Consider the following 144,179-nt stretch of genomic DNA (forward strand, 5'->3'; position numbering starts at 1 on the left):
GGGCACAAACACAACCCTTGAAATTCTGCACCAAAAATCTGGCCTGGCACATGCTGGAGGTTTGCAGTGCTGAGCATCTCGAGCACTAAGCCAGCAGATATGCATCCTGAAAAACAAGGAAAAGCAAAAGGAACACAGCTGGGTTGGAAAAGAGGATGAGGAGTGAGGGACAGGACCAGAGGGAAATTCCCTCATTCCCGATCTCAGCCTTGTACAACCTCTCACAACAAGGTGTTGACTTGCCCACTTAACCCATGCAAGGAAATTAATTATCAGGTCAGAACTCTCCTGGCAGCTCCATCAGACACCAGCCAGGAGGAGCAATGACCTCTGTGGGAGGAAGAGGCTCCCCTGTGCCTCAAGAACCCGGATTTGGGAAGGGCAGCTCAGCCGGGTGAGGATCTCACACCAGGGACTCGCAGTAAATTTGTCAGGCTGCCTCTGAGCAGTGCCAGGTTTGTCATGGATTGACACTGGCACAGTGCCAGTTTCCGGGTCAAACCATAACAAGGTTTTATTTCCTCAGCCCAGCTCTCCAGAGCACAAGGAACATCTCCTGTTTGGCCCTGGCACCCTGAGCTGTGCCCAGCATCAGCCAGCTCTGTGTGCAGGACAGGGGGACCAGCCTGGGCAGGGTTGAATTCTCACCTTCTCCTGCCAGCCCCACTCAGACATTCAGGCTTTTGCTTGCTCCCTTCATGGAAAAGATAAAAGTTTGGCAGCAGCTGGCCACAGGCAGCCTTGGCAAGTCCTCAAAAGCTTGTCTTTTACACCTGGTTATGTGTCAAAGATATTTTTTTTCCCCTCTGAAGTGCCTTCCTAGGTGAACTAATCTCTGAGGACTCCACATCTAGTCAGTGTGTCACCTGTACTAATAAACAGGATACATGTGGACATCTCTCAAGGTGTTTAAAGACCTCTGCAGCACCATTTGCAAAGGCTTCACACAACCAATTAAATCTGGAATCTAAAATTTAAAAAGCCATTTGCTTGCAAATCTCGTTTTGATTGATTTTCTATCATGCTGTGGCTCCCATAATTTGTAACATAAAAGCACTACAGTGCTGAGAACATTGCTGTGTTCTTTCTTGATAGAAATCAGGGCCAAATTATGGCTAATTTGGAGTTCCCAAACTTCGCCCCTAACAGAAGAAAGGATGAGTGGGATGGCAGTATCCTAAATTCTCGGAAGCAGCAGGGAAAATCATAGCACAGTATCCTTTTCAGTGCTGGCACCCTCCACCTCTCTGTTTAGATATATATATATATATATATATATATGTGTGTGTATGTGTGTGTGTGTGTGTGTGATTAAGTGTATTACAACATTGTGAAAATAAATATATATTTTCCATCTGGCATTCTCCATTTAGGTAGAAATCCCGAGGGACACTGATGGGATTTGGTAGAAAAGAAATTTACCTGGAATTACAGGATATAATGCTCATAATCCATCTCCTGGCACAGAGCTGAGCCATGGGGTAAGCCTTTGTGAGCAGATGTCTGGTGTTTTCCCATCAGATCCTCAGGATAAACCTCCAGCTTAGACACAGGAAAGCACCAGGATGCTGCTGTCCTGCAGCCACTATTTCATCTGTGCAGTGGATAAAAACACACCCTAAGTGGCCCTGAAGATTCCAGAGTAGGAAAAGGAGTTTATGGGGACAAAAAGGAGGGGGTGTGACTTGAGAAATAGAAGGGAAACACATCCTGAGAAAGAAACTGATGCTGTTTTGTCAGGACACAGAGCAAATATTAAATGAGGGGCAATCTTGCCTTCTGAAAGAATAAGCAAAGAGTTTGGTTTGGGGGTTTTTCTTTAACCTTTATTTAATTTCAAAGTGTCCATTACAGATTCTCTCTTCAAGACTTGGTGAGCTGGATGAAGAGCTATGCTTCTATTTTGTCTTTTTGCTACAGGAATAAAGTCCCACAACACGAATACCTCTAATTCACAATGGAATTTTTTTTTTTTTATCACCTTCTTTCCCAAGGCATCTTTGAGACGGTTATCAGTGAATAACTGGCTAAACAATCTGTTGCCTGGTTTTCCTTTCATCAGCTGGTACAAAAATCTGCACAGACTACATACAACAGTGCCAGCAGAAGAAAACACCTCTTGTTCCACTGAGACACAGACAGGCTGCTAAATGTAGATGTTGCCAAACTGCTGGCTCCTGAGTTCATAGGACTCATTTCCACTGTTTCTCAGTGGCTCCTTCTCATCCCCCATGTCACTGTCCCTCATCTGTGCAAAATAGGCAGGAGCAGCTTTGCACTCGTAGTGCCTGTCCAGGGATTTCAGGTGGATGAGCATGTGCAGGGCATAGGCCAGGACCAGCAGCAGAATCAGGGACATCACCAACCCCATCAGGATTGCTGGGGAGAAGAAGGATGCACAGTCTCTGGCGTAGGCAAAATGTCCTTCCTGGATGTTAAAACCTTGAATCTACGGAGAGAACCAGAGGGATCATGTTAAATAAAGTACTGCTTCATTAATTTGTGTTTCATTCACTGGCTCCTGGTGGCAGTAAGAATTTCTGATTTAACATCTGCACAAATTTGTGTCTGCCACTGATAGCTGGAGCTAATGCTCAGAGTTTATCCAGGTCAGTCTTCTGAAGCTGAAGCCAGCTCTTCTAATCCCCTCCACTCTGCTCTGCTGCCCAAAGGATTTGCAGCTGTGTTTCAAACAGACCCTTCCACGCTCACTCTTGGTGGCTCAGCAATATTTAATTGCAGGCATGGTGCCTTTCATGTTAGCTGTGCATCTCCAGCATCACTTGCTGAGAGTCCCCAGAGTTTTTGCTTCAGACTGCACAAACTCCAACATGACAAACCAGGAGATATTCTCAAGTGCCTGCCCTAGGAGAAGATTTTTCTCACCAGTTCCACATGGGTGGCAGCAAACCAGCCAAACCACAGAAGGCTGCACCCAGCTATGGAAAACACCAACAGGTTTAATTCGTGGCTTCAGTTCTATTATGGATTTTAGCACTCTGACACGCAGGGAATTGACTGTCTGCTCCACTAAATCAGCCCATGGACAATTTTCACATGGTGACAAAAGGTTTTTCCATTCCTTCTTCAGCTCCTCATGCCCCCTGACTCAGGTATCTAAATGTAAGGCACTCTAGTCCTGCCATCTTAGGCTCCCTCATTGCCAAACGCAGAAGAATTGGCACTTCCAGAAGATTATTAATCTCATCCTAAAATAAGGGCTTAAGATGGGTCAGGGGAATTATCCAGTGGCTTTAGAGGCAGGCTGGGGTGACTGTAAGGAGGGTACAAGGTTAAAATTCCTAGGCATCAAAAGTGAAGTGAGATTAATCCCATGCCTGGGTGGGTGGTGCTGTTACTGGCACTGAGTGTGAGAGCTCAGTTCAAAATGATGTAATGACAAGAAATCAAATTCACTCACCACTAGAGGAAACACAAGCAGAAAGACTACAAAAAACAGCCTTTAATTTCCTTGGTCAGGAAAAGTCTTAGTTTCTGTTTTGTGCTCCATGTGATGCCTTGGGATTTTTGCTTTTATATTGCTCATACATTTGTGATCCTGCAGTTCTTGGGTGCCTAACTCCAAACTCCACATTCAGTGTCACTGCTGCTGTCCCGTTCTGGGCAGACACAACAATTCCTCTCCAGGCCTGGCAGTCAAGGACACCTCACTGCCCCAGGGCCAGAAATGGAAACAACAGTGAGTTGGGGGAGAAACCTGGGGTAAATGCCTTCATTAGCTGAAGGTGTAAATGGAACATTAACCCCCAATATGCAAATGGACCAAACTTATAAAAGTGTGAAAACCTCTGAGCAGTTGTTCGTTTTGGGTGTAGGCCTTGGGGAGAGCTTTGCCTGCCCAAAATGTACTTGAAGGCCCTTCAATGAACTTGTAATTTTCTTAACTTTGTCTGGTCTGTGATTTTAGATAGCCCAAAAAAAAATCACAGGTGAGGCACAAGTGCAAACTGCGCGTGGAAGGTGACAGCCTTTCCTTAGAAGGGCAAAACCTCCCCTCAACCTATCCAACGCATCCATCTGTCTGAAATCCATGGCATCACCTGGAAGTCGACGAAGGTGACCTCCCAGAGGTGGGAGAGGTCGTTCTCAGAGCTGGGCACCAGCAGAGCATGGTACCTCTGCAGGCTGCTGACGTGCTGGCAGTGGAAGGAGAGGGCGGCGGGCGCGTGGATCCCCGTGGCGTTGAACGTCGCCTGCACCGAGTGGTTGTAGAGCAGCTGCAGCCTGTGCAGGCTGAACCAGTTCTGCACAGACAGCTGGTAGTAGCTGGTGGTTAACAAGAGCCTGGGAACGCCGTGTTGGAGCAGAGAGGAGGAAGGAGATCGGTCAGAGGGTTGCAAGCGGTAAATTCGCGCGCGGAGCGACTCCGAAAGGCTCGCTGGCAGTTTGTGTCAGAATAATCAGAATTATATGAGCTCTGGCTCCTTCCTTGGAGTCTGGAAAGGGAGGGACAGCTTTGCACAGAGCCCTGGAAGAGCTGCCCAGGGAGGGCCTGGAGTGTCCCTGTCTGGAGACATCCCAGCCCCAGATTCTGTGCCACTGCCCAGGGCACCCTGCCTGGCGAGGGGAATTGCACCAGATCATCTCCAGAGATCCCTTCCAGCCCCAAATATCCTGGGATTCTGTCATTTGAGGTTATTCCCCTTGGCAGCTGAAGCAGTTTGGTTTCTCCCACAAAACAAGAAGAGTATGAGGGGATTTTGCCTAACTACTTGGGAAAATATGAATGCAAGACTGGTATTGTACCTCCACCCGCTGTATGGAAAGTCACTTTTCAAGAAATGCTGTTCTCTTCTATCACCAACATAAAGTAGGTCAGAGTCTGATGCCATACTGAATTATCAAGGTTTAGCTAAAATCTCAGACATGGGACAATTCCACACAAAAGACACGACCCAAACTTTTCCATGAGTAGAAAACTCAATGTAAGAGGAAAAAATGTCTTAATAAAACAAGTCAGGTGACAGACATGCTGAATGCAGGTGTTTCAGCTATACAAGAGTTTCTCTCACATTACTTTTGCTTAAACAAATTCTCTTTAATTCCCCACAAAACTGCATAGCAATGTATTTACATTATGTTATTATCTAGTAAGGATTTTATTATATAAACTTACCTGATAACAAGTCCCTTTAGATTGTCAATGTCACCAAACTTCAGGGAAAGCCTAGGTCAAAAAGCAAGTAACATCAGGCTAGGGAAAAAAAAATCAGAAACCTCCAGAGAAAAAAACACCACAAAAGATTAAGGAATTTTTTGCTCAGTCTACCCTTAAAGTCATTGGGGAAAAAACCTGAAAGGATTAAATCTTCCTCCAATAAAATATACTCATTCACCTCTTGACTGGAATGAGGCCCAGACTACCCAGAAAGAATAGAAATCCATGTTTAACTTCCACCAAAACTCAATCCCACTGCTTCCCACCTTAGCTGACAATTTGTCTCAGTGGATGTCTGCTCTCCTCCTCCAGCCACGACATCTCAGTGTAGCATCACCCCTGCCTGTCATCAGAAATTGTACACAGACACCTTGTTCTCATCTTTTTAAATGTCAGAGCATGAAGGAAAGCAGAGGTGAGAGCTCAGATTTCCACTCACAAATGCCCAGGCTGTGAGCAGCTCTGCACTGCTCACCTGCAGCACCCTTGGGCACCTTAAGTTCAATAAAGTGAAATGCCCTGGCAGGTTAATTAATGCAATAGATGATTAAACTAAATATATTCCTCTTGCTTAAAAGCATTATTTTTCCTATTCAAACCTGCATGGAGATTCTCATTGCTCAAGAAAGACAAAAAGAAAGCACAGTGAAAGCATGCAGGTTCTGAAAGGCCTCCAAAATTAAAGTTGAGGATTACTTAAGAAAACAAAACAAAATACCAACATCAACAGCAATATTTTTAAACAAAAATCCAACCAAAGTAAAAAACAGCTAAGCCCACAATTTTATAGGTGATCTAGACTTCTTGGGTAACGCTGGTCCCCTAAGACAGGACACTGAATCCAGACCATCCCTTGCTGTATTACAAAGGGAAGTCAGAAATAGTTGAGGATTAGACAGAGGCAAATGTGCCATTCAACTAAAAATAAAACAAAAATGCAGCTTGGATTATCATATCTGATACTATTCTCTATGTCTTGAAACCCTCAATTTTGCCTTAGTTTATTTTCTGTTAGGTTAAAATACTTCATAATCAGACTAAGATTATTTTCAAATTGTAGGCCAGAGGAGAGGGAGGAAAGTTTGTTATCACTTTTTTATCTTTAATATAAGTTTATTCCATTCTCTACCTCTGTCTGTCAAAAGAGTGCTGGATAAGTTCACATGCTGATGATGTAATATTCAACCTGCCTTGTTGAATAGCGTGACACTGGGTTCTTTTTCATTTTCACTTTTAGCTTTCTGGTAACCTCACCAAAATGTCTGTACAATCCCAAAGAGGTAACACCTGCTTTTCAGTGAAAACTTATTTAGATGTACAGGTGAAATGTTGTGTAGGAGATAAATGAAAATGCTGGGTTTGGCCATGTTGTTTTTATTGCTCTGTGTGTCATTGGAGATTTAAACTCCCTTTATGGGGTAGAATCAGTGCTGATGTTCACTTAGGATTTTTATGGCCTGCCAGAGTGGAATCTGGTGTGAGCCACGAGGCCAGCACACTGCATGGGGGAGAGAAGCAATCAGGCACGTGGCAAAAGGAAAGCAAAAAATACCAGCTGCCTTCCCAGGACAGCCAAGGCACTGGAGGATTTTGGATGCACTGGGGTTCATGTTTAGCTCTCACTCAGGGTGAAAAGCATAAAAAGCAAAATTTTGCTGAATGCTTCTCACTCAGTGTGAGAAACACAAAGCAAAACTGCTAAATGCTGTTGATACTGAAGAAATTAATGCCAGGCTGGAGTGCAGAGCTCAGGTTTTCAGACACTCTTGTGCCACATGCAAACCTGTGATGAAGCCACTCGCTGTCTGCAGCACCTCAAGGATCACAGCCTGGGATTTGGGGTGACCATCTAAATACAGACCTGCACCCTGTGCAGCACTGCTGGTGATGCCTTGGGATTTTTGCTTTTATATTTTCCATACATTTGTGATCCTGCAGTTCTTTGGTGCCTAACTCCAAACTCCACATTCAGTGTCACTGCTGCTGTCCCGTTCTGGGCAGACACAACAATTCCTCTCCAGGCCTGGCAGTCAAGGACACCTCACTGCCCCAGGGCCAGAAATGGAAACAACAGTGAGCTGGGAGGAGAAACCTGGGGTAAATCACTTCATTAGCTGAAGGTGTAATTGGAACATTGACCCCCAATATGCAAATGGACCAAACTTATGAAAGTGTGAAAACCTGTGACCTGTTGCTCATTCTGGGTGTAGGCCCTGGATGGGCTTTGCCTGCCCAAAATGTACCTGAATGCCCTTCAATAAATATAACTGGTTTTTGTTTCCTTAATTTTCTCCGACCTCTGTATTTAGGTAGCCCCAAAAAGGCATCACTGGGAGGGGAAAATTAGTCATGCACAGCACCTGAGCCCCACATTCCGCACAGGATCCCCTCTCCAAGCCCACAAGCAGCTGTGTGCAACAGCCGGAGGTGAAACAGACCAACAGCTCCAGCCCCACGGGCACTGAGAGCAAAGCTGGCTGCCCCAGGAGGGGCTGCACCACTGCAGCACCCGAATGTGAGTTTAAGCCAGGCTGGGCCTAAACTGCACGGCCCCTGCTGCCCACACTGTCAGGACAGCGTCAGGACAACATGGGCCTCTGCAAGGGCTGCTCTCATGATGCCTTGAAGTGGCTGCCTGGAGCAGAGGCTGGACAAGATTAATAGAAGAAAGTGGGTATTTATTAAAGGCCTTCAATAGGTGCAGCTTGGGCAGCCAGGAGCCTCCCACAGGCCGCACCCAAGGTGGACAATGGTCATGAGCTTTTCAGGCAATTTTAAGTTTGGTCCATTTACATTTCAGGGGTTAATCCTCCAGTTCCAGCTTCAGGTAATGAAGTCATTTCCCCCCAGTTTGCTCCCCCCAATTTTGTTTATACTTTCAGGGCCTGAGGCTGTCGGGTGCCCTGGAGTTTCAGGCCCAGAGGGATTGTGTTGTCTGACCCAAATGTGAAGACAGTAGCTAACACTGTATATGGAGTTTAGAGTTATACCCTAAAGTAGTACAGGATTTGAAAACTTAACAGCTAAAACCTTGAGGCTCCACTCCCATATGCAGCTCCCAGAGTGGTTGTCTGGCCCCAGCTCCCCCAGCAGAGCAGAATTCCCCTTACGTGGCACTGTCCTCGCTGCAGTTTGAGTCCCCAACATCCACGGTGGCACGGGCTCCAAAGGTCCTCTCTGTCAAATCCAGCTGGGTGTGGTTCTCAAACCTGATCAGGATCCTCTTGGCCCAGAACAGGATGCAGGGGGTGCCATTGATGGTGACATTCAGGGGGCTGTAGTGGCTGTGGGGGAACCCAGCGTGGCTCCAGGGTGCTCCTGCCCACTGTCCTCCCCTGCTCAGGTTGTAGCTGACAACCTGAGGGACCACACAAGAGATTTCTGTCAGAAGATGTGGTTTTGGAATTACCAGAAATCACGAGCCAGCCCTGGGCTGAGGAAGCAGAGGGATTCCTGGCTGTATCCCCTTCCCACCACAGGGATGGCACCTCACAGAACACCCAGCCCCAGCACAGAAGGTGCCCCCTCGATGACGACTCTCTAGAGCATCTCTAAAAATTTCTTCAGCCCACTGGAAAAGACTCAGATTTTGCCAAGGACACAGCCCACCATGCTGGAAGCACATTGGGCAGCTGTCCAGTGAGAGAAATGTCTGAGTTTACACCTACCTGCAGGCAGCTTGGCTCACCATGGCTTTAAATCAGAGAAATAGCTGCTGCAGAATGGGATGGATCAAGTAGGGATGCCTGCTTTTACAAAATCAGCTGCAGGACTAAAAGCCAGGGACTGCAGCTGCCTGTCCTCTGCACACACCAGAAAACTGCCATACCTTATAAGCCTAATTTCATAGCCAAATTTCAATTTTCAAAAAGACAATTTGGCTGTCAAGCAAGACAATTTGACTTAGGGCGCAGGAAGAGCTAAAGAATTTAACTCTCATTCTCAAATTTCACACTCAGATTTCCAGTCACCACCTCTGTCCTATCCAAACAGGGTAACACACACAACACCTGCATGACTGTTTTTACCATGTCATATGATTGCAAGTTCACATTAAAACAGAAAAGTTTTTTTGAGTCCCAGTCATAAGCAGCATCTTACCTAAGGCTCCAGAAAGGACACAGTTAAGCCCCAAGGTTTTGTCTTGGCTTAAAGAGAGATATTTTTTTGTGTGTGCTGTGCTGTTCAGATTAGCAAATCATAACTCTCAGCTCAGACCCTGAAAGATCCCTTTGAGACTGGACCTTACATATGGCACAAGGATGTTTTAGGATTAAAATTAATAAGCACTGACAGCAATGAGCTGAAAGCAAGGCAAGATCATGGTCAGGAAATGTGCTGAGTGGCTAGCAGTGTATTTATATAAATGACAGGGCTGTCTCCTCAGAAGTCCATATGACAGAGATTTATTCAACATGTTACTGACATTGGAATGCATCACTTTTGGTAAGGAAGCCTTTTATGCTCAGTTTCTGACAAAACCTACAGCCTGGTCCGAGGTAAAAAGCTCCCACTAAAAATCTGAAGTTTTGCTTCAGCTCTTCCTTCAGGACCAGCTGATATGAGAACAAGACTTGTGAAATCCCATTGTACAGAAGTGTGGATATCAGGATTTTGTCCCAAGCCCATGGCCAGCCAGCACCAGCACCTGAGGTGTCACTGCAGCCCTCAGAAAAGCAGAGAATATTTGTAAAGTGGTGGGGCAGAACTGCACCACAATGTTTTACATGGTTTTGTTGGCTGTTTCTTGTAAACAAAGTAAATCCAATTTAATTCAGCAATGTAATTAAATTGAAAGACCTAAATGTGCTATGAAAAGGGTTCACAGACCCAGCCCTCCAGGAATTACCTGTGCAATTGCCTCTTGACTGGCATTAAACTTTGGCTTCATACCACCACTATAGTGCTGACCTGCAGGAGGAGGAGTGTTCTTTCATTATTAGCATATTATAAACACCAATTTATAAACACCTTTATAAAAACACATATTTATAAAAACATACATTTATAAATTTTTGCACTTTCCTATGCAAACAGTAACTATCTCTGCACAAAATGTGTATGTCAGAATTACTGCTTTTGCCTTGGAAAATACTTGACTTGCAGCAAATACTTCCTTCACTACACATATTTTCTAATTTTCCTTTCTTGTTCACCACAGTTCCTCTTGTTTTCATTGCACACCTTGACACCCTCACTGGGAGGAGCTCCAGTGACCCAAAATTACAGGCTTCAGTCTATATCTGTATTTATTCATCTCAAAACACATTAAAAGCTGCTTTTTTCTTCATGCAGAAAATTCATCAAAGGGTGTGTGCTGGATTGCCTGGCAAAAGTGTGGTAACTGTGCTGGGAAATTTCTCCCTGCACTGCCAGAGACAGGAAGCTGTGACAAATGCCCTGACATCCCAACTCCTCCTTGCCAGGAGGGTGAAATTTCACAAGCACAGATCATTCCATGGGCACTCTCACAGTTCCATCCTTCAAGCACCTAACTCTGTTTTCATTTGGTTAAAAAGAGGTGAAAGCTTATTCCTTCCACATTCTTACTGCATGCTGGAGTTGGACAGTAAATTATTATTTCAATAGGAAAATCCTTTAAAGGGTATTTGTAAAGAGGGTTATGCTTTAACAAAACATGTGACAGAAAAGTCTCCAACATCTGGGAATTAAATCTTCTACACTAACAGCATCCGGGGATTCAGCCCCCTGAAAGCCTTACCAGTTCTCTGGAGAGAATCTTGATCTGAAAATTCATGTGAGCTAGGAGAGAGGAGAAAAATATTTATTGTGCAGCATCTGAATTCAAAGTCTGCAGCAAATTCAGTGGGGAGAGCTCCTGCTTCAAAAAACATTCCAAAGGCAATTCAGGTCCTTGGCTGGTGAAGGCCACAGGAACAGGGCAAAATATCCCAAAGCTGCTGTAGCTTGGCTAAAATTGTCTCATTTTCAGAGATCACTGAGCCCTGGCAGGCACTCCCATGTCCTTACATCCCATGGGATGTCAGTTTTGGGCTGGGAACAGAGCCAGTTCCAGTGCACAAGCAGGGGAACCAAGGAGAGCTCAGGGCCACCCTCATTCCCCAGGGAGGATCAGAAGCAGTATGCTGGATTTGGAGCAAAAGCAGGGGCTTGGCATGCCTCAGGCACAGATTTACACCACCTGGATGGTTCCAGGCAATAACAAATCCCATGGGAGGCACTGCAAGGCTGGGCTCAGGTGAAGCACATCTCAAGTGACAACCACCAAGCTCACGGACTTTTTCAGCATTTGGTTTTCTTCTCAGGCATGTCTTCAGCTGCTGTCAGCACAGCCAGCTTTCCTGAGCTGGAGACTGAAGCCCAGCGGATCCACAAACTCCAACAAACACCGGAAGAGCAAAGCCCAAGAAACCAGGACTCCCTCAGGACCAGAACCCTCTCCCTGAGTCCATGAGGACTTTCCACATTACAGCAGCTTCGTTGGGACTGCATCCCCTTTCAGTGGATGGATTTCCTCCTGTGATGGCCTCTGTGCCCTTCCCAAGGCTTCCATCAGAATTCCCACTCTCCCAGCTGAGCACCAGCCCGCAGACCCTGCCCTCAGTGCCCTCCAGAGCTGCCTCACCCTCCACTGCACAGGGAAAAACACACTCAAATCTTCCTCCCTTGCCCCATTTATTACCATCTTTCCAAACCACCACAGCAGGAGAAATGTGTGGATATATTTACACCGAGGCTGGCATGTAAATATTAGGAATTAGAGCAGTTTTCAGTGTTTATGTGCAAATTTCACATAAATTGGTTGTTGGAATTGCAAAGTCAGGGCTTGGTTCTCCTGGGGAGTGCTTGGACAGCAGGGTGAACCCTCCCCTGGTGAGTGTCAATGTGTTTGTGGGTCCCAGGACAAGGGAAGAGATGAATCTGACTCCATAGCTCTTAGAAGGTTGATATATTATATTATATTATATTATATTATATTATATTATATTATATTATATATGCTGAAAAGAATAGAGAGAAAAGAAACATCAGAAGGTGAGGAAAGGAATGAATAATAAAAACTCATGACTGCTCAGAGCCTTGACACAGCTGGCTGTGATTGGTCATCAAGTAAAAACAATTCACATGAACCAATCCAAGGTGCACCTGCTGGTAAACAACCTCCAGAGCACATTCCATAGCCATTGTTTTGTTTATTGTTATTGTTTACATTTCTTTTCTGAGGCTCCTCAGGAGAAAAATCCTAGCAAAGGATTTTCATAAAATATCACAGTGAAGGTGGGTTCTGGGCAGGGGCATCTGTGTGACCCACTGGCACACAAGGAAGGGGTGATCCCAACCTAATTTCCATCACAGCATCCTCCAGGGCAGATAAATGGGACAGCCTAGAGCCCACCCTGCCTGCTGCCCAGACTGAGAGAACTTCATAAAGATCTTTCAGAAAAGTTCAACTCTGTTCAGCATTTATCTGGCAGGGTTATTTACATAATAATTTTTATCTGGTTATGTTATTTACATATGGAGAGGCCAACTTTGTCCTCAGTTGCTGCTCTGAAACCCCAGTGGCTTCAAGAAGCACTTTCAGAGTGGCTCTTCTTTCTCCAAGTGCTTTTTGGGTGCCAGGGTAGTGCTAACCTGGGTCTTCAGGAGGCTTGAGGCTGCTGATGTCAACAGCAAACCGAGATGGGTAGAAATATTCAGATTTTGACACGCAGGTAACAAAAGATGTGGCTACAATGGACCAAAACTTGTTTTCTTGCTTAAGCAAAACCCTCTCTCAGGCTGTTTTACAGTTAGGAACACGGGTCTTGTAATTTGGTGTAGCTTTTTTCATCCTTTCCAGTCTTTCCTCATGACAGATCATGCCTTCAGGCTGGAAAAGGTAATTTTGGGGGGACATTTTTTTTCATGGTGACACCTACAAAATCAAGAACGTCCATTATTTAGTTACACTAAATAATGTCCATTATTTAGTTACACTGACTTTAGTTGTACTGAGTTGCAGCTATATATATATCTACCTAGTTGTGCTTAGTTATACTTTTAGCTCCTCTCCATATGCATAATTAAACACTGTATGCATATATGCATAATTAAGCACTCACAGCCATTTACTCCAGCTTGGAAATCACCACGCTGTGGTACCTGGACTAAAACATTGGGGTTGGAAGAAGAATGGTGTAAAACTGCAATTCATTCCATTCCCTGACAGGTTTCTATGCTGTTTGCGCCAGAGGAAAGGTTAACTCTGGTTTTTTGTGGCTGTCCATTAAGAAAAATGAATCCTGGCTCCTCCACACCCCGCGTGTGCACAGCCACTCTGGGAGAGACGTCACATCTCTGCTTTCAGCATGAAGACACTCAAACAGAGATGAATGTGCACAGCTGGTGAAATATTCATGCTTTCATCAGGAGAGCAGAGCAGAGGGTGACCCGGGCGCCTCAGCCCCGTGCCAGGCACCCTGCCACCAGCCAGGCCCTCCTGCTAATTACCCCGTTAATTAGCAGTGCTGGCTGCCTGCTCTCACCCTGCAGAAGGCATGCAGTGCCAGCAGGAAGGGGAATCCATCAGCCCGTGCCACAGCCAGGCTGTGGCTGGAGCATGGGGATGATCCCGTCCTGCTGTCCTGGTTTTGGGTGGATTTGATGTTGTCAGCTCTGTCACCGGTCTCTGACACTCACCCTGAGCTGTCACCAGGGTGTGGTCCATGCCACGGCCACCCTGCTGCCAAAACAGCAGTTTTTCTACCCAAAAAGGTCAGCTGGGGAACCCACAGGCAGCAGAGCCCTGTTGTCCTCAGCTGGAGCGTGTCCCGTGGAAATAAAAGTATTGAAAGTGAGAAAGGGGAAAATAGCTACACGCTAAAAAATATGTGTCCCCTTTTGATTATAAAAATGGTAATTACATGTATAAGAGAAAAGAAATAGCCAGCACTAGAGTAATCTCCACAGCAAATAATTTCCAGCACTTTGAGTTAGAGACCCTTTTATCAGCCTCTCTTAGTCTGAAATTTCAAATTCATTTGATCACAAGTGGAGTATGTTTGATGAGCCATATTATCCCTTACCCATTGGTAAACAGCTCTCCCAGAAGCACCCAGGTACGTATGTTGTACCTTGAATTTACCACACCAAGCATGTTAGGAACCCACATGAAATTGGATTAGCCCTAATACAAAGCACTGGAATGACTAATCACTGTGTAAAACCCAATTAAATAGGATTATAAGTATAAAGAAGTGTAAATTTCCTCTTATCAGATGACATTATCCATCTACATAAGATAACCAAGTCTGGCTTGTTTGTCTGCAAAAGTTGATAAACACTCCAGCTCTTGAGGACTTCCACGTAAACAGCATTTTCTCCACTCAAATAACCACATGAATAATCCTGGCACTCAGCAGGGGTTGAGAGGGGAGCCCACAGGCAGTTTTCATGCCTTGTCCACACTTCTACTCTTCATGTCACTGCTCTGATGAGCTGCACCAGATGGGAAAATGCACTCTACATCTACAGAAACAGTATTTCTGTTTTTCCATTACTCCAGGGTCATCTCCCTGCGACTGATAATCTCCAGATGCAGAATTCCTCACTGGCTGCTGAACTGGTTGCAGCTAATTTACGAGACATCCAACTGGAAAATAACAAATGCACTAAAAATAAAATTCTGAAAGGTGAGGAGCACCTGGGGGCAACGCACTGCTTGTAGTCCTAGGGACACTCAGCATAAGGAATTGCAGTGAAGTTATTAATGCTATAAATATGTAAGTTTGCAGAGACCAGATTCAAGGAAAGAGCTGGTTCTTTCTAGGAAACATCCTGACAAAAAAATCACTGACTTTTAAATGCCTCTGTGTAAGTCCTATCAATAAGAAATATCTACAAACCCCACAAGTCTTCTGGTTTTTTAATGTGTGATTTGACACAGGGAGACAGATTTACATAAATACTTTACAAAGCACTGATTACTGGGGCTGATTTGTAATTAATTAATTGCAAATTAATAAATAATTGCAATTGATTGCAATTAATGGATGTCCAACAGGATCAGAGTAAGATGATACTCAAGCTTCCATTTTTAACACAAAAAGAGAAACTGAGCTCATAAAACTTCTAGCAAATTAACAGTGTGCAGGCACAATCCCATTTCCAATGAGACAAAATTCCCATTTGATGCACTGGCATCAAGATCATGACTTCATCTGTTAATATTTATTGCAATAAAGTTCAGGTAATGATCCACTGCTTGCTATCTTTCAGATTTTGGTCTGATTGAAAAACAGAGAAGTGAAATTATACTAAGAAGAGCAGTAAGAAATCTGAGAACTGGCAGAGGAGAGCAGCAAGTAAGCCATTTAATGAAAACATATTGTAGTATTTATCAGTAACTGGCTACCAGATCTCTTAATACAAGCTTAGGCAAATCACCACATGTCCTTCTTGCCTCAAATGCACAGATTTTGCTGACAGCTGTGACCTTCCTCAGCATGTTTGTTCTGTGGTTTTGTTTCTGTTTTCAGTGACTTTGGGCATCATTCAACTCACACTGCTCAGGCTGTTTTCACTTTCTTAGTGCTTGGCTCAACAAAGTCCCCTCTTCCCCCTGCTATGATCTGGGCTCAATGTGTTTCATTAGAGAGTGAAACAGCATTATTAATAATAAACCCAAATCTCCAGTAATTTTTTTAAGTTTAATACTCACTTGCAATATTGAATTCACACTTGAAATACTCCACACAAGCAGAACATTTTCGTGCCTGAGTTTCTTGTAGTACTTTTCACACCCTTGCTGTTATGCTATTTATAACTCCCTTTTCCCAGGGACCAGGGAAAATCAGTGTGGGAGTCAACAAAACAAAATGAAACTTAGGGCGGATGCACAGAAAACACCCGCCTGTAAACAACATTCACGACATTGTAGCAAAGTTACATCCCTAACGCACCGCCTGCTTCAAAATAATTAATTTCTGCATTAGCCCGGGGTGTTTTCAAACCTGGAAAGGAGAGCAGAGCCGCGTTCTGAGCGCGGACGGCAGCGCTGAGAACCTGCGCTCAGCCAGCTCCGCCAGCGCCCGGTACCGACCTGTTCGCCGCGGGGCTCCTCTCCTCGGAGCCGCCGAGCCCGGCGCAGGAGAGCAGCAGCAGGAGCGGCAGGGCAGCGATCCCGTCCATGGGGAGGCGAGAGCCCCTCCACGCCCGGCACATCAGCGCTCCGGTGCTGCGGGGGCGGGACAGCAGCGGGGGCGGCGGCTGCGGGCGGAGCCGCGGCTCCATCTCCGCTCCATGCCCGCTCCATGCCCGCTCCATCTCCGCTCCATCCGCGGCTCCATCCCCGGCTCCATCCCCGGCTCCATCCCCTGCTCCATCCCCGGCTCCACCTCCGCTCCGTCCCCGCTCCATCCCTGGCTCCATCCCCGCTCCGTCCCCGGTTCCATCTCCACTCCATCCCCGCTCCATCTCCGCTCCATCTCCGGCTCCATCCCTGCCCCATCCCTGGCTCTATCCCCGGCTCCATCCCCGCTCCATCCCCGCTACATCTCCCCTCCGTCCCCGGCTCCATCCCCTGCCGCATCCCAGCTCCATCCCCAGCTCCATTCCTGCTCCATCCCCATTCCATCCCTGGCTCCACCCCTGCTTCATCCCCAATTCATCCCCTGCACCACCCTGGCTCCATCCATGGCTCCATCCCCGGTTCCATTCCGGCTCCATCCCCAGTTCCATTCCGGCTCTATCTCCCCTTCATCCCCGGCTCCATCCCTCTCCATCTCCGGCTCCATCCCCACTCAATCCCCAATCAATCACCATTCCATCCCCGGCTCCATCCCCAATCCATACCCTGCATCACCTCGGCTCCATCTCTGCTCCATCCCCGCTCCATCCCCGGCTCCATCCTCACTCCATCTCTACTCCATCCCCACTCCATCCCCACTCCATCCCTGCTTCATCCCCGCTCCATCCCCAGCTCCATCCCTGCCCCATCCCCAGCTCCATCCCCTGCCTCATCTCGGCTCCATCCTTGGCTCCATATCTGGCTCCATCCTTGGCTCCATCCCCGGCTCCATCCCCGCTCCATCCCCACTCCATCCCCAATCCATCCCCACTCCATCCCCACTCCATCCCTGCTCCAACCCCAGCTCTATCCTCGCTTCCTTGACCCATCCCCGCTCCATCCCAGTCCTATCCCAGACCCATCCCCGCTCCATCCCCACCAGCACCGCCCTCCGTGTGCCCCCCGCACCTCCCCGGGATCTCCCGAAGCAATGATCACTCGGTCTGGGGAAATTGTACCCGGGTGAGAGCTGCCTGCTGTGGGGGAAAAGGAACAGGATCAGATGGGCTCTAAAATCACACTGAGGTTCACTTCTCATCTGTACTAAACCTAACCTGAAAGGGATGTGAGGGTGATGTGTACGAGCAGCTCTGGAATTTCTCCTTCTGTTCACAGAATTAATTGTGTGTATTCTGAAGTCTTATAATATTTTATGTCATTAACATATTATAGAGATGAGATAGATATATGTATGTTAAATATCTCGACTTAACTGATGTGAAAGTAAGACACTGCAAGCTTTGGAGCCAAATATTTGGAAGCAGTTTCCTTTCTTCAGCACTAATTCAGTTTGTGTGTGTCCAACTTTCTGGACCAATCGTTTTGTTGGTTTGAATTCTAAAACTGCTGAGGAACTTAGATTGGGAGGGATCTTAAATCCCATCCAGTGCCCAGTGTTCCATGGCAGGGACACCTCCCACTGTCCCAGGCTGCTCCAGCCCCAGTGTCCAGCCTGGCCTTGGGCACTGCCAGGGATCCAGGGGCAGCCCCAGCTGCTCTGGGAATTCCATCCCAGCCCCTGCCCACCCTGCCAGGGAACAATTCCCAATTCCCAAGATCCCAGCCAGCCCTGCTCTCTGGCACTGGGAAGCTCTAGGCCATTTCACAGCTGTGCAATGCCCACAAAATCACAGTTTGCTGTTTCAGATCAAGACACCAAAGGCCCCACACATGACTGTGACTGCAGAGGGTTGGCTCTGGGTCACCCTCAAGAGATTTGTGGGTCAGACACACTGGTACCCCTAAGAATCACAGAGTCATGGAATGGCTTGGGCTGGAAGGGACCTTAGAGGTCACCTAGCTCCAAAACCCTTGAATATCAGGCAGGACATAGCCATGCACCAACCTGTAGGCATCAGACACCCAGTGCTGCCCTGCTACTGCTGATGGCAGCACCAGCGAAGCTTCACTTGGCTGACTGGGAGCTCCTGCCTGTGGCATTCCAGATATTAGGGAACGATTGGGGCTTTAGCATTGTAATCATTAAAAAGGATTTGCCATCTTAATTCATTTCTCCTTCTGGGATGCAGAGGGTATCTGCTCATCTGAGAAATCCCCCAACAGCTTGTCCTCAGTTGAGCGGCTTCTATCCAATTTAAGGAGGAGTAAAGATGCTTATGTGACAATCCCAGATTGAAAAATTAGACGAGGGAATGTAGGATTAAGCAAAAACCACTTGAGGATAACCCCTAAATTTTCTGAGAAGCACCAGCAATGCATGACGCTAAAGTTAGAGCAATTACACCACAACGGACACAGGGCTCAGTTAAAAAATTTAAGCAGCCCAGGGAAGGGGGGGCAGAAGTATCACACACTTTTCTAAACACTGTGAGGTCACTAATGTCACTGCCCAATGCCTCAGCATTGCTGGCTCCTAAAAAAATGGAGGAAAAGGCACAGAGAGGCTTTCTGGTGGTGCCTTGAGATCAGATCCATATTTCCCAAGCAGTCCTCATCCACTTGGGAGTAAAAGCTGAGAAATAAAAACTCTGAAATACAAACCAGTAGGGGACAAAACAAGAAAAAAAATGTGTCCTTTGAGGGCAGAGAAAGTGAAAGAAAGTAGTATAAACAATACCTGACAGGCCACAGGTAAAGTCAGCACTGGTAAAGTCAGGCTGAACCCCAAGAGGATGCTCTGTGACAACTGGATGCACCTTCAGCTGCATTCCCACCTCCTGTGTTTCCATTTATTAATTTATCAATACCTGCTGTCTTGGATCACCATTCCACCTCAGAAAAAATACTGCAAATTTTCTCAGAAAAAATGGGGGGTCGCAGACAACCCAGAAAACACTTAACACCAAACTGCCAGCATGGGTTAAACCAGAATAAATCAGTGAAAATATCCTGACTCTCTTGCTGTATATTAATGCTAGGGGTACTGGTAATAAATCATTATTCAGCAATCAACTGGAATACTGGTGAAGCAAAGAGCAAGAGTAAAAGCCTGATAGTAACAAAAAATCAACTTTTTTTTTAATGCTGCTTTTTTATGAGGTTCAAGCATAAAAAAATACACTTGGTACCTGAAAAGAAATGAGATCCTCATTCTGATGAAGAATGATGACAAAATCAGCATCTCTGGGGTTTGTAAGAAATTCTGAATGGAGCCTTGCATGCAGCAGTCCTGACGAGGGTGTGGTTAGGGGAGCTCTTGCCATTCCTTTTTTGAATTGCTTTTGTCTGGTTTATGTTGAAATCAACCAGAAAAAGCTTCATCCTTGAAATTTTTCTGGCCACAAATTAATCACCTGTAGGGCAAAGTCAGTGGGAAGTCAGCAGAATCCCAGAATCCCAGGATCACTGAGGGTGGAAAATCCCTCCCAGCCCATGGAGTCCCAGCTGTGCCCCATCCCCACCCTGTCCCTAGCCCAGGGCTCTGGGTGCCACCTCCAGGTGACACCTCCAGGGATGGGCACTCCAGACACCCCTGGGCAGTGCCAAGGCAGTTCCTGAGCCCCCTTTCCATGGGGAAATTCCTGCTGTGCCCACCCTGAACTGCCCTGGCCCAGCCTGAGGCCGTTCCCTCTGCTCCTGCTGTTTGCAGCCTGCAGTTTTTATTGTACTTTAAACAATGTTGGGGTTTTTTTTGTTTTGGTTTGGTTTTGGTTTTGGGTTTTTTGGTTTTTTTTCATTTTGTTTTTTGGGTTTTTTTAATCTACCTCACAGGAAATGTAATTATGTTCAGTTCCAGTCAGTGCAAAAGCCCACAGCTCTGTCAGGGCTGTGAAGCAGTCAGAGAGTGACAGGTTAGAGGTGGCAGCCTGGCCACCCCCGGTGTGTCACCGCTGTCCAGCCACCCCCTGTCACACAGAGTGCCCAGAAGGACACTCATGGAGACCCCGGCATGACAGCTGTGCTGCAGGAATTGTGCACAGGCTGGGTTTGCACGGCACAAAGATGGATAATTTGTTCCTGTGGCTGCGTCTCCTCGGGCACACACAGCCCAAATCATTTCCAGCTGTTTGCAGTTACCTCCCAGTGCCATTTCAGGTCACCACAAAGCCTCCTAAGTTAACCAAAGAGTGAGGTGTCAGCCACTTCTCAGGTATCAGCACTGAAGGCATCACCTTTTAAATCTAATATATCATTGCTGCTCTGATTCACTGATAATGCAGCTTAAGCAAGGACTGAAAACTGGCCTTAAAATACACAAAAGTCTTGTCTCAGTTCCAACACCAATCACTCTCTGGGAAGCTAACCAGCCCAAAGAGCATCCTTCTGGGATAGTATGCAAAAATTCATCCTTTTGCAACTCTTTTCTGCTTCCCTGGTGGGGTGGGCAGGCCAGCTGGGGCTGCCCCTGGATCCCTGGCAGTGCCAGGTTGGACACTGGGGTGGGAGCAGCCTGGAAGGTGTCCCTGCCACAGCAAGATGTGGAGCAGGATGGGATTTAGGGTTCCATCCAACCCAAAATAGCCTGGGATTCCAGGATTACCTTTTTGGGTCCCACATCCCCACAGGATCCTACCCCTGAGAAATCCCCATGCAGACTCCAGCCCTTCCTTCACCTTCAGGGAAGGGTCGAGGAGGGGGGAAATTACCCCAAAAAAACCCTCACAAAAATCCCAGTGTGTGTCACACCCAGCTGTCCCTGGCTGTGCAGCACCACGGGACGCCAGGCCAGAGAGATCAGATTATAGCGGGAGTTCCAGGATAAGTGGTGGGATTTTGGGTGGATTTGTCTGCCTGGCCACCCGAGACATTTAATTTTAGAAGCGCTTATCTGGCAGCACTCTCCAAAGCTGCCCTCAGCGCCCCGAGGGCTGTGCCCAGGAGGGGAGGTCTGCAGGAAGGAAGGAGTCTCAGGCTCTCTGCAGGGCACAGAGACACAGAATGGTTTGGGTTGGACACCAGTGGTCATCTTCCTCCAACCCCCTGTGCCTCCAGGGACACCCCTGAGGCCAGCTCTGCTTGCACACCTCTCACTCATTAGCCTTAATATTGAATTTATTCTTATTTGTTGTCTCAAATCAGGCACGTGTTTTTAACTATTATTTATTTCAGTTACTGAACTGTTCTTGTCTGAACCCATTTTTGGTACAATTCCCTTCCTGGAGAGGGAGAGCAATGAGGGAGAGGCTGTGTGGTGTTTAGCTGCAATCTGGGGTTAAAAAATGACATATTGGATTAAAAAAAAAAAAAAAAAAAAAAAAAAAAAAAAAAAAAAAAACAGCAGTAATTTTGAAGAATGTGGAGAAACAAAGACAATCTGTCTCAACACAAGTGCCCCAAAGTTCTGGTGTAGTTTAAAAAGAAAGAGCAAACCCCAAAGTATCTCCATGGCAAACCATCTCCTTCCCAGATCTTGACCTTTTAATGAATTTTTGTCCAATAAATACCAGTTTGTGTGGTGTATTTATGTCATATTCACCAATTGTCTTCCTATTCAGCTTTTGAGTATTCCTAGTAGTCCTACCTTTGTAAACCAAAGCATTTTCACAAAGACAAAATGGTTTTGAAATTACAAAACTACAACTGCATTCCAACATTGGAACTGCATTTTCCAACATTGGAACTGCATTTTCAAGAGCTGTGTTTTATAACAGTAATGATTTCTCCTCAAAATGTTGATGGGCTCTATGGCTTTTTTTGGGATTGCTTGGGGTTTCCTTTGCAGAGGGAGGTTGGATTTTTATAGTATTTAAATTTTTTTTTTTATTATTATTGTATAAAGATTGAATGTAAAACCAGCCCTACGCAAACACACAAAATATGTATTTCCCACTTAAGCCACGAGCACAGGCTGTGTTAAAAATGATGTGTTTATATCTAATTACTGCCTCTTCAGAGACATTCCCAAAAGGGAAGGGAACGTTCATGATTTGGATGGATGCAGCTTGGCAGCTTTGGACTGAAGCAGCTTTCAGAAATTAGGAATACAAGCTTGTTTCTGTTACAGGACTTCGCCCTGTGCAAATCTGCTTGGGGCAGGGCAGAAATTGAAGTCACAATGCCTCTGGATCCCTGGCAGTGCCCAGGGCCAGGCTGGACACTGGGGCTGGGAGCAGCCTGGGATGGTGGAAAGTGTCTGTGAAAAATGCCAATCACTTGGTTTTAAAATGTTAAAAGTTTATTCATAATAAAATGGTTATAAAAATAGTAATATAATTAGAGTAATAAAAATTTGAACAATTGACATTAGGACAATATGAGACAATAAAAACAAAGAGTTAGGAGAGTTAGGGACAGTCCAGGTACCTCTTTCTGCACAAAATAAGCCCAAAAAAGGACCCCCATTAACCCTTAAAAACAACAGTCTGTTGCATATTCATACATCTCATACATTATGCATAAATTCCATTCAAACACAGGATTCTCTCTGGTCATTGTCAGCTTCTTCCTCTTAATCCTGACAGCATCTTCAGGGCTGAGGAGGCAGGAAGAAGTTAGTTTATTCTGATAATGGAGCAATAAATTCTCTTTCTCTGAAAGATTTAGGTGTCCTGGGGCTGATATCTCAAGTCCTTTCTTTAGAAAAAAATATCCTACATAGCATAGTTTCTATTTTAAAATTATGTTATAACCTAAAACTACATTTAACACACGACTTGAGAAAATGAATACAGCATAACTTTCTAACATAACATGTATAATATTCATTTTAACATTTGCCAAAAGCCAATCACAAAATACGCATTTGTCACAGTGTCCCTGCCATGGCAGGGCTGGCACTGGATGGGATTTAGGGTCCCTCCCAATCCACACCACTCCATGATTCCATGAAAAGCTGCAAGTAAGAATCACAGAGCCATAGAGGTTGGACAAGACCCATAAAATCAATCAGCCCAACCATCTCCCAGCACAGCCAAGGCCACCCCACTCATGTCCCCAACCCTGCTTTTGATACCCCCCAGGGATGGGGACCCCACCTTGTCCTGGCTGGACAGCCCTTTCCAGGAGGGAATTCTCCCAATATCCAACCTTAACCTTTCCTGCTGCAACTTTATGCCGTTTCCGCTCATCCTGTTGCTTCCTCCCTGGGGGAAGAGCAGAATCCCAGCTCAGCACAGGCTCATTCCAGGCAGAAATCCTGGTTCAAGCCCCACCAGCCCACGGGGGCCCATCCCAGACCCTCCGCAGGACTCGAACCCGCGACCTCCGGGACTCCAACCCTCCATTCCAGGTGTGATAAATAGGTGTGATTCGTGCTGATAAAATTGAGCCGCCAAAAGGCCTCTGTGGAAACAAGGGCCCACACAAAAAAAACCCCAAAACCCGCGGTTTTACCTGCCAGCAATAACAACCAGGTGATGTTTTATCGGCAGTTCTGCACACCAGTAGCAACCAGGAGCTCCCCTGAGCGGGTTGGGCAGCGGGTCTGGCGGCAAAGGTCAGCAGGCCTGACATCACCTCAGCCCGCGGCATCACCTCATCCCCGGCCACGGGAGGGTGAAAAGAGCTGGGGCACGCCTGTGCATGTGTATTAACAGCCGTGACATTGATTAGTGTCTGTAGAATGCTTTTTGGAAACAGGTTTTGGAATGATAAAACACACTCGTATAACAAGCTGTATATGATCCACAAAAGCGAGCAGCTCGGTGTTGGTCACAGGAAGAGAGACACTCCACACTCCACATTGATGCAGTAATACATCAATGTCGGTTTTCCATGCCTAGCTCTGTTCCAAAATTTCTCTTCCCGATTTTCTGTGAGGCCAGAACGAACCTGACACCCCCGGGACTCGAACCCGCGGCCGCACGCGGGAGGGGTCCTCACCGCACCGCCCTGCCCTGCCGGGACTCGAACCTGCAGCCTCTCTGCTCGCCGGGCCGCCCCTCGCGGTGCCGGTCGGTATTTGGGTCAGGCGCGGCGCGAGCAGCCCGCGCGGGTCCTGCCGGGCGCGGCTATAGGCGGCGGGCGCGGACTCTCCTCCCTCTTTTCTCGCTCGGCAGCCGCGCGGAGAAGATGGGTGAGCTCCGCACCGCGCCGCGACCGGGGCCGGGAACGGGACCGGGGCTGGGGCTGCGGGGTCTCCGGCGCTGCCCGCGGCCCTCCGCAGGCGCCGCCCGCCCGCCCGCAACCGGTTGTGTGCGGTGCGAGCAGCGCTGCAGGCCGTGAGGCCGCGTCCGCCATTAGCGGCCGCATGCCCGCCATGGCCTCACGCCGCCTTCCCCTCATGGCTCCCTCCCCTCCTCACGCCGCCTCCGTCTCGCCCTGCAGGGAAGTGCCGAGGCCTCCGCACCGCTCGGAAGCTGCGCAGCCACCGCCGGGACCAGAAGTGGCACGACAAGCAGTACAAGAAGGCGCACCTGGGCACGGCGCTGAAGGCCAACCCCTTCGGGGGCGCTTCCCACGCCAAGGGCATCGTCCTGGAGAAAGTGTGGGTGATCCTCCCGGCTGGAATGGGCGTCCCAGAGCCCCTGGGATGCAGCTCTCCCGGAGGATGGGGCAAAAATAGGGATTCGGGGTGTTTTTTTCCAAAAAATGGCGGGGGGGGGAATAAAGATCTTGGGCCAGAATTATTAAAAAAAAAAAAGATGGGAGGGGCTGGCACAACTTACGACAGAATGAGAAACGTGTGGGGTTTTATAAAAAATTAGAGAAAACCGGGATTTGTGGCAAGAGTTAGAAAAAATAAATTTCTTTTTCAAGTTAGGGAATTTTAGTTAAAAATCAGGAAAATAATTTTTTTTGTTTTTTTCATAGATGATGATCAGGATTTTTTGGCACAAGTGGAAAGGAAATAGTCTTTGTGTGTCATAGATCCTACCTACTTATTCCTTTTTTTTTTTTTCGAGTAATTTATAAATTTCGTTGGGATGCTGCAACAGCTCTGGTTTTGGGGCACTGTTTCTGCGATTTCAGTTTGGGATTTCTCTTTAGGTTTTTTTGAGGTTTTTCGGTTTTTTTTTTTTTAGATTTTTACTGAATTTATCTGGAGATTATTTAAGTTTCTGTTTGGCTTAGGAAGTGGTATTTTGTGGATTGAAGCATAAATCTAGATTAATACATACTAATTGAGTGTTAATTCAGTACTTGAAATAGCTCACAGGTGTTGAGATACAGATACAATTAACACTGAACACAAGGTAAAAAAGTTAGTTTTGTGTTAATTAACACCCCTCCTGGTCCACCACAGTGATTCCTTTGCTGGTTGGTTTCCTTTGCAGGGGAGTAGAAGCCAAGCAGCCCAACTCTGCCATCAGGAAATGTGTCAGGGTGCAGCTCATTAAGAACGGCAAAAAAATCACAGCTTTTGTCCCCAACGATGGCTGCCTGAACTTCATCGAGGTAATTGCCAAGCACCCTAAAATCCTGTTAGGAAAAAGGTGTGGAAATCAGATTTATTCCCTTAGCACTGATGGAATTGGATTTCATAGATATTGGTCAGCACCCTCTGTGCTGGGGCAGGTGCAGCTCCCTTGGGGGATGTTTGGGGCTGGCTCTGTGTCCCTGTCCTGTCACAGCTTCGGGGCTGGCTTTGTGTCCCCTGTCCTGTCACAGGAGAACGACGAGGTGCTGGTGGCCGGGTTCGGGCGCAAGGGCCACGCCGTGGGGGACATCCCGGGCGTGCGCTTCAAGGTGGTCAAGGTGGCCAACGTGTCCCTGCTGGCCCTCTACAAGGGCAAGAAGGAGAGACCCAGATCGTAAATCCTCAGAAGAAATCCTCTGACAAGAACACCATTAAAATTTTGTGTTTTAAAGGAGTTCTCTGCTTCTTTTTCAGGGGTTGCTGCAGGAGATGGGGCGGTCACAAAAATCTTCCCATTATAAAATTAAATTTCTCTCTAGATCTGGCCAAAGAAGCCCAAACTGTAATTTTCCTTTAGAGTACTAATCAGGAATCAAAACATTCCCTCAGGGCATCACAAACTGCATGAATTTTAATGCATAATTGTGAAAAAAGAGCCTTTCTCACATGAAAAATCCTCACTGAAGTGCTGGGAATGGTGTTTGTGGCAGCACTTCCAGCCTCAGGTGTGATCAGCACAGGCACGGAACTGCCTGGGCCCTGAAGGGGGATGGAACCATGGACCCAACCCGGAGTTTCACCTCTGTTTAATATAAATTAACTGCTTATTTTGGGGCAAGTCTGCCCAAAACACCTGCTGTAGTACAGCAGCGATGTGCTCTGACTTGGGTGTCTGAATTTTCACCTGCTTAGCCAGATAAAAAATGCACAGTTCAGCGGTTTCTTAATGCAGTAAAACCTCAAAATACTTGGCTGAAGTCGGAGTGAAAAATTCCCGTTACAACTACAGTTGGTCTGTGTGGTGAGGGAAAGGCTCTGATTCAAATAATTCACTTATTTATATAGGAATTCATGTGAGAATTCAGCAAATTATATGAAAATAGAGAAGGAATGTAATAATACGTTGAGAATCTTCTCTGAGGTTTGGTCCCCTCTAGTCCAGCTCCTGAGGGACGCAGAAGGGAAGGAGTGTCCCCGTGGCGGTTCTGAATCCCCAAATTCCAGAGAAGGAACATCCAGCGGGCGCTGAAGCAGGCCCGCGGCCGGGCGCTGTCGTGAGGCCCTGTCGCCACCAGGTGTCGCGACAGGAGCGGGGAGGGGACAGCTGAAACGGAAATGCTCGAGCCACGAACTTGTGTGGGTGGTGACAAAGGAAACGGGGGAATTCGGGCAAAGCGGGACTCCAGAGGGGCACGGGAGCAGCCCCGGGCTGGATCCAGTACAGGCTGAGCAGAGGGAGCAGCCCTGGGGTGCTGTGGGGCTGGGCTGGGACCCCAAACCTGGGCTGGGACCCCAAACCTGGGCTGGGACCCCAAACCTGGGCTGGGACCCCAAACCTGGGCCCCCAAACCTGCGCCGGGCCGGGCCCAGAGCCCAAAGCCTGTGCTGGGCCGGGCCCAGCGTGGGCAGCAGGGCAGGGGGGATTCTGCCCCTCTCCCCTCAGTCAGAGCCCACCTGCAGAGCTGCCCCAGCCCTGGGCCAGCCCAGGAAGGAGCTGGAGCTGCTGCAGCCAGGCCAGAGGAGGCTCCAGGATGGGCAGAGGATGGAGCAGCTCTGCCGGCAGGAAAGGCTGGCACAGCTGCCATGGCTCAGCTGGGCAGGAGAAGCTTTGGGCTGAGCTCAGGGTGGCCTTGCAGGGCCCCAAGGGGCTGCAGGAAAGATGGACACAGACAATTGCCAAGGCCTGCAGGGACAGCACACAGGGAATGGCTCCCAGTGCCAGAGGGCAGGGCTGGCTGGGAGCTTGGGAATGGGGAATTGTTCCCTGGCAGGGTGGGCAGGCCCTGGCACAGGGTGCCCAGAGCAGCTGGGGCTGCCCCTGGATCCCTGGCAGTGCCCAAGGCCAGGCTGGACACTGGGGCTGGAGCAGCCTGGGACAGTGGGAGCTGTCCCTGCCATGGCTGGGCTGGCACTGGGTGGGCTCTGAGTCCCTTCCCACTCCAGCCATCCTGTGATTCTGTGGTTGTGCCAGTGCCCAGGAATAGCTTGTGTTACCTGGACACTGCAGGAAGAACTCGGAGAAAGATGAGCTGAGCAAAACATCATCAAATCACTACTAGAGGGGTTTAGAGCCTAAAAAAATATGTGTTATGGAACCCAACATCCTCCAAAACACAGGAAAATCCACAGCTGGCCACGTTTTCCACCTCATCACCAGAACTAATTAATATTTTCACTTATTAAAGCAGCCGGCCAACCATCTGACACCTGCAACACCTGACTGAATAATAACACTGCCACAGGAGATTTTGTTTTGTAAGACACTTGAGGAAGGTGTTAAGAGGGCGCTCCGTAAATCCATTCTCTGTTCAAACACAGCAGTGAAATCCCCTCTGCCTTAAGGTGAATTTGTCTTCAGGAGGTGACAGCCATAACAAGCTCTCAAGTGGGGAACTGAAAGCTTCCTCGTGGTGCAGGGGTTTTTAAGATTTTCCTGAAATCCAAGAGATAAAAACCTGTGTGACACTTTCCTAATCCTGAGCACTCAATACAGGGTTACTTTTGCAGCTCCCAGCTTCAGGCTTTTTTTTTTTTTTTTAATTTCTTTTTGTATTCTAGGTGGTAAGAATTTATTGCTAAAAAATGCACTAAATTCCTTGAAACACTTTTAAAAGCCTACATGTTGCTAAAAATAGGTATAAATACCCATACACATGCTGTTCTCTAGAAGAGAGTATTTCTGAGGAAATAATTGTAACTTCACCATTCAGAGGGAAGAGCAATCGTCCCTCCTTTGTGCTGGAACTGAATTTACACGTGTGCAATATAAATACAGATGTCCAAACAGACTCATGAAAGCATCATCATAGCAAAGAAGGAGGGGGAAAAAAGTTATTGGGAAAGTTTTGCTGAAATTCATGTAGTTGCAGCAAGAATTGATACTGATTACTTGCCTGTATTTAGCTGTAATTAAGTAGCTGCACATTTCCTGCGTGGAAAGGAATGTTCCTCTTAGTAAGCAAAGCCAGGCAACCCCAAATCTCCTGGCAGGGGGTTAAATTCTTACCTGGTCATGCTGACACAAATCAGGGATTATGTATGTGGCTACCAACTGCATCCCCCAGAAAAACACATTTTTTGGCTTAGGTGAACACAAAAAATTAATTCCTCTTGATGATTCTGGCAACCCAGGGCAGGTATGAGACTGTTCTCTCTTACAAGAGCTCCCCAGAAGTAAAGAACCTCCCATGATGTGTCTTCCCAGATTAGCAAAGATGAACAAGTGAGCAAATTTACAAATCTAAACTGGAAATTTTCTCCTTGGTAGGATGCAAGAGTTCAGACAATGCATGTAGACAAAATCCAAGCTCAGGTCTAAGGATCTTCAATAGCTTAACTAAATAATGAATCACAACATAAAATATAATAACAAAACAGTGTCACACTAAAAAAATATATATATAATCATATCACATATCACAATTATATAAAATTTAAAATTTTTTATGTATATATATATATATATATATATATATAAAATTTTCATGCATAAAAATTCAGTAAGATGTCCTAGGTCATTAAGGCATAAATGTAAACAGGAAATTGGGTGCCTGCCTCCCACCCAGCCATTAAAAATGAGATATCCAAATGGGCTTATTTATCTCCTTGGTCCCAAATATTTATGTTACCCTGTATTTGTTTCTGTGTCTAACCTCCACGTTATTTGTACTAACCGAGCTGAATTTTGGTTTTCCAGCCAAATTTCAGGGAAGCATTGATACTGATGAGACATAGCACTGTCACCTCCTTGTTTGAGCCCAGTGTAATGCCCTGGTCAAATAATCCTCCTCTTTGTTTGCAAATGGTGAATTAAGGTAGAAAGCAATGGGTGTTGAGACTTGTTCCGTGTAAAATAAAAATATTTATTTTCCTTTACATATAAATTCCACATTTTGAAAGCTGAGTGTTTCTACTGTTCCAGGGTATCCCAAGTGAAGATCACAGAGCAGGGGTGAACATTTAACAGCTCTTAAACCTGCTGTTACCTCTTTTTGTTGGCTCTTCCTCTTGTCTAAGTCTCACTTAAATTTAAAAACTTGGATGCAATTATCAAGCATGTGTTACCAAAAGTGTTAAAAAAATCATTGTAGCTGTGGGCCATATTTTGTAAATCTTACATAGGAAAAATGGCTTTTCAGGTTGATATGACACAGAGGAAAATAAACTGTGTGTTTTCATTATTAATTCCAAGCGTGTGCCAAACAAATTCTGCTACCATGGAATTTGAATGACTGCACTCCGTATTCCATGTCCACCAATGGCAAGCAATGGAAGTTAAAAACATAATTTGAAAAAACAGAACCTGGATGCATTTCACACTCCCAGCTCTGACGTGGCACAGCCTCGACTCTGCGTGCAAGTGACAACTGCTGGATGTACAGAGTGAAATCTGTGCTCCAGTGCCAGCTGCTCAGACTGTTTCACACTGCAAATAAAATGGGAGCGGGAGAGAAGCCAGGATGGGTGGTAGGGAAGCTCCTCATCATCTGCCTCTCCGTGGCAGCAGCACCAGGCAATCCCCCAAAACCCAACAGCTGTCAGGGGAGGCTGCAGAAGCAGTGCAGGGTAGGGAGCAAACCTGTGAACAACCACAGCTACAAGGAGAAACACTAATTGGGAACAACAGCAGCTCCCAGGGGCACGGAGAGCTTCCCTGGCAGGCAGCAGAGCTCGGCAGAGCCAGATGTTCCCACACGGCTGCTCCGGGCACCTGAGCTCCAGAGCTGGACCTGCTCACCCCGTGCGGCTCCCGGGGCTCTGTTTGTGACAGCCCCGGCCCCGTCTGCTCCCTGAGGTGTGATGTGTGGGGGACATTCCCGGGATGAGGATGTTCTGTGTGCTGGGGAGCACGGGCTGGTCCCTCACCAGGCTCTGCTGGAGAAGGTGGCTCCCAGGTGAAGCAGTCTCAGCCCACAGCCTGGCTGCCACAAGCTCACGCCACATCCCACGAGCATTTTTCTGTGTTTATACTGCATTTTCTGCCCCACAGATGGTGCAGATTTTCCAGAGGTAAGGTCAGTGGAGCCAGTAACTTGGCTCTGGCTTGTGCATCTGTGTGCAGCCTCAGCAAGGGCACAGGAGGCAGGAGATGAGTGCCTTCAGGGGAGGTCAGGTCTGGGTGCTGCTGAGGAGGTGCTCCCACAGCAGCAGCCAATTCCCACCGTCATCAGTGGCGACTTCTGGCCACAAAAAAAGCCATGAGCAACCATTTCCACTCTGGCATGGCTGAGCAGCCAGGAAGGACCCTTCCACTTCATCCCCAGGGAAGTCTGCAGCAGCTTCATCACAGCCTAACCACTCCCAGTCCTTCAGCTCAGGGCTCTGGAGAGGGGACAGCAAACACAGAAAAAGGAGTTAAATTAAAATCCTTGCAGCACTTAGGCCAGGCCCCCAACCCTGTGCTGGGGGAACCAATATAAAACACTTCTCCACACCTGAGAGAGACCCCAGGAGCTCAGGGCCCCTCTGGACTCAGGAAGGCTGTCAGCAGTGGGCTGAGCACTTCTCTGCACAAATTTTCATTGCAAAGCAAGTGAGGCAACAAGGCAGGCAGGTAAGCAAAACACTGACAGGTGAGTTCTAAATTAAACAAGAGCTTCAAAGGAGGAGGAAATGGTTCTGCCATTTATCCATCTGATCTTTGGAACAGGAGGGTGGGAGAGGAAAGGATGATTTCCTTTTCTCTTACCTTTCAGGCACAGCTGCGCTCTGCTCAGGTGCCAGTTTTGCATAACTCAAAGGCAGATTCAGGCCCACAACTGGGCCTACAGTGCTGAGCCACAGTGTGATGTAATTTGTGTTTCTAGGGGAAAAAGAAAAAAAAACTCAAAAAAAAAGCACCATAAATATATTATCCCAGCTTTTTCTGAATTGCAGACAGACTCAACAGCCACAAAACAACTTCAGAAGGGGCTGTTCCTTCATTTTTCCTACCACAAATGTATTTTAATTTTGAGGTCTGAAGTGACATTACAGAAATCTTATTCTGCTGGCACTAAGGAAGCAGCTTTGCCCATTTCCACCCTGCAGCTGATTGACTTCACCTGCATTGCAGAAAGCCTTGCAAGGCCCAGCAGTGCCCCTCACCTGCGGTGCTCCTGTGAGCCTCTCAGCACAGCAGAGATGAATTCTTTGGTTCGACAGGGGTGCAGGACAAAGAAAGGCTGCCCGAGGATGGGGTGCTCCTAAGAGAGAACAGAATTTGCTTGGTCATGGAAGGGAAAAACAGAAAACTCATCACGTGCATCTGGAAAACACAAGGCAGGGTGCAATCTGCCCCCAGTGCAACTTTTCTCACTTCAGAATCTCAGCTCACATTGTTTTTCCTATCACCATCATGACAAATTAAAATATATTGTATATATTACACATCAATAAGACATACTCTGCTCTGTTGAAAGGGAAATAAGATCAGCAACCAGGCCACGCCACTATTTCAGTTAAAACACAAGGGTTTGTGAAAGTAACTCAAGTTACTGTATCAGCATTAACTGGCTGAGGCGAGGCAAAGCTACTGTGTACAGCACAGTGTGAGCAAATATAACACAGAAAACCCATTCCCCTCAGGAAAAAAGGCCTTCAACCACCCCGAGCCCTGCTGTCTTTCAGGCTGGTGCTGGGAGATACACATGGTTCCATTTGGAGAGGCAGCAAGAAGGGAGAAGAAAGTGCTCTCAAGGTGGCTTCAGCTTCCACTTGGTCCTGATGCTGAAAATGTTCTCATGGGGATCAGTCCCTTTATGTCTAAGAGACCTTTAAAAAACTCCCAGAAGCTTCAGAATATACCAAAAAAAAGGTGTTCAGAAAGCTTTGTTTCACACTGCAAACAGATAACTCGCATAAGAATGCTACCATCTGCTGTTGTCAAAAGTGAATTGATGCAGGTTTTATTTGAGAAAGAGTAATATTTTGAATTGAAAACCTTTTCAGTATCTGCTCAAATTAACTTAGGCCTTCAAATAATTCCAGAAAATACTTAAAGACAGGAGGAAAAAAAATAAAATAAAAAAAACTCTACAAATATTTACAAAACTAGTATGCAAAGTAAAAAAAAAAAAAAAAAAAAAAAAAAAAAAAAAAAAAAAAAAAAAAAAAAAAAAAAAAAAAAAAAAAAAAAAAAAAAAAAAAAAAAAAAAAAAAAAAAAATTAAAAAAAGTAAATTGTGCAAAAAATTTCAGCGAGCTTCACAAATTCCCAGAAAGAAGAGAGAAGTAACCCAGGTTTAAGCGACTCAGCTCTCTTAACAAGGCATGAAGACAATTCCCAAAGCTGAATATTCAGCCTAAAGTTATTCCCAACCACCCTGACCCCCAGGTTTTGATTTTGCCCTGCACTCCTTGCTACAGCAAACCACTACTGAAACATAGAGGCCAGACTTGACTTTTTAAAACAGTTCATTACCTTTACATTTTACATCTTTCTTCTTTTAGTCCTTCCTCTTCTTACGTGACAACAGTGACACTACAACCTTTCCCAAATGCAGGAATTTCATGCTACTCAAGACAAGAATGTGTCACACACTCACAGGAAAACCACAGAAGTAAAAGAAACCAAAAGAAATCCTGAGCCAAGAGCCATTAAGGAGCAGCCTTTAAACGGGGAGAAGGCTGAGGTGGGGATGATTGTGGAGCGTCAGGGAAAACACTCTGAGAGCATCAGCTCTGATTCAGTCAAATGCTACCTTCCAAATCCTGCACGCAGTGGCATCCTGTGAGGCTCTGATGTGCACTCAAGGTTAAACCACTGACACAGCAGCTCAGAGGAGGAAGCATGGGGAAGCTGCCAATAAAAATGCAGGAGTTATCAAAGGCCTGGATGATTTCAGAATTGGTAATGGGCTACAGAGCCTCTCGCTGCCAGGGCCCAGCCTGCCCTGGGAAGGGTGAGCTGGCTGTGGTGGGATCAACCCCAAGTCCTTCTCAAACACTGTCAGAAGGGTGAAAAAGAATGAAAGTTTGTGCTGCATCAGCTTCATTAGCATTAGCTCACTGCCTGCTGCACTTACTTGGCAGAACAATGACACTCCACGTGCACTGAAATGCATCCTGAGCAAAATATTAGGGCAGCAATTCCACCCTTCATCTAGGCTGGTCCTGTGCCAGTTACACCAAAAATATACAGTCCTGCTGGGACTGCATGAGGAAAAAATGCCAAAACAGTACCAACAATATGTAAGAATCATCCATTTCTTATTTACAATTAATCTTTTTCCAGTCAGTCATGCACCAGGGCAGTGTGAGAGTTTCAAGTCAATTCCCACAAGCACTCACTGGCGCTGTACTGCAAGAACCCATTTGCAGGTTGCCCACAACTCTTCTGGGCAGTAATACTCTGACACACCGTTTATTTGAAATCAACAGCATTATTTTCTTGGATCTGTCTATGATTTTGGATCTATCTAGCTATGAGGCTGATTTACAGCAGTGCCTGTTCAGCAGCACAGGCTGGAATCCATCACACATCTGCATATCCCTCCGAGTCTGACCCAGCTGGGATGGGGAAGGAACACTTTCACAGGCAGGCACCAGCTCTGCTGAATTTGGAAGCTCAAAATGTTTCTTCATTTATTTTCTGTAGACCTCTCTCCTAGGTGATGCAGGAAAGATGTGTGAGGATGTTCTGTGCCTGCTGCTGGAGCTGCTGCCTCAACTCCTGCCATTATAAAAACCTGGGAGAGAGAGATGGATGCAAGACACAAAATGTTCCATGGGACAGACCGAAAATTAATCACAGACTCCTGGAATAGTTTGGTTTGGGAGGAGCCTTAAAGCTCATCCCATTCCTGCTAGATAAATTATCTGTAAATGCAATGCACAGCACTGAAACAGATTTTCCCACAGAAGCAGAAAACAATCAAGAGAATCAATACTATTACATTGTAATTGGTTCGATTAATTACAAATCTGCATGGAAAATATTACTGAATCTTCATTTCAGAGTAACTCAAGTAACGATAGTACTGGGACTTGAAAGTCTGAAACTGGCAGGGAACTTCACACTGCTTTCATCTCTGCATGTAAATTCTTACAGAATCCTGGAATGGTTTGGGTTGGAGGGGACTCAGAGGCCATCCAGTGCCATGGGCAGGGACAGCTCCCACTGTCCCAGGCTGCTCCAGCCCCAGTGTCCAGCCTGGCCTTGGGCACTGCCAGGGATCCAGGGGCAGCCCCAGCTGCTCTGGGCACCCTGTGCCAGGGCCTGCCCAGCCTGCCAGGGAACAATTCCCCATTGCCAAGCTCCCAGCCAGCCCTGCCCTCTGGCACTGGGAAGCTGTTCCCCCTTGTCCTGAACCTGGTTTGCCCAGGAATGGCAGCCCAGGCTGGGACTGAGCGAGCTCTGGCAGCACAGCTCAGCTCACTGCCTGTGCAGGTAGAGCCCTCCACGCACAGGGGCTGAGCAGGGAAATGTCACAGCACTGATCTGAGCAGTGGCAAAGACTGGGCAGCTCCCAAGCACAAGGACAATTAAGACTAAACTTCCATCAGATTGGATTAAGTCATTTTATCAAGCAGTCTCCATGTCGGATTTAAACAAAAAATAAACATTACTTCAGGTAAGGGGTAATTGTCTGTAGGTTCCTGTACCGTGCTCTGCTGCTCTCCTCCCCAGCCAGCAGGAATTTTGTTGTCAGTACATTTCTTGTAACAGCACCATTTATTTTCTCTGTCATAACTGGAGCTCTTCCAGGGGTAATGGCTTCTATTTTCTCCAGTGCTACATTAAACTGCCTTCGAGCATCCATCACAACATTTATGGTCTCCCCACTGATGATAGTTCAGGGGATTTGTGCCTGAAACGGCCTCTTCCCCAGCCTGGTTTGCATGATGTTGCTTGGTAAAAATAAATTCACACAGGGGTGTCAAAAAGTTCATGCAGGATCCTACCAGCAAGCACCACAGCCATTGCCAATTGATTCCAGACATTTTCCCAGCAGTCGCCGGGTCAGAAAAAGAAGGCAGAATTAATAAAACATGCCCCCCATAATCTCTTCCATTTAGGAAAAGAAAACAGTGATGCAATTAATAAAGAGGATACAACTTTTTCCCTTTGTCCCAATTTCTGACCACATTCATTGAAACAAACAGCTGAGTTTAATTAAAAATTCTTCACTCAAGATTATATAATTTATGTTCTTGAATTCATGGTCTACCTTCTTTATTCCTTATTTTCATACACATCAACAATAACTTATTTGCTATTATATTCCAAGTCTACACCTTCAGAAAGAAGGCAGGAAGATTCCTCTCTTCAGACTGACCCTGAGTCCCAGAGCCAGAACAGCAACTGCACACATGAACTTCAAACATGTCTTGAGGTCAAAGGGATTCTCCTCTAATAATGGAATTACTACAATGGAAAATCTATTACTATGGAATAACTGTGTTGCAAGCACCACGTTAAGGAACTGTAATGACACAGGGAACTTTTATAATCCTGACAGAAGGTGTAAATCACAGTAATAAAGCTGTTGGTAGCACAGTAATTGCACAGGGCTTCTCCATCCTACTCACTTGGGGTTATGCTGGATTTTGGGAAGGAATTGTTCCCTGGCAGGGTGGTCAGGCCCTGGCACAGGGTGCCCAGAGCAGCTGGGGCTGCCCCTGGATCCCTGGAAGATGGTTGGATAGGGCTTGGAACAGGCTGGGATAGTGGGAAGTATCCCTGCCCATGGCAGGAGGTGGAATGGGATGAACTCTCAGGTCCCTCCCAACCCAAACCAGTCTGGGATTCTGTGACCTGGGACACACAAAATCTATTTATGGTCAGTGAATTTAACTCTCAACCAGCAGCCAACTCATCCTGCTGGCATAACTGAGGCAAGTTTCCCCAGCTTTGCAACAAAACACAGAAACCCCACCAAACCCAGGAGCTGAAGGTGGAACAACCTGCCCTGCCTGGGACAGTGCTGAGGAATGTCCTGGCAAGTGCCACTGGCACTGCTCTCCTGCTTTGCTCAGACAATCAAAGCAGATCTGCCTTGGCACTGAGCAGGGGAAAGCGTGAAGGGACAGCACAGAGAAGTGAAAACCATCCCCAAAAAGCAGATTTCTGTGGTTACTGAGCCTGTCTTTGTGGAGGAGGCTGGTTTGATTTACACCCCAGCTCTTGCAGTTGCCCCCGTGATTTAACGTCCCTGTTCCCATGTGCTCCCAAAGACCCACAACCAAGTTCAGTGATGGTTTTTTATTAACACCTTCACCACTTCCAACACCACGCAGCCAACCAAGCTGGATCCTGTCCTTCTTTCATCAAACACCAGGTCCAAGCTGAAAAGGCAATTAAATGGCTACGTTTTCCTGAGGAAAGCAGAGATGCTTTGGCACATCCTACAACACAGAAATACAAGGACACTTCACACAGCCAGAATTTCTCTGAGATGAACCACGCCTACCACTTTGCATCTGCTGCTTCAAATCCATCATGGATCCCAGCAAAGGTGCCTTCCAAACCAAACCATTCTGTGACTCTGTATTTCATATTTTATGCCCCAATTCTGCCTGATTCTAGAGTATTTATAGTTTTGAAGAGGTGGTGAATATTTTTTACATTTTTTAACTTTATTATTTTATTAATTTTTTTAAAAAATTTAATTATTTTATTAAATAGCTAACAGAAGATGCCTGAAAGGCAAGAGACTTAATGCAGGACAAGCAAAACAGTAATCAAGAATAGCCAACACTGCTGGTCCATAATTATGTATTTTATACATATATAATAAGGTTTGAATTATTAATTTCAAGAACAGGAGGAATCAAAGCAGTAGGTGACACTCAGGCATGTTTCTAAAGCTTAACAAGCTTAATTTAAGGCTTTAAAGCTTCTCACAAGCACGTAACTTATGCATTTAGGATTTTTCAAGAAAACTTTATACTTAAAAATTGGCAGGTCCATAGTTACATTGTCAAGAAATGGCATCTCAGCCATTTTCCTAAGAAAATAAACAGATGATTCTTCTTCCATGCTTGCCAAAAGTAGATTAATTCAGTTGTCACCATTTTAGTTATGTAGCATATAGTCTTAATTAATTACTATTTAAAATCTGTTCTTAAGTTATGAGATTCATCTAAGGTGCAAAACTGAACGATCCAACAAGCTGTGGAAGTATGGAAAAGACACTGGAGACAGATTTCCTACCCTGATTAAAAAATTATAGGGGAAAAAAAGAAAAAAAAAGAAAAAAAAAAAAAAAAAAAAAAAAAAACAAACCCCAAACCCATGCTGGCATTTGACAAAAGTGGCCTGAAAGGGTTCATATCCCATAATCCCGGATATTCCAGAGGATGCTCCAGCAGTGTTCCCTGCCTCCACCAGCAGCACCTGGGACAGCACAAGCCTGGCCTCCCTCTGTGGTTCACTCTTCCCTGCACTGCTCCAGCAGATCTGCACCCCAGGCACTGCAGGACTCACTCCTGCCAGGTAATTTTGCATCCATTTATGGACAAGTGGCCTCATGAATTTGACTAAATGCCTTTGAACTGCTGACACCATCTGCTGCCACCACTCCAGAGCGCAGGTGCTTAGGTATAAACTGCTTTCTGTTAGCACAGATACCTAGCTCCCATTTCAGCAGCACTTAAAATGCTTTTTTTAATTAATAAAGTAAAAAAAAAAAATACGGTTTACAATGCCCTGTGTCCACTCCAGTGGCCTTTCAAATGGATCTGAGTGTGCCATATATGATTCTCACCTCTTTCATACTGTGCAGTCAATGCTGTTGTGTAATTTGGGATTTTTCCATAAGGGGGGAATATTCAGTAGGCAGATTCATTCCAGAAGTGAACAGCCAGCAGTCAAGGTGGGGGGAAGGCAGAACAGAACCCACTTCAGCTTACAAGGAGAAATGCCACACCAGTCAGGGAAGGTGTCTTACAACTTACTGCACAAATCTCTGCTTGGGAAGCTCTCTGGAAGCAGAACCACTGCTAGAAAAATCATCTGTAAATGCAATGCACAGTACTGAAACAGATTTTCCCACAGAAGTAGAAAATAATCAAGAGAATCAATACTATTACATTGTAATTGGTTCGATTAATTACAAATCTGCATGGAAAATATTACTCAAGTAAGAGTAACTCAAGTAACGATAGTACTGGGACTTGAAAGTCTGAAGCTGGCAGGGAACTTCACACTGCTTTCATCTCTGCATGTAAATTATTACAGAATCATGGAATGAGTTGGGCTGGAAGGGACCTTAAAGCTCAGCTCTGTCAAACCCTCCAGCCATGGCAGGGACAGCTCCCACTGTCCCAGGCTGCTCCAGCCCCAGTGTCCAGCCTGGCCTTGGGCACTGCCAGGGATCCAGGGGCAGCCCCAGCTGCTTTGGGGTCCCAGGCCTGCCCCACAGCACCCCAGGGCTGCTCCAGGGCTGCTCACTCTGCTCAGCCCAGCCTGTGCTGATGCCTGGGACTGCCCTGACCTGGGTCCTGCCAAGCTCCATGAGGTCCCCATGGTCCCACCACTCGTCCCTGGTCTCCACCTGGACACCAAGTCATTGACCCCAAGTGCCCAAGTGTGACCGCCCAGCCCCATCCCTCACCCACCAAGGGGTTCATCCACCAAACCCATGGCTCTCCAACTCAGAGACAAGGATGTCCTGTCAGACACTGTCAAATGCCCTGCACAAGTCCTGGTCGATGCCACCCCCTGCACATCTGTCATCTGTTTATCCATTAAGCTTTTGCATTTACTCTACATTTAGTATTAATTCATTATTTGGTGTTATTCCTCTATGAAATTAGTTGAACTAGATTATTGTCCATGAAGTCTTATGGGGAAAAGCATGACTTTAACTGCAGGGCAGCTGAAAATTATTAATCAGTGGCTAGTTTTAAAATAAAACCTCCTTAGTTGTACAATACTACAGCTTGGTTTAAACCCCAGGAGTTCAACACATCATAGAAGATTTTAGTGGGAAACAAATACCCACCCAGCTTTGCCATCCCCGTATCTTCCCCCTGTCAAATAGCTTTCCAGTCTGTACTGGTAAGACTCCCTTTTCTGAGGAAGTTGTACTAATAATTTTCCAAAAATATTAGCAGGGGATCCATAGCAACTGTTGATGCAACTCATATTCGTTAAGAGCGATCCTAGCAACCTTCTGTTAAGAAATACTGTATACAGCCTCCCCCACTTAGCAAAATCCCACAATATGGCAAGAAAGATTTGTGTGTCTAAGAATAGATACCTTACCACATTTTTCAAAATGACTGAGCCGTAATGATTTAAATCCTCCCTATCACATTTTCAGCAAGATGTGCCTCTACAACACTATATCAATGTGTTCTGTTCAGAGTTTTGACTCTTTCTCCTTTTTTAAATCACACTATTAACATCCCTGACATTTTAGAAATAATGTTTATTGATTTTTCTGTTAACACTGCTATAAATTAAATGATGTAATGGACAGGATTACTGAGGTACTATAAAGAATGTGTCCTCCAGATTCCTAACTCCTGGCTGAAAAAGACGCTGGATTAGCTCAGAAATAGCTGCAGTTCTGTGTTGTGATTTCCACAGTTTAGGTTTGGTTGAATACTTTTGATATGACAGAAAGGACATATTAAAACTACCTGCTAAGTATCACATGACAGAAGAAAACCACCTAGTTTAGATGAAACTGAGAAATTAATAATTGAGAAGAAACAGATGCAAAATTCCTGACCACTCACTACTCACAAACGTGGGATATAGTCAGTATCAGAATGGTCTGAGTTACTTTATCTGCAGCAACAGTAAATGGCTAAACCAGGAAAATGCTGATTTATTGTTGGCAAATCCAGAACCAAGGTGTCACACATGACGTGTCGCCTCCCATGCCTGGGAGCACTTTGGTTGCAGAAGTAATTGCATCTGAACAGTGCTGGTTAAAAAGGAGGGGAATCATGTATGGATACATGTGCTCCACAGCTTCCAGAGCCCCTTGGAATCCTGACTGACAGATTAATTTTTAAGACTATTTCTGCAGGATCTTCAAGTCACCAAGTTTTGTTCCTGTTTTATGGGGTAGTTTTTCAACCCCTGAGCCTCCTGTAATAATGCAATTCGATTTACCCTTGGATGTTTGGTTTTACATTCCATCATCACCAAGCATTGATTAAGCCTTAGCACATAGACTTGATTGTGTTTACGACTTTGTTTCCTCAGGGGAAGGTCAGGCTTTATGACAACATCACTCTGTTAAAAACAAAAAATTGTTGGTGATGCTACTGACTGTGATCAGCTTCATTCATCAGCTTACAAAATTCTCTTGCTAGTTTGCTTCCACTCAGAAAAAAATTAATGGAAGGCGTGGATTAGCAGAAGCAACAAGAATCAAAAATGGACTTGGGCACCTGTGTTCATAGAATTAATTACACCAATACTGAGTTTCATCATAATCTTTAGGAACATATTTGTCAGGAGTGTTGTCTCTCCCCCTGTTGAAGTCCTTCTGCTTTGTCTGCACTTTTATAAATTCCCATCAGGGCAAAAAAAATTACAGAGATTCAGTAGTGCCTTTACCCATTTTTTTTTTCAATCCCTTCTTCCACTATTGTTAAATTTCAGAAGATGCTTGAGAAATCAGTGGGCCTCAGTTTACCTCCTAGCAGGTGACTGTATCCATCACTCCAGCATAATTCCACACTCTGTGGAAAATACCTGGATGTGAAGGCTACACCAGTGCCCTGGATCTTGATGAAGGCACTTCCAAACCGTGTACAGCCCTCAGCCACAGCAGGATGACAATTCATGCCCTGACAATGCCTCTCCCACACCCATCCTAACAATAAAAGCCTTTAGTCTTGCATTTCCAGCTCCCCAGAGAGGACCCAACCAAGGCCGCGCAGCCTGAAGTTCTGGCTATAACCACAGAGTCACTCCCTGCTGCTTCACACCTCCCACCCATCTTCAGAGAGGTTTCCAAAATGATAAAAGGTTAAATGCAGCCTCTACAAATTAACTCAGTACTGGCTATCTGGTTGTTTGGCTTTTTTTATTCCTGGTTCTTACATCACGCACTACCACGTGACAAAATATGTTCACCTTCATATTTGGGAAGATTTCTCCCCATTCCTCTCATTTCTGTTCTCCACTCTCTGTTTGGTTTTTTTTAAAAAATCTTTTTTCCTGTTCTTGTGAAGTTTTATTCTCTCAATGTGCCTCACCATTTAGCATTTGACCATGGCATTTTTGGGCTGCTGCTTTCTTAACTGGGACATTACACCTGCTATTTATTATATTTATTACACACAGAGAGCCCAATAAGTTTGAGCTGTTTAGTCAGTACCACTATGTATTTGTGTATACTATCTTATAAATAACAAATATAAATATTATACATCATACATATATGTTTACATGGTATTTAAATTACTAATATAAATAAATAACATTAAAAAACACCAAGTCACAAGTAAACAATTCAGGAGATGTGGCTGCAGTATCTGTAATTCTACTTTTGAATCCTCCTAAAAAGAAGCTGAAAATCACAGTTGGCAACATTTCTGGAATGCAACAGTAATCCATAAATACTCCTTAATTTTCCTGTCATTGCAGAATTAAGCCACTTCCAGCTCACACAGATCTTACCAGGTGTGCTAAATTGATGTCATTATAAGTCATCAGGAAATACCCACAGAGACCTGTAGCAACATTTGGAAGTTTTGTTAAACAGCTGTGTGTTCTAATTGATTTGTATTATTTAAAACAGCTAAAGCAAGTTATCGCCGGATGTAGGGAAGGGATGACTGAAGACCCCAGGGAGATTTAACTCACAAGAAAGCCAATCACAGGAACTTCATTTGAGCATTTTAAGGTTATTACTAGAGGAAGTGCAATTAAATCATCACCATTTATCAATTATCATTATAAAATACTATGCAACCTTATCATGTTAATTTATTTATGAGAAGGTAACTAGTTGACTTCTGCTTTTTGCAGTAATCCAGTCAGGAAAAATATTTCAAGATGCCTTCTCTGGAAATGAGCATAACTCTCCACCATAATCAAAACTATAAAAGTCCAAATTTTACCTAAAATTTTCAAATGTCAAATATCTCCACTCTCTGCAGCTTGTCTCAGTTCCCGAAATGCATTTTTTATTACAGATGTATTCTACCACAGGGAGTATACACCAAAATATAGTTGTATCAGAAATGTGCACAGGTCTGGCACCCTCATTTCATAACATATATGGGAAAAAAAAGTCCCAAAAAGTCAGTAAGATTTTCTTTTCCTGGTCTGCCAATCACAGTGCAGATCAGCTCCAGTTAAAACTTAAGTAACATGCATGGACCCTTGGCAAGCTCAATTTTTCTTCCCAGCAGTGGAGTGCTTGTAGCATCTAAAATTTGTATCTCTTTTGGATTAAAATCCTAAACCTTTTTTTACTCTGCTGCTCATGTGTACAGAGTGCTCAAGCCTGATTTGATGAGTTTGCCCAGTGACTTGCATTATAGGATCTGTGTCCCTGCAGGCAAAGCCTAACCCACATAACAAAATGGGTCAGCAGAAAAGCAGCAAGGCAAGACAAAACTCCGTATTTCAGTTCAGAACCCTGATTCATTTGACAGAGAAAAGCAGGGTTTTTTTCTTGTAGACCTGACTCTTGCTTTGATCTGAGGCTTGCAGGCTAGTTTTCATTATCTTCCATAATCTCCTTATTTCACACAAAGTCACATTTTGCAACTCTTAACTCTGCTAATTTCTCCAAAATGTTCTTCCTGTGTTTGTCAGTGCACTCACAGCTCGCTGTACAACTCTGGAGAGTGTCTCAGAATCAATTTCTTCACTCCACATAATCTGCCACCCACAACTCTTGTTTCTGCAGGAATTTGTGTGTAAGTATCCCACACACACCTCCAGTTATTAGGTGCAGGACAATTTTTACTTTACTGTCCGTTAAGAAGCAAAAATAATCCCCGTGTGGGAGTGACCTGATTTTCCTTTTGGCTTCCACAACTCTGATTTCACACATTCCAAACATCCCGTTTATGCTGTATTCTCAGTCATGTCCCACTATTACACTATGTTATTAAAACCCAGTTTCTCCATCTTCATTCACAGACAAGCCAGGTAATTAATGTTTCATGTGAAAAGTGTGTATTATAAGGACCTGCCAGCTCACAACTGGAATTCAGACACGCACAGCACTCACCAGAACACCCATGGCTTGGTAGCTTCGAAGGAAGCTGTTGTAAGATAAATAATAGTCTGTGGCTGCAAAAAACAAGAATTCTGCTCGTGTTCCCATGGCTGAGCACCATCTACAAACAGGCATCCTGTAATTAAACTGTGTTATTTGAATTAATGGAGCACCTGTAGGACCTGGTGGATGTCACATCCTTGTCATGCTGCTGTGGCAAGAGACCTGAGAACCTGGAAACAGCTAAAATAAAAAAATCAAGGAGGGGAAGGGGAGGGAGAGAAGACACATTAGTATCTTGGTCTGATAGGAAAAAAACTGACACCTGGAGAGTCTCAATTCTTTGTCAGCCTTGCTCATGGGACCTGGAGCAAAGGGAAGACACCAGAACAATCAGCTCAGCTATGAGCCATGTGGCTATTAGACAGCACCAGCTTATTTTGGGATAGGAAACCAGTTTTCCCTTGTTCAATCCTGAAGACTGCAAGTCTATTTAAAACTGAAAATTACACACAGTCTTGTTTGGTAATTTGATTACCAGACAATCCGTGAAATGTTACACTGATATGTTTTATTTACATAAACAAGTCTGCTTTTGTATTTACCCAAATTCACAATTATGCAGAAACTGCCTGAATTTTTGAGGACTGGCTTTGGAGAAGTATTTTAAACGTGAGATACTGTCAAAGCAAGCCTTAAATGGTGAACACTTATATATCCTTCAAAATCCAGGACTGAAACTATTGCTGGTGAATGGTTGAGCATGACACAATACAGACATATATTTTTTATATTATTTTAATTTTCTTCCCTTCTGTGCAAGAGAGGAATAAGGCCACTGAGGACCCAGGCATATATTTCATTCCCCAATTTCATGAAGGACCAGAGGATTCTCACCTGCTGTGTAATGGTGTCCCAGGGCCCCTCCTGCAGACGAGCCTGGTAGGATGCATGAACACTTCCCCATATTTCATCCAGAGTTAAAGGCCTTCCATCTGGGGGAAGAAACAACCACTTTAGCCAAAGCTCTTAGGCATGCTGCATCTTTAATAGAGAACGGCAAAATTAAAACTGAAAACTGTTCAAATCCTGGCTGAAGGTGAACAGAGAACACCCTAAATTCCCTGTTTGGTTTTATGTCACCTGAGAGTAACAACTCACTGTGCTGATTGTAAGGTGTGAAGTGTAACTGGTTTTGTAAAACAAAGCTTTGCTAAGGTGGATTTAAAACCACAAAATAGCATCATGAAGAATCACCTACTGTAAATATATGCAACTCATAGTGAGACAGTGAAGAATATCTAAGGAAGAAAATTCTGCAGGTAAAAGTTTACTGCATTCTGGTGTGTTCACAATGTTTTCTTGAGCTGCATTTATACAGCTTTACTGCATCAGGTTTTTAGCTGTGATGCTAGAATTATGCCAAGATATTACTGTCAACAACTTAGAAAATAAGCATGTCTATTTTTAATGAATATTTGTTTATGGCAAACAGTATTTTGATAGACTTTAGTAAGTAGCTTCATCTTGGAATTTATCAGGTGTCAGAAACCATCATTCTCTGATCATCACTTTTACTGTACTGACATTTGTATGTCTGTAAAATGAGAAAGATTTACTCACACAATTAATATTTGAATGCTGTGTTTAGACACAAGTTCAAACCAGCTGCCCACAGCCTCTGTTTTATTTTGTGCACATATTTATTAAAAAAAAACCAGGAAGTTCTGAACTTATATGAGCACTATGTAGCAGAATCACATGGCAAATGAAGTATCTGAGGGTGTAACAGGATATTAATCAGCTTTTCCATGCTATCCTCACAAAGGTGAGACGACTTAGACCATCACATCCACTGTCTTGTGATGACAGATACCAAAGCTGTGCTGGGAACAGTCTTACATTCACAAAGATATTTGCTACAACAGCATAAATTTATTTCAGAAGGATGTACTTACACTCAGATCACCTGTGTGCAGGTGATATGAAATGCCATGCATATCTGCAATTTTGTTCTCAGCAGAGAAAGTCCAAGTGTAAAATCTACAATAACACCAGATGTTCTAGTGCAACTTCTGATTTGCCACTCTAGATTGTGCTCTGCACACCTTGCTCTGAGAATTTCATAATAACACTGAGCAGATTTACATACACGTGCAATGGATTACTCTGTTAATCCCATTTTTATAAATTATGGGAAGTTACTGAAATATTAACCACGTTCTAGTTAAAAACAAGTTTTGTCTTTACCACACAGTGAAATCATTCCATTAATGAGCTCCCAGACTTGCTCTAAACATGGATCTGTGTTCTTTGGGCTCTCTTACCCCCTTCTTCCAGCACTCTCACACATTTAGCAGCCCTGTTACACATTCTTACAACCCACTGAGACCGCAAACATCCAGCTGGTCTGACAGAGCAGTCAGTAATTGTTGCTGCTGGCAACAAGGGCCCACTGTGGCACCTGCTGAGCCAAGCAGCCTCTTGCCTTCGTGCCTCTTTTCTTCCCTGGGACGGAGCTGAGCTGGGAAGTTCAGCCAGAACCTGAAGGCAACAGCAGCACCAAGCCAAGAGAAGGGGCAGGGGAGGAAGGTGAAGGCTCCAGATTCACCAACCCATGCATTTATTTAGTCACCACCCACCCACAAGGACAAGCTTGCTGGGCGTCCCAAGGCTTATCCCAAGTTCAGCTGGGATAGTTTTATTATTTACACTGTTTAGATTACAAGAAACTTTTCTGAGAAAAGCTTCTTGACTGCCCAGCTGGGGTTAACTTGACCATGTCACCACAAATAAGGAATAGTTAAAGGCAGAATACTGAGTGCCCTCTCACAGCAGCAAGGTGAGGCTGTCAGACCACACAGGAGCTGCAATCTCAGCTGGGCCTTAATTTCTGCAAAGACCAGAAATTCTTTAGGTAGATAAAATTCCATGTTTATTTTCAGAGAAAATGGAAATACGTGGAAAACATTTTCAGGCTTCCCAAGTCGCTGTATTCTATTTTCTTCATGTGTAGTGAGGGCTTTTAGTAATTTCAGGGATTCCCAATTAAAAGCTTTTAACATTTTTTAAGATTTTCAGTTAAAGGTTATTTGACACTTTGGGTAAAATGATGCAGAAATTGTTCTGAGGTTTCATTCTGATGTATTTTACAAAGAAACAATATTAAGAAACCACTGCCAAAAGAGGAAAAAACCTCATACAGCTTAAGAGAATATATGATCACAGAAATTATTCAATTTCAGTTATGTCCAAAGCCACAATAAAACCAGTTCTTACAGGATATGGTCTTTAGAGCAGCTGTGTTTCTGAGAAAGGACCCGGTGGTTACATGTTTTTGAGCTCAGGAAGTAAATCTGTATTCTGGAAAGCACTTCAGTCAGGCCCAGTGTGGTTGTGAATACAGAAAGTCATGCCTTCAGGGTTGGAGGAAGTTGCCCTATCTCAGAAGCTCCCTCTCTCTAACCACTGATTAGCATGGTTTTTATTGGCAGGGATTTAGCTGCCACTGAGCTGAGAGAGTATTTTGAGCAGGTCAACCTGAAAACCTCATTCCTTTTCTCTTCTCTAGAGGAGTGAGGGTGCAGTCCTTGTTGACTCCCATTAGTCCTGCTCTTTCTTTTCAGTGTTTAGCCAGCTTTCCTGCTGCTTCCTCTGCCTTTGCAGAAAAAGGGAGAAGTGTGAGACGAGCCATTATTTTCTCTACACACGGGGTGATTCCTGAATGGTGCCTGTGCTCACCTGTGCTGCTGATACCTCACTGTGAGTTTTCTAATGCATGGCAAGAGGGCTCTGAATGCCCAGCTTCAGATGGGGATGGTTCAGGAAAAGACTGAAGCTCCTTGACATCTTAAAGAGTAGGAAAAGAGGAAAATACTCTGCTGATTAAAGAAAGCTTACTGGACCTAGCTCAGCCCATCTGGCTGATGCCAGCATTGAAGGGGAAGGATAATTGCCTACACCATCTGTCTCCAAGAGGGCTAATTGCTGACATCAGATATCAGCAGGGGTTCATGCATTTCTTCAGCTACCTATTTGGTAGTCTCAGAAGCCAGGGGAAGAAAGAAGGGCTCCGTTTCTGGATGGTGTGGCAGGCACAGAGCTGATTTTGGAGAAATTAGCCTCTGCCGTGAGCTCCTGACACTTGACTGTGACTTCAGCAGGTCTGAAATTAGGAATATATGCCACGTGGCAAGCATCATGAGGCAGTGAAAAATGTTTCTTATGTACACACTGCCTAAAAATATCTTCTTGTACCCTATAATGTTCCCAAACACCTTTCCAGACAGTCTCATCATGCTTAATCACTATTTTCAACTGAAGTATTTGTCCTTGCATAGAACAAGATCTTCCCTGTAAATCCATCCCCTGAGACTACAAAAATTTTAGATGTCTCTCAAAATGTTTTAGTTCTGTTGCAATCAAAATTTCAAACCTTACCTTGGACTACCTAATGTAGCAAACTTCATCTCACAAACAACAAAAAAAGGTCAAAAGATGAGTTAAAGAAAGGAAGTTATTTAATCCAATTTAGACAGCAGCAAGGGACAAGGATACAATGCAACATTTTCCCTTCTGCAGAAGAAGTGATCTGTAATGCTTGAACATCACTTCTAGCAGAGAGGAGTGAAAATTAGATGTCTTCACTGGCACAAGTTCCTGAGGATGCCAACCAAGCTGGAGATCACAGGAAAATCCCCCCAGCAGCTCCATGGGGAGCCTTTTTCCTAGGAGGGGCTGAGAGACCAGGTAAATGTAAGCTGCACTCACATGCAGCAGGAGAAAGGCAGGATTTCATTGATTTCAACATTCTAGAGAAGTTTGTAAAGTGTCTGTTGGAGTGCAGATTTGGACAGGCTGGCATCAGCTGCTGTTATACAAAGGGAGGAAGTGAATGCTGCAGAAGCCCTCAGCCAGGTTGAACAGAAGAATCATTGTCAGGTGTGATGGGCACTGCAGACACTGCCAGGGAGGAAGCAGAGCTCTGAATTCCAGCTCTGTGCCCTGTGCTGGGGAAGGCAAGATGGGGCAGGGCAGTGGAACCACTGGAAGGATTATAACTCAGCTCTACCTCCAGAAGCCAGCTCTAATTAGCACGGGGATCAGTATGGGCAGGATCCCAGGGGAACCAGGAACAGCTCACAGGAGACTGGTGAGGAACCCCTCCTGTTGCCGAGGCACAAACAATGGTAGGAATTTAGACTGGGAAATTGAGGTAAGTCTTGGGGAGATTGTTCCTTGGTTAGAGCAGGTGAGCAATGCAGTGAGCACTGCTGATCGTCTGACAAAGTGAGGAGCCCATCACATGGACTATTACCTCAACAGAAAAAAAACTCAGGGCATTTCCCTGAGTTTTCCTCACAGCAGGTTTGGGACAAGACAAAGGATACTCTGCTCAGGTATCTCAAGTGATTGTGAGCATGTGCCAGCTGTACATTTCCAAAAATCCCGCTTTGGGACCTTCAGACAGCACAGCACAGCACAGGCAGACCAGCAACGTGCAGGGAAGACAGAATTCTTCATTTTCAAAAGTAAGCTGCCCATAATTAAAATCAGAGAATACCAGCTGGTAACACTGTAGGAAACACACTTACTGCCAGCATTTAGTATCCTGCTCCCTTCAAGAGTCAGATATTGTTATAATGTAAAAGAGAATGCAAAATGCTGAAGAGAACCCAGGTGACCTTCTGAAACATCTAAAAAAAGCCCTTGTTTTCCATTGTGAAATGCTCCCAAGAAGTGTTTTAAAGGATAATTGTACTTGTAGGAGCAATTACAGTTCTGTACTGCAAGGGGAGCTGTTGGCACATAATACCATGATTGTGCATTAGATCATCCACTGGCTCCTGTAATATCCACTTCCAGCTATAAGGAGTCATGTTTCAACACCTCCGATTCCCTGGTGCTGACAAGCTAAACAACTTGTTTTGTCTCTGTGAGCTCTTCTCTGGTGATTAACTGCTTATGGTGAATACTAATTATATGGAAGTATAGTACAGTAGAGATACTGTCCTACTTCCTCTACCTGCACCATCTCCGTCCTCTTCTGTAGAGACACTGCACTATAAATTCAGCAAAAATCAAGATGACATTTTTCAGGACCACAAATAGGCTAACCCGTCTCTAACAGCAAAACTACCTTTATCTTCCTGTCTGTACAATAAGTTCAAAGGCAAAACACTGCACGTTTGTAAATGCCTGTAATAATGCTGGAAATAAATTTGCAACAGGATGTGTGCAAATGAGTTTTGTCAGTGGTAAAGGCAGAGCAATGTCCCCAGTTCCCCATGTCCCACTCTGAAAATTTACCCCAAATTATCCATTCCTGAAACTGCACCTCAGACTAAATTCTTTCCACCAGGGAGCCTACAAGAATTTGTTCTTCAATTTTGAATCTGAAGTGCTTTTTGAAACGCTAACACTGCAAAATTAGAAACCATTAAACAATATAAGGCAGAGAGTGATTAAATCTACCAAACACATTCAAAGCAGCTTAAGCTACTTTTTAATTAAAAAGCAAAAGATATCACTGGCAACATTCAGACATCTTTATCTAGATAAAGTTAAGATATTATTCAAAACACAGAAGATGCTGATCATAGAATCATTTAGGCTGGAAAAGAGCTCTAAAATGATCGAGTCCAAGCCTTAACCCAACACAGCCATGCTCACCACTCAACGTTGTCCCCAAGTGCCACAAGCTGGTCCTGCTGGCCACACCACTGCAGGCACAAGCCAGGTGCCACTGGAGCACAGGCACACAGGCTTGGGGCAGCGAGGAACAGAGCACAGCCAGTGCTGCAGTGTGATCACCCCGTGCCTGCTGATTAAAGGAGTGACACCAACAGTGGCCTCCCTGGGAGGCTGAGTGTTCCTCCTTCCTCCCCTGACAGGATGGGGGCTGAAATCACAGCAGCTACAGCTACAGAGCAGTGGGTAGCAAGATGTACATACCAGGGAGGGGATGGGATTGGATTGTTCCAAGAGCCAGCTTCAATACAAAAAAAAAAAATTCAATATCCTATCGGTATTATTTTGTTTTCCCCTAAGCAGCAAATTTAAACAGAAAAGAGCATACATTTTAAAAGACACGTTTAGACCCCAGCCTTGTGTCTCAAACTGTGGCTCAAGCACTGTGGTTATGTCCACTGATTGCCCAGCCTGGTTTAAACCTGCAGCACTAAGTTTTTGTAGTCATTTCAAGAAAAGAACAAGAAAAATGACGGGCAGTTTCAGTCAACCACAGGCAAGATGCCAGGAGCCAAAGATCAGCCTCCCTCAGGCTGAGATGATATCATCTCCTCCATGGCCCTGCAGCTCTGAGTCCAAAGCATTGAAAAATTCTCTGGTGAGCAGCCTCATCTCTTAGTTTCTTCTTACACCTCTTCCTCAACTTAATACGAAATTTTCAACGCTACTGCACGCAGCACAGGGAGTCTGTGCTGGCCTTACCCAAAAAGCAGGCTCTGAAATACAGCACAGGCACTTGGTAGCTGCTGGAGTAGAGGACGTGGTACTCATAGCGAACCACTTCTTCCGTGCTGCAAACGCCAGCGGCCTGAGAGTCATCCGAGGGCTCCTGAAACGACACACGCGGCCACAGCAGCACGTCAGCCTCTGCTCCTGAGCCCGGGGAAATTGTCATGAACTCGGTAAATGCGCAGAACAGAAATAATGGCAACCACCACCCCTTTCACTGCACTACTCATGCAAACTCCCAAGGGAATTTTTCAACGCTAGCAAGAAAATCAGAGAAGTCTGAAACCTACAGAGACATCTTACACACTCCCTTCCACAAACTGTGAACTATCTGCAAGCCTTTCCAGAACCGAGATCTTTCTAAGCTGCACCAAGGCTCTCTCTAAAATCTTCATGGCACAGTAACTGGCACAATAAGGGGACTACAGCTGTACCTGTCCTCATTACATTCAGTATAGACCATTTTAGAAGTGTATCCTTAAATAATCCGGTTTTGCTTGCCAAAAGACAAATCAAATGTATCCACCAAAAATCCTCTGATCTACTTTTTTTAAAGGCTTTTTGCCAGGAGTTGCTTTTGCTAATAATATAAAATATATAATATAATGTAATTATAATAATAACATAAAATATAATAATTAAAATGAGAGGGTTTTTTTTTTTTTCCCTGTTAGTGTATATTCCAGGTGTAAAGTACTAAAGTTTATGGTAGATTTGAAACAAATCAAAATAGATGAAACTGATTGCATTGAGATATACCACAGCTGCAGCATGAACTTCACAAGATTTCAAATTAATATTCCAACAGTGCTAAGCACCCCGTTGTTTGGACTTTTCTAAAAGCTGTCATAACTCAATGTCTCTGAAAATGGAAACATTAAATTAATAATGCCATTAAGATTAAACATAAGAACAAACTTTCCAAGAAGACACTCTGGGTGTGGACTTGCTCAGTGCTCAAACCCCCAAATTTACATGCATGAACTAAGCAACCATAATGCCCCACAGGTTGGGTGTGCATTTCATGACTTGGCTATTGCCAAGAAACCCTGAATATTGGCTTATGGTACCTGTCCAAGCAAAACAGAAAAAGACTGAGCAGAAAAGGAGACCCAACCATCCTCAGAACACTATGTTCATAAAACACACCAGAAATTTAAAGCTATTTTGCATTTTTATCTCACATCCTTAGTCAAGTCAGCAATGGATGAATCAATATATGAAAAAATATAAAAACTGATAAACTTTAACAGTTTATAACGACACCCAAGATATTTTCAGGGTTTTTTCCTGATATGACTTCCCCCAAATTTAGTGTATTAGGCACCCAGATGCTGCTGAGGCAGAGGGACAGAAGTCCACAAATGAAAGCCCAGACCTTGGGAAGCTGCAGACCGAGGAACTGCTCACACATTTTTGGACACAAAGTGAGAAGATCACAGATGACCGTGGAGCAGAGGTTTCCTGGTGAACCCCAGATGTCTTCAGGAAAATGCCTGATTTTTGCTTATGGGGAAAGAAGTGCCTAAAGCACTGAATGGGAATGTTTGAAAACATGCTCTCTGGGTTAACCTAGTTTTAAAAACTGTATGTGAAGAGACCCTGAAGTCAACCTGCCAGAAGGACAGTGCTGATTGCTGTTCCTGACGTCACAGGCCAGATAAAGACAGGTGTGACATGCCCAGTTCCCACACACGAGTGACAGACCAAGAAGTGATGCTCTTTTCCTTCTCACACAAGTCATACCCAGTGGTTATATGTAAAATACAGCTTAAAAAAGAAACTAGAAAAAAAAAAATTCTTCTCTATATAACACTGAACCTTCTTTAAAACTGATGAATGCTTCAGTAAGAATAGCAAAGAGACCATCAGCAGCCTGTGGGAAAAGAAAACAAAAAAACCCAAACCCAGCTACAGTTTTCATGGTTTTCATGTGTGTAGGGGTGGGGAAGAGAAAGAGTCTGTGCTCAGAACTGAGCCTACATGGTGCTTCTCAGTCATTAATGTTTCATCAGACACCACGGCCTTGCCTCCTGCTTACTCACCAGCTCACCCTGCCCTAAAAAATACTTCTGGAAATGGCAAGACTACCTGTTCCTGTGTTAAATACCACTGTTCTAGAAAAAAGACTATCTGCATACACTGCATTCTGTATATAATGGTAAAATGACTAATTTGTGACTATTTTAGATCTGCACACAAAGGCAAATAGCTGAATCCTTCTCAGGGCTACTCTAATCCCCCCTGCTCTCAGGAAACAGCAATTTCACGTTTTCTGATTTAAAAAGACACATCGTTGATGTGCAATCGTGCTCTTTACAGTCTCTGCAAGTACAGCCCACAGTATTTTTGCAGGCAAAGTACATTTTGTAGCCTACAAGTTTTGATGGTATCTCTGTAGCTGATGAGATGAACTTTGCTGATGAGATGAATAAAACGAGTGCAGTCATTTTAGGTGATCTTCGAAACGTCTAAAAAGCTACAAATGGGTCACTAGAACCAAGGAGCCTCAGACAGTTTTATATCAGCCCAAAAGACCTCATTTTCACTCTCTAACCAGATACTGATAAAGGCACAAATACAAAACATAGGTGTAACTTATTTTAAAAAAGAAAATTTTATTCACTTTATTTTTGCATATGTCAAAATAGCCTATTTATCTCTTTCTCTGAATAATTGTTCTAGTTTTTTTTTCCTATTTATATTGTTGTTCTGACTCTTTTTGATCTAATACTGAATTTTAGTACTGTACTGGACAACACTGAAATCAAATTTAAATTTGGACGGTTTTGTAACTGCTGCAAAACATTAAGGTGTACAGACACCACAAAAGACAAAACACAAACATCAGCCTTAAAAAATGTCATATACAACACTAACCAAAAAAGGCATGTTAACCAAACTGCAATCATTGAAAATGATATGAAGAAACTTGTTTCTCAATTTTTTTGTTTCTGATTTTCAAATTTACTTGCATGCCTGCCATGCTTCAAGTGAAAACTGTGAATCCAGGACTGACTGGCTGTTTCCTAAATAAATTGGGAAGCTGTCATCAGGAAGCATCTGCTCCTCTATTGCTCTCAGGTAAAATCACTCCTGTGCTATCATAATGGACTATTGAGCAGATGTTTAAAAGCAATGTATGTATTAGAAAGAAGATAAGCAGCAACTACCTAATTAATTACATTAGTTCCATCATAAATGAATTACCACTGATTTTAATTGATATAAAATTGTCCTCAACCTTTAAGTATCCCCAAAACAAATTAAGTTGATTTGTTCCTTTTAAAATGCTAAATTATTTAAATCAATAGGTAAGAAACACTGCCAGGTGTCACTATGAAGGCAAAATAACATATTTGTACTATTTCTATTCCTCTTGATGAGGAAGAAGGCAAGTTTAAAACCTGTGGCAACAAGTTAATTTGACAGCAGGAGAGAGTTAACTGTGGTTTTGGGTAATTTGGTGGCAGCAGGGAGGTGTGGGTTAAGGTACCTTTGGAGGGAGACCATGAAGGAAAGGCAAGGCAGACAGGGTCAACTGGGAAGGTGACAGAATCACCTAAAAAATGGATTTCCCTAATGACACCAAATATTTTCCTATCTCCACTTCACCTGCAGAGGCCCACTGAGCCAGACTTTCTTGCTCAGCCTGAATTCCCTTAGAAATTAAGAGGCAGGTCCCCTTTTGGGGGAAAAGAGAAGTGGTGTAAATAAACATTTCTCCTGGATGTCCAGATACTGTTGCCCCTCTCCCAGCTCCCATGCTCCACATCTCCTTTCTTGCTGCCTTGGCCTCTGTTCACTCCTGCCTTGTCCAGGCTCCTGGGAGATGCTCCTGCAGGAACACAGCAGGACTGGGAAGAGGTGACACAGGCACAGGTACTGGTAATGCTGCTTTGAGTGTGAGGAGGGGAAAAAGGAGATGCAACCCAGATTAGTAAGCAAATCTGCCTTCATTGCTTGGAATACATTTACATCTAAGTTCATTTCAGCCTCTGAAGCTGAAAGTGTATCACTCTTCCTCTCTCTTCAGAGGTGCAGAGCCACCACTGAAACACAAGAACTTTCAGGAGCAGCTCTTCCAACACTTTTCCTCTGGCAAACAGGGAGATTTGAGCATGGAAACTGAATGGTAGGACAATGTTCATCAGGGAGAATTAAAGCAGGCTGATGAGCAGGGCGTGGCCATGTGGTGAGATCCTATCTCTGCTCCGCTCCTGGCTGTTCTCCCAAGCACCCAAACTTCCAGATCCAGTTCTTGCTGTTGCCCTTGTGGGTCCAGTCTCTGCAGGACATTTTCCTGCAGGTTTTGGTCCCCTCCTGTGCAGGATCTCAACTCAACTGAGACCTCCAGACCTTGTGGTGCCTTTGCCACGGCTGGTCACTGACCACAGACAGCGGTCAGCGAGGTGACCCTGCCTGGGGAGGGGGACACTGAGTGCGTTTACTGACTGTCACTGCTTTTCATCACTACTAAATAGTCACACTGTGCTCAAATTTACAGCCTCTAATCAAAAGTAGCCCACTCTACCACAGCCTGTAAAAATGCAGACATCTCCCTGAAGAATTTCAGTGTAATATGGGTGTTGTACGAAACCCTTTACCACCAGTTGCACCACTTTTATGTGCATTGATAAACTGCTCTCTCAAGTGAAGAACACATGGAGAATACAACCACCTCCAGGTGCTCTCTAGTGCTGACATCACTGGTGACAGATGAGGAAAACACAAGGATAGCAGAAGCGGTCTGAAGCATAACAAAGTTATCTTATGGATTTATTTTCTGTGTGCTGCTACAAAATCCTCCCCAATGTCTAAGACTTCTTACAATTTAGTCATCCAAGTGAAGAACCTGGTTAAATACCCAATAACAGAGAAAGAAAGTGGCTCTTAAATCATTTGGTGATGCCTGAAATACTGTGTGCAAGGAGCCTTCTTTTGCAAGACACAGCTGCCCTGAAAAGCCACTATGTCACCAGTGGAGTCAAGGTAAACAGGTAGTGGATCCTTGAAACATGTCATTTTCCAAAGGGAAATCTTCTGATTGAACTCAGCATCCTGCCACTTCACTATGAAAGCATCCAGTCATTTTCAAAGAAACTATTTCCCAAAAAAAGTTCCCCCCCTCACCTCAACCCCAAGCCTTGCTATTCATGGCACACCAAAACACCAAAACCAAGACTTCCATCCCAAAAAGACACGGCACATAAACTGAAGTAGCTCCTCATGCATGAACAATCATTTCTAACAGCTGGAAATTAGATTTGTCTTTTGATTGCTTCAAAACCACTATCACAAGTGAAAGCACAGCCTTTTCAAGCAAAAGAAGCAACGGACCGTGAAAACGGAGCAGTTGTGAATTTTGTCTTCATACAAAGGTGGGGAGCTGTTACAAAATCTCTCCTCATTCTTCCTGAGTTGTCACATATAAAATGCAGAATTTGGTGGCTTTTCTTCTCCCACAGAAGAAAGATTTTCTCTTGTTTTAATGTAGAGAGTACAAGGCTGTCTCCACAGGGCTGGAACAGAGGCATGGTGTGTTAGGAAACCTCTTCCGGTGGGAATGACAGAAAATCTGGGAAATGAGGCAAACAAATCCAAGGAGACAGAGGGACACAGCTTATCTACTGAGGGAAGATGGACCAAACCAACAGATCTACAACTCCTGAAAGGAAGATCTCCCTGAAGCTACGGACACAGACCTTACAGAGGATCAGAGCAGCCCCACCTGGAACCACCTCCAGTGCCCCCAGCCCATGTTCTAAGCCAATGTTATTCCTCAGACTGAGGAATTCACAGCAGTTTTCTTTCCATGGAAGTATGGTGGGATAAGGAACAGTCAGAGATAGTGATGCCTGTACTCACTCATTTTTGCCACCTGCCTTCCGGGAACAATCACAGCATCCCAGGATCACTGAGGGTGGAAAATCCCTCCCAGCCCATAGAGTCCCAGCTGTGCCCCATCCCCACCTTGTCCCCAGCCCAGAGCTCTGGGTGCCACCTCCAGGTGACACCTCCAGGGATGGGCACTCCAGACCCCCCTGGGCAGTGCTAGGGCAGTTCCTGAGCCCCCTTTCCATGGGGAAATTCCTGCTGTGCCCACCCTGAACTGCCCTGGCCCAGCCTGAGGCCGTTCCCTCTCCTCCTGTCCCTGTTCCTGGGAGCACAGCCCGACCCCCCGGCTGTCCCCTCCTGGCAGGAGCTGTGCAGAGCCACAAGGGCCCCCCTGAGACTCCTTTTGAAGGATTTTCCCATCATTTTTGTCATTATCTTCCATTTGCACAAATTGGAGTAAGCTACTGCTTTGAGGTTAAGTACTATTCCACAAGATTATTGCTTCTTCAGAACTGAAGTGCTTCCAGGACCTGGGCTCTGTGCTTTACAACAGGCAAAAAAAAGGAAAAAAAATTGCTACACTAGAAGACAACAGTAGCAGTTCAGCTGTATTTTAGGTCAGCTTTATTTTTTTAGAACAAGGAATATTATTTCTGCTTTGTGAATCACAGCAGCAACCCAGTTTTGGCCACGCTTAATTCAACAGGGAGACTGACAGCAAATGCCTACAAACCTTTACTTTTTAGAAGACAAACTCAAATCCTCATTAATTTCTCAGATGGGAAACTGTATGAAAACGATGCCAAGACTGACAGACAGTGTTTAACAGTAATTCTGGTGAAAAAGTTACAGACAGAAATGCTCAAATTATCACAAAATCTGGCGCTGTAAAAACAAGACATTTGAAATTAAGGGCTGCAATTAGAAGTGGCTGCACTGCTGCCTGCCCAGGACACGCCAAGGGAACAGCTGTGACACCAGAACAGTGACTTACTGCAAGAAATAAAACAATTGGATGCTGACCACTTGAAAAAGGAAATGGCATCTGATTAAGTTAATATCTGACAAAATGATGCATCTTGAAAGTTACTTGAGATGCTAACCTAAGCTTGGCCATAGACTGTATTAGATAACCACAACCATTAGAAACAATAATCATAAACAACGTGGCTTAATTACAACTGGCTTATTTGGATGTGAGCAATCCAATCCTATTACCTATATGTTAGGGCTAAAGCAAATGTGTTATTCTTTTTTAAGAAAACACAAGGATGATACTAAATTATAATGATCTATTTCACGTTTAAAATAGCCTGATTTCAAAAATTTTAGCTATCACTAAAAATTATTAAGAAATTACTCAAAATAGTTGTGAAGTTACTCCTAAAATCTCCAAAAGAAAACCTGAATTTGCTCCTACACTTAGACTAAAAAATGATAGTACGTTAGGATCCACTCATTGTTTGCATTTGGTAATACCCAAGTATAATAACTACTAATAATTTTTAAATGGAACAGGGGCAGATCCTATTAAGCCAAGTACGTTCAGGTTTTGTCCACTCTTAAAAGCTATTTATTGTATTCATCAATGATACAATAAAGATGCATTTACCTTCATCTCTGTAATTACTGCTACAAAGGAAATACAAAACTCTGAACTCAGACTGGGGCAGGTCAAAAGCCCTTAAGTTCATTTTCAAACACAGTAACTCTGTAAGAATATTCTAAATAGTAACAAACACAAAGTTATCAAATGTCTCTGATCACAAACACACCAAATGTATATTGGAGACATTCATAGTGTAAAGAAGTCCTTTATTAGTCTGATCTCAAATGAAAAACTGCCATGGAGTGTTACATGGTCTCTTCAATTTCCAGAAATGTGGTACATAATAAGTCTTGATGCAAACTTAACCACTTGGAATTTGCTTTACACTTCTTTAAAGCCAAGTAGGAAATCTGCATGAATTATTGACAATGTTTTTGTCTGGAATGGCTCCTCTAACAGTCTCCATACAAACTGTGTTTTATTTGACAAGAAAGCCCAGTACAGAACTAAGAATACCCAAATATTTCCACTGTTGAATGTGGTGGGAAACATGGGGTCAACAGCACCCACAGACACAATGACCAGACAATACCACTGTGGCAGAAGGGTTAAAAACACCACAAAATGGTACAGATGTACATAACTGTGCTTGGCCAAGCTCATGGATTCTTACCACAAAAATCAGCATAATGGCTGAATTGTTAAATAAATTAATCTCATTTCAAGGAATTATTCCTGTAGTCGAATTGCTCAGAACTAGGTGGAGGGACCTCAAGAAACTGTTTTGTATACAACTGTTCAATAACCACACCAAATTTTCCCTTCAAACTTTATAAATAACCTACATAAAATACTTCAAGCAATTAGTGAGTTGTTCCAAAAAATGTTCAAACTCATTATCCCACAGGATGGGAAACAAGAAGCAAGGAAAGAGCCACTAATTGTACACATGTGCAGAGAAAGAACCAGAATGTGGCTCTGACTGTTGGGACATTTTATCTGCTCTCATTTCCCTCAAAAGCAGCTCTATAATTTATTCCTTCCATTTGATTAAGGTATCTCAGGGGTTATTTCATATATTTATCCCTATTTGCAACTAACTGAAGTCATAGCTAGGACAATGAAGTACAGACTTGGTTAAATTGCTCTTGCTTCTAAAAACTGAAATATTCCAAGTGTCCTGAAGGCATTCAATTCCAAAACAGGAAGCCAGAGAGGAGAGCACTCAGTAATTCTAATCATGTGCAGATCTCTTGGAAAGTATTTTCCTAAACATTTGCTGCAAGAACCTTTAATTGTACTGCGTGCTGCTGCTTGTACCCCAAACAGGGTCCCACAGCAAGAGATTTACTACTTAAATTGTCTCTGGTAATGTAAAGGAATCAACTGGAGACAACCAGGACCATGCTTCCCTAAATATTAAACTTCAGCCAAGTGCAAAACCAGGGAATTTGGGGAAGAAAAAGCAATTAAAAATATGTTAATATATTTTTAACATCCCATAAGATAGCTTAATTCATAAGGCAGAGGCTACAAATGGCAGTGTTGCACCAAAATCAAAGACAAGTTAATTGATTTTTTTCCTAACTTCAGTTTATAGGTTTCTGCAACTCAACTGCAATCCCTGAACGGATAATTTTAGAAAAAAGGCTTGGTGTCCATATGATATTTCAGACAGTACTGCTGGAGTCCCTGTTCCATCATGTTTCAGGTAACAGAAGAGTTTCTGACTTAGCTGGAAGTAACACATGAAGGGATCAGGAATTAATGAAACCAGCTCCCAGGGTCTTTCATCAGCTGAATTCCAGAGGACTCCACCCAACTTACAGAAAAAGGCTAATGATGCCTTTTTATATCAATTTGCTTTTTTTTTAGCAAACGTCTACACACCCATGCACAGCATGAGTGCAGGTATGTGGAACTCTTTTTTACAGCAGACTTTTCCCAGAGGAAAGAAGCTTTGGATTTTGCTTTGGATTTTGTAGAATCATGGAATCATGTAGGCTGGCAAAACCTAAAACCATTGAGTCCAAATGTTGATAGGCATTGACACAAAATGACCTCTCTCAATAAAAAGACACCATGGCCACTCATATTTACAGAATCCTGGTACAGTTAGAGCTTTAAACCAGGAAAAGTGTTGTGAGAGATTTGCCTGTTACCTAAACAGAGAATACAAGCAGAGATGAAAAAATAGCAAAATATAAATAAAATGAAATATTAAAAAAAAAAAACCTTTTAAAAACCAAATAAAAATAAAAAATAAATCCACCACAGAAAAACAAACAAACGCAAGCTGCAGGAAATTATGTTTCTAGTGGTTTTGAATGCAATATTGGTATTATTTCTTCACCTAAATTTCCTGAATTAACTAACGAAAGTATTTTTATGCGGATTAGCAAAGTTCTAGGATGATTATAGGACAGCTGCTTACATAAAATAAATCTGACTCAAAGATTAGAATTACATACAAGCAAAAATACATGAAGATAGGTGCATATATGATATTAAGTTTATTTGACTTCTGGGTCTTGCTCAATCTCTCAAAAACAACCAACTGCAAGACACCAAGTCAGGTGGGAATCTCATCTGCCGTCAGACTGGCAGAGATTACTGAAATTTTAATGTCTTTAATGAATGGAAAATCAAGAGCATGCTCTGCTTTCTAGGATCAGACAGGAATTTTACAACTTCAAGAAGTGGCAGTCAGGATTTTGTAACAGATCTTTGTATGGTGGAGAGGGAAATGTGTTCTGGCCTGCAACGTCCAGGTGACCACAGAACCACAGAACAGGCATTTCATGGGTCCTCAGCATCTGTGCAGAAACTGCCCATGATAAGCTTTCTAAATCTATGTTTAGATTTTTTAAAATATTTGAGAAATAAGGGAGATCATGAGTTAAAGCAGAAAAATTTAAATGGAGAATGACTGGAATTCGGAAGATACTTATATTTATTTAAATCAGAGATACAAAAACTTCCTAACCCTAACCCTGAACTACTGAAAAAAACATACATGATAAAACTGCAGATCTGAATGAATAACTACCTCACAAATGATACCAAAAAGAACACCTCTACAGAGAACAAAAAAGAGGTATGACAAGCAAATAACCCTGCTTCTTGAAGCCTAAGTTTAAAGAAGAAAGTAAGAACTGCCAAAATTCACATGGTACTTACAAATGGCAAAAGGGATTAGAACAATTTCTGAAGGAAAGAATAATTCATCATACAGAGCTATGCAGAAATTGGATTAAAACTTAACATTGGTTTGTCAAAGAAAGAGCAAGCCAAAGGAACCTGATACCTTCCCCTGATAAGATAACTGAATTAGTGGACAAGGAAATGCAGGAGATTCAATCTGGCTGGATGCAGTAAAATATTTGGTATCAGGCCAAATGGGAAGCAGTTCTTTCAAGTGGAGAAGATGGGGATTATGTTCAAAATGTAATACACAAGAAAGTGGGAAAGGGGAGGGAATAACGTGAAAAGCTAAAAAGAGAATTATTGACCAGGAGACAGTCAACTAACAAAGCACCTCTACAGCTGGGCTGTAAAGTAATCTTAGTTACAATATTCCTCCACAAGCTGAGCACAAAAGCAGGAGATTGTTGACAAATTCTGCTGATGATACAAAGCTGGGCAGCGCAGTCAATAGAGCAGGAGATGGAAAGCGTGGCAGGAAATGGAGTTTATAACCAGCACTGCCACGCTGGGCTTGCCCACGAGCTGCTCTCAGCTCTGCTCTCCCCTGTCACACGACTATTGACAGGGCCAACAAATCACAAGACAAATGCCCCTCATTCCCTGCTGCCACCAGGGATCCCACACACACTCCACAGAGCTCATTGCCTCAGCCGTGATTTACACCCAGAGCAGGGAACCAGAAATGCTGAGATTCGCCCAAATGCTGCCGTTTCCACTCCATGACAAAATCCGGGATTTTAACATTTGTCTTCTTCTTTAATCAATACAGAAGTTAAACATGAGCGCTTTTCACAGGACAAAAACCTTCTGGTCTGAGATGGTAAATATTAAAATAGAAAATGTCAGATTTTCCAAATTAAAGTGTGCTATATAAATCTGAACTGGCTCACTTGGAATCAGCTGGACATTCAGTTTGATAATCCTGGTAGTGTGCATTAGGGCATTAGTGGGAAAAGATTTTAAAAATACAGCGCTGCTGGGCAATGCAGCAGATTATTAAACTTGCCAAAAAAAAAAAAAAAAAACTTTCAGAAAAGTTTAAAACCTTGTCACATTTTCGGTATGACTAATCTGATCTTAGATGAACTACTTCATTTGTCTAATTAGAAAACTAAGTTCCTGATAAAAATCTGAGTTTGTAGAAAATGGATTTTCTACTCAAAAATTCTCTTGACACCTTCCCCTGTACTGCAGTATCCACACAGCACTAAGCAAAAGAAAAGTGAATGTTCATTAAAACTGCAGCCATAATTCTGAAAGAAGAGAAAAATAAAGCCACTTCATAGTCACAGAAAATCCATTTATTTCATATCAGTACATTAAAACATGTAACTTCATATTAAGCTAGACAGAAATTTAATCCCATTTTTCTTGTTTTTATTATCAACCAATTTTAGGACGGTAAAGGAATGCAGACCACTACATTAAATACTGATTATACACAGCTCTGATGTGACCCAAAGTTTGTTCCAACTTTCAAGGATAGTTGAACATCTGTATCATAAATATCCAACAGCTCTGTCCTGAGGTTTTTTGTCCTCAAAAACAGTCTTTAGTGATATGACTTTTAAGCTGCATCATGTTTGCTTACCCTACAGCTCCACCCTTAAAAGAAGTTAGGCAAAATTTTCAGCAGTAAACCCAAGAAGACAAAGACACAACAGGAAAGGCAAATTCCTAAATAGACTTTTTTGTTGTTTAACACAGGAATAGCTGAAAGGAAACATTGCAATGCAGTGATGGACTAATTCAAGGTAAAGTTCTTGCCTTAGTGGTTTCATTGAATATTTTAAGAAGGTTTTCCAATACAAAGTGACAATACAGAGCTTATTGAATATTCTAAATCAAGATTACTTTTACAAAGTTATTTTGTTCTGTTTGCTTCTACCCCCTACAAGCAAGAGCTACTCTGTGAAAACAGAGACAAAAAAGTGAAAAGCTTTGATCAAATGTACACTTCAAAATCACAACAGAACAGAGTATAATTTAGTTATCCTGATCCCTACGGCCAAAATGCTGAGTATTTCCAAACATTAAAAAAAAAACCAAACACCTACAGAAATAAAAAGACCACCCCGAATTAGTGACTTTACAGCTCGCTATTTTAGTAAAATAACTTCAATATTGGTTCTGTTTAGGAACATCAGCAACCTTTAAAACAAGTGATGGCAGTAAAATACTCAACAAATATTTTAGATATCTTTGTCTTCAAATCCAAACATTCCAAAATTTAAATCAAATATTCCTGGGCTGTAATCATTCAGTGGTAAAATACCTATGTATTTTAAAAGTCCTTTTAGTTTAATTTTACAATTGAAAATGGTAAAACACATGCTGGATGCTTCACCACAGGTGAGGAGAACTCTAATTACAGGACAACTTGATCATGCCTCAGACAGCCTTGGAGCACACCTATTACAGCTTCACCAACAGTAAAAACCATGCTTTGAAACTATCTAACAAATCACTCTTTGAAGAATAACAACTCTCTGTGCTAAACACTTCTTTAAAAACAAAGCCACTGCCAAATAGTTCTGTGAACTATTAGACATATTTTCAAAGCCTGGAGACCCTCACAGCAGAAAGAATTCCATTTCCAGCAACCTTGAGGAACAGACTGCAGTAACACCCAGAGCTGCAAACACCAAAATTTATTCATTTCTTCAGGTGGTGCAAGACTTTTATCAGATATGACCCAGGAAAACACTTCAACTGTGTCTGTAGAATTAACAATATTACCATGCTAGTAAGTAACTTCCAGTGTAAACCCAGGACACTAGAGAAGCAACAGTAAATGCAAGATTTTTGTGTATCTTTAACTTGAAAATGTAATTTCAACACTAGGAAGGTTAACACTTTTGAAAATTTTGTCTTGTATTCAAAAAAGTATTAATCACTGAAATAGGTGCCAAAAGCATACTTAAAACACATCTGAACATAATCTTTTCCCACATTTTCCTCGGCAGAAGAAAATACCAACTCTTTATATAGTCTTTGGAGGAAAGACGAACACACAAAAGAAAAAAGAAACATGAATTTTACAACAAAAACTAAAAATACATATATTTCCTTAAAATTATGAAGGATGATGAGTGTGTTACACAGCTTTCCAAAACTGACTGACAAGCTATGATGTATTTGCTTTGCTCTATTTTGCCATGGTTCAACAGAACTACTGTCTCTTTCATCCCTTTAATGTAAGGTGCTTTCAAAATAAGTAATTTTTTATTGTTTATCTCTTAATCACCCAGGCATTAAAGGAATTGTTGATACTGCAGATATTAAGTAATAGACATAGAACCAAGCCAAATTTGGAATGGGCAAAAGGAAAAATCAGATGCTAGATAGAAACATGCAATTTTGCTAACCTAAAATAGAAAAAAAATAGTAATATTGAATTCTTAGTTATGGAGATAAGCCTGAAGAAAAAGCACATGCCATGTTGGGAAGTGAAAAAAAGTTATTACATATTTTAATTTGGTTTTAAGGTGTAATTTGGTTTTTTGGTGTTGAGTTGCCAATGTTTAACACAACTTACTCAATGCCCATTTTATTGTATATTTACATTTCCCTCTGCAGAAGTCTTTTGTCTCCGATATTTTAGACAATAACTTCTTTAGTCCCATGAACTTGTTCCTTTGAACAAAAGCAGTTCAATCCCATCTGAACCTGTGCAGAAAAGCAAACAATTATGCTGTCTGCTCCGAGCCCTGTCATTTCCATGAGGAAACATGACACTGTTCATATCATTGCTATTGGATGCCAATCACAACTGGCAACTGTCTGAGTCACTCAGACAAAATCAACCTAAAAAGAGCATATTAATATTAGATTTTGTCACATAAAATTATAATTCTGTCATCAGGGTTAGCTTCTTTATTTTTCAGTATAAACCTCAACCAAGGCACTCTGTACAGAAGCTGCCAGAGTGTTTTCCTACCATCTGAGAGACTCCAGGTGCTCATTTGGACCTTTCCAATTGGGAGGACTCCTGCAGAGCTCTAGAAAAACCCAAACTTATCTCAAGTTCTACATCCCTGCTGCTTTCCTGTTACACATCCTCCTTGGAGAAGACTGTCAGTTCTAGTCCTTTTCAACACCAAATGATTGAAAAATGAAAACAAATTCCACCCAGGAAAGGAAAATATTATGTTCTCGTTAACAGAGTTGGAAACAAGATTACCAAGAAAAAGGTAAAAATCTAAAGCTATGAATAATCTAAAATTGTGTGTCATTAGTAACTGCATTTTTAAAGACCAAAGCGTTTCTCTGCTGCAAGACAAAGCCTGGCTACAAAGGTGAAATAATTGACTACCCTTGCAGCATTCTCCTTCTTTAATCCATCAGGACATAAAAGAAGAAACTCCTAGCTGAACTTCACATGAAAACAGAACTTGGGAGACAGTTTTTTAAAAGAATAAAATCTGAGGGATTTTGAGGATCACACACTCTCAGAATCAGATCCCAGGCTTTCAGGACCCTTTATCTAGGCCAAAAGTGAAAACTCTCTCACAGAGCTATGTAAAGATGAGGGTCCTGTTTCACACAGGGAAAATATTCGCTCTTGTGCAATCTCTGCTTTGATTTCCTTGCTCTCCAAGCAGCCTTGCAGAATCTGATTTTACATATAAACAAAGGCATTAACTCTAAGTGTGCATCCTGCACTGCAGCCACAGATTACACAAAAGAGCAATGGTCTATGAAAGAGGAGGCTAAGGGACCTCCTAGGTGATGAAGTGCAGTATCTCGTTACCACAGGTATCAAACACCACAGAATGCCTTTTTCTAGGTTTATATACTTTTATCTGCAACCTAACTGACTTCAGGATACTATTGCTTCTTTTGGAAAGCTGTTTCAGCATCCAACTTCTCTGGTTCTACTGCATGTTTATCCAAGTTCAGTTTATAACTGTAAATTCTCATGCCAACATGATAGTTTAGTTTAAGGAGCTTTTTTTTCATTCCTTGGCATTTCAAACCTTTTTTGCCCAATGTAGAACAGAGATAAACCATATTTCCTTTCAGGCTTTCTTTTTTTAACACTAAACAAGAATTCTTCTAGTCTTTTCTCTTTTCCCAATCTGATTTTTCCAATCAACGTAACACATAAAACATCCATTATATTTTAATTCTCTTTATTTTTTGTTTCAGTGGGAGCAGCTGCAATTAAACACACATGACAGACAAGTCCTCAACATCCTTGCTTAATACCAATTCCACCAGAGAGCAACAGCCAGACAGAACCTAAACCTGTCTTTATTTCATTCATGCCCATGAGCAGTACACAGTAATCCTATGATCAGCTAAAACACCCATTTATTTCTCCTCCTCAGTCATTTCCAACTAATGAGCCCCAAGCTTCTGAAGCAGCATTACCTTACCCCTACTCCCCAATTACATGACCTTATACTTTGCACCACTAAATTTCATCCTGGCTCTGTTGTGCCAGGCCCCGAGCTCCTCTGGCTCTCTCCACAGGAATTTCTTACCTTCTGCTGTATTGACAATGCCTCCAGATATTCTGCCATCAGCCAATTTCATTAACCCTCTCTGACTCCCTCTCCTGCAACTGAAACTTAAAACACGAGATTTGTCTGACAGTGAATTTTTGTGGTATTATCACACAGCTTTGCCTTCTTGTGGTCCATTGATGAAAAGTTTTACTAAAGTCTACATGGATTAGGAGCACCAAATTGTCTTTGTCCAGTCAATCAGTTATCCTGCCAGATAACAGATAATTGTTCAATACATCCACTACCTTCTTAACATCATCTTGCATTCCATCCTATTTCCATACTCAACCTTTACTTAAATCTTCTTTAAGGATTTCTTTGAAAACTCTGAATACCACTAATGAATATATAGCTTTTTGCCTTTGGAAATCGAAAAAACACCCAAAACCCAACAGATTTCTGACACCTGAAATTCTAGGGTAGAAGCTATCTCCTACTTTCTTCTGCATGATCTCCATTCAAAAATTGTTTCCCCCTTGATTGAAGCATCTACTATCTACAGTAGTTACTCATCAGACCCATCCTCACCAGACATCCTACCTCATCGGAAATAATTTTTACTGGAAATAGGAATTTATTTCCATTTACCTGGTGAACAGAGTAAAATACAATTTTGTCTGCAATCTTTTCCCTGGACTTGTTTCTCTTTCTTTACTACTGCTATGTGCAGAGTTAAATAACCTTCTGGTATTTGTTTCAGCATCTTTTCAGACCTATTTTCCATATATAAAGCAAAAAATTTCTGAAAATTCTTGAATCTAGAAAGCTTAAACTATACTTCTGTGCCATTCCAAAATGTTGGGGATTTCTTTTCTAATGATCTAGGTGCAATGGCTGCTTCCCAGACTATCCTACACATTTGATTGAAGAAAGGTGAAGCATGCTTCAATCAAATCCATTAAACCTCTTCCAGAAATTAAAATTTGCCCTTTGGAAATTAAGAAACATAAACACTCAAGTTGTCCATCTATTTATTTTAAACAGAATCAATTAATGATATGGCCTTTTGATCCTGTTTTCTCAGGCCAGCTGTTCTGTAATTCTTACTACATGCTAAAACCAATTCTGAAGGAGTTTCAGGTTGTGCTCATTATGAAACACAACTGCTGAGAGAAATGCATCAGCTGTTACATACCAAATACTCTTACCATTTTTAGAAATAATAGCCAGAATAGTAATTAATTTTAATAATGCCATAGTTATCAACAAGCCACTTGCAATAGATTAGTGGGGAGAAATAATTCTACAAGTCTGACTTCAAATCCAATTCGTGACCTACTCAAAGCTTGTTTCAACTGTTTTTTTAAACTAAAAAGTTGTAGATCCTCTCAAACTGACTTACAGTCCCACAACAAGTATCCCTAACCTATTTTTTGAGAGAAGTGTTGAAGAAGCTTTTTGTATTTTTCTTATTATTTAAGAACAAATATTTCACTTCAGGAATAACTGAAAACAGCTGTAGCTACTCTACAGAAAAAAGAAATTTCTAGTATCAGGTTTTTTACACTGGTAGGGGAAAATTTAAGTAAAAGACAATTCAAAAAATGGACAGGGAAAAAGGAAAAAAAAAAAAAAAAAGCAGAAAAAACTCACGCTTCTGCTGTCCTGCTGCTGAAAATTAAACTATTTGTAACCTCATTCTGGCATTATGAAGCTACTAAAAAAGAAGTCTGTAAAGTACTAGAATGGGCTCATCCCCTTCCTTATCAAAATATTGCATCAGCTCACATCCCTCCTACTCTTCACACTTCTTTCTATTCATCCATTCACTCCCTCCCTTTATGACTACAAAATATTAATAAGTTCAGCTCAAAGTGTCAAGTATTCAGTTCTTAATAATTACTGTTTTAAAAACTTTGAAGCGGTTGATTCCAATTTGATTTGCTTCAGCACTTTGTTGTATTACTCACGCATGGCCATTAATTGCTCTCCAATCACTGCAGAAAACTGATAATGCTTTTTAATTCCGTATTATTTACATCTTTGAGGAGGGCTGTCCTTTGTGAAGGGCCCCACACATGTAAGGGAACAGCTCATCACAGCAAGATTCCCAGACATGACTGAAAAAAGAGATGATGGAACACCTGCTGCAGCTGCTTACACAAGGTAACAAGGTCTGTGATCCAGAGCTGCCTTCGAAAAACAACAGGTAAAAGCGAATTCTCAGAAACACAATGGACAAAATCTGAAAGTACCAGCTAATTGAAATAGTGTGAGAACATCTTCCAGAAAACTAAGTGTACCAGAACAGGGATTACATTTTAAGGTAATGAAGTACATTAACTGACAAACATCACCAACCACCCCACTCAAGTTATTTTTCTATTTCTTCTTTTTTACCAAGATTTCTGTCACAGTATTATCTCAGCAGTTTTCAGAAAGACCTTTTTAAAAAAGGACATTAAAGTCTAGTTATTTTTAGAGGTATTTCTAGACATGGGTTTCAAATAAAATTCTATAATGAGACCCTACTGTGGCAGCACTTTCCATGCAGAGACAAAGAAAATCAGTAGAGCTGGTAGATGAGGTAAAAAGCCTGGCACAGGAAATAAAAGTCCAATACCAGAAATCTGGTTAACAGTGGAGAAAAAAATACCTTGCCAAGGTATTCTCATTGTTCATAGGCATTCAAATCTGCCATTCAGAGGGACTGAATGTTGCATCAGCTACAGTTAAGCTGGGCTCCCCCAAAGAATGCAATGTTTTAATATGCATGTACTTTGCATATTGTGCCAGGAATACAAGGATGCCTTTACTCACATTCCATTAAATGCATTCTCTGTCTTCCCAAAGCACAGGCACTTGAGGAAAGAAGGGGAAAAAATCAATAGCAAAAAAAGCACTCTCCTTTTTCATGCAAGCATAGTTCTTTAATCAATTCATATTTATTATTTTGTATTGCCTCAAATTCAGGTGACAAAATATTTTGAAATTGCTTATCAAGTTGCTTGCTAAATACTGCAAGCTCAGAATTATCTGGAATCACTTTGAAATGTTTAGTGTGACTGATTTTTCTATCCTTCATAGCTGCATCAAGTGTTAGGCCCAAGGAAGGAGAGGGCTCTTGCCCCAGCTGGGACATTTACAAAGGCCTCTGTCGTGTGGACTCTCTGGCACACAGTAAATTACCTCAGGCAAAGAACTTTCATGGCCTGTCCTCCTCTCAGCCACTTACCTCCATAAAACTTGCAGGAGCTTAATTATCTTTTAAAACCTTTGCTTTGCTCAGATGAGGTTAGCATCACTCCACAGAAAGAAGAATTTCTGAGAAGGGGCAAGGGCAGAGAGTGAAGCACACATCACAGAAAAACAGATCAAAACAGGTTTTCTAACACAATCCAAAGGAAAGTGTTATAGCTTGCTAACCATGGTGTAGCAGACCTTTTGCAGTCTCATCTTTCCAATGTTTAACATTTTTCTCAGAATTCAAGTTAGTGCAGTTATGGTTTACACAAAAACTACATCTGATGTTAAACAGCAAATGTGTTTCTATCCTTCTAAAATATAGGACAAAACCTGGGGAATACGGAATTTAAGCATCTAACAAGGGGCAGCAGTTAGAAATATTTTTACAATTACAAACCCATAGATAGTCTGCCATTTACATTTGTATTTAAATGGACAGTAGTAATAATAGGGTGGTAATACTTTTTTTTTTTTTCCCGAGTGCTAAATATTTCTAGCTTATACCAGACCACGGGATCAAAATTTTGATTCAATTGTCTCTTTAATTTTTAACTACACTTCAGCATCTTAAACACTGGACTAAATAAATATGCATGTATTAGAACACATGCTGTGACTGCTGAAAGACAGGAATCCTGCAAAGGAGATGTTTAAATATATTCCATGCATCCCACTAGGCTTCAGGATTTCATATGGGAAGTTTTTCTAGCTCTTGTGTTCTCTCTTGTAAACCTGTTCAGCTATTCAAGACATTTAACTTTGCCTTAGTTTCTAAATCTTGGACAAGACCTTCAAAACCAGAGATTCTCATTTGGATTGGCTTTGCTTTCTTTAAGTGCCCACATGGCCTGATTTTCCCAAGCATTTGTGTTCAGAACCTGCTGCTGAAGAGAGGCAAAGGACCCAGTGCTGCCAAGGTCCAGGTCAGCTCAGACACAGCTCAGCTTCCACAACTGCTGGAGATTGTATGGCCAGATAACAATATTTAATTCTTCTGACACATCTCCCTTCCAAAAAGATCAGTGTTACCTACCAGCATCCCCCAAGTATGGATTTCACTGAGTATGTAGGAGGGAAAACAAAAGTTTCACAAGCACTAACTGAAGTACTAACAAAGCTGGAAGATGGAGTTCAGCTTGCTTAGGCTAGACACTTAAATCATTAAATCATATTCAGGGCTAAAGTTTCAAGTTAGTTGGTGAAGAAATAACTGGTTTTGCAGGTCACCATGACCATCTACCCACGTCTGCAGTGCTGCCGCCTGAACTCAAGCAGATAATATCTTAATTTAGAGATACTCAAAAGCACAAAACAACCTCAAGAGTACACTGTGGTGACAAACAGAATCTTAATCCCCAGAACATTTCCAAAGGAACTGAGTCAAATCCAGGCACAACCCCTGGCTCCCACATACCTGCCTGTGAGAGCTAAGCTTTCATCCTGAAAGCCCTGAGGCCCTCAAGAGCAGACCTGTGGCTGGTATTTCAGAGACTGCACCTGCAGCACGTGGAAATACAGCAGTGCCACATCCCACACACAATACAGGCAGCACCAAACCCTTACAGAAAATAAAAAAGCTGAAAAAGACAAAGGCACATCGTACAGCACCTGAAAATTTACAGGTAGTGAAAGTAATGTTTCCAAGGTCATTTCAACACACCCTAATACTGCTCAGAACTTCTGAAATCAATACAAGATTTACATAAATGTACATCATTACGCAACATCCAACTAAAACAGGCAGAATGTTGGGAATTCCTGTAATACTTCCAGGAAAACTATTAATAAGTTGATCTACCTGCTCAACACCACAAGACTGAAGAGACTAATTTAAATTCTGGGACAGAATCATGTATGAGAGGTGATGGCTAACCCACCTTGCTACAAACACATCACCAAAGACCACTGCTGTATGAACACAGTGACTTTAGATGTTCAGGGATGACCAAAAGTTGGACATTTCTGAGTGGTTTGTGCTCAGAAATTATATATTAATTCCTTTACCTCATGGTCTGGCAATAAGAAATGTGTCTTCACTTGCTTGAGCTCCTTAAACCATTCCTCCCTCTCAGAGCAACACCTTCCACTCAGTTGTTATCTCACCCTCCTGAAAATTAACCAGTCCAGATGCAACAAAGAAAATAACCACTGAGATCCCAGGAAAAGAAGGAAAACCAAGGCTGTAATGTTAGCTAACACAAGCCAGGAAATTTAAAGCGGAAATTGAAATTTCAGCCTGAGATAGACGTTTTGGCACAGATATTGCATGATTTTCCTTTGAGTATTGTCAGTCAAGATCCTCGCTCCTGGGACTACACCTTCACAGCACATTCCAAATATACACAACATGCGGAGAGGCTTTGAGAGCTGATGGTATTTGCATTTGGACTGACATCTCCTCGTAATATGTTTGACACTGAGCACTTCTGCAACAAAGAACCGAGCCGCTTTCAACCCAAGTCTTTTCCAAAGAATAACGGGCAACTACACAAGAATGAATAAGTGAACAGTTTGCTACAGCAGTGAATGCCTCCGAAAACAGCAAGTTTGCAGGCACCAGATGGAAGAGAACATTATTGCAATTCCTGCATCCCATCGTGTAACAGCCAACAGAGCCGTTAACGCTTTCGGGTGATTTCTGAGCTTTTTAATGTGCTTCCCTTTGAAGGTGGGGGGTTTTTTTGTGCCCTGTCAGTCTGCGAGCTAGGTTCAGCTGTCTGGGAAAGAAATTTTATTGGCAAGCTATCAAATAGGGAAAAACACAAAATACAGATGGAAACACTAATGATCATATTACAAAAATCACTAGATGGACACAAAGCTTATGTTATAAAGTATGACCTACAGCACAAGTCTTTTGTCTCTCAGCTTTCTCTCTCCCATACTAGACACGTCTGCCTTTCCACAACTTCATTGATCACTTATCCCAGAAAAATGTCTATCTCATGATCTCAACAAGTTCTTACACTTTATTGTTTTCCTCTTCAAACAGGAAACCTAAATCTTATTTAGTGTACAACATTATATCTTCCTCAGAATTCAGAGAAAAATGATGGTAAGAGATGTCTGAGTCAATGCAAATAACTCATTTTCATTGCTACCACCCCAGACCATCATGAGAAAGCCACCCATTAAGCAAAATATTCCCAGTTCCATCCATTTATGCCAAGAAGTGTATTTTCCATTCCCAAGCATTAATGTCCCATGTGCTCTCAGTATCTTGCACTCAGGAGAAGTGAGAGTCTCATTTAAAAAGCCAGCGAGCATGTCCAAGTGCTGCCTGAACTAGTCCTTGGCAAACCAGGGCAGAAAGATTACACAACATTAACAAACCCAATTCAAGTGAAAAAAAAACCTGGTCTGTATTAAAGATCTATTGTTTTGCTCATTCAGCAAAACACCTGTATCACAGAAGCTGGCAGAACCAAATTAATTTCTGCCATATACTAGGAAAGAAATTTTGAAATTGGGGCATTCATAATCTCGTTAGTACCAAATTTTAGCACTCTGCATTGGCAGCATTATGTTGAGTACCAGTGCAGTATGAAAAAAAGTCTTATGTTATATACACATTTTATATATAGACATGTTTTCAAAGTATATATATTAAGTCTTGACTCCTACAAGGTAAAAAAGAAGTGTCTTCTCTCTGTGTGTTGGTCTGTATGGGGAAAAATAAGATATTTTTATGATCCATGAAAAATAATTTGTAACTCTAGAACATATTTTCCTGCACAAGTTCCTAGGTTTCAGTGAACTTCAATGCTCTTTAGTTATATCTAGAAAGGATCTGACCTCAAAATCACACACTGATTACACAATTTAAGTCTATAATGTTCTTGAGAAACAGCACATTCTGACCTCAAGAAAAAAGCTGAATTGCTTTATTTACAATATTAATACCAACCTGCAGTGGCTGCTTCTTAATTAATAAGGCTAACAAAAAGATTTATGGTAAAGAAAACCTTATCATGCATTGCGGAAAAGAAAGTATGAGACTGTATCTTTTTCAAGAGCAGAAAATCACAACCATTCTTTGTAACAAAGGGGAGAAAAGCATTTTTTCATGTATCTTGAGAGTTGAGAGACAATGAGAGTGAGATGGTGTTGGGAAGGAAACAAAACTCACAGTTGGACCTCACAGCTAAAAGGACAATAACCATGAATTTTCCACAAAGCAGCAACATATGGAAGTTTGGCCATTTAGCCTGGTTCTCAGGAAGCCACTCTGAGGCCCTAAATCTGCAATATTCACTCTGAGCCAACACGACCTGTGTGCTGCAGGCGAGCAATCCAAACACACTGAAAGACAATCATATGACACTGCTAAAAACACAGGCACTTGGCCAAAATAAAAGCATTGTTCCAATACAGATGAGCATCATCATCCCCAGAAAATTAGAGCACAGCATTGAACCAGTACAATTTAATTTAAGAGAAACAAAAGCAGGCATATATGCAAGGCTGGAAACGTGAAGTGTTCTGAGGTTCACCATTAAAAGTAAAAAGCTAACAATTGACCAGATTGTGATTTTGTTTCTATTGTGGTGAAACAGTATTGACAAAAACTATAGTGTCGTGTCTCTCATTTGTGAATTAATGTCGTTAAGTATTTGAAAATGTGTATTTATCTACAAAATTTACCTACACCTGGCATGGTCAGGTTGTTACAAACATACTGGAGATTTCCTTTCAGGAATGCAAGAATGTTAACATTAATCTTTCTGTGGTATTTAACATCACATCCCAATGCATGTGCTTGGAGAAAAAAATCCTTCTGCAATGTGTGTATTTCAGTGATTACAAAACTCTGAGCAACTATGACCCACGTGAACTGTGTTCCAGTGCATTTTAAAGTGTCTTGATATCAAAACTGTATAAAAGTTGTGGAATTTAGATCTCCCCAAAACTCTGCATTCCCATTATCACCAGGCACACAGCATTGCTTAGGAAATGTCACAGTGGTACTGTGTTACAAGGTGCTTTAGTTCAATATATTAAATAAAAGGAAGCCAAAGTGTGGCCAAATGTGCCAACACAGGCACTGTTGATGTGGCCATCAGTTCAGTATCTCCTCCATTCACAGCATTTTGAACATTTTTTGAGGAGAAAAAAGGAGGGAGAGAGAGGAGGTGAACAACACAAGAAAGGAAAAATGTCTTTTTTCCAAAACTGTCTCTCCTATTAAGACCACAGCAGTAATATTTTTTAAATTGGAAACAGAAAAACAGATTTTAATTTCTCACAAGCCCTTCCACTGATAAAACTGCAGAAGCTGGGATCTCTTGATGTTTTGCCCAGCTATCAAGGCATGCCAAGCATCAAAACATTTGATGGAAGAGTCACCAAGACTTGTAAAAAATCATATTAACCCAGCAAGTTGAGAAGGGAAGCACACAGTCCACGTAGGTAGACATCTCTGATACTGCTGTTGTATATGTAATTACACACAGTTCTAAGGTAAATTAACACAATTTACTGTGTAAAGACAACCACAGTTCAAGTCTTCTCTGGCACAATTTAAAAAAAATATTTTTTACAACCTCATAAAAATGACTTATTGTACAAAGAAAACCCACCAGAATGCACATTTGTGACATTAAATCAAACTAGAATTATTTAATTAAATTTTAACTTGAAGCATTAAAAAAGTGTAAATACTCTGATTCTGATCTAAAAGCACTGTAAAGGTTTTTCAAAACACCTTTCCAGAGAAAATGAACTAAATGGAAACAAAATAGCAACACCCCTTCTTGCTATCTAAAACACAGGATCACCAGGACAAAAGGGTGAGCTTATAAACAGTTTTGTCTCTGGCATTACTGCTCTCTCAAAGTTCAAATTCTGGGAAAATCACCTTCACTCCCCACAGCCTCAGAGCGTGCTCCACAGGAAATGAAGGTTTATTTACTGCAGAAGAAAGACATTGTGCTGGAATGACATCATGCCTTCAACCAGGCTGACTCCAACTCATCTGTCACATTCAGTTACCAAACCTTAATTAGAGCATCTTTTCCTGTGTCTGATGTAGCATTTTCTTCTAATATTAAGTGACAGCTCTGAATACCAAGATGGCAGATAAAAAGTTGAAGTCACTCCATGCTAACATCTAAACAGAAAATTAATCACTTTTGGGGGTCATACAAAGTGCTCCTCCAGCTCTCCCAAAAGCATCATAATTAGGTTATATACTTGCTTTTGATATATTTCCTAAGATTTGTGGAAAGTTATTAGTGGGTGAAACAGAACAGCAGTCAGAGAATGCACAAGATAAGAGAATTCAGATCAGGGTCCCACCACCCTCAACGACAGTCAAGCCAACAGCATGTCATCAAAGCTGTTGGAAACTAAATCTAACTACTGCTAACAAGATTTGCCAGGATTCCAACGTGACATGCAGAAAACGATGCACAAAGGTCTGTGTGTGGGAGACAAAAACCTCCCGTGCCTCCAGAACTTTACAGGAGCAGAAGCATTTAAACTTCCTCCATGAAGACTCAGGCATCCCAGCACAGAAGGAGCCCCAAAGCAGGACTGGGACTCAGGTGGCTTCTGTCTGAGGAATTCTGCTTTTTCTTTTTCTTCTTCTTCTCCAGCTCAAGGAAGGGGTGCAATGCCTCCACCAAAGTCTCTTCCAGCCCTGATATTTCTAAACAATGCCTTTATTTTGCCAAGCCTTTCCATGCAGACAACAGTTAATAAAATCCACACTGGAGTATTTTCCTGTGGTTTAATAAAGGCTAATTCCACTTTCAGATTAATAGATTTTTAAGCAAAGTCACAAGGATCTTCACTGTATTTTTGCAATACACTTTAGAACTCTCCTGCATAAGTGGTTTCTTGATTTATTTTTACAGGTCTCCATTTGGGTTTCATTTCTGTGACATTTGAAAACAGCGCTGGTACACAAGCAACTTCACTGCTCTTGAGCCCAATACACTTACTACAAACTGATGGTCTGGGTATGCAATACTTGGTTTTCTTCCTCTTTACTAAGGTACTCTCATAATTTCCTGCAGTGAATGCTGGATTCTATTAAATGTATTTACATTTTTCTCCTTAAGCACTGTTTGCTGGGTTTTCACTTAACCATCCAACAAATACTGTGGTTATGCAAATGTTTACACTGTGTTCATCTTATTTATTTTTGCACAGAAAAAACAAAAAGGAGCTGTTCCTAATTGTAAAAATACTGGATTTGTTTAGAGAAAAAAATTATCAGTAACTGCTAAAAAGTGTAGTTTTCTATCTTCTACAAACTTAAAAGCACAGCTGAACAGCAAATAATGGAATTACAATCTTTAAGAAAGCTGTCAGACTCGTTGCCACATCCCCCATCAGGCAGATCCTCACCAACACTCATGAACAGCTGCCAGCAAAGGTGGAGCCCACAGTGCAGCAAATGCACAACTTCATCAGCATGTTTGCTGGGGCTCAGTGCTCGTTTTCCAAAGGCAATATCAGGTATGAGTAGACCTTCAGCATTCCCAACCTGCCCACTCCTTCATAAAGTGGCAGTGGCTCCAGCTCCAGGAATGGTTCCATGCTGACTCACTTCTTCTGCAATACCCAGAGGAGCTGAGACAAACCACACACTGAGAATTATTACTCCAAGTTATTGCTTCCCTTGGGCTATTTGAATAACAAACAAAGAGAATGCATAAAGTGAATCCAGATTTTCACATTTTACTCGTTTAGAGTATAAGCTCTTTGAGGCAGGAGAACTACCTTCACTTTGTATCTTGTACAGTATTTTTCACCTTATCAACAATTCATGCAATAATGTATGTAACTGTTCTGTCCTTGCTAGAAAAGAAAACACAGTCCCATGTTCACTGATAAAGACCCTGACAGATGTCCTGGGAGGACTGATTTGATTTGGATAAAGAAAGAATACATACTGAAGATTGTTGTTGAATTAGCCAGAACGCTTTATGGTGGTTACACAAGATTTATGCTGTCTGTGGAAAAGTACAGATGACACTCAGCTGGCATAAAGTCAGAACAGCTCAGAAAGACAACAACTGATTCAATAAAAATTTAACCAGAACAAAATGGCAACTTAAAAATTTTCAAATGGCGCCCATGTGCTCCTATCTGTCCCTTGCTTTGCATCTCAGGCTATTTTTATTCTTTTGGAAGAGCCTCTAAAAGGTTTATGACTCTTCAGCTCATATCCAAGGGACTGAATCTCATCTCACTGGTCAGAAGAGCATCCTCCACCAACTTGGCCTGAAGTTCATCATCAGTCACAATGCCATTAGTAGTTTCTGTTTACCAATCAGAATGTTGAAATAAACATCTTGATTAAACTAAAACCACAAAAATCAGAGGATGGCATACCAGAAGAGCAGTGTGAATCCTTTTCCAGGAGGATGGAAAAATGGAAAAATAGGGTCTGCCTAAGACAGGATCCCCAGGCACCTCATTAAGATAAACAGCTTGACAACTGAGACACTGCCAAGTATAAAAAGACAAACTTCCTTAAACTGTCTTTAAGTTGCTACTTTACAAAACACAATCCTCAACTAAGTATGAGCTCCACCATCAAAGTGAAATCTCAGCTCCAGTGAAGTCACCAGCACAAATTCCCAGGGCTGTAAGGAGCCCAGAGCCACCTTTTGTTGTAGGGGGCTCACATGACAACATGCAGGCACCTACAGCCATGTAGCTTAACCTTGATCACCCCTGAGGAAAACCACACACTTTTAGACTCATCCTCTCTTAGAGGAGACACCTAAAATAGGTCAACTGATTTATACCCAAAAAAAAAAGCCTTTTTACCTCCTCAGGCTGAAACAAAGATTTAAGTGACAAGCTCTATATTGCAGATATCTAAAATAAGCAGAAAGAAACCCACATAGAATTTTATTCTTGGTTTTCAGATGAAAACACAACTTGTATAAAAGGAACCAGCACATAATACAGACTGCTCTGTGGAAAAGACCAGAATACAAAGTTATTCATCACTCCTTCACCAGGAAGGCTCCTGATATTTAGACACCAAGCAATGAGATGGAAGGTTGGAAACATTAACCATCCATGCTAATCAATGAGGTGAAATAAACTCCAAGTAAATTGGTCAGGTTTCCAGTAGATCCCATAAAATTAGCACATTTTTGAAACTGTGATAACTGATAATTGATTTGCTATTCTAATAAAGTTACTTCAGGCTACTTGTGTATTTTCTTTATCATCTTGTTAGGTTTCAGTGTCTCTTCATAGATTAAAAATGAGTATAACAATGATAATTTTGCCCCTATAGACTAAAAATGAGTATAACAATGATAATTTTGCCCCTCTGCAGTTTTATCATCCTAACTGTACCCCACTACAACAGGATATATTTATGATTTATTCTACATCACCCCCTCCCTAATGTGTCTTGGGTTCAATCCCTTACACAGGAGTTAAATCCTTGCTATGAATAACTTTCCCATAACTTCACTCAAAAAATCTGTCTTCTGATCTTCCTCCAAATTTTCACCTTGTCTGCCAAAACTGATGTTCTATTTCTAACCTTTGACCTGGATTTCAAAATGAGGGGAGGAAAATCTTCTGGCCTCTTATGCCCTGGCATATTCCACAGCACATTCTTTTTTTATTTGTGTCAACACTGATTGTTCCTAACAACGAATGTTGATTACTCAGATCTTAATTTCCGTATTTTTCCTTTCTTACTGTTCCTGGTTAATTATACTATTATATGCACATGCATCATATCTACCACACCTTGGAGGACATCAGATTAGTCAGATGGAAATATTCCAATAAGATATAAATAATAGAGATACAATACACAAAAATCAAGATCATAACAGCAATTCTGGAACTGAAATTTGTGAAATATGCAACTATCAGTCAATGGCTGGTTTTGTTTACAAAATAAATTGTATTTGCTATTTAGAGCTTTTTTAGAGCTCCAAATACACAAAAATAACATTTATTAATTTTCTAAAAAAAAGTGTAAATATTGAATGCATATAGGTAGAAGAAACCTTTCCAATTTCCACCAAGATCACAACTTTTGCTTTTCATCAGAATGTATTTCAATAACTTACTCAAACAGATTGCAGTAATTCCATTACACCATATGATTTATGGGTGCAACACATATTAAAACTAAAAAAAATAAACCAAACCCTAACACCTATTTAAATAACAGATTGTTATTAAGAGTGGAATTGGTCTCTAGCAATCAGTATCTGTGAAAAAGAACATGCATCTTACACAGGAACTGCTATGCCTAAGGAAATCTAACCTCTCTACAGTCACCACTTCCATATTTTTTAGTGTTAAACACACAGCTTTACTCTACATATCCAAAGCTAATTTCATTTTCCTGTGTGATAGATTAAATAACTTTAACAGTCTGGTTACCCTTCAGCTCAATGCAGAATGTAAATTTTACATCATCTCTATTAGGCACTGAATATTTTGGAGAAGAAATTAATTATTTTTTTAATGGTCTTATAACCTCCATAATTTTCTAAGACCCTTCTCCTGTTTCACTCTTCATCTTTACTGCTCCTACATGACAAGTACAAAGGCTCCTTCTCCAAGAGGGTCCTTCCAGCCTGCACATTACTGTGGCTAAAAACAAAGACATTTTTCCAAATCTCTCAAGGACTGCTCACTTCAGTATCTTGATAAATCACAAATGTTGGCCTGGAATCTTATTTCAGTATACTATTTATTATAATATTTCAGTGTATTTAACATTTCAGCATGTTAGAGACTCTGAATCTTTTTTGTTTCATGATATTTTCTGTAACTGACAACAGAAGGACTCAACAGCTTTTTACAGGTGTTCTTTTAAAATGCACTCTGTAACGAAGACTTGATTCATTATTTAAGGAAAAAAAGGTCACAATAATCAAAACCAATTTTCAACATAAACAGTAATCTGTTGTTACAAGTCAGGACTGAAGTATACAAACACTGCTGTTAATGACAATTAAATAACAACCCCTGAAGCATTGATACCCACCTTCTTTTTACAAAATACCAGAATACAATTTAAAGAAAAACTTGAAAAATGCCTCAGCTGTTTGTTAAATGACTTGGCTATCTATCCCTCTTTAAAATGCAGCTGAAACCTGTGAGTGAGCTCAAAAATCAGTAGAAATGACTGTATCACAGACTAATAGCACAATTGTTTTAAGTGCCATTTCCTTCAGAAACCAGGCCAAAGGAATACTCATTTCAGACCAGAAATGTCTTAAATGTACCAGAGTCTCAGTGGGAGAAAAAAATGCAATCAGAGTGCTGATGAAAAAAGGAAAGGAATTGCAGAAAAGGTAACTGCAAAGTTTACCACACATCCACCTATTCAACAGCTTACAGCACACAGAATACATTGCTTTCAGTCTATAATAATCCAAGATTTATTTTCTTTTTTATGGGAACAACATAACAAGGGAGCAAATTCCTATCATTTATATCCTGATTAGTCAATAATCTAGAGGTCTAATGAAGACTCAAGCAAGCAAATAGTTATTCACATCAGTCTGACCAGAGTTTGATGAACAGTTTTCATTTCCTGGAAGAAAGACACTTGTTCTCCTTCAGGAACATCTCATTGCCCCCCATCAGTTTCAAAAAATTGCTCAGTCTTTAAGTCAGTTCCACAGCAGAAAAGTAGCCACTGAGTATAAAAGTCTTACTCAATTTATATCACTTCAAATTAGTATTAACCTCAAACTTTCCTTTATTCTTTTAACTAACACTTACCTCTAAGATAACTCAATCTTAATGATTAACCTTTTTCCAAACACACACACACACAAAAAAAAGTTTCTTTAATGTTAGTGAATCAAACTGCCAAGAAATATTATCCTGTGAGGAGAACACCTACATAAAGGATGCTGGAATCTTTTTCATTTCTTCCCAATTTTCTGTATACCTCAATGAGGTGTATTAATTAACTTTCCTATAATTGTAGGACAATTAATTAAAAGCCACTGGTAACTTGAAATCTGAAGTCCTGCTGAAAGGACTTACTAGCATAGTGGTTTCTAATTTCATTACTTATTTTATAAACACGTAAGTTCAAAAATCTGTACTTACTTCTACATGTGCAAATAACATTTGTTCAGTGTTATCATTGTTTTTCTCCTTGAGGTCTGGTGGGATGTGTCTGTTTCTTACTTGGAAATGTGTCTTACTAAGATAACCATCACCAAGGTCCTGCGTTCAGAAAAAGAGAAAGAAAAAAGAAATTTTCTGTAACCAAAGTGGTAAATGCCTTCACTGTTCTAGAAAATAAACAGAGCATGGTATTTAGGCACAGGCTCCAAATCTTTTTATAGGCACCGATGACTGCAGTGCTCCTCAGCACCTTCTCACGGATGGTTTACACCAGTTCTTAGTGTTGAAGGAAGTCACAGACCTCAACAGCAAAAATAAAGTTTAATACAGCTATTAATGGAATAAGACAACTGCACCCTGGGGATCAGGGTAAGTGCCAAAGAACGGGAAGGCAGTGCACCAAGGTGATGAAGAGATGAGGAGCTATTAATGATTTTGACCTATTTCAATGCATTCATGCCAGGATTAACTTCCCAGCTCTTGAGAGGCTGGTTGGGTTTTGCTCTGTTTCCCCCTCTAACTTCACAAAGTTCTGAAAACAAAACAAAACCACTTCAGAATTTATGTATGCAGAGTCACAACTTGTTTCCTTCTCTTGATCACCTCTGAGGTCAAACGTAAGAGAAAACAGACGAAGCTGTGCCTTCTCCCAGTTCCCATTTTATCATTTTGCTTCCCAGGCCACACAGCCCACAGTGGTTAAGTGCTCTTGTACAATCCCAGAGTGGCAGAAGAAAGGTTTAGGAGTTTTCCTGCATTACTGGCCTGTCTACCTGCACATTTTATTTTTCCTAATTAGGAGCAAGAGGAGAGAAAACGTTTCATAAGAGGTACACTCTGAAAGGAAGAAAGCAAGTACAGAACACAACAGTAGTTACACGTCAAGGATTTACTTCTCAAAGGAAACAAATAAATTGGGAGTTTATTAGCTGTTTCATTACATTTTATTTTAGACAAACAGCATATGCACAACATCTGATGAAAAGGGATTCTATTCAAAACAGTCTCACCACAAAATTCATCAACATAGCATTAAATTTCTTGACAAGACTGCAAATTTAACTATGATTTAACTCTTTGGTTAATTTGTCATTGCTGACACAGTTTATGCCATTTATTTTTACCTTTAAACCATCACAGGTTTTATATTGACACACTAGCTCTCTCTTTCCAAAGACACTGTAGATTAAACGTACCTCCAAAATCAACTATGAGCTACTTGTTTACTTTGTTCTGACCAAGTTTCACTCAGTAAAAAAAAGATAATGCTCTCTACTTTTTTCCGTGGATTTTTAAGCATTAATAACACTATATGCAACTACATTGCTCACTTCTCCTACTATATGCCTTATTTTCTCAATAAAACTCCTTAAGAGCATGAACCCACCAAACTTTCCTGCAAATCCTGGCTGCAGAGCCAAGTGCAGCCTGTGCAGGGAGAAACACAGAGCACAGAGAATGGTGAAAGAAAAACTAAGCCTAAACTGGTGACAGAAAATTCACTTCTTTCACTCTCAACTCCCTCTCAAGCACCTCAAGTGTGTCCTCGTGGAGCTTCCCAACAGTGCCAGCAGGAGGAAAGATACCTGCAGAGGTATTTGTCCCACTAAGAGCAGCAGAGGAAGGGCTGCAGCCACCCACAGAGGAGAAATGCCCCACGGCACAGTGAGCTGTGCCAGAGCAGGGCTGGACTGAGCCTCCTCCTCCCTGAACCGGTTCTTGCCCCCAACAGAGTGCAGTCAAACTTCACAGCCCTTGCATCCTGGGAGAGCCACGAGAAAACATGGATGGATGGATGGAGACCTGGAGCCAGCAGTCTCTGTAGCTGTGTCAGAGCAGGCAGGAAGGAGCAGCATCCCTCCTGCTGCACTCTGTAGTGTTTTGTACTCTTCTATACCCCTATAAATCAAAGCTGTAGCCAGAACCCTGATCCCACTAATGTGCTAAGGGAGTCCTTTCCTACTGCAGCTGTACCAAAACCCAAAGGGAACTAATGCAGCTTTCGGTATGATTACCTGGATTAACCTCACTAAATATGAAACAAACATAAAGCAGAGAGCAAACAGGGCCTCATTTGCTTCAGGTAAATCTCGACCGCCACAGCAAGATTTAACCATTAACAGCAGCACCCAAGTTCAGCTCTACCAGCTCCTGCAGGAGAGGTGCTCTTGGCTTTTTTACAGCTTTCTTCCGGTGGAAAAAAAACCCTAAACCAAGAAAACACATTATAAAAATAACATCATTTGGAACATTTCACTTACAGCTATAAATACAGGGTTCTGCCTGGGCCATGTGAGCTTATGCACCAAGAGCCAGCTCCACGAGAACAATGAGTATTTCATCATCTAAATTTAATCTCCACAGAAAACACGGGAACACAGTTCTACCAGCCTGGCTCACTTGTGTGGTCTCCCTGCTATCAATGGCCCTATTCACGTGAGTCAGGAATGAGGAATGGGATCCAAGTGCATTACATCAGCAAAATTAAGAGTGCCCCAAACTATCCACAACACATATACTGGTTAAAAAAAAAAAAAAAAAAAAAAGGCAAAAAGACAATGAGACATCTTGTTGAGGAAAAGCTTTCTTCCCAGACTCCACACTGTAAATGGATGGTCTCCATGGCCAGGTTTTTATCACACACTGAAATCACAGAGTCGCCAACTTGGCCCATTAAAAAAAGAAAACAACCCTCTTAGAATTTTTTTATATGAGAACAAAAATCTATCTCATTCTGCTATTTCCAGCAAAGCTTCTTATTTCACAGAAAGTTCAGACTTTGACCCATGTATTAAATTCCCAGTAGAGGCTCAGAGCATCTTTCTTTGTTGAATAAATCCTCACAAATATAGCCTTGAACTGAAATCTAAAGTTTCAAATGGTTTTCTGTAAGAAAGGGTGCATTGTAACACTTTGCTAATATTTGCACTGTTATAAAAACTCCTAGATGGAACAAATCTAAGTCCAAGGTCCTCCCTCTTACTGAAACTCTGATTGTCTGTGATGAAAGGGTTACAAATATTAACATACAACTACACATGTAAAAACGATGGCACACATTGGAAAAAGCATGCTTTTCTCCAAAAAAAAATTCATGAAAACATGGGAAACCACTGAAGCCATTAAACTAAAAAAAAAAAAAATAAAGCTAGAGTAGCAGATTTTCTACAATAGAAAGAACATACAAAAAAGAGAACATTAAAACCTACACGCTGAAGAAAGCCAGCATGTATCAACACATCTTCATATACTGTAACAATAATTTGTATATACTGTATCAATACATACTTCTACACTATAATACATATACTGGATAATTTGTGTACCTATACACATATTAGTTTAACATTATCCTCAGCAAAATAACAAAAGCCATATAGAACTCAGTAAATGAAAAAATATGTATAGTAAAAGCATTTTTCTTAAAGAAAACGGAATTTGTCTGTGCAATTTCAGAAGATTTGGTTGGTTGATAAACATACAAGTTGGAACAATACATGGTCAGAATTCCCTAAGACATCAGTGGATTCCACAAGTGGAAATTTAAAAAAATTAAAACAACCCCTTACTAATCTTATACATGCTGCTATAGGATGAAAATTTATTAATTCACAGATCTCAAGTGTAACTTAAAAAATGGGCAAATCATCATAAAAGAAGTGATTCTAATGGGGTCCTTTGGGACCACTGTTAGCCCTGTGCTATTTAAAATTTTGATTAATGACCTAGAAACAATATGTAGTTATTATTGTAGGGGTCTGAAAGTTATGGAGAAGCAGCAAATAATGAGAATTGATCACTAATACTGGCAGATATTTCTGGCTGCTGTACGCAACTGACAGGTATTGTAATGAAAATACTAAGGCAAGGATCTAGAACAAAGGCTATGTGCTATTTCAGCTGAAGAGTTAAAGTGAACCTTGGACATAAAACCACACAAAGTTGCCCAGAGCAGGAGGGATTGAATTTCACACTGACATTCATTGTCTGGTTCTGCCCAGAGCTGAAAAAGGGTTTTGATAGATTGGCCAGGATTCAGAGATCCACATCCCTATTCCATACCTGCACTGGCCTAAGCCCTCACCCCAACACACCTGTGCAGTTAAAGGATGTTTCAGCTTGTGGTGGTTGGCAGCAGCTCAAAAACCCCACCAAGAGTTTCTAAAGGTCAACACTCTGATTGTTTTACCTTGCTGGTTCTCCACTCCCAGCCATCTCCAATCTGCTGCGAGTGTTTAACAAAGTCTTCACAGAACTGCCTGAATCTTTTCTCCTCCAAAAAGAAGTCTTCTTCACCTGCCATGCTACAGGACACCTGCAGAGCAAACCGAAGGTTAGTGCTGGCAGATGAGAAGAACACCAAGAAATTCCACTGATTCATAGCAACTGTATAGCAAAATAACAAAGCATAAGGGGAAAAAAAAACTATTGCTTTAAATAACACAAAGACTTTTCCTTAATTCCATCAGGGAATCATGGATCTGCAGAACAGCTGAGGCTGGAAGAGACCTTTGGGGACCTTTGGTCCATTCCCCCTGCTCTCAGCAGTGTCAACTGCAGCAGGTTGCCCAGGATTGTTTACACTTGGGGTTTGGTTATCTCCAAGGATGCAGATGCCACAGCCTCTCTAGGGAACCTGTTTCAGTGCTCAATTACCATCGCAGGGAATATTTTTTATTCTGTGCAACTGGGAGCATTTACCTATCAGTTTGTGCTTGCTGCCTCTTGTGTTGTCTTGACTGAAGGAAGTCTGGCTCCATCTTCTTTATTCCCTCCCACCACGTATTTATGGGAATTCAGAAGATCCCACTGACCCTTCTCTTCTCCAGGCTGATTCTTTGGGGCTCTTTGCTGGGCTGGTTCCAGTATTGTGGCGTCTGGTGCAGCCCAGAGCTGCACTTTTAACTTGTATTTCCTTAATAGTGCAGTGCAGCCCCAAAAACATGGCTTCAAAACCTTCCCTGTTGCTCAAAGGTTTTTCTCACAGGGTTTTGAAGATAAAGTTTTTCTCAGATAATTTGGCCATTTTTGCTTGCCCCCCCCCCCCAACCTTGCCCATTTCAAGCAGAATGTGTCATAAACAGAGCTGGTTCAATGTGTTTGTGGACATCAGGCAGCACTGCAGCACCACAAACAAACCACTGAATCACAGAAAGGTTTGGATGGAAGGAATCATAAAACTCATCTTGTTCCATGGCAGGGTCACCTCCCACTGTCCCAGGCTGCTCCAGCCCCAGTGTCCAGCCTGGCCTTGGGCACTGCCAGGGATCCAGGGGCAGCCCCAGCTGCTCTGGGCACCCTGTGCCAGGGCCTGCCCGCCCTCACAGGGAAGGATTTCTTCCCATTATCTACTCCAAATTCACTTTTTTCAATTCTAAAGCCAATCCCCTTGTCCTGTCAGTGGCTGTAGCAACAATAACCTGTAACCATTACAACCAGATCACAACTCTCCTTAACAAGAAATACAAGTGACACAGCATCTCACACAATGCTCATTATTTTTCAGTATCTGACCTTGAGTCACACCATCATCCTGTCTGCCCACGACAAAAATTATTTATTGGCACTTGGAACACATTGCTCTCAACAGCAGTTAAGCCAAGGCTCTGTGCCTCTTGGATGCCAGGAAAGGGGAAAAGCAGCAAACAGACAGTGCAGGTGTTTCTGCAATTCCCTAAGTTCCCCAACCCTGATGAAGGAATGCAAATCGCCCTCACTGAAAAACGTGAGGAGTGCACAATTCCCTCACAGGGCTGAAACAGAGCTGCGTGCCTCTGGAAAACAGCAGTTGTGAAGGATCAGAGAATCCCACACCCCTGGCTCTGGGAGGTTCCCCTGGAGCTCCCCCAGGCCAGGCAGGGTGCCCTGGGCAGTGGCACAGGACGTGTCCAGCTGGGGCTGGCACGGCTCCACACAGGGACACTCCAGGCCCTCCCTGGGCAGCTGCTCCAGGCCTCTGCCCCTCCATGGACACGAGTTCTCCCTCCTGCTGGCCTGCACCTCGCTGCCCTCCATGTGATGGCCACTGCTGCTCCTGCTGCCACTGGCAGCCCTGAGCAGAGCCCGGCCCGTGCTCTGGCAGCCCTGGCAGATGTTTGGATGGATGGGTGGATGGATCCCCCCTCAGTGTTCCCTTCTCCAGACTCCATGAAGGAGCCCCGAGCCGACCCGCCCGGGCCCGTCCCGCAGGACACGGGCCTGGCTGGCTGCCGGAGGCCAGGCGAGATCCGCACAGATTTCTCCTTCTCCTCCTTTCCACGGTCTTCCCGGCCCCATCCGACAGGGTCGGGGAGAGCGGGAGGGACCAGCCCCGCTCGCCGCCCCTCACGTACCGTGCGCTCCTCCTCCTTTTTCCTTTTCCTCCTCTTTTTCCTCCTTCTCCTCCTCCCGCCGCTCCGGGCGCGCGCCGGTCCCGCCCCCGGTGCGCATGCGCGGCCACGCCGCTCCGGGGGCCCGGGGGGGGGGGGGGGTGGTGGACCGGGGGTCAGCTGCGCGTGCGCGCGGGTCGGAGCGGGAGGGAATGGGGGACTGAGGGGGTGAGAGGGAATGGGAGGAATGAGGGAGTGAGGGAATGGCGGGGGAATGAAGGAGCGAGGGAATGGGGGGGGAATGAAGGAGCGAGGGGGATGAAGGAATGGAGGGGATGAGGGAATGAAGGAGCGAGGTGGATGAAGGAGCGAGAGGGATGAAGGAGTGAGGGAATGGGGGAATGAAGGAGCGAGAGGATGAGGAAATGAAGGAGAGGGGGATGAAGGAGCGAGAGAGAGATGAAGGAGCGGAGGGGATGAGGAAATGAAGGAGCAAGGGAATGGGGGAATGAGAGGGCTCAGGGAGTGAGAGGGATGAGAGAATGAAGGAATGAAGGAGCGAGGGGGATGAGAGGGAATGGCGAGATGCAGGGAATGAAAGAGATGAGGGCGATAAGGGATACGAAGGGATAAAGGGAATGAGAGGACCGAAGGAAAGGAGTGGCGTGAGGGAATGGGGGTCTCCAGGGGGTGAAGGCTGAGGGGGACAAGCAGGGTGAGGGTGGCAGAGATGAGGGGCAGCGGGGCTGGGCGGCATGAGGGGCTGGAGGGGCAGCGGAGCTGAGGGGATGAAGGGGCTGAGGGGGATAAGGGGATGAGGGGAATGAGAGGCTCGAGGGAATGAGGGGATGGAGGGGCAGCGGAGCTGAGGGGATGAAGGCGATGAGGGGCTGGAGGGAATGAGGGGCAGCGGGGCTGGAGGGGATGAGGGGCAGTGGGGCTGAAGGGGGATGAGAGGAATGAGAGGCTCGAGGGGATGAGGGGCTGGAGGGGATGAGAGGCTCCAGGGGATGAGGGGCTGGAGGGGATGAGGGGCAGCGGGGCTGAAGGGGGATGAGGGGAATGAGAGGCTCGGGGGAATGAGGAGCAGTGGGGCTGAAGGGGGATGAGGGGATGAGAGGCTCGAGGGGATGAGGGGCTGGAGGGGGATGAGGGAATGAGAGGCTCGAGGGGATGAGGAGAATGAGAGGCTCGAAGGGATGAGTGGCTGGAGGGGCAGCGGGAATGAGGGATGAGGGGCCCAGAGCCATGAGGGAGGGACGGGCTGGAGGTGCCTGCGGGGTGTGAAGGTCCTGAGGGCGATGAGGAGCCCTGGGGGCTGCAGCCGCCCAGCCCAGCCCGCTGAGAGGTGCGGGTGCCCGGCCAGCCCTGGAGGAGCCAGCCCTCCGTGCATCCAGCCCAGGCTGTTCTTGCACCAAGCGCTCGGCAATAGCAGGCCTAGTCACCTTCCTGTCCCCGCTGTAAAAATGTATAATGTTACTCTTTGAATTGGAGGTGGTGTGGAGTTAACATGGCAGGGGGGGGTCACCTGAGCACTTCCTAGGCCATTTCCAGGAGGTGCCAGCATGTATTCCAGTGTTCCATTGCCCAGCTGTGCTGTTCCTGTAATTGCCTGTAGGTCTGAGAATTTGGGAGGAGCATTGAAGCTGTTCTGTTACGCAAGTGCTGTTGGAATTATTTTTAAATTAAAGAGTCTATTAAACCATACGTTTTCCAGTGGCAAAGTCTTGCTTGGCACAGCTAAGCAGTCCAAGGTAGGGTGTGCAGAATGCAGTACAACAGGATAGACATAAAACATTTGTTTTACCTATTTAGCTATAATCTGCTGTTTTAAGTAGTTCAGGGTTGTTGTGTGTATAGTAAACCACAGCTACCCCCACCAGTCTGGAGACCACACTACTCAGGGAAAGCTTCTGTATGCAAATCGTGGGTTGTGATGTGACAATTTCCCAACTGTGCACTTCCAAATTTCCTTGTAATTTGCTGGGTGTGGAGAGCTCAGGAGGGCCAAAGCTTTGCTTTTGCTTTTTCTTCTTCTTTTTCTTGTTTTTTCTTTTTTCTTTTTTTCTTTTTCCTCTTTTTCTTCATTTTCTTATTTTTCTTCTTTTTCTTCTTTTTCTTCTTTTTCCTCTTTTTCCTCTTTTTCCTCTTTTTATTTTTATTTTTATTTTTATTTTTATTTTTATTTTTATTTTTCTTCTTTTTATTTTTCTTCTTCTTCTTCTTCTTTTTATTTTTATTTTTATTTTCCTTTTTCTTTTTTCTTTTTCTTCTTCTTCTTTTTCCTTTTCATTTTCCTTTTCTTATAGTCCTGAGAACAATATCTCTCTTTGTTCTTAAAATTCCTGTTAGCAGCCAAGTCCTTCAAATAAATACCAGAGTTCATTTACAAAGATGATTTTCACCACTATGATCAGTGAAATGTTCCATCTCACTCTGCAGTTTTCAACATTAGATATATATAAACAAAGTTTTACTTCATTAAGTTATTCTGGAGGATTATTAATTGTATTATGTGTATTAATTGTATTATTTGAACAGACTATGGTGCCCTCATAGATGGGTATTTTCACTGCATACATCATTTTTAAAATCAGCTGCATAGTTTAGGTGATGCCATTATAGGCTGTGATGCTATAGCCCTTATTTAATCATTGTAATTAATTATTTATATCATTCTTTGCTGTTTCTTTTAAATAGATTTTTTTTTTAATTTGTTGAGTAAAACACCACGGTGCCACCCACCCCTGAGTTTTGGGGGAGAATTTTTCACTGTGGAGTGTTCTCTGTAGGCCATTTTTGCTAACAGTAAATGCATGTGGTAATGAAAAAACGTCACATAATGTGCATTTCCTTGGAAGCTACATCTCCTGATTTCTAATTTTAGCTTTGTTACCGTCTCTCCGGATTATCTTAGGGAAGAATGGTTGGGTTTGAGACATGGCTCTTATAAAAAGTGGCTGAGAGGGCCCTGATTTTGCATCGAAGTTGGCAAAGGAGTTGCCATGGCTGGAAAAATAAGGCTGAGCAGAGTGAAATTCTGTTCTTGCAGCACCTGGTATCAGCTTGGTCATCTCCAGTCCCGTTGCCAGGGCACTGCAGTAGATTGCAGTGTGTGCCTCTTTATCAAGGGAAATGCATCTGCTGCGGCTCTGAAATTACTGGACAAGAAGTCCCAAAGTGGGGGGTTCTCTCCTCTCTCTTCCTCCTTTTGCCTGAAAAAATGCCTTGGGTTTCCATCTCATCTCTGCCAGGCAAGAGCATTAATAGCCTTGTTCCTTGTGTCACTGCTTTAAATGCATTAAAAAGTCATTAGACCACTTAATTTTCTTCTAAATATATTATTATGCATTTAGAATATATATATTTTTCATATGTCATCATTGATGATGATGATGATGATGAATGAGCAAAATCACTGATACCAATACCAAATTTTTATCAAATATCAAAACAAAAAGATTTTCAGAGTAAATTACAGTTGTTGTAGGGACTTAGTTGACTGGGAATTTTAGAACTGAGCTAAATAAAGATTGTGGAGAATAATCCTTTATCAGCCAGACTGAAATGACCTCTGAAAGGTCTTTTTCATCCCTTCATCCTGCTCTTTTGTCCCAGGAAATGCAGCTCCAGCCCAAACTCCTTGATCAGTCGAGCAGTTCGAGCAGTTCGTGCAGCACTCCACTCTCCAAAGGAGAAAAGGTGACTTTACAGCTCCCAGACTGGCAGAATTAACACCATGAGCATTTCATCCCATGAATCTTCCTCAGTGTGCTTCATCTCCTGACAAAGTAATTCTTCACAGCAATTCTAATGCTGCTTCTTACACTTTGTTCTTTGACTACTCCTAATTTCTGACACTGAGTGATGCTGCTAAAATGAGATGATAATTTGTTGTTGCTAGTGCCTGGCAGTACCTGTGTTGCAAAGTTTTGTAACAAAAGAATATTGCCAGGTGGGCCAAATCAGAAATAATGGTGTAGCCAAAGCAAAATTCTCCTGAGAATGTCTTGTGAGGCTGCTGGACAGCATGCTCAAACCATTTCACCTGTGCTATAACACAAAGTTTCTTCATTTTCTGTACTAATACGTAATAAGAATTAAAAATAAGTTATTCTGCATTTTTCTGCTGTGTTTGTTCAGGAGACTTAGTAGTCAAAATCCTATCCCCTGATAGAACTTGGTAAGTGGACAGTTATTTTTTCAAAATTGTTAACAAACCCTATTTTTCAGTAATCACTGTAATACTGCTCTTCTTTTGTGAGGAACACAAGTAGTGTTATTTTTCCTTTTGCTGGCAGAAAAGGAGGAATGAAGTGACCTGTTGAAGACTGTGGTAACTGCTGGGCTGGTGAATGGAGATGAATTTTGTCAACTTGTATTCTGTGCCTTCGACTGTCTGAGCTCTTGGGCTCTGTGACAGTGCTGAAAGTTCAAAAGGAAATAAACTGAGAGGTACACAAACAGCATTCATTTTTCATGAAGGTTTTTATTCCTCTCCAATGGCAAATGTTTCCAATCAGCACTAAAGGAAGTACAGCCACAATGCAGCAGTTGTTGCCACCTTCTGTTTTTAGCAATTTTTCCTACCTTTTTCATTTTACATAAAAGTTGAATAAATCTTTCAGAGTTCAGATTATTTTTTTCATTTGTTTTGTATTCTAAAAGTAGCAACAGTTGAAGGTCTCAAAAGTTTTGCTCCTGGGCACAGAAATTGAATTTGGGGGGTGTTGCAGCTAATGAGAAGGACTGCTTGGTGCAGAAAGATTTTTTTCTAATTAGCTCACAAGTTCTTGGTCAAAACATCTGTGGGCAGTGGAGCAAAGATCGTTATTATAAGAAATTACAGTAAGAGGATACACTTGGAACTATAGTAAATATATATAATTCTAATAAATAAGCACATTATTCTTTCTCTCTTGTTTTATTAAACCAGCAAACTACAATACCAGTGTTGAGTTCGCTAAAAAGTCAGAAAGAAGTTCAAAGTGCAGTGTGTTAAATATTTTTGTAGGTAGATCAGAACTAGGATTACTTATATGCAAATAACATAAATTAAGCCTATTGATAAGCTCCAGAGTACATTACTCTTCTGTTACAGGTCTGAAGAATTCTTTTACCTAAGGAGTCTGATCCACTTGAAGATTAAGAGGGAAATTCTACACAGGTGAAAGGGGTTTTTTCTTTTCTGGTTTTGTTGTTTTTTTTTTTTTTTTTGTTTGTTTTTTTTTTTTTTTTTGTTTTTTTTTTTGTTTTGTTTTGTTTTGTTTTGTTGTTTTTTTTTTCTTTTGTGAAATACCACCGTTCAACAACAGAAGCTATGCAGAAGCCAAGGAAAAGGTAACACAAGTTTAAAAGTATTTCTGTATAGATTTTGTTACAGAATTTATGTATAGTACATGCAGTACAGGTTGTGTCCCAGCAGGTTGGGCTTAACACGTGTCCTTGATGTCACAGCACAGCATGCACACAACACCCTGCACACCAGGGATGCATGGGATCTGTATGTTTGACCCCAGGATTTCTGAGGATCACCACAGGCATCGTTCCAAGGGTTAGATTTGGTTTCATTTCCCTTTCTTCTCTATTTTCCCCCTTGCCTGTGACAGCAAAGCGACAAGCCCTGGAGCTTAAGCTCAGAGTCCAACTGAGGCCCTCCCCAGTAAGGTTGTTACCCACGGAGTGTTATCACTCCCTGTTATTTCAGTAACAGCTAATTTCTCTTATTAGAGCCCATGAAATCCTTCTGTGACTGCTCAGATCCCGGGAGGAAATGCCAGTCCCATACCTACCAGTACCAGAGCTGTGAAAATACCTCCTGATGACAGCTGGGTGAAAACTGTGGGGGCTGTGTCATGGGTTTGGGGGGTCTGGGGAGGGGTACAAGGGGCCTGGGGGGAGGTTTGGGGGGTGCCTGAGGGGGCTAAAGGGGAATTATCCTGGGTTTAAGGGTGGTCTGGAATGTTAGAGAGGCTTGGGGGAGCTGTTAGGAGGATTATCATGGCTTGGGGGAGGTCTGGGGGGCTCTGGTGTTTTTGGGGATAGCTGTAGGGGGATTTCATGGGTTTATGGGGGTCTGAGGGGCACAAGGGGATTGGGGTGCTCTGGGGTGCTATAGATTTGGGGCACTGTAGGAGGATATAGAGGGATTACGGGGGAGGCTATAGGGGGTAATGGGGTTTATCATGATTTGTGGTGGTCTGGGAGGGTCTGGGAGAGCTATCGGGGAGTTATGGGGGCTTTGGGGTTCTGGTAGGTCTGTAGGGGGTTTTGGGAGTGCAGAGGAGTTGAGGGGCTCTGGGATGTTATAGATTTGAAAGGGCTCTAGAGAGGCATGGGGGTTCTAGAGAAACAAGAGGGTTAATGGGGAGGTAAAATGGAGTGGGGGGCTCTGTGGGAGTTGGGAGGGGTTCTAGCGAGTTATCATGGATCTGGGGGGCCTAGGGGGCTCAGGAGAAGTTTGTGGGGCTATAAGGGCTTATCATGAATTTGGGGCATCTCTTGGGTTATAGGGCACTTACGGATTTGGGGAGATTTGTGGAGTTAGAGGGGGGATTATCATGGGTTGAGGTGGTGTTTGGGAGTTGTGAGGAGGTTATGATGTGGCTGGGGGCTTCTGTACCCTGGAAAACATCCAATGGGCTATGGACCTGGACCTACAATAATTAAATTAAACTGCTTTGTGCTGCCAGAGGGCATGCTGGTAACACTAGTGTGAATAGGAGAGATTGGAGCTGCTTCCGTAAGAAATTTAAAAGTTTACGTAGGAAAAAAATGTTATTAAGTATCTCTTAAGCACAAGCGCATAGTCTGGTGATGGTCTGTCTGAGAGCATTTCAAAGCCACTTGTTAAAATGTGAGTTAAATGGGTGCAGAAACAAAGTAACCCAAAACAAGGGATTATGCACTTCTCCTTCAAGCCTCCCCTCCCTGAGGAATTCTTATCGTTTTACTGCTCTGTAGCATTCCTAATACAACAGTTGTGGCCCTGGAGAAAATCCCTCTTTTAATGTCCTCACCAACAGATCATGTCCTCTAATTACACATTTTTCATATACCTCTTTCTCCCATTTGTTAATGATAAGAATTTTCTTTACATCACAGAAAAGACCTGCTGCCTAAAGTAAAGAGGCTAGCATGTGCAAAATATCACCTCTATGCTAGACTTCACCAAATACTCTGTTAAATAACATAAGTTTATTTATAACACTCATGCTATTTGTTTATCATTATTTGGACAAGGCCAAAGAATTTTTTTCCCCTCTTTTGAATTACAGAGTCCAGGAATTTACCTGAACCTCCAAAAGTCATATCAGCAGTTAAATTAGAGGTATTATCAAATCTAGTTTTGTTTGGGTTTGGTGGCTCTTTCCCCCATAACATCTGTGCATTTATTCAGGTAAAGCTTGAAACCTGCAGCATGCTGCATAATCACTGCGTATATCAAGCAAGATGATCCTTTGAATGTTGCTGGAATACTTTCCTGACCCTGAAACTGCTGACAATTTCCACTGCAGAAGTGTGTGCAAAAAAAAGGATTTGTTGGGCTCCAACCCTCCAAACCATATCAGTGGAATTCCAACACCAGGTTCTTGCAGCTTCAGTACTCTTGTGTCCTGTCCCCCCACCAAATACTTACTTCAGAATTTCTTACTTTTAGTCCATGATTCCCAAAAGCACTGGCCCCACTTGACCAAATTTACCCTGGCACAAGGGTTCACTGAAGTATTTACCTACAGCACAGTTATACCACACGGGAAAATTCCAGGCAGGGCAGGGGGTAGAGGTTATCCAAACCACTTCCAATCCCCAGCCCCAGCCACTGTGCAGCACCTTCACGGGGTAAATAATACAGCAGGAGTCAAAGGAAGTCAGGAGGAGAAGAGCCTGAGAGCAATCTGTCACCGAAATTTGAATGATTTATTTAATAACACTGTGAAATAGCACACTTTAGCTTCAGCAGCTCATCAGCGCCAGCTCCCCTGGTCTGTGCACGGCACTGACAGCTCCTTACCATAACAATGGGATCCACGGGCCAAACTCACCGCCGGTGCAGCTCTGCAGAAGTCAGGGCGGCTGTGTCAGAATTCATCCAGCCCAGCAATCACTCTGCATTATCCGGGGCTGCAACACCTGAGGAATGACAAACCCGGGTAAGTCCTGTAAGGCTCAGACTACGTCACGCTGAAAATAACGCTTTTCTCTTCCCAGGAATTTTCAAAGAAACGGCTAAAATCGAGAAACGAAGCCAAAATAAGATGTAAAATTAAAAGGTGGATCCCTGGTGCACGATGTATACATTTGTACGTGATTTTTAGAGGCCAGAGAGGTGGTTGTTCTGCATGTGAGACTAGTGGAATGTGCCCCCGAGCACCAATTCAGAGGAGACCCACCCAGCAGCAGCGATCCCGAGCGCTGCTTTCCCAGCCATGGCTCTTTTGTCTGCCGTCCCGACACTTTACCCAAATCCAGGTCACTTTCTGCTTAATCCCTTTTCATCCCAACTCTTGGTAACTTTTCCCGTCCCCTCACCTGCTCAGTCAAACAACGTGGCTGTAGGGATAGGCGTATTTCGTTCATGTAAAAATACATACCCGTGTATGTTTGCAACAACACCTACAAATGTTGTCTGTCTGGTAAATTATCTTGCCTTTTTCAGGAAAATGTTTACACACTCTGAGGTGGCTAAAAGCACCTTGGGAGACGACAGCTCGTTGTGGGTTTCCAGAAGCCGAGGAACAGCTGCTCTATCCTGTTTTATCAGCTGGGGAATTGCTGGGGGATGATGGTGAGGCTGGTGTCACCCATTTCCAGCTCTCACCTTCTTCCATCTCTGCCCCTGCTCTCTCCGCTGCCTTTCGCAGGTCGTTGGCTCCTTGCTGCTATTTCCACCTACCTGCAGAATGAGGATGAGGAGGATAATGGAAGAGGTGTTTTGAAGATCAATTCAATAGTACTTAAGGCCCTTTCAGACACTCAAGTGAGAGCATGGGTGTATAGAAAATCAAAGTATAATTACTATGAAAATGTACAGTATTGTTCAGAGTAAAAGGGAAGGGAAGGCAGGATGATGAGATAATCAGACCACTGCAACTGAAGGATTTTGAGACATGATAGTAAGTAAAAGGAAACATTTTTAATTGAGCTTAGGGAGGGTTATTTCGAGCAAGAAATGTTAATTTCCTTTTCTTTCTTTTTTTTTTTTATTATAACCTTTGAGTTTGGGCAAGTCTCTAAGACCATCCAGTACAAACTTTAACCCAGCACCATGTGTACACCACTAAACCATGTTCCCAGGTGCCACAACGTTGGTGTCTGACCAACACTGGCAGTGTGGTGGGGAATGGGAAGCTCCAAAATGGTGTTTCAAGGCTCAAACCTGTAACCATATTCACCATATCAGGAAATACAACATTAACAAGTCTAGATTTAGGTCCCTACTGTTGTGTTATTACTGCTTATATTATCAGATAAAGGCTTACTAGGGATAATATGAGATTGTTATAATTGTGAGTCTTTTCTTAAGAAGCCTGTCATCAAGAAGCACCTGAAGATTTACCACGTTTGAATTTATTAGAGATGAAAGGTCCAAAGTGACCCACACTGCCCTCAATTCCCTTGGTTCCTTCTGAGGAGCCAGTGTTACTTCAGCAACCAGTGTTCCTCTCCAGAGGACACAATGGGAGTACCTCCAGCTCCGTCCAGAAAAGGCTAAAGGGGTGGCATTTATAAATCTCACATTGCCACAAATCACATCAACTGTAACTGTTCTGCACGTGATGTAAAGTCAGACATAAATGAGATACAACACTCAGAGAGTGGAACTCGTGTTACCCTACATTTCATTTGCTGAACTCTGTCTGCTTGTTTGGATTCCACACTATCATGAACATTCCAGCACCAGCCCTCTTGCTGGGGTTTCTATTTATAGCATTCTCTCTCTTCACTGGATGCCCCTCCATCTTACTTCCAAAGAGGCATTAATTAGGGTCTTAAAGCAGAATTCATATATCTTTAATAATTTAATTTAGATACAAAATATACTCAATATTCTTGCAAAAGACAAATTTTTTTTTTATATAACTCTTTGCTATACTGTGAAAGAGGGTGAATTTCTAAACGTTCCTCTTTCACATTTTCTCCTGTTTTTCTCTTATGTATTTGGGGGCTAACAGCCACCATCTCCACAAATTCCAGATTTCACACATGCACATATTTAGCCATAAGGCAATTCTGAACTTTCAAAATTAAGCACACAGCTATTCCCTGTAGGATACAAGATTTCTTTTGCATTCTAAATAATTTCTGTCTTCATAGCAGAACTACTTAGCTCTGTGTAGACTCAGACTTTGGCACTGAATTGGAGAGACAGGTTTGAAGGAGGAACTCTTGGATGGAAAAGGACCTGGCTGGATGGCTGCATCCAAAAAGTTACAGGAAATCACTCAGCATCCAAGTGGGAACCAGTAACCAGTGGTATAATAAATTAATATCAGCACCTAAAAGGGAGCTGGAGAGGGACTTTGGGTGAGGACCTGGAGTGACAGGACATGGGGAATGGCTTCCCACTGCCAAAGGACAGGGCTGCATGGGATGTTGGGAATTAGGAATTGTCTCCAATATTGGGAACAACTGGGAAGGAATTGTTCTGTGAGAGTGTGAGGCCCTGGCACAGGGTGCCCAGAGCAGCTGTGGCTGCCCCTGGATCCCTGGCAGTGCCCAAGGCCAGGCTGGACACTGGGGCTGGAGCAGCCTGGGACAGCGGGAGGTGTCCCTGCCATGGCAGGGTGGGCTCAAGGTCCCTCCAACCCAAACCAACCTGTGATTCCATGATTCTACAACTTTAAAGGAAAAAAAAAACACAAAGAAATATTCAGCAACCTTAATCCTGAGCACGCTGCCAGTGCAGCCCTCAGTGCAGCTTTGAGCACTGTGGCTGGTGCTGTTGGAAACACCAGCAGTAGCACTATGGAGAAATAATTCTTCCTTCCCATCTCCTGTTGGGCATTAACTCAGGCACCAGTTAATAAACTCAGTGCTGTAGTTCTCACTCTGCAGCACCCCACACCAACTGTGCTCCTCACCAACCCCTGGCTGCCTCCCTGCTCACGAGAGGTTCAGTGGGCTTAGGAAGGAAAACTGCAAGTGAGGAGGGGTTTGAATAACAGAGCTGAGTGTTTCTTTCCTCTGACTATTCGAGCTATTTTTTCATTGTGGAAACTTTACTCCAAAATTACCTTTTCGGTGTGTGGGAATCAGACAGATAGCAATTTTGAGAATGTCTTGAGGGAGCCAGGTGATTTGAGTGATGAGACTCATAAGCCTTGTAATTACCGTAATTATGAGACCATACCTCTACAGGTAAGAACTCATAAGTAAAAACATTAGCATGACCATTTAAGAAGCTCAGTAATTCATTCCAGGGCATGTGGTTACAGTGCAATGCTTAACATAAACTTCTTGACTCTGCTGGCACTTGGCCTTGCCTCTGGAGCATGTATCCATCCTCCAAGTGTGGGTGCTTTTGTCCCGTGCTGTTTGTGTGCAGTCTTTTAAATACAACCCTACAGCACCAGCACTTACAGCTGGCCAGACCTTACCCAGTGTTCTAGACATTGTTAGAGCTGCAGCTTTATAGAGAAATAGTGGAAACACACTGGAGTGTTGTGGCTCAGATTTCACTCTGAGAAACCCATGTTCAAAAGGAACCCCAAACCCAGGACTTTTCTGTCCTACATGTGCTTTACTCTGATCCTGACCCGCTGCCTAATGGGATGGATTAGCAGGAAAAGCTTGGCAGTGTGAAGAAATGCCTCATTCTTGGCCACTCTGTGCTCTCTTTTTGTTTGTTTGCTTGTTTGCTCGGCACTTCAGTGCCAGGTTATATCTTCTGCCAGTGTGAGCAACGCCTCAAACCCTCTCAGTGAGGGAAGGCTGGTAGGGAGAAGGAAGTCTCTCCCTGAGCAGACATGCCGAGGCAGAGAGTGCAAAAAACACAGGGCCATTAGATGGGATATTGTTAATATTCTTCAAAGTTTGTATCCATGAGCTATAGCATGAACTGCCAGCCACAAAGTGATGGTATCATATGGAAACTGCAGACGATCCTTTTGATCACAGTGTATACCATATTTCTTGAAGGTGTGTGCAGGACAAGTTTGTACGGATCACAGCTTGTTTGGGTTTTTATTTATACTCATTTCACTGAGTTTTATTTCACTGCATTGTTCACCACTTGCATATTCGATGCTGAAAAGCATGTTTTATCACCCAGTGGTTTTTCCATTTCAGTGTCACAATTTTGTTTGGACTTTGAGTCATTCTAGTCACACAAAGCTACTGCTCTGTGCTAAAATCACTCTTAGTATCAATCCGTTTTAGTTACAGCTGAAAATCATTATTTATTCAAATTTTATCAATTAGGAGTCAGTGTAATACTTGCAATCCAATTAAAACATGCTTGGAAAGTTAAAAAAAAGATGCAGTTTTCAATCAAATTTTAAACAAATCATTGCATCTGTCCTCCCACAATTCACCATACAAAGCAAAACCAGCCTCATAACCTTTGCATTATCTCTGTCTTTGTTTTTGTGCTGACCTTGCATTAAAAAGTTGCAATAGCTACTTTCCAGATAAGGTAAGAATTTGAGGCTTGAGATAAACATGCTTTTATGCATTTTCTTTCTTCTGGTATTTTTTTGTGGTTGCTATTGTTGTTGTTTGATTCTTTGTTTGTTTTGTGGGGTTTTTTTTTGTTTGGTTTGGGTTTGGACATTAAAAAAAAAGAATCCTGAAATGCACTGTTTTGAGAACAGGCTGAAAATTCTTTTTGGTTTTATTTTGACTGAACTTTTCCCTGGAATCTTCACTCTGATTTTGGTTCTCCTATTGAGGAGAAGTACCCTTTAGCATTTTAGGGAAAATGTTAAGGGATTAAAATTATGTTTGTTATATCTTTGTTGCCATAAAATGGAAATTTTTCCAAAATTTTAGGTGACCTGCCCACTAGAAAAGAGGTCCTCTGAAGAGCACCATTTGTATTAGCAAAACTCTCAGTATTTTCTACATACTGTACATAAAATAATGTGTTCAATACTATTACATTTGCAAAGTCTAGTACTCAAAAGTGTCAGAACAGAGAATTTCGCTTCAATTTGCTAATTTTACACATCAGCATTCCGGTGTGGTAATTAGTGGCTCATCTGCATTGTGTTGCCCACCTTTTTGAGGGCAAAGATTAGATTAAACTCTTTTAATGAGCAGCCGTGTATTTTGTAATGCTCTTTTACTCAGTCTCTAATCTGTTGCTGCTAGTCTTATTGAAACCCTGGTTGGAAGACAGAAGTAATAAATTGATTTTAAGGGTGTTGAAGAAAGCCTCCCACTCAGCCAGAGGAACCATCACTGTGGGCAAGCATGGTGCCAGGCTCCCTCACAGGGATGGAGGGAGCATTTCCAGGGAAACTTTTTCCTCTTTGGGAGTTGCTCTGTCCTCCCCAAGCCCTCTGATTTCCCCACTGGCTACCCCCTCGTGATTCCTGAAAACCCAAGGCTTCAGCTGCAGGATCCACCAGCATCAGACTTGCTTTTCTGGTGTTGGCACAAGAAATAAATGGGTTTGTTGCCGTGGTGGAACGTGGCTCCCTCAGGAGTCCCCGTCTTATTGCTGTCCTCCTCCTCCTCCACATGCAAGGAAAAACTTCCTACCGTACCATGAAGATTTTTCCTGGCAGGAAAAGGATCATTCTAGCTATTCCCCTTAAAAATAACCCCCAAAAAAAATCTCAAATTAACTGATTTCTTCTTTTTTTTTTTTTTCCTGTTCTTTATTTCTTACTTCAGACAAAAGGAGAAGGTTGCTCAAACATTTTCTTGCTCCAAATTCCTCTCACACCCTGCTTTGAAATACAGCAGCAGGAGCTCTGCTCTGGTTCCACTCCTTCCCCCTCAACTCCCAGGAAGCAGTCAGTGCTCATTACACCCTGCTCAGTTAATTTCTTTACAGGGAATACAACTGTACAGCCAAGGAACCTGCTGCTCCAACACAGGCTGCAGGCTCCCATGCTCCCATTATTCCAGTTTACAGAGGTACATTTTTAGAATATTTTTCAAAGATTAATGCAAGCCTGGTGATGTTGCATCCAAAAGTACTTAGAAGTATCAAGACTTAGAAGTGTAGCACACAGCAACCATTTCTCCACAAAACAGAAAACGTAAAGGGCACAGAAAACAGAATCTAGACATTAGAAACTGTTGGAGAATTTTTGTAAGAAACCCACAAAAATAAACTTGTTTGTTAGCCAAGATCCCTATTCTTCTCTTAGCAAACTCAACCCTGTGACTACTACAGATTTAATCTTTCTCATCAGCAAGCAACTCTTAATTTTGGGGCACTTTCTACTGAAAATGTTACCCTGACATAAGCACTGTCTGCTCCAGGACTGTGCAGTCAATATCTGCTCTGCAGCTTGGGTCTGCACCACTAGTGGGATATAAATACAAACTTCAGTTTATCACTGAGTTCCTCTGCTGGCCAAATTCACATTTTGGAGAGCCACTGACATGTTAAACCCACATTTCACATGCCTATTTATTCTTACTGCACATACTGAAGAATTAAGCCATGTGTAAATAGTCTGTACTATTACTTAAGTAAATTCCTAATATTGTAAATTTTGCCACAAGAAGGGAAGATTTAAGATTTTGACCACAGGGGTAACTGAAATACTGTGTCACGACTCATGACAAGAACTCTGGCAGCCACTGTACCAATAAATAAACTGCTGCCCAAACCCAAATCCAATATTATCAAAAGATAATAACCATAAATGAGGGGGGGTAAAAAAAAATTCAGCAATTGTTCCTTCTAGCCTAAGAAATTTCTCTAATAATTGGACAACACAATGTTACTTTTTGCAGAAAAAGAAGTACACATTGAGTATTTATTGTAGTTTAATCCATTAGGCACTCTTTAACTGCTTATCCAGACCCCATTAATCCAGTTTTTAGCACCTTCATTTTCAAACCTAAATCTGTGTTTCAGCCAACCATAAAACCAGCACACCCTCTCTGCACCATGCCTTCATTAGCACTCTGCTGCTAAGCATGTAAAAACACGACAGAGACACCAGAGACCAGATTCCAACTGCAGGCAAGGCATTCTTGGGTTAAAACTGGCATCAGCACCAACGTGAAATTGCTCCTGCACAGAATATCACAGAGATGGTTATCAACTGCACTGGGGAGGAACAAAAACTTACCACGAAAACTTCAGAAAAATGTGAATTTCGTCTGCATTGGCGAGGAAAGAGTTTGCTTTCCCAACTGCTTCCTCTTCTTCAACAGTATTATTATTATTATTATTATTATTATTATTGTTATTACTTTGCACTATTAATATGCTCCTCCAATGTGGTTGCTGATGTCTCACCTGCACTCACAGCTGGCAAAGAAGCAAATGTTCAGCAAATCATTACAGGAATTCCAACTAATTTTCCCCAAAACACAATTGTACTAAATATAAAGACAACAAAAAAGAAAAGAAAAAAAAAAAAGAAACACAACTTAGGCACTAACACAGTATTTTCCAGAAAGTTTATTGCACTATTAATATGTTTAGAAACTAATCCTGTACCCATGAGATCTCTGTGACTTCATCACCATCTTCTGTAGAAGCAGTTGAGGGGTCCTGCAAAGAAGCCTCACACTTACAAACTGTGATAATTACAATTTTGCCCAGATACCACCCTCCTCATGAGAGGTAAATGCTGCATCTGGATGAAGAATATGCACAAGATGCACTTAGAATGCAGTTAAAATGGCAGTAATCTTTGTGTAAGGTATGGAACACATTACAGTTCTGACTAGATTTAGGACAACACTGCTGCTGGATTTACCTTTAGTCTCAGTGCAACATGTTCTTTACACTTGCATTGTTAATAAACTTGCATTAAACAACCCTGCAGGACATACTTATACATGTAATATTTGACATTATAGCCATATATAATATAAAAAAGAAAAGAAAAAAAAAAAAGAAACACAACTTAGGCACTAACACAGTATTTTCCAGAAAGTTTATAAGATTTTTCTTGAAAGGGCAGAGAGAGATTTCTGCTTTGTGCTCAGGCAGCTCGACATTCCAAGACACATCAGTGAGCTTTCACTGGTACAGTCATGATTTTTTATTAAAAAAAAAACCCATAACACAAGTTTTTCACCAGCTGCAATCAAATTAAGTTCAGAGGAGCACAAAAATATGTCTGATCAGCTCAGAATAAGGAGGTTTGTAGGGACCTGAGGAGTCACAGACAGGTACTCCCTTTCTACCTAAAGGAAAAGAATAACCTCTGCTAGTTTAAGACAAATATCTTTTGGTCGATCTATGACATTGCACTGGAGATCTTTATTTTTCCTAGTGTAGAATATAGATTCAATGTTGGTATAGGATACACAGGCACTGTTTCATTCACCGGCTTGGTCAGGATGAGTGTCCTGCTGTCACAGCAAGCGAGGCTGACCGCGCTGCTCAGCCCCTGGAGCGCTGCCCGTGCTGGGTGCCAGTCCTCAGAGCCTTCCTCCTCCTCCTCCTCCTCCTCGCACCCTGTCCCCCACCACACACACCCACGGCTATCTTCACCCCAGCATCCATCCTTCTCCTGGGAGTCGCTGCTCCCTGCTCGGGGACGCCGGAGAGGACGGAGGCAGCGGGAGCGGAGCGATGCCGGCAGCGGGCAGGGATGCATTCCTGCGTGCCTCCAAACGCCCCGCGGACGCAGCCAGGGGCAGGAGCCATCGCCTGCCGTTCCCAGTGCTCCGGCTCTGCCTTCCTCCCCTTCCTGACCTTCCTCCCTCGGCCGTGACCCCGTGGCTGGAGGGTCCCGCTGCTCTCCAGCGGGAATGTGCGTGCAAATGAGCCCCGCAAAGAGTTAATGCTCCTTCCACAAAGCCTCCCGAGGGCTCGGAGGACACGAAGCCAGCAGCAAACCACCTAAACCACCAAGCCCCCGACACCTCGCAAACCCTTCGGACTGCGTGGCACCAACTTCGGGTGCGAGCGGGGAGCGCGGAGCGCAGCCCCGGCCTGCCCGGCGCTGCAGGTGTGGGCACAGGTGTGTGCCCCCCTGCTCCTGCCCGCCTCCCAGGGCACAAGCACGGCCATCTCTGGCACCTCTCCTCCCTCCCAGCCTGGCCCCCGTGAAACCCACCCCGAGTGACACACGGCGAGGCGACCGACAACCCCTTTCCACACGTGTACCAAATCCCCCCAAAAAAACCCCACTAAACCGAACCCCCACCACAACCAGCGGGCAAAGCCCCGCCGCGGGTGCCGGGCAGCGCCGGGGGGGGACCCGGGGGAGGCTCGGGGGGTCTGGGGGGCAGCGCTGGCGGGGGCGCGCCGGCGGCAGCGCCTGTGTCAGCACAACTCGAGCGGGAGGAGAAGCCGCGCCAGGCGCCGGGCGGCGGCGGGAGGCGGCGCGGGGACGGAACAGCAAATGCTATTCAGCCCCAGCAGTTTCAAGCCGCCCTTGCTGGGGAATTGCCGGAGCTGCTGCGGGCGCCCAGCGCCGGCTCCGCGCGGCAGCGCCGGTGCGGGACCGCGGGAGCGCGCGCAGAGGGGCGGGAGCGCGCGGTGCGGGGCCGCGGGGCCGCGCGCACCCGCAGGAGGGTCATTATTATTATATTTTATTAGTATTTACTATTAGCAGTATTAGTATTAGTATTATTAATATTATTAGTATTTATTAGTGTTATTGCTATTAATTTATTTTTTTTTTAAGTAATAAAAAATAAACAAGAGCAGAGCCCCAAGCGCGCCCCGTACTGGGGCAGGGCTGACAGCCGGGGTCAAGAAACAGCTGCTGGAGTTAATGTTTCTTCCTCCCACTCCGGCTGATGGCGGTGCCCGGCCAAGGCGAAGTGGGAGCGGCAGCGATGCTCGGGCTCGGCCCGGGGGATGCAGGACGGGCCGGGGGCAAAGCGGGGCCCGGGTCTCCCCGAAGCGGGGTGCGGGTCCCCCTGGCCGCCTCCCGCGGCCGGGCGGGCGCGGGGACGGCGCCGCGGCGGCTCCGGGGATGGTTCCCGGTGCGTGTGTCCCGCCCGGGCTCGCAGGGTCCCCGCGGGCTCTGCCCGGGACCCCGCAGCAGCGACCCGACCCCGGCCCTTCCCGACCCCCGGGCCCCCCCCCGGCGAGCTGGGTCCGCTCCCGGCAGAGCACGGCAGGCTGTGCTGGCCCTCTTCGGATGGCACAAACGCTCCCCCGGGTACATGCTCAGAGGCATGTTTGTGTCTTGAAGAATGCCTGATTCCCAGAATTCCCACTGACACAGCTGCTTGTCTCCTTCCCGGGATGGAAGGACCTCCCTGGGCGCGCTGGTTTTTTAGGAAGTTGGGCAGGATTTCATCTGGGGGGGGAGCGATTAGATGAGTCACTCTTGTTTTTCCCGCTACAAACGAGGCCACCCCTCAGCTCACGTTTGGTGCACTTGGGATCATCCCTGCCCTCAGCAGAGCCGGCTTTGTCAGGAGCTGCAACATCTCCATCTCCATCGCCACCTCAGGACCTGTTGTGACACGTTCCACCATGTCGTGTCACGGCTCCATCCTGTGCAGGGGCTGTTTGGTGCCTTTGGGACATTTCTGCCTGTGCCATTGCCACAGGGAATCCATCTATTCATGAATAAAATAGATGCAGTGTGAGCACTATTGACATCCTGCGAGTGCGGCTTGCGAGAGGCTCATTGAAAGCAGAGCTGCCCAGTAAGCCCTGCTGCCTCCTGGCTAGCTTCATTCCTTGCTTAATTCCCACTATTCCAGTCTGTTGCTTTCCATCACTCAGAGGGCTCTGCTCTGTCTCCTGCTTTTTCCAGGTTGGTCCACTCTGCTCCTTCAGCCGTATTCTCCACACGGCTCCCTGCCCAACTCCGCTAATTCCTGCTAATTAATGCCTGATTTTTTTTGCCGTCTAAAAAAGATAGCACTTTGATTAGACACACAGACACACACACATGAACATTAACTCTTCTCTTCCCGAGGAGTGAGTGACTTGAAATGCAGATGCTGGAGCATTGACTCCGAATTCCCAAGGAGTTCAGTGAGATGGGGGTTCCACATGTGGTGCCCACAGGAAATACCTCTAACCCAGGCTCACCAGGGTTAAAAACAGATTTACCCTAATTCAGACTTCCTATGTCAGACCCACCGTTACCCCAGTTCAGATTCCCTGTTGGATTCTGTAGTTCCAATGAAACACCCATATGCATATTTTGTTTGGGGTTTTTCTGAGCCAAGCCCTTGCTACTGCAACCCATAAAAGACTGAATTATGTTTATCTTTTCAAGTTTTCCTACAACCTCAGGAGAATTAACATGCTTGGTCTTGCTGTTCAGAAACTTGCTTCAGGTTGCAGCTCACGAGAATCAGCTCCTTGTCTTTTTCAGCCATCTTCTCCTTTTTTCCACTCAAAGCAGCTTCGAGCATTTGCCACCTTGTGTCCAAAGTTTTCTCATGCACCAATAACATGAAACTTGGAAAAATTGCGTGCAGTTCAGATATGGAAGAGTTGTGGTCCAGAAACTCCAAGGATCTCTCCAAGATTTCCAAAGGTTGTGAAGGTCATGAGAAGAAATCATCCTCTTCTAAGCACAGGTCCCTTTTCAGGTCTTTATCCTAGAGGGGTTTTTTCCCCCCTGAGCCTCTAAAAGTTAATCCTAACTAAAAATCAATACTTTGAAGGTACTGTTTCCAAAAAAATTCATGATCTTGTTGATGCACTGGCAGGGCATTTTGGGCAGTGTGTCTGCCGAGGGATCTCTCTGCCCTGACTTGCCATGCCAATGCTGATTTCATGGTTTGTTGCAGAATAAAAAAATATTGACAGCCTCTGCTCCCACTGCTTCGTACAAAGGCAGAGTGGAACATCAGTATTTACAAACTCACCACCAATGAAAGAAAACATTTTATCAAACCACATGACTTCAGATGAGAGAACACATTGCCACAGCAGATAACTGAGGTCAAGCAGTTTCCAAGCTACAAAAGAAAGCAGACGTTTTTTATGAGCGGCAAGAACATTCGAAATCAGAGCAGATAAACTAAAGCAAACATGTACGGAGGGAGATATAAAACCTGAGGTTCCAAATCTTCCCTCAATCTCAGAACAAACAAGTCAGATACGGACAGATACTGGGCAGATCACTGCAGGTCTTCACTGAGGGCTCCTTGAACTTTTATTGGAAACATCTGATTCCAGCAGCTACCGAGGCAGATCAAGCACCAGAGAGGAGATCCCACCCCTGAATGATACACCTGTGGTTGTTTTGTACTGAGGAGAATTTGCAAATTAATGAGCTGCTCCAGACTGCGGGGTCACTTTCTTCAGCTGGGGAACGCTCACAGTGGGGCACACTTTTAAAATTACATTTGTTGTTGGTCGTTTGTTGGTGCCTTGAGTTTCTTGGGCTGGGAGACCGGAATTAACCCACTGTACATCCACTAAAACATTCAACTGTGCAGCAGACCCCTGTCTTGTGAAGCTGGCTCTCACTTTGCTGGCTGGGAGGGGTCATTCTGCTGGTTGGGGACATCAGCAGGCTGGCTCCCTGCAGGACACTTTGCCAACCAGGACGCCTGTGGATAAGATGTGGACATGTGGCTGTGGGCTGGGCTGTGAATTTACTACGGTGAAATAAAGCCATTGTCTGGGTTTCCACCAGCTCAGAACTGACACTGGTGTCTGTGTGCCGTGGTGTCACCCCAGCCAGCAGCCAAGCTCCTCTTTGGGGGAGAACTGGGTGGGTAGAACAGAGAGCACTCGTGGGCTGAGATAAAGACAAGGCAAAAGCCGTGCACACAGGCAAAGCAAGAGGAGGAATTCATCCCCTGCCTCCCCTTCAGCACCTCCCGGAGGGCAGGGCCCCTCACCTGTGACAGCGACCTGAGGACAAACACCACCCCTGCCAACATCTCCTTCCTCCCTGTGCCCTCCTCCTCCTCCCACCCTGAGCGTGGTGCCAAAGGGGCTGGGACATCCCTGGGCTCCCTTGGGGTCGCCTGTCCTGGCCCTGTCCCCTCCAAGCTCCCACAGGAGGGGCAGGAAGAGGCTTTGCAGGCTCTGGGTGAGCCCAGCAATGACGAAAACACCTCTGGATTATCAACCCATGCTCAGCACAAACCCAAACAGCCACCAGGGAGGCAATTCCCTGTGCCCAGCTGAGTCTGGCGCACTGTCCTGTGGCGTCTTGGACTGTAATTAACCCTCAGCTGGTTAATTAAACCAGGGCTGGCGGTGGCACAGGAGCCACAGGCTGCTCCTCCCCAGGAAGGGACGGGGAGAAGGGGCCGAGGAGCTGCTCGGGGTGAGTGAACCGAGACAATTCCACATCATCCCTGCTCGCCGCTGGATCTGCTGCACCGGCACAGCTGTGCCCGGGGGCCACCAACATCTGGAGGGGTGGGAGAGACCCCCGGGACGCCCACCCAGCCGGGTCTGCCACAGGTTTGGGGGCTGCAGTGTCCCAAGTGCAGCTGGAGGTAAATGTTGCCTCGGGGGTTCTTGGGGTTCCTTTGGTCAAGCTGACCCTGAGGTGTGTTAAAAGTCTCTTTTCCCCAACCCAGCTGTCCGAGAAGAAATCAGAAATCTTTGGCCGTCGTTCTCAAGGCTGTTTGTTATTTCTTATCTAAACCATTTTCTGTCTGGCCTGCCAAGGTCTGTTCTGCAGGTCAGTCTGAGGCACACTCTGCCTGCCCACGGGGCTGGTGCTGTCTTTTACACTGCAAACTACGTATTCCATATTTACAGCTGTGTCCCAATGCCTATCCCCTGTGTTAGACAGTGACTTTCTGCTCCACACCAATCCCAAAGTGCCACCATCACCAAGCAGATGGAGGCTGGGAAGAAGAAGGGAGAAGGACAGGACAATGCCCAGATCCCTCCATCCTGTCCCCTAGACCCCCAGAGGATTTTTTTCTTCAAAATTCCACCTTCCACCCTGTGACAGCTGCTGCTATGCTCCTTAAACTTCTGTGACCTGTAATTCTTCATACAAGGTTGGTAATTTGCTCCATGGGTTGAGATCAAATTTCCAGGTGTCTTTGGCTTCCTGCCAGGGTCTCTGAGCCCCTGCCAGGGCTTTGAGCCATCCAGGGCATCCAGAGAGATGTCCTGGGTTCCCACAGGTGGTGGCGACTGGCAGGTGTTGGTGTTGGTGTTGGTGAGGAAGGTGAAATAAAGTGGAAGTGTTGAGAATGTGATCATCGCAGAGAGTTTGGAAATCTTGCTTCAGCACAGCCTGAGCAGAGAGAGAGAGAGAATTCCTCCACGGGAATGTGATGTGCTTCTGCTCTTATTAAGTGATGGCAATTATTGGTGGCATTAAAATAGATTATTTTGATATTTTTTCTCATAATTTTGTGGCAGGAAGAGTTCTGCGTCACAAACGACTTCTTCTGCTGATGTCAGAAACTCCACCAGTCTCCAGCTAGTAATGTTCTGGAAAAACTGGAAAACAACAGAAAATAAGAACCTGTCTTCCAAATCATCAGAAAATTTCCTGAGGAAGCTCCAAACCCAATCTCTGTCATCCACTAAAAAAAATGATATTAATTAATGGAAGTTTCTCTTAATATTTGATCCAGAGAAAGTGCTTAAGGGGTTTTCAGAAGACAAAGATTCTCATGCAGCTGATGATTCAATGGCATCAAAATATGCTTTTTTTTCCCTTTCTTTACAAACATCTGGTAGAAAATGCGCTTTCACAAGATGCTGAAAGACTCTCCTAAATCCCGCCAAATTTTCCCTAATAGCTCCTCTAAGTATCTCCGGAGCTTCAGTATAACCCAGGGAATTTTAATATTATTAAATAGCAGAAAATTCCACATTTTGCATAACTTCATCAAAACTGGGCTTTATTTTAAAAAGCATTTACAAACCACCTTTGAATTTAGTCCCTTGTTTAGTTTTTTCAGTAGAGTTCTTGATGACTTCTGCTAACATCACATTATTTTGTAGGAGTCTTTGTGATTATTTCCTCTTGCAATTACCAGGGGAAAAAAAAAATTAAAAATAAAGGAAAAGAGCAATGTCCATCTTCAAAAATGTAGGAAAAAAAGGCAGTGCCAGAACTCAGGATTTTTCACACTCCTGGCAGGAGCTGTGGCATGTCAGAACAGTGGCACTGGGGAAGTTCTGCCCAAAGGGATCCAAGTGGAATATCTGGGGATATTTGCAATATTTATAAATACCAAAAATTGTGATATTTGTGGTTAGCGGAGGGACAAGCAGGAGGATGAAGCCACCTACTCAGTATCTTACAATTTTGTGCAGCAAAAAGTGGGGGAATTAGCAGGAACGGCTGAAAGTCTTGGTGCACAATCAAAACTGCAAGTTAATAAGCATAGCAGGCACTTGTTCAAGTGATTTACATGACTGGAATATTAATTTGTGAGGGTATAACTTTCCCTGGAAGGGTGGGGAGGGCAGCAGAGAGTGTTTTTTAAAATAACAAGATGATGCAAGGATTGTCCCAAGGCCTGGGTGGGAAAGAAGATGGATGGGTTATAGGCTGGTGGGTGAAAGTAACAGGAAAAATCTCAGTTTTTGTGCACTGCTGAAGTGAATGATGCTTCTGTAAAGTGGTGGAGTTGTGTGAAAACACTGGAACCCGGGGAAATGCAGAAGTTTAACTGCTCCAGAGGTGAGGTAAAGGAAGGAAAGCAGGAAAACAGGAGGAAAATCAGCTTACAAATGGTCGTCAGGAAGTCATTGTTCAGTAAATAGACAGAAATGGAAAGATTTTCTGGGGAACAGGCCTGAGATAGCCAATAGATTTGACAGCTCCTTTAAAAAACTATCTTAAAGGCAGAACCATAAACTCTGCCAATGCAGAAGCAGGCTAGAAATGAATGTAGCTAAATCAGGCATGTTTCAATGGCTTAAAACACAAGAAGAGAGTACAGGAAGTTGGAAACTAGGTCAAACTAGGAAAAAAAAGGAAAAAAAAAAAAAAGGGTAAGCCAGGACAAAAAAAAAAAAATTGTTAAATACAACTAGGCATTTCAAAGGTATTGTAATATGAGGAACAAAATCAAGTGAGAAAGTTGCGGACCAGTTAATTAAAATATTTGTAGTCTCTGTAAAAGACCACAAAGAGACAGGCAGCAGCCAGGATGATTTTGTCAAGAGCAGGAGGTGTCACAACAATCTGATTTTGTTCCCTGACAGAGCCACAGGCATCAGGAGCAGGAGGAGGCCGTGGACACGGTGCAGCTTTGGCCTCAGTGAGTTTGTGTCACTGTGCCACGGAGCTCTTGTGTGCAAGGTGGGGAAACATGAAATTGCTAATCAGCTTACTGAGGATGTGTTTGCAGAGCACAGGTGTCACGTTATCCGGGCAGAAACAGATTATCAAATGGGATTTCACACTGGGGGCTCTACTCCACTCCAATGCTCTACAGCAGGTTTTGGCAGTGGCTGAGTTGATGGAACACAAAAAGTTTTTTTCTCCTCTGGAGGTAACACCAAGTGGAGGTCGTGGTCAAGGGCAGGGTGGTAATTCAAAATTGTGTTGGAAATTAGGAAAACTCTGAAAATCTGGTTGAAATTCCATGAGTAAACTGAAAATTGTATCCTGAGGAAGTACACGGGGTAAGGAGAGACTTTGTGCCGGAGCTGTGGAAGCCCAAAGTGGAACAAAACCCAAAAACATCAGAGTGCTGTAAGAAGAGGAGGACACCCCTCAGGGATAGAGAGGAAATGATGGAGAAGCACAGCACAGGAATTCAAATGGCAAAAAGTAGCTGTGAAACGCTTTCACTGTGTCATTCTGCTCTGGGTTAGACGAATACAATCACTAAGTGCTGGAGTAAGTGGATAAACCCTCTCCAGCAGGTGCTGCAAGGTAAAAACTGAGGAGGTGTGCAGTTATTTTTCCCTATACACAGATCTTGAGGTTGTAATAAATTTACCTTAAAAAAAAAAACCAAAAAAAAAACCAAAAAAAACCCCAAAAAACCAAAAACACAAACAAACAAAAAATACTTTAAAAAAACCAAAAAAAGAATAACCCAAAAAAAACCAAAAAAAACCCAAGAAAAACCCAAAATAACAACAAAAAAACCCAAAAAACCCCAAAACAAAACCAACCAACCAAACAAAAAACAAAAAAAAAAAAAAAAAAACCCCCAAAAAAAAAAAAAAAAAAACCCCCAAAAAAAAAAAAAAAAAAACCCCCAAAAAAAAAAAAAAAAAAACCAAAAAAACCCCCCAAAAAAAACCAACAACAAAAAAAACCACCACAGGAACTTTTTTTTTAATCTGGTTTTATTAGCCTCAGATGAGTGGTGCCGATCCCTACCTCTCATTGACTGTGGTGCATGTACTAATGGATAAAGATTCTCCCACCAGCAATTCCACCAGTGAGCTACAGAAATTTTACTGGGAGACAGAAAATTTCACATCAGCATCTGACAGTGAGTGGCAGAGCATAAAACATAGGGACAGGCTGGAGGGCTGGATGAGGGGCTGGAAAAAAATACCCAGGTGTAGGGGACTGACACAGGGGCAGAAGCACGTTTGCTGTTAGGAAAATATGATTTTTAGTATTTGGCGTTTGCGGTACTTTGCTGTTTTTCAGCATCAAAATGCATTTAATTTAATGCACTGGTGCCTACCCAGCAACATATGAGCGAGATTATTTGTGCAGAGGCACTTCCCACCAAGATTTAGCCCTGCTGCCTTTCTGGAGGCAGGTAGCAGCTGAGGTTGGTAGTCCTGGAAGTTTTGTCTGTCAGGAGAGAGCAGAGGCAGGGGCTGTCAGCTCCCACCTGATCCCGGTTATTTCACAGAGGTGTACACGACATGCATGGGGGAAAAGGAAACAAAAAACAGCAAAATAGTTTCCTCACTTGTTTCGAGTGTGTGATGCTGTGCCCTGGCTCGCAGCTCCCCTGACTTTGTGCCCGTGTCAGGAGAGCAGGAATTTGGGATTTCCAGCGCCGAATGCGCCTTCCCTGGGCTGCAAGAACATCCAGCGTGGCTTGTTCTGCATCCCTGCTCCTCCGCTGGTGAGATTCCGGCTGCTCAGCCAGAATTGGGGATTTTTGCAGCTGTTTGAGGCGTGCAGCAGGTGGAAGGTGCCTCTGGAGCCTTTTTTTGGGGTTCGGCTGTGCCGGTGAGCGGGAGCGCTGCGCGTCCGGGGAAGCCGCTCTCAACCGTTCGCTGCAGTTTTGGGGAAATCCCTGGGAATTGTGGGGCTCCAGGGGAACTCACCTGCGCTGCTCACCCCGGGCTGGGCTCTCTGGAGGCTCCCTCAGGTGCGTGGGCTGTGGATCAGCACCTGAGACCTTCCCGCTGGAGCCGCCGGGATTGTTCCCCGGCACAAAAGCGCTCGCCGTCAGGAAGATTTTAATGACATTCAACCTGCGTTTTTCCACGTCTTCTGATCACCCCATTATCCCTGCTCAAGGCTCGTTATCTCCTGTTCCCAGGGACCCAGTCCTAGCCCCCTTCCCCAGGCCAGCCTTGCCTTGGCTGGGATGAAGGATCTCGCTGCCACCTCCGCTACGCCCCCCGTGATGTCATCATTCAGGTGGGAAAAAACCACATTTTTGTGTTTTTATTTCTGGCTGCAAAGACCACAGAGATGAGCCTATGGCCTTCATGCTGAAGGGAAATGAAAAGGCCTGCCGGTACAATTCCAAGGCATAAAGCAATATGAATTTTTAAATAACATTTGATCTTCTAAAAACATTTTATCATCTTTCCGACTGACGTACGTCTTCGCAGATATATAAAAACCTGCAGCTAAATTATTGGAAGTAGTTTTCTTTGATTAAGAACTCAACATTTGTGGTTTAGAATAGGTTTGTAATTTGCTGTGGACAGGACAGATAACGTGATTCCTCTTCCTCAACAATCATTTATTATGTATCATTTGGCCTTTCTGGATGGTTGGATTGGAATGCATCCTAAATTACCAGAAGTTAAATCCTGTTTTATGCATGCTGAAAAGCTGTATTTCCTGCAGAACTGTATTGAAGCTGGGGTTCTATTTAGAATCAAGACATAACATATCTCCCGTGGTGTTGGGATGAGAGTCCTGTTTTTGTCTGTGATTTCACAGCACTGGTGAAGTGAAGATGGTTTTCAATGGTGATGAGGATTTTGGGGCAGTACAGTAACACTACGTCTTGAATTTATTTAATTTATAGCACTTATAGTCATAACATTAATACCAGGTAAAAGGAGGTGTGTGTGGACACTACAGTGTGTATAGAATAATCCAAAATATGTTCCCTTCCCCAACATTATGTGCTTGCCCTCTCTGTTCTGAAGAAATTTAATTAATTCCTCCAGCGTGAGCCCATCGTTCAGGGCCTCCCTAGTGAGGACATGATTTTTCCAGTTAGGGCTGTCCCTGATGGCAAACCACCTTTTTCCCCTCTGAAAGCCAGATTTCACCATTTTTTAGGGCTCCTCAGGGATCAGCCACAGCAGGTTTACCTGTGCATTCCCCCGGCTCTCAGTCACTGCTCAGCACCTGCCCAGACATCACATACATTTGGATTAAAAGTGCAAGGGGCTTGCCCTGCCCTCACTAAAGTCGTGCTGGCTCGTGGCAAGTGCAGCTCTGGCTCTCCAGTGACTTCAGAGCTTCTCCTGTGGTGGGAGACACCAGGAGCAGTTGTGGAGAAGCTGCTCTGAAATTCAGTGTATCCTGCAGCCCCCCCAGCCTGCTCCAGCACAGCATTCCCTCCCTGGCAGCAGGCTTGGCTTTGCTTTTGAGTGAAAAGCCACAAAATCCAGTGTGCATCACATCAGCCCTCCTTGTGCTGCTCTCGTGGGGTCACAATCTCAGTTCCCTGTTCTTAGAGCAGGCCTGCACTGCCCTTGGACTGCATCCTTTCCACACCAGCCCGTGGTTATTTCACCTGATCTTCCTCTGACTGATGGAGCAGCTTTTCCTAACAATAAAACAAATTAGGGTTTGTAATAATAATAAAAATATAATTTTAATAATAAAAATAAAAACAAAACAAAAACAATAACAATAACAACAACAACAACAACAACAACAACAACAATAATAATAAATAATTAGGGTTTAAGGAGTGGGGCTTGTCCCAGAGTCCAGCACAGAACCAAGAAGGAGAATGGGGGTGGAATTCCCTCCTGGGGATGGGATGTCCCATGTGAGGAGCTTGTTCAGCTGCTGAGCCATCTCTAAATTAATGAATTAATTAATCATTAACTGCGACCACTGAAATCAGACTGTCACGTTAACCACTGGGTGACAATCTACTGTTCATTCCAAGCCTTTTGTGGCTAAATTTTGTGCCTTTCATGGCTAATATTTACTAGAAAAGTCTGGTTAGGTTCAGGTGTGTTTGGAAAACTGCTGGTTTTGCAGCCAGTGTGGCGTGAGTTCTGCTTCTGTCTGACATTGCATGGTGCCACAGAATAAATGCTGGGCTGCCAGCACCTCTCTTGCCATCAGCCTCCTTTTCCTCATTAACAACCCCTGAGTTCCAGCAATCACACCCATCCCCTTGCCCAGCCTTTGGGGCTGAGCAGGCGGGGAAGAGCCTTCCAGATTTCTGCTGGAAACTCTTCACCACTCCAGAAAAAGCAGATTTTTGCTGCATTTCTTTGGTTTCACCCTCTCAGCCATTCCAGCCCTAACACAATGACCTCATCCACGCTCACCAAGAAACACTGGTAACATCCTGGACCTGAAAAAATAGCCCAAAAAGTCCAAGGGAAGATAAGAATAATGAAACACAGATGATTAACATTCACATTCAGCATAACAGATCCCAGCACCAGCATCTCCTGTATATTCTTCCCCATTCAGTCCAGTTTTGTGAATCTCATGTTGGTTTATATCTGATGAAAGAGCAAAGCTACAGCAGAAGAAACAATGCACAAAGAATGTTTGTAATGTAATATGAAAATGGTGTTCAGAATTTTAATACACTGTAATTTACCACAGTGGGTTTTTTTTTTTTCTGTGAAAAGATAATTTGGTATGAAAATCGTGCAGTACTTAAATAATGTAATTTTGATAATGACAGTAAAATACAATTTCTGTAAGGCAAGTGAATCATAAACTTTTTCTCATTCAAATGAAGTCTGTAATATGTCTGAATGCTGTCACTATTATACATTTTAAAAATAACTCTGCCATGAACTATTATAGAATATTATTATATTTCAAATCCATAACAAAAGCCAGTGAAGTCACAATACAAACATGTTGTTACGCCATGTTGCATTTGTTGGGGAAGTAATGAATCCTACAGGAGAGAGTCAAACCTCTTCTTCCAGACAATTTTATTACAGGTTTTTTTAAGAGCTGAACCTTAGCAACTCCCTCCCCAAACAGAAGCTGGGGTAGGTTTTGACCTTCCGAGGATAAACACGAATTCCTTTGGATCCTGGAGGCTTCTTGTGTTGTGTTGGGCTTCGCAGACAGAGGGGTTTGATCTCCTCAGGGTCTGCCCAGGGCGAGCAGATATTGCTAAAAACGCACTTTTTTGGTGTTGCTGCTCCCAGACCTTCCCACCACCGCTTTTGGAGGGAGCACACATGAATGCGGGCACTCGGGAGCTGTCCCAGCAATTCCCGCTGCGTTCCCACGTGGAACATTCCTGCCCTCCTTTCCCCTCGGGGCTGCCTCCTCCTCGCCCTGGCCGGGCAAGGAGAACCCGGGGAAGGAGAATCCGTGCCCGCCGTGGGGTGGGGCTGCTCCAGGTGAGGGTGTGCAGGTGAGGATGATCCAGATGAGGATGCTCAGGTGAGGATGCTCAGGTGAGGATGATGCAGATGAGGATGATGCAGGTGAGGATTCTCAGATGAGGATGCTCAGGTGAGGATGATGCAGGGGAAGATGCTCAGATGAGGATGCTCAGGTGAGGATTCTCAGGTGAGGATGATCCAGATGAGGATGCTTAGGTGAGGATGCTCAGGTGAGGATTATGCAGGTGAGGATGTTCAGGTGAGGATGCTCAGGTGAGGATGATGCAGGTGAGGATGCTCAGCTGAGGATGATCCAGATGAGGATGCTTAGGTGAGGACGCTCAGGTGAGGAGGATGCAGATCACGCTGCTCAGATGAGGATGCTCAGGTGAGGATTCTCAGGTGAGGATGCTCAGGTGAGGATGATGCAGGTGAGGATGATGCAGGTGAGGATACTCAGGTGAGGATGCTCACTCGAGGCTGCTCCCGTGTCAGTCTGGGAGATCTCAGGTGGGTGACCCTTGGTGGTGCCCCCGTTGTTCCACTCCCACTCCCCCCCTGCAGACCCCCAGCCCTGCCCCGGGCACCCCCAGCCCTGCCCAGGGCAGCTGCAGACCCTCTGCTGTTTCCCCGAGTGCCTGCAGGAAATGGAACACACAAAAACGTTCCCTTGTGCAGCTCCCAGTGCTCGAAAATTCCACTCCTTACCGAAATTCCTGAAAATTCCACTCCTTACCGAAAATACAAACTGAGGAGGGCGTTGCCAGCGTGCCCGAAATGCCTTTGCCATTGTGTGAGGTGTGAAATTCGCTCCACTGCTCTCCCTGGAAGATTTGGAAGGGTGGGAGATAAAAGAAAATTGGGTTTACTTCTGCCAAGATAGCAAGGGGATGCAAAGATGATGGATCTCATCCCTGGGGCGAGGATGGAGGAGTTGTGGTTCCAGAAGACATCCTCAGGAGACAAAGGAAAGGAGCTAGGACAAATATTTTCTTCCTTTTCTCATCCTATATGTGATGCAGACAGTAATGGTTTGTTGCACCAAAACCTAAAACAAATGGTTGGTGGAGCTAAACTAGATTTTGAAGTAAGAAAAAAAAGAAAAAAACAACATGCAGAATGTCCCTGGTACAAACTTCATAAAACAGGTGTTTAACTCATGACAGGAACCAGAAACAACATTTTTTTGTGGTGGACAAAACCGCCTTTTTAGGATTTCTTTTTTTCCAGCGGACTTAAGACAATTTTTGAAATTTAAAAGTTGCGATCCACTCGCAAAGGCAGGCATTAAACGTCACTGAAGTGAGGAATGCAGGATGAAATAAATACCTGCCCTGGCGCTGGTGGTTTCTGGTCATTTCCTGAGCGTGGCACTAGGAGGCAACCTGCCATTGGAGTGTCCTCCCTGACGCACCAGAGCCGGGCAAAATCCCGATTTTTGGCACCAAAAGCCGTGTCCTTCGTGCTCCCTCCCATCCATCTCTTCGTCGTCTCCCACAAACTGCTGCGGAGTGTCAGGCAGGGGGTGAAAAACCACCAAAAAAGTATGGCTGCAGCCATGCTTTTACCCAATAATTCCAATTTCTGCAGTGCCCGGTGCAGGAGGGAGGGGAAGTTTAGGCTGCAGGCTCCCACAGCCAGCCTGAGTGGACACAAGGTGTGTTTCAGGAGCAAACCAGCTCAGGTAACCTGCACAGGGAATATTTCTGCACCTCTCTGCTGTGGGCATCTCTGGGGGAGAAAGCAGCCAAAAAGGGGCTGGGGTTGAAAACTGGTAATTTGGGTCCAGGTACAAAGGGCAAGACTCATGCTTGGCTTTGTTGCTTCGTGTCCTCTTCTTTTTATAGAAGTTCTGCTGTTGTTTGGGAGCAAATGTACTTTTACACACTTTTACATTCTTTAATATTTACTTTTATTAATTATTTGTATTAATTCTGTAAAGACCAGTGTCTGGAAGTTCTGGAAAACCAAGGCAGAGCTAGAAATGTGCCTCCAAAAACGCTCCCACAAGTGTTTACCAAGACAGAAAGCTGAATTTGACTTGGCTACGTTTGTGTTCCTCTTGTTTACTTTTGCGTGAATATTTCAGCTAATAGGTTTGCTGTTGGGATTGTTTACAGAAACTGCACAATTTAAGCAAATAATTCAGGGATTTCACGTATATTTTAGACTGCCAGACGCAAGTGCTCCCAGTAGAGCCCTGATTGCAAGCCTTGCTGGTTTTTATGTATGTTTTGTTACGCAATCATGACGTCAGGAGGGGTGTCTGTGCACACCTGGGGTTATGTTTAGTTTAGTTTGCCAGCTCCTGGTTAAACAGCAACTGCTCAGAGGGCACCACGAATCTGCCCCATCACTCTCAGCAGTTCCAGATATTAAAGCATTTCCAGCAGTGCTTGAAAAATAAATTAAAAAAATATGAACAAAAAACCAAACAAACAAAAAAAAAAAAAACCCAAACCAAAAAAACCCAAAACAAAAACAAACAAACAAACAAAAAAAAAAAAAAACAAACCAAAAACCAAAAAAAACCCAAAAACCAAAAAAAAAAAAAAAAAAAACCCAAAAAAAAAAAAAAAAAAAAAAAAAAAAAAAAAAACACAGAAAAAACCCATACAGATCTTTATCTCCCTTTCTTTTACAGATCCTTGGGATGCTGCCCTTTGCAGAAGCTGCTCCCAAGGTCTGTATTCCAGGCACTGGGAAGTGCTGTGATATTGTTGGGCAGATCAAACAAGGGAACAGATCTTGCACAGTTCTCAAAGGAAACTGAGAAATTTGGACTGGGATCGTGACAGAGGAAAAACCTGTGATAATCCCATTGTTACTCTGCTCAGTGCAATCCTCCACGTGCAAATTCTCTCTTGCAGCCTTGAAACCTTATCTAGATTTTTGTCTTTTAGAGACACTCCCCTCACATTTTGGGGGAAAAAAAAAAAATTGATCCTGTCTGTGTGTCTAAAACACAATTAGCAGTGGTGGTATGTGGAATTGACACTGCCTGTGAGCAAAGAGCCCCACAATTCCATCACAGATTTGCTGCTGTGCAGTTGGAGATGTGAGCCTGGCTCAGCAGTGGGTTTTTTTCCATGGTCCACAGATTGTCATTCCATGTCTTGTGTCAGCACTCCTGCATTAGGCAACCTCACCACTCGCAGCAGCTCACATTAATATTATTTTTAAGACAAAATGGTCCTTGCTGAGATGCTGCCACTCATCATCATCACGATTGTGCTGCAGAAGGCTAATATTAAAGTTAATATATGATAACATTGCCATTTTGTTTTAATAATTTCCAATGGAAACAACTACTGTTTCAGTGAGTCATTTTATTTTCTTGCATTTCCTGGCAAGTGCTGCAGGACTGTTTAAGGAACAGAAAAACAAGTTGGCTGCAGCTCAGAGGAGAGGCTGCTTCCATGGGCTGTGCTGGTTGGAGGATTCCACTGGAACCAGTGGTCTGCACTGGGATGGGCTGCCTCTTCCAGCTTCTAAACTCTGCCCTCTCACACTGCAGCACTAATTAAAAGCATTAATTAGAACTTCAAATTCAAACCACAGCTCTCAGTGAATATATGCCTTTCCAGATCATTCCACATTATGTAATATTTGAAATATTGAAGCTTGCTTAAGAAAGGGAAGTCATGGAAAATATAATTGTGTTGGTGTATTTTGGGAAATAGATCAGGTTTTGTTAATAGTTTGAAGGAAATTGTAAACTGAAGTGTACAAAAGTAGTTCTAATTACTACCCTGTCAAGGATATGTCAGGAAAAAAAAAAAAAAAAAAAAAAAAAAAAAAAATCAGACTTTTATCATTAATTTCAACCCAGTTTAATGTATTTGTTACTGGCCACTGTGATTTAGGACAGTGAACATTTTCAGGATTATCTCTTTTCAGAAGGAAGCAAAACAATCTGACTCAAAATTGATGGTTCTTGTTGCTGCCTTCAGATCTCAACAAGAACCTGAAACCCCTTTTTCCTCCCAGCTCTGCTCCGGCTGGTTCTGCTCTGTCTTTCCACCTAAACCAGAGGAATTCCCCAGCCACTTAAACCCACCCAACCCCATCGACCTCCGCCGTACTCTCACCCTGATTTACAGCCTCATTAGGATTTTAATGATGTAAATGGAACTAGGCTCTGCTCCTAAATCTTCCCTCTGAGCTGAGCCGAGTGCTCACCTCTGGGTGCAGGGTGTGAGAGTCCTGTGCCTTCCCCAGGGAGCCCCGAGCCCGGACTGGGCAGCCCAGGGAGGGAATTTTGGGGGTTTTTTTGGATCCCTCCCCACCCCAGATAAGCAGCCGGCGCATTCCCCTGCACCTTGTAAAACCTTTAACAGCCCCACACATGCATGCACAAGTGCAGCACTGTTTTTACAAGATAGACAACAATTCCTACTCGCATATCTTTGTGGTGAGGGAATCGAGTCATCTGGCTAAATATATTTGGGGTTACTGGAGTGGCAAGGCTGCAGGAGGAGCCCAGCTCTGGGTACCTGGCGAGCAGCAACAGCTCCAGCCCTAAAAATCTCTAAGTGGGCAGCAAATGAGAAAGGAGAGGCTTTATCTATCTATTTGTTTATTTATTTATAAGTCTTGCCTTAAAGCCTCATCCAGAGCTCACAAAGGGAAAAAAAAAAAAAAAAAATCTCATTAATGGCAGCAGCCCGAATCAGCTCCTGAAAGAGAAAACACCACGTATCACTCTCAGTATTTCTATAATTTTAAACCAGAAAACCTTTATGACTTCTAGCATCCTGTATATTAAACAGTGCTGTGAAGGATTGAATATTTATATTACACAAATCCCACTGTGTTTAAATGTGTTTAAAGCTGCACTTTTCCTCAGCCCTGACGCTCCTTGTGGCTTGGATGTGTTTGTAACTCCTCACGCCCGTGACACCCAAAATCATTCACCTCCCCCCTTCAAAGCCAGGGAAAAATCCATTTGCCACAACTTGCCCCTGGAGGTTCATTTCCATATAGACTTTTATTTAAAAAAAAAAATTAGAAATGTAAAGGATGGGGGAATCAGAATGACCCTGGGCAGTTGGTTTGGTGTGTTGAGCTTGGAGTTTACCCAGCCATCATCATTCCAGTGCCAATAAAATGTTAACTATCATGGCTTTTATACATCATTCATGGAGAAAGATACGTGCTTGTATATACATTTAAAAGAATGCCATATTTTCAGGCACCATGGTTGGGGCGTGCCAGACAAGATCAGACTGTGTTCCACATGGACAGGTTTGAATAATCCTGCACAAGAGGAAGGGGTTAATAATTTCTTGCTTCCATTAAATTAGGGCTTCTTGGGTTTGGAGTTTATTTTAAAGCACATTGAGGCTTGATGACTTTTAGTCATAGGTGAAGTGCCGCAGAGTCAAGAAGCAGAAGGATTTTTAAAGATCTTACATAACTCCAGTGATATTTTTAAGCATATTAATTGGCAGGTGCTTCACACAAACACGGAGGTGACTTTCTGAAAATACAGATCTGCCCCTGGAGTACAGGAGTTTCATCTGGAGGCTTCTATCAACAGCTGAATTCACCACCTGCAAAAATGAAGAGGGTGGCACTCATTTTTAGAAAGAAGTAATCAAGAGGAAGTTTTCCTCCCCAAACCAGAAGTGGAGCCGTGGATAGGGATCAGGAAGGGAGCACGACAAAAATTATGCATTTTCAAACACACAGGTACCCCGTGGCCAGTGGGCAGCCCCATCCCTCACAGCTGGGAAAGACGTGGAAAAAACCCATGTGCTCAACAGCAGTGCTGAGATCCGCTGTTTTTAATTAATTTTCACTCTTTTCATGGGCAGAGCCACCCTCAACACCCAGCAGAGAGCAACACGGGAGGAGCCCACCTCACCTTGAGGGTGACAGGCAGGGCTTTGCACTGTCCCTGTTTATGCCTCAAAACGCAGAAACCTGGCAGAGTTTTGGGTTTGGTTTTTGTTAGGGTTGTTGTTGTTGTTGTTTTTTTTTTTTTTTTTTTTTTTTTTTTTTTATATATCTTAATTCTGCTGATGCAGAGCGCGAGTGGAATTACAGGTGCCCGTCTGCGGAGCAGGATGCTGATAAACAACTCGCCACTTCGCAGTGGCTGGTCACATCTGGAGCCTTTTGGGATGCGAAAAGTACTGGAGGATTATTGCAAAACTTACAGGCACTTAGGTTGCCGTAACTTTTGTTTTTAGCCTAAATTTGTGTGGGTTTTTTTGGTTTTTTTTTTTTCCTTCCCCCTCCCCTCTGCTGGAGGATTTTTTGGGGCAGTGTTGCGCTGGTGCAGCTCGGCTCGGTCAGAGTGTCAGACCTGCAGCTCTTGTCAGGAAACTTTTCCAGTTTGACCTTAGGCTGAGGCAGGCTGGTATAAAACCACGGAGCAGCGGATTCCGTGCCATCAATCCCAGCGCATTTGGGAACTCCGCGGTTCCCCAGCCCTGGCTGAGTTAGCACCGCTCAACACCGCTGTCCGTCTGGAGAAAATATAAACCCACCAAGAGAAAAAGAGGTAAACGTGAGGTTTCTCACCTTTGCAGTATGCTAAGACTCCCAGAACACAGGAAAACATCACAGATGGGGAGATGGGTGGATGGATCCAGGGTGAGGGCTGTGAGGATGCCACTCTGGCATTTTCCTCCTTTTATTGCATGGATATAACACCCAATTCGATGCAGTCTTTTACCATGCTGAAAGCACTCAGCTACCCTCCCCCGAAAAGCCCTGCTGCAGTTCCAGGGTGAATTGACACCTACCCACGACATTATTTACCACTCCTGTTCTGTCACAGACGCAGAAAGGGCTCGGGGAAGGTTCTCGCCTTTTGAAATCCCGGCAAAATTTCCATCAGGTCACTGTGGTAATAATTATGCATGTATGCAGTTAATGTTCCCTGACTGCCTCTGATCCTCCGTGCCGGTTCCCTCCCTGTGCTCTCCCGTGGAGATCACACGGGCAGGATGGAGCACACGGGCCGGTCAGAGCTCCACGCCCTGGAAAATCCCTCAGCCCCTGCTTCTGGAGGAAATATTCCAACCAACTCAAAATTAAAAAAAAAACAAAAAAAAAAAAAAAAAAAAAACCCCAAAAAACCCCAAAAAAAAAAAAACAAAAAAACAAAAAAACAAAAAACAACAACAAAAAAAAAACAACCCACCCAAAAAAAACCCAAGAAAAACCCCAAACAAACAAACAAAAAAAAAAACCAACCCAAACCAAAACAAAACAATAAAAACCCCAAAAACACCCAAAAAACCAAACCAACCCCCCCAAAAAACTCAAAAAACCCCCAAAAACAACACAAAACAAAACAAAACCTACAACCCTAAATGCTAATCACATGTATTCCAACTCCCCCCCTCCCCTTCAAAAACATTTAGTACATGTTGTGTTAGAAATATCTGAAATGGCTTTGATGTATTTTCTGTGATTATCCACAATTTCCTGTTATGTAAGGTGTCTCTCAGGAGACTTCAGACTCAAGAATAGGTTGCACTGGGAATTATCAGTAAGATCTGGCCCAGTCTGGATTTTTAGCTCACTGAGCATTGCTGTTGTGCACAGCACTGTATTTTTCCTATACTGTTTAGTCTGTTTATATAAAATATTCACTCTGAAACTGAGAATGCTCCAAATTTATCCTCTTGTGGCACACATGATCTTCCATGAGAAGCCAGTTAAATATAGGGGGTTTTGGTTGGGGGTTTGTTTTTTTGCTAGGTGTTTTGTTTTGTTTTGTTTTGTTTTGTTTTGTTTTGTTTTGTTTTTCTTCAGGGAAGATATTGCCAGGTTGGGTCTGGCTTTCTTCCACCTCCTGTTTGAAGGTCAGTGATCATTAAGGACAGATTTCTATCATGCACTTCAGATGCTAGGGCAGTGTCTGTAGCAGGAGACAAGCCATAATTTACCAGAGCCTCTCGAGCTGCTCTCCAGCCCCTTCCTGGAGAGGTGGTGCAGGGAATCCTGGTCCCATTATCGCTCCCACTGGGTGATGGTGAGCATTTATTTCTGTGTGATTTCAGCCTCCAGCCCTGCACACTCCTCCCAACCCATCAGGAGTTATTTTCCTGCACTCTGGCAGTGGTGGATGGAGGAACCTGATCCTTCTTGCTGGTGTCACCCAGGGAGCAGCCTTGGGAAGAAGCTGGACATGTGCCTTGGAGCCACCTCCTCTTTCCAAGCACAGGATCTCCCTTCTTGCACTCCCATGTGCTCATTTTAGCCTCTCCTCCCGGGCTCCACACCTGGCAGTGCCCTTGGCTCTCTGCTCTCCTCTCCCTGCATTCCAAGCCTTTCTCCCAGCTTCATCCCACCCTGCTCCTCCAGCACAAACCTTGAGCAAACGCTGTGTCTGTCTGTTTGCAAACATAAGTACTTCAAAAAAGAATCATCAGCACATCCAGGGGTTTTCCCCCCATTATTTCCCACACCTTTTGCCCTTTGCTGACATTTTCTATGCACACAAGACAACTCCTTCACAGCTCCTTGGCTCAGTGCAGAAATAACTATGGCTTTCAGCTTTTGCCAGTAAAATGTTTTAAGACATATTTAAACTGGTAAATGTGTCAATCATATTAATTTTTTGTTAACCAAGCTGGGTAACAACACACAGACTTCCTTGGTGATTTCTGCCCTACCTGCTGCAGACGACACGCTCAGTTAATCCCTGCTTTTACTGCTTTCCTTGTCTCCATCCTGCACTCCAAACGGCAGCAGAGAAACCCTCACATTCAGTTAAAACTGACTAAAATACCTGCACTTCTGGCTGAGACACACAGAGCAAATCCAAGACGTGGAGACGTGGCCCGGGGGGGCTGGCACGGGTGTTGTCACTCTGCTGGCCACTGCCACACGCCCTGCACGTGATGTCACATCAGATTTTACCTCGCCAAGGAGTTTTTGGCTCTGATGGCAGCAATCCAGAGCCCTTCCAGCAGAGCCCTGGCTGAACACGTTCCCAGCACCGAGCGTGGCACTGTCCTGCACCGTCAGCAGCAGGGAGCAACATCCACCAGGATTTACAGCTCTCCAGGTCCTGCTGATTCATGGGCAGAGCCAGAATTAAATTGTACCACATCAGAGCTGTTCTCAGCCCTCCCAGCCCTGCTGCAGGCTGCAATATTTCCAGACTCCTCTGGTGGTGACAGGGGCTGGATGTCACCTGTGCTGCCCCCTGACCACCCCTGGAGCAGGAACCATCAGAGGTTCTCAGCCCCAGCTTCACTCCTGCTTGTGGGCTGGGGTTCTGCCATGGAACACTCAGTGAGGAGTGTGACACCCAGATTTACAGATGCATTTCAGGAGGAAAAAAAAAAAAAAAAGAAAGTAAAAATTAAAATTAAAGGCTGCTGTTCAAATGGGATGCATCATGCACTGGCGTGGTGGTGCAGGAGCTGCATCCCAGCAGATGAAATTCCCTGTTCCTACTCACTCAGGCAGCTCTGGGGTGCTGCACCTGACCCTCAAGTCTTTCCTGTGGTACCTCTGTGGATTGGAAAATGATATCATGAGCATGGGAAAAGGAGAGGATGCAAGGGTTAATGAGCTGCTGGGACTTCTCCTCTGCCTTGTGGTCTGCTGAGTGCACAAAGCAACTTTGTGCCAAATTCAGCACGTTTGGGAGCCCTCATCAGAAGGAAATCTAAACTTGGCCGTGGAAGACTTATGGCAGAGTGGGGATCCCTCTGAAAAGATGTGATTGCAAGGAGTTCAGTGATGCTGAGGCTGTTTGTGACAGGGAAAAAAAACATTTCTGTGGCTTCCCAGCTCCACCCCCAGGAGGGGATCCTGGCACCACTGCAGGGGGACCCCTGTCCCCAGCCCTTTTTTTGGGTACCACCTGGGGCTGAGCCCTTCCAGTTTACACAACACTGGGAAGAATTAAAGGACTGTGCAATTAGTGCTGATGCTGGATTGCTGGGGCAGGATGAGGGCTGCCTTGTGCTAAGCCCTTCCAGACGGGCAGATCAAAGTCTCTGATCCACAGAGTAGACAAGGCATTAGGAGAAACACAAGAGATAAAGCTGAAAAAACAACAAGAGAGCCGGGACAGCAGCTCACAGGTTTTTGCAGGCTGAGGGGCTGGCAGTCATCTCACATGGGGACAGGGAGAGGTGGCTCTGCCTGGCCTCACAGAGCACTAGCTGTTATTACAATCACTGTCAAAGCTGGAGGAAATTGCATCCATTTTACTGTTGAAACGTACAGAACGTACAAAGCTTCCCCAGCATCCATAAACAGTTAAGTATATTAGAAAACAGAGGACAAGAGCTTGCTGTTGTTCCTCAGCCTCAACTTGTATTGCTTCCAGTGGCCACTTCACCTCAATAAAGACAGAAGGATCCAGGCACAATGTTTTTAATTACAAGTGGCATTTCTAAGCTTTCTGTGGTCAGTGCCTGATCCAAGAAAGTGACTTCACCTTGGACTCTGGTGTTGTGGACGCTTGTGTGCAGGACAGTCTGAAAACTGGTTCCCATCCTGCCTTAATAATAGGTTCACAATCCAAAAAGGAACTTTAAATGCTTTACTTCAATATTCAGACTTGAAGTTTTCTCTCTGTAAAGGGTTTTATAGCCCAGCAATAAAAGACTGCCTTTGAAAGTTGACTTGAAAGGTCTTAGGAAAACTGGGGAATTTTAGATTTGAAGCTTCCAGTGCTTAACTGTTGAACACAAGATAAACAAATTGGCAGCTTGCATGAGCAAATCTGCCCTGACCAGGTGAGACGAGTCAAAATAGAGTCAGGTTTGTTCATTCAGATTGTGCAGGATGGTCCTGTGCAGCAGCAGTTCCAGCTGTGCCTCTGCAGGGTGGAGCAGTGGGAAGGGGAGCTCCTGGGATGGGGTTTGGTGGGGCAGGGCACCTGCAGGGCAAAAGAACCAGAGGGAGAGGAGAGACAGAGCACAAGAAATGCAAAGAAAAGCACCAAGATGAGCTCTGAGGTCTGGTTTCTGATGGCAGATGGCCAGGAGAAATATTTCTCTACTGGGTGGATAAGGGCTCATCTTCTGCTGAGGTGTAACCAAACCCCACTGAGGCTCCCACGAGCTTTCAAGGAATTGGCAGAGACCAGGGGAATCCATGTGGAAAAAATCCCAGTTTTTATCCAAATGAGATGTAAATGTTCTGATGGATGAGCTATTCACCATTTCCTTTGAGAACATTGTTGGACGTTCGCTGTGAGGAGTTTTCCCTTTATTTCAATGACTTATGTATATTATTGATTTCCACACAGTTTGCCTAGTTATGCCATTTTCTCTGCAGTCAGCTATTCCGTGTAAGCCCCAAGGATCCGTCTTTCCCTCAGGAAGCTCCTACTGGAGTCAGCTGCAATATCCTTGAATTGACTGGTAGAAGCCATTTGTGTTTGTATTCTCATGGCCTCTAAATGCTGGGACCTTGCCAAACCCTCATGGTTGCCTTTTAACCAGGCTATTTTTACTGTATATATATAAAAACATAAATCCTCTCACATTGGCATCTGGACATTTTGCTTTGCTCCTTCTCTAAAATTACCTCTGTTTGTCAATACTTTTTTTCAGGATGATGCCTTCAGAACAAGATGTCAAACCACAGCAGAATATTTTATGTAATGCTTCAGTGTCACTTTTTCTGGACATGGAGGAGCAAACCAGCCTTAGCAGAGTTTGGAATTTGAAAAGGGCATTCTTTGGACAGAGTTCTTGGATATTGTGCTGCTCAGAGAAGGGAATCCTTAGGACTTTTTGGGAACTTGGACACTGAACTCAAGGTCCATAAAATGTTATTTCTATAAGAAAGAAACACTGCCAAAGAGAAGAGTGGGGCAGAAATAGAACATTTACCCTGAAAGAGGTTTAAAAAGAGGGAATGCAAAGTGTGTTGTGGGTTGAGGTAGGAGTCACCCCAAAGCTGAGGCAGGTGTGTGGCTGCAGGCAGGAGGGAAGCTGCCCACAGCCTGCTTGGCCTGCTCCTCCCAAAATTGGCCTGGCCAGCCTGGATGGCAGCTGCTCCTACCTGCCAGGTCCTGGGAAGTGGAGGCAAGGTGTCTGCCTGGCAGTGGAGTAATTCCTCAGTGCCTTGGAGAGCCACTGTGTCCCTCCCCAGCCACGCAGGCAGCCCTTGTGTGGAGGAACGGGAACGTAATTGTATAATCATTTCTATGGTGACAAGGAGGGAGAGCATAACTTCGAGATGTTTAGAATAATAATGTGCCTAAGCAAGTGCATATTTTAAAACTCTCTGCTCGTGCATGGAAAGGTCCTGGGCAACTTCTGGCAGCGAGGAGAGACAGTGTGCCATAAACCTCCTCACAGCAGCCTGGAAATTAATTCCCAGAAACACAACTGACCACAGAGCAATTTTAGCAGCAGCTTTTGCTGGGCCCTTTGTGGTGAGCAGCACTGTTAGCCCAGCAGGGAGTGACTGGACTTCCAAATGAAGAGCCAGGACTGCAGGCAAGGGTGGGAGCACCACAGTGCCCGTGGTGAGCTCCAGCATCCCTCGTTCCAGGGTGCACTGACCCCTGAATTCCCACTCCAAGTGCAGCTCTTGGAAAAGCAGGACGGGCTGTACTCATTCACATTCCCTTGCTTACCTGAACTCCTTCTGAAAAATAAGCCCCCAAAATATTTGCAACGTGTCAATTTAGATAGGGGCTTCCAGTCCTCTGCCAACAGATAATGATTGTTTGCAAGCAATAAACAAATGGTTTTGGTAACTTGGGTCTGAATGCAAGAATTCCTTGGGAAATGCAGTTGATGGGATTCAAATTCAAATTGCAAGACAAGAACCAAGACTACATATGTATATACATATATACATACATATATATATATATAGACATGTGTATATATATCTGTGTGTTCCAGGAAAGATGCACCAGGTTATTTTTAAACGGAATAGGAATAGATGGGAAAGAAATAGAAACAAATAGGGGAGAACGGGGTGAATCTTGCCTTCTCTGAGTTTTTATGTGGCCCTGTATGAACTGACTTTACTCACAAACCTTGAAATAATGAGAATATCATCACAGAACATGTTAATGGCTTCAGGAGACAGTGAATTGTGTGAAACATTTGACCATTCCTATGCCTTCAGCTTTGGCCTTTGCTTTGGTCATTTTACCTCAAGTCTTGACATGGTTTTCTTCCAATGAGCACAGGAACAAGGAGAGTGGCACACATCTTTAACTCTGCTGTGCTTCTCGTTGTGTAAGACATTCTCTGAGGTTCAGATAGCTTGGACCACGTCACCAAGCTTGTCAGATTCCCCTTCTGTTTCTCATAAACTCACACAATGCTGCAGAGTTTGCCTTCGTCCTCATGCAGAGAAACATCCAGACCCATCCAAAAGATTGTTTACATTGACATCAGAGAGGATGGAAAACAAATTATGACATTTTTGTTTGTGTTAGGAGCCAGACATCGCTGGAACCATGGAAATCTGGGACAACATTCAGATTGGATGCTAGTATCTATAAATCTATTTTTAATTTCCAAGCAGACCTAATCTGGGGACCTTGAAACAGTTTATTAGTCCCCTACTGTTCTGACATCCGTCTGTCCAAGTACTTCTCAAATGAGGAGAGGGCTGGGTAGTGCCTGTTGAAAATCTATAGATATAGATGATGTAGGTTCACTGGAAGGATTCAAAGGAAAGATTTTCTTCACTGTTTCCCTCATGGCCTCCAAAAGAATTTTAAGTTTGTTGTTCCCTTACTCCTCAGCAGCAATTCCTAGTCCTACACTGTTCCAAACCATCCTGGTGTCAGTGGGAAACTCAGTCCTCAGCAGAAAACACCATCAGACCTGTCACAGCTGAATTTAGCTTGTGTTGTTTCCCCAGCTGTGATAACCACTTCTGGAGGTGAAAGGGGATTCATAAAATTCATTGAAAGAGAGAAAAAAAGTCCCACTCTAATAAAAAAAAAAAGAAAAAAAAGGTATTTCTTAAAACTGATTTTAAAGATGTAGGGAGAAAGAGAAATGTAATATAAATGGAATCTCCTTACTATTGTGTATTTCTTTGCTGGAATAATTTGTCATTTCCATCAATATGCAAGTTACCATTAAGACTGGCAGCGTTTTTTTAAAAACAAGGGCTGTGTTTGTCAGGATTAAATGTGCTCAACCCATGGTGTCAAACCCAGAACAATCCTCAGGAGCAGCCACTGACTGAAGATGGAAAAGTCAAGATGGAAAAGCCACACCACTGCTGAGCCCTGATTCCCCTTGAGGCAGCAAGAAATCAGGGCCAAACTCTTTAAGGAATGGTAAAAAAGGAGACCAGGGAGCAAGCTGGCACATGGAACATGAGCTGGCAGATGGAAATGAACTGGTTCCCTGACTCCTTGGTATTCCAGGCAACTCCTCCTAGTGAAACATTTTTATCCCCACAATCTTAAATAATTTTTCTTTTTCCTCCATGCTAAGGTGGGACACTGTTGGGCTTCTGAGATATTGAATACACTGAACAGAGAATGCCTAAAATCCAAAGTATGACCCAGACTCTTGCCAGGGACACATCAAATATTGCAGGTCTCCAAAACCACAAACACACAGGGCAAGATGCTGGAGAATCCTGGGTATTGGAGCAGGCTGGAAAATGGCATTAGAAGGATTTCCCAGCTGTGCAGGGAAGCCAGGATGGTCTCTTTAAGAGGAGGCTCATGATCAGGCAGAGATGCCACTCTTAGGATTGCTACAAGGGCTTTGTGCTGGGCAAAGAGAGCAATAACAAACTGGAGAACTTTTGCCATTTCAACTTTATTGAAAAAGGGTACAAAGGAACCACCTCTGGATATTGTAAAACTCACAAATAAATTCTTTACAGCTGCACGAGGAAAGATAACAATGAGAGCCTGATATTTCATTCCTCACACAGTAAAAAATCCCATTATAGCCAATGCAGTTAGGGGTGTACCAGCTGTATTCTGGGAATTCTATATAACTTCTGCCTCTTTCTGGGCCAAAACCCCCGAGGCCAAGGAGGGAGATTAAAAAACCCCCTCTTCCACATCCCTGTTTGCTGGTCAGTGTCTGGAATGGAGTGAGTTGTCATCATGGGACATGGTGCCTTCCCAGGCCATGGAGGAGATTTCCACACCTCCTCCCTGCCCTGAACTCCTGTCTGTTGGCAGCAGCCACACGAAAAATGCACTCTGAAAAAAATCCTTCCTCTCTGAAATCCATACCTTGGGATGCACTGGTCAGAGATATCTTGTGCTGATGGAAGAATATTTTGGGTTTTGTGGTTTTTTTAAGCGCAGGAGTAAATGAAGAGGGGGAAAAACCAGAACATGAAAGGAAATGGAAGGAGTTAAAACCTGTCTGCTTCTCAAGGCCACTTCTAAATCACCAGGGGAAAAAGGGTACCACAGGTCAGGCAAGCCTCATGAAGCTGGGCTATAAATTTGGACCATAAAAGAAATATATTTTAAATAACACAATTCACCTTAGATTTCAGGCTCCTCCTTACTCAGATATCCTAGGAAAACACCATGCCAGGCAGCAAGTATGTGGAGAGCGGAGGAGAGAACAGATGGGAGAAGGCTCTGTGTGTTTCACAGCCCTAAGGCATCCTTGTCCCTGTGCTAAGGAATGGTTTTGTCACTGTCCCAGCCCTAGGACATTCCCTGGTTCTGTCACTGTGTCCCATCCCTAGGACATCCCCTGGTTCTGTCACTGCCCCATCCCTGGGACATCCCCTGGCTCTGTCACTGTGTCCCAGCCCTGGGACATCCCCTGGCTCTGTCACTGTGTCCCAGCCCTGGGACATCCCCTGGCTCTGTCACTGTGTCCCAGCCCTGGGACATCCCCTGGCTCTGTCACTGTGTCCCAGCCCTGGGACATCCCCTGGCTCTGTCACTGTGTCCCAGCCCTGGGACATCCCCTGGCTCTGTCACTGTGTCCCAGCCCTGGGACATCCCCTGGCTCTGTCACTGTGTCCCAGCCCTGGGACATCCCCTGGCTCTGTCACTGTGTCCCAGCCCTGGGACATCCCCTGGCTCTGTCACTGTGTCCCAGCCCTGGGACATCCCCTGGCTCTGTCACTGTGTCCCAGCCCTGGGACATCCCCTGGCTCTGTCACTGTGTCCCAGCCCTGGGACATCCCCTGGCTCTGTCACTGTGTCCCAGCCCTGGGACATCCCCTGGCTCTGTCACTGTGTCCCAGCCCTGGGACATCCCCTGGCTCTGTCACTGTGTCCCAGCCCTGGGACATCCCCTGGCTCTGTCACTGTGTCCCAGCCCTGGGACATCCCCTGGCTCTGTCACTGTGTCCCAGCCCTGGGACATCCCCTGGCTCTGTCACTGTGTCCCAGCCCTGGGACATCCCCTGGCTCTGTCACTGTGTCCCAGCCCTGGGACATCCCCTGGCTCTGTCACTGTGTCCCAGCCCTGGGACATCCCCTGGCTCTGTCACTGTGTCCCAGCCCTGGGACATCCCCTGGCTCTGTCACTGTGTCCCAGCCCTGGGACATCCCCTGGCTCTGTCACTGTGTCCCAGCCCTGGGACATCCCCTGGCTCTGTCACTGTGTCCCAGCCCTGGGACATCCCCTGGCTCTGTCACTGTGTCCCAGCCCTGGGACATCCCCTGGCTCTGTCACTGTGTCCCAGCCCTGGGACATCCCCTGGCTCTGTCACTGTGTCCCAGCCCTGGGACATCCCCTGGCTCTGTCACTGTGTCCCAGCCCTGGGACATCCCCTGGCTCTGTCACTGTGTCCCAGCCCTGGGACATCCCCTGGCTCTGTCACTGTGTCCCAGCCCTGGGACATCCCCTGGCTCTGTCACTGTGTCCCAGCCCTGGGACATCCCCTGGCTCTGTCACTGTGTCCCAGCCCTGGGACATCCCCTGGCTCTGTCACTGTGTCCCAGCCCTGGGACATCCCCTGGCTCTGTCACTGTGTCCCAGCCCTGGGACATCCCCTGGCTCTGTCACTGTGTCCCAGCCCTGGGACATCCCCTGGCTCTGTCACTGTGTCCCAGCCCTGGGACATCCCCTGGCTCTGTCACTGTGTCCCAGCCCTGGGACATCCCCTGGCTCTGTCACTGTGTCCCAGCCCTGGGACATCCCCTGGCTCTGTCACTGTGTCCCAGCCCTGGGACATCCCCTGGCTCTGTCACTGTGTCCCAGCCCTGGGACATCCCCTGGCTCTGTCACTGTGTCCCAGCCCTGGGACATCCCCTGGCTCTGTCACTGTGTCCCAGCCCTGGGACATCCCCTGGCTCTGTCACTGTGTCCCAGCCCTGGGACATCCCCTGGCTCTGTCACTGTGTCCCAGCCCTGGGACATCCCCTGGCTCTGTCACTGTGTCCCAGCCCTGGGACATCCCCTGGCTCTGTCACTGTGTCCCAGCCCTGGGACATCCCCTGGCTCTGTCACTGTGTCCCAGCCCTGGGACATCCCCTGGCTCTGTCACTGTGTCCCAGCCCTGGGACATCCCCTGGCTCTGTCACTGTGTCCCAGCCCTGGGACATCCCCTGGCTCTGTCACTGTGTCCCAGCCCTGGGACATCCCCTGGCTCTGTCACTGTGTCCCAGCCCTGGGACATCCCCTGGCTCTGTCACTGTGTCCCAGCCCTGGGACATCCCCTGGCTCTGTCACTGTGTCCCAGCCCTGGGACATCCCCTGGCTCTGTCACTGTGTCCCAGCCCTGGGACATCCCCTGGCTCTGTCACTGTGTCCCAGCCCTGGGACATCCCCTGGCTCTGTCACTGTGTCCCAGCCCTGGGACATCCCCTGGCTCTGTCACTGTGTCCCAGCCCTGGGACATCCCCTGGCTCTGTCACTGTGTCCCAGCCCTGGGACATCCCCTGGCTCTGTCACTGTGTCCCAGCCCTGGGACATCCCCTGGCTCTGTCACTGTGTCCCAGCCCTGGGACATCCCCTGGCTCTGTCACTGTGTCCCAGCCCTGGGACATCCCCTGGCTCTGTCACTGTGTCCCAGCCCTGGGACATCCCCTGGCTCTGTCACTGTGTCCCAGCCCTGGGACATCCCCTGGCTCTGTCACTGTGTCCCAGCCCTGGGACATCCCCTGGCTCTGTCACTGTGTCCCAGCCCTGGGACATCCCCTGGCTCTGTCACTGTGTCCCAGCCCTGGGACATCCCCTGGCTCTGTCACTGTGTCCCAGCCCTGGGACATCCCCTGGCTCTGTCACTGTGTCCCAGCCCTGGGACATCCCCTGGTTCTGTCACTGTCCCAGCCCTGGCACATCCCCTGGCTCTGTCACTGTCCCTGCTCCTCCTCACACGCCCACCTTCCCACCACAGCACCACATTTCCTGGGACAGAGAGGCCACCTGGGGAGAAGCCCAGGGCCTTCAGCCCTGAGGACAGCTCCGGATGTGTGAACAGACCTCTTAGGGACCCAACAAGAGGTCAGAGGAGCTCCTTGTGTTCAGCTCCCTAAAAAACAGGATTAGACACAGGAAGGAGAGCTCAAAAACCAGCAGAGAAGTCATCAGCAAAGGTGTGGGTTTTTTTTTTTTTTGTTTGTTTTTTTGTTTGTTTTTTTTTTTTTTTTTTTTTTTTTTTTTTTTTTTTTAAGTATACCATTTATGCCCAGAAATGGAGAAGCAAAAAAGCCTTTTTAAGCTCTCAGTTCAGTCCCATGACTTCTCTCAACAGGCTCCCACAGCCCTTCGGGTGCCAAGAGCCCCTTTGTGACAGAAATCCCAAAGAAGAGTTACCTTTATGTTTACCTTAGACCCAGCAGTCCCTAGAGACCCTGATTTGGGGTTGTCCTCTCTTATCCATCACACCAAATTCCCAGCACTTGGCTTAAAGGGAAAAGAATATGCATAAGTACTTTAATGTAAAGATTAAAAAGTGGCAATATGCTCAACCTTGGTATTTAACTTCAATTTCTCACTGAACTTGTCTGGAAGTGCAGCCAGGATGGACCTGAAGTGGATATACACCAAAATACAGACTGGTGGTGCTGGTTACTTCTATTCAATCATTTGTGCCAAGTAATTCTCAACAAACATTTAGGAGTTTTCGTCTCTTAGAAGCCAGGAGTGATTATTTCCATATTCCCATATTTCCCCCTGGCATGCTGATATCAGGGCACTTATTAAGTATTTCAGAAGGGAAGTCTGCAGATTCGTGTGATATTAGTTTCTTAGTTAAATAAATAATTGCAGATAGGTCAATGAAGTGCATTTTTTCTATCCTGAATGTTCACAAGTTGGTGTCATTTGACTCTCACTGCAGTCATTAAGTGAAAAATTGAAAAATTGGGCTCTACTCCTGGTTTGTAGTTCAACCTGGACTTCCACAAAGGCAGTTCCAGGACAGGGACCTCAGAAAAGGAAACGATGAAGCAGAAGTGCAGAGAAGAAAGGAGGGAGAAAGGAGAAGAGTTTGTTCTTTCCATTAATATTAAACTGTCCATTTCCCAGCTGCAGGCTCATGAAAAGGAGACTTCTTGGTTATTACCCAGTAATTCAAACCTTACAAACCCACCTCAGAACACACAAAGACAAGGTAAAAAAGGATTTTTTTATTGCAGTTTCATGAAATCTGATCCCCAGCAGAGCTCGGAGAATTTGCTAAGCTTTTGAACACATATGCAGACTGGTATCAATTTCTTTTTTTATTTCTTCCTTACCAGATGAACAATATATATGAGCAATATCACATGTGTGTGTGTGGAGAGAAACAAAACATATATAAGCATAAATTAATGAATAGTGCTGTAATTTCCTTTCTTACTTTTAACACTGCTCTGGGCCAGTTGTTAAACCATCAGTCAGACCTGGTACCACTTGGATTTGACATGTGCCAGTGCTTTTTATCATCACCACCCCCTCCTTGGGCCACAGGTCCCAAACACTGAAATTTTCTCAGTTTTCAATATCTTCCTAGCTGAACACAAAAGCTTCAAATGGTTCATAAAAAGCAGAAGAAGCTCAAATCTTGATGTGGAAAACCAGTGGAGGCACTCTCAGTTACCAGAGTCCACTGGCACATTTTGTACTTGCTGAAAAGCAGAGCAAGCCTACAGACAGTTGTTTTATTTTCTGTGATTCTTGAGATCCATAGAAGTTAGCTCCTTGGAATATGAAGCCCACAGAGCAGGCTGGAGTGGTCTCCATCTCCTGTGGTTCACACACCTCGAGGAAGGCAGGAAAGCTGCAGAGGGGCTGGGTGTGCTGATAGAGCATGGCTGACGTGGTCCAGCACAGGGATGGCACTTAATTCACCAGTATGTGCTCAGTAAATATGTGGGGAGGGAGAGAGAGAACCATTTTATTCATCCTCTGAGTTAGGTATGAACTTCTAATGCAAAGACCGAAGCAGAGAAGAGAACATCATGCGTATTTGTTTTATAAAATTGTGCAAAGGTTTGCCAAAGCTGTCACAGCGTGATAGCTGTGGTCATTTATTTTCCCAGATCTTCACTTTGAGCACCACTGCTTGCTTTGGAGTCTCTTTTTTATGAGCAGACTTTAACAAGTGTAAAAGTCTCGAGCCTTCTGAAGAGGTCATTTGCCCCTAACCATGGTTAAGTCCAGGCTAAAGGGGCAGATTTTCTGCTGTCATACTTGTGCAACCTGAGTCCTGCCAGGCCCACAGCCCACTGCAGCCAACCTCATCAGTCAGTGCAGCTTCACAAAATTGCATTTTGGCTAATCCTACACCCAAAAGAAACAAATGTGTTAAATAAGCCTGTTGAAGTCTACAGCAGCCTGCATATGTCAAACCAACTCGGGAATTATCAGCAGCTCCATACTGGGATCAACCTTTTCCTGCAACATATTGCTGAGGGCACCGACCCTGAAAATAAAAGCAATTTTGATGCTGCTAATGTGATTTCTGGCTGGGCTTTTTTTTTTTTTTTTTTTTTTTTTTTTTTTTTTTTTTTTTTTTAAACACAACAATAACTTTAAAAAGGGGACAGCACTAACTGCTAGAAGTGGCAGCTAAGGCACTTCAGTGGCAAAGTCCTTTGCCACAAATCCCTGCACCCACATCATGCAGAGAGAGATCTGCCCATGTGGAGCTTCATGCAGGATCAGGGTCCCATTTAGCCTCACATCCACCTGTATCCCCAGTGTTCGTGCAGTTTTTCTTCTGTTTATTGTCACTCGCAGCACAGGGAGCCACATTCCTGATGTGACACATCACTGAGCCAGCAATGGTGACTTTCAGCTATCCTTCAAATGATTAATAACTAAGGCAATGTACTTTTTCTCATACTATTTTTTTTCCCCCACAGACTGGGTTGTCTGGAAAAATCTAATTTCCATCAAATGGCTTAAAACAATGAGCTAACCAATGAAATCAGGCAGATCTCATATACTAAGGGTGTTTATGTATATGCAGACATAATTTTAACCCAATTATCAAATACATTTCACAAAGCAAAGTATCAATTCCCATTCTAGAAGTCAAAATATGTGACTGGGGAGAAGAGGAAGACTGGATTTGAACTTTTCTTCATGAGAGGCAGCACGAGCACCAAAGGCACACACACAAGTGTCTGTGTGAGAGAGAGAGGCTGTGACAGCCCCTCCAGTGGAAACAGCACCAGGGAGGGCTGAAACCACATAAAACACCAGGAAAAGAAGCCGTGGAGGAAACCAGTACACATAAACGTGGTTTTTTTTTTCCATTGCAAGGTTCAGACCGTGTGACACTTGGTGCCCTGTACAGATAATTTCCCCATTCTGAACTGCACACATGTGCAGCGTGTGAACAGCCCCAGCACAGCCAGCAAGAGCAATAAACCCGTGGAAGGTTTGTTCGTGGCAAGTTCTGCTTCCCAGCTGATGGCATTTGTGTCATCTCTGGCCCCTTCATGGATGAACTGTGTGACAGGAGGCTGTGAAATCACCCTGGCTCCTTCTGCAGAGACAGGAGGGAATTGTGGCTCCTGCTGGAAGCAGAAAGTGCAAGGGGTTATTGGGTTATTGGTAAGCCTTTCTTTGAGATCCAGAATCATAGAGTATCTCAAGCAGGAAGGGACCCACAAGGATTATCCCTCCCTACCCCTGAGCTATAATTACTTTTATTTTTCCTCCTCCCTGGCGGAAAAGAGGGGCAAATAAAGATTTTGTTTTGACCTAAGTGTTCCTGCTCTCTCCATTCTCCAGCAACGATTTAGGACTCGTTCAATCACCTGAGCAACCCCTGCTCATCTGTATGGCACAAGAATGAAAGTCTGCAGAAGGAGTCTCATAGTTAGACACTCCACAGGAAGATTAAACATTCTACAGAAGGACGAAGGATTCCTCAGAAAAGGCTTCAAAGCTGCCTCGGTCACGTATCTGTTGAAAAAGACTAAACAAAAGCATCTCTCTCCCACGATATCTTGCCCAAAAAATCTTCCCAGCTACACAGCAATAAGTATAGATAACTGGAATTAAAATAAGGGAGAAGCACTTACTGACTTAATTTCCTGAATAGCCCTTTGTTAAGGGCTGTGTGAAACCTGCTGGTTGGATTAATCAATGATTTTTGAGGATCAACAGAACGGGCAGAAATACAAAGTGATTGTACATATTACTGTATCAATAAAACTGTGATCCTGTAATGTGATGTTCTTTAAGTCAGCCACACAAGCAATGTTTCACTGCAGATATCCTTAACATTAATCCATACTCTAACTAGCTGCAGCAAGAGAGAGGGCGAAAAAAAAAAAAAAAAACAACCACCCAGTTTGGAGCTATCCTATATCTCAGACAGGGTGATATAACATAACATATGTTTTAAAATGATAAAGACTTCCAAGAATAAGGCACAGTTTCCAGTATAATATTCATAACACGCCCAAACAAAAAGCAAAATCCTGTAATAATTGAATAATTGCAGCTTTCTGTATCCAAGAAAAAGTTAAAGGGGGGGAAAAAAATCTAGCCCAAACCAGCCCTTTTCAGTGGCTTAGCTGGTCAACACTCTTATGCACAAAGCCCTGTGCTCTTCCCTAAAACCGAAGAATTAATCAGCATTATGTAAGAGATTTTTTATAACACTCTAAAAATACATTGTGAATTCCTTTCCAGTGTCGGACTGAGAAGCTTTAAAGTACTGCCACCCCTCATTCCCTTTTGCAACAAAGGCTGGATCTTCATTCCTGATACTGGAAACTCGAATTTTGTCTCGGCGCTCGCGCCTCAAATCTCATTAATTACAGCGCTGGCCTCATGAGATCCAAGTGCTCCTGCCGAGAGCAGTGTTTGTGCTCGGAATGACTGGAGCAAGGGCAGGGGTACCCGGCAAACCTGCGGGCACCTCCGCCCCGAGGGAGAATTCCTGACACGGCGAAGCTGGGAACGCTGCTCGGGTGGGTTTCCGTGGTAATTTACCTGCCTCCTAAGCTAAGTTTTGTCCCCACTCTGGTGGTGAGGTTTTGTTGGCGTGGTGCTGGTGGATCACAGCTCGGGACGGAGTTCCTCCCCCAGGGCAGGGGGAGCATCTCCCCGGCGGGTCCCAGCTCTGCGCTTCTCACCTGCTCCATAAATAAGGGTTAGCGCCATTCCTGCGCTTCCCACGGAAGGATCTCTGAGCAAAATTACAAAGCCATCACCTGAATGTTAATGGTAGTTTGGGAGGCAGACCTGGGAAGAGAATGTTTCACATTTAACGTTTCACGTTCACCGGGGCCGTCCTGCTCCTGCCCCAGGGCCCATCTCCTCCCTGCCGAAGTTCATCCCGCTCTGCTCCAAATCACAATTTGATCTGCGAACACACAACCCATTGGCGGCCCTTCAGGCCAAAATAAACCACAGGGATGCAAATAAATCACATGGAAAACGGGAACAAAGCATTCCCAGCTGCGAAAGTCCCGTTCCGGGATGTCATATCCAAATGACAAGACAGCTATCTCGCCATCACATTTTTAGGAAACACCTCAACATTGTCCTTCTCCAGAAGAAAAATTCTCCCCTCACAGGGCTGACACAACACTGACGCAGCCATATCCCCCACCCGTAAACCACAAACAAATCAACCAAAATCATTGAGGCAAACAAAACGAGAGCTTTGGAGGATTGTCTCTCCGGGAAGGATTTCGCCACCCGTTATCAGTTTGGTGCGAAAGCGCCGCTGATACCGCGGCTGACGGCGGCAGAGGGGAGCCTTGCAGAGGAGTTACTCATCCCGCCCGATGGGTGATCCCACCCTTCCCCAAGGGCGAGCAAACACTGGGATCAAAGTTCTGCTCCGGGTGATCTGTACCAAACTTCAGCTACCCCTGTGGCTTGACCAAGGACGTCCAGGCTCACTCCTTTCCTTTCCTCAGCAACCTTATTTTTAATCTTACCCACAGCCCGAGTCCTTCTTTGTTCCCTGCCCCAATTCCCTCTCTCTATCTCTCTCTGTGCCGTGTCCTGCCACCCGTGCTGGCCCCGAGTGCCACCTCAGCTCCAAGGCATGACACGTGTGACAATTCCTCTGCCCCGATGCGGGCAAAACGCCTCCCTTTGGTTCACCCTGCAGCAACTTCTCAGGTTCCCTCCCGAGTCTTTCCCCCCAAATTCACCGTGCATTGTGCTTTTACTTTGCTTCCCTTTTTTCGCATCCTTCGTTTCCTCGTCCTTCATTTCCTCTGCCGGCTTCTCCTTCCCTTCCACTCACTCCTTCCTCCCTCTTTTTCTCCTTTCCCACTTTCTCCTCACACCATAACCCGCTTCCTCTGGTTTCCTGGGTGTAACTCGGGAGCAGGAGCCTCGGTCCCAACCAGGGTGAATGATGTCAGCCTAATTTACTTCTTTCCCTAGATCCACTCCAACCACACTCTCACGCTGTTAACAAAAATAAAAATATTAAAAAATCCTGTAAAGGGGTGAAAGCCCAGGACAACCAACTTTGGCACAAAATGGCTTTTGTAGCCGTGTGTGTTTCAGTGCGATGAATTATTGGGGTGGGTTCCTAGAGCACACACATCCCACGCCGGGCAGGGAACTGCCACAAGCACCTCGGATTCTCCAGCCTCTCGCACTCCTTCCTGTTGTCTCTGCTACTCCCTCGCTAATTTGTTCCAGCCGCTCATTAATACTCTCCTAATCCCCCCCTCCCCAGCTTCACCTCACCAACCATTCCCTTCGCTCCGGCAGCTCAGGATCCAGAGGATGTTTTTTTTCCCCTTGCAGCTCCAACAATGATAAACAGATGCTGGTGGTCTACGTCTGGCACAACTTCCCTGCTCGAATTTTGGTCGGGTTTTTTTCGTGGCCCTGGTTGTTCCTGACATTTGCCTGCCAACACGCCGGGGAGATAGATGTTGGGTGCATTTGACAAAAAAAAAAAAAAA

The 144,179-nt window shown here is 44.1% G+C and overlaps 3 protein-coding genes across 4 annotated transcripts; 1 reads left to right on the forward strand and 2 right to left on the reverse strand.

The window, feature by feature from the left end:
- Positions 1–1,807: 1,807 nt before the first annotated feature.
- Positions 1,808–16,365, reverse strand: ATP6AP1L (ATPase H+ transporting accessory protein 1 like). Of its 2 annotated transcripts, XM_041463318.1 has the most exons (7): positions 16,245–16,365; positions 10,902–10,942; positions 10,029–10,090; positions 8,290–8,537; positions 5,138–5,188; positions 4,062–4,305; positions 1,808–2,449 (listed from the first exon to the last, which is right to left on the reverse strand). In XM_041463318.1, exons 1-7 carry the CDS (start codon positions 16,331–16,333, stop codon positions 2,147–2,149), a joined length of 1,038 nt encoding a protein of 345 aa, XP_041319252.1. In that variant the 5' UTR covers positions 16,334–16,365; the 3' UTR covers positions 1,808–2,146. The 2 variants fall into 2 exon arrangements, with proteins under 2 accessions (XP_041319252.1, XP_041319253.1); XM_041463319.1 differs by lacking the exon at positions 10,902–10,942 and having other exon boundaries at positions 16,245–16,361.
- Positions 16,366–24,306: 7,941 nt separating this feature from the next.
- On the forward strand, positions 24,307–26,140 carry RPS23 (ribosomal protein S23). The gene is made up of 4 exons (XM_041463330.1): positions 24,307–24,405; positions 24,657–24,816; positions 25,607–25,727; positions 25,941–26,140. Exons 1-4 carry the CDS (start codon positions 24,402–24,404, stop codon positions 26,085–26,087), a joined length of 432 nt encoding a protein of 143 aa, XP_041319264.1. The 5' UTR covers positions 24,307–24,401; the 3' UTR covers positions 26,088–26,140.
- Positions 26,141–29,733: 3,593 nt separating this feature from the next.
- Positions 29,734–89,301, reverse strand: ATG10 (autophagy related 10). Its single transcript, XM_041463338.1, has 8 exons — positions 89,227–89,301; positions 87,084–87,209; positions 82,874–82,993; positions 51,485–51,611; positions 44,930–45,027; positions 31,996–32,093; positions 31,598–31,711; positions 29,734–31,230 (listed from the first exon to the last, which is right to left on the reverse strand). The coding sequence occupies exons 2-8, from the start codon at positions 87,195–87,197 to the stop codon at positions 31,218–31,220; spliced, it is 684 nt and encodes a 227-aa protein (XP_041319272.1). The 5' UTR covers positions 87,198–87,209; positions 89,227–89,301; the 3' UTR covers positions 29,734–31,217.
- Between the last annotated feature and the right edge of the window lie 54,878 nt (positions 89,302–144,179).

The sequence above is a fragment of the Pyrgilauda ruficollis genome, unplaced genomic scaffold (genome assembly GCF_017590135.1).
Source record: "Pyrgilauda ruficollis isolate IOZ18807 unplaced genomic scaffold, ASM1759013v1 scaffold164, whole genome shotgun sequence".
NCBI lineage: Eukaryota > Metazoa > Chordata > Aves > Passeriformes > Passeridae > Pyrgilauda > Pyrgilauda ruficollis.

Coding starts and splice junctions, on each gene's coding strand:
- ATG10 (XM_041463338.1), bottom strand. CDS start 87,197: ATGGCAGGTGAAGAAGACTTCTTTTTGGAGGAGAAAAGATTCAGGCAG. Junction 82,994..87,083: donor GGGAGTGGAGAACCAGCAAG/GTAAAACAATCA, acceptor TTCTGAACGCAG/GACCTTGGTGATGGTTATCT. Junction 51,612..82,873: donor TGTTATTTGCACATGTAGAA/GTAAGTACAGAT, acceptor GTGTCGTTTCAG/GAGCCCTCGGATGACTCTCA.
- ATP6AP1L (XM_041463318.1), bottom strand. CDS start 16,333: ATGGACGGGATCGCTGCCCTGCCGCTCCTGCTGCTGCTCTCCTGCGCC. Junction 4,306..5,137: donor CTAAAGGGACTTGTTATCAG/GTAAGTTTATAT, acceptor CGGCGTTCCCAG/GCTCTTGTTAACCACCAGCT. Junction 2,450..4,061: donor TCACCTTCGTCGACTTCCAG/GTGATGCCATGG, acceptor TTCTCTCCGTAG/ATTCAAGGTTTTAACATCCA.
- RPS23 (XM_041463330.1), top strand. Junction 24,817..25,606: donor GGCATCGTCCTGGAGAAAGT/GTGGGTGATCCT, acceptor TTTCCTTTGCAG/GGGAGTAGAAGCCAAGCAGC. Junction 25,728..25,940: donor GCTGCCTGAACTTCATCGAG/GTAATTGCCAAG, acceptor GTCCTGTCACAG/GAGAACGACGAGGTGCTGGT.